This window comes from Gouania willdenowi, chromosome 7 (genome assembly GCF_900634775.1).
Source record: "Gouania willdenowi chromosome 7, fGouWil2.1, whole genome shotgun sequence".
Classification (NCBI taxonomy): Eukaryota; Metazoa; Chordata; class Actinopteri; order Blenniiformes; family Gobiesocidae; genus Gouania; species Gouania willdenowi.
This window is the reverse complement of record NC_041050.1, coordinates 32,731,735-32,853,630: the sequence shown is the minus strand read 5'-3', so window position 1 is coordinate 32,853,630 and position 121,896 is coordinate 32,731,735. Positions and strand designations below refer to the sequence as shown.

General features: G+C 36.7%; 5 protein-coding genes across 12 annotated transcripts; 1 reads left to right on the top strand and 4 right to left on the bottom strand.

The window, feature by feature from the left end:
• Positions 1–2,258: 2,258 nt before the first annotated feature.
• On the bottom strand, positions 2,259–26,264 carry ube4b (ubiquitination factor E4B, UFD2 homolog (S. cerevisiae)). 3 transcript variants are annotated; one of them, XM_028452856.1, is made up of 29 exons: positions 25,934–26,264; positions 23,170–23,389; positions 21,245–21,380; positions 20,997–21,084; positions 20,534–20,678; positions 20,205–20,430; positions 19,548–20,027; positions 18,892–18,996; positions 17,433–17,574; positions 17,258–17,358; positions 17,043–17,157; positions 16,777–16,860; positions 16,474–16,530; positions 15,726–15,842; positions 15,515–15,613; positions 14,796–14,909; positions 14,487–14,685; positions 13,218–13,356; positions 13,022–13,121; positions 9,979–10,106; positions 9,772–9,870; positions 8,546–8,781; positions 8,261–8,387; positions 7,987–8,131; positions 6,798–6,932; positions 6,509–6,700; positions 5,146–5,320; positions 2,619–2,765; positions 2,259–2,451 (listed from the first exon to the last, which is right to left on the bottom strand). In XM_028452856.1, exons 1-29 carry the CDS (start codon positions 25,955–25,957, stop codon positions 2,387–2,389), a joined length of 4,140 nt encoding a protein of 1,379 aa, XP_028308657.1. In that variant the 5' UTR covers positions 25,958–26,264; the 3' UTR covers positions 2,259–2,386. The 3 variants fall into 3 exon arrangements, with proteins under 3 accessions (XP_028308657.1, XP_028308658.1, XP_028308659.1); XM_028452857.1 differs by lacking the exon at positions 18,892–18,996 and having other exon boundaries at positions 2,260–2,451; XM_028452858.1 differs by lacking the exons at positions 18,892–18,996; positions 19,548–20,027 and having other exon boundaries at positions 2,261–2,451.
• Positions 26,265–30,807: 4,543 nt separating this feature from the next.
• On the bottom strand, positions 30,808–35,563 carry rbp7a (retinol binding protein 7a, cellular). Its single transcript, XM_028453659.1, has 4 exons — positions 35,385–35,563; positions 34,067–34,245; positions 31,146–31,247; positions 30,808–31,066 (listed from the first exon to the last, which is right to left on the bottom strand). The coding sequence occupies exons 1-4, from the start codon at positions 35,461–35,463 to the stop codon at positions 31,007–31,009; spliced, it is 420 nt and encodes a 139-aa protein (XP_028309460.1). The 5' UTR covers positions 35,464–35,563; the 3' UTR covers positions 30,808–31,006.
• Positions 35,564–36,783: 1,220 nt separating this feature from the next.
• nmnat1 (nicotinamide nucleotide adenylyltransferase 1) lies at positions 36,784–49,686 on the bottom strand. Of its 2 annotated transcripts, none has more exons than XM_028453656.1 (5): positions 49,538–49,686; positions 41,152–41,267; positions 39,508–39,694; positions 38,592–38,716; positions 36,784–37,437 (listed from the first exon to the last, which is right to left on the bottom strand). In XM_028453656.1, exons 1-5 carry the CDS (start codon positions 49,582–49,584, stop codon positions 37,037–37,039), a joined length of 876 nt encoding a protein of 291 aa, XP_028309457.1. In that variant the 5' UTR covers positions 49,585–49,686; the 3' UTR covers positions 36,784–37,036. The 2 variants fall into 2 exon arrangements, with proteins under 2 accessions (XP_028309457.1, XP_028309458.1); XM_028453657.1 differs by lacking the exon at positions 49,538–49,686 and adding an exon at positions 41,356–41,600 and having other exon boundaries at positions 36,789–37,437.
• Positions 41,654–45,557, top strand: lzic (leucine zipper and CTNNBIP1 domain containing). Its single transcript, XM_028453658.1, has 7 exons — positions 41,654–41,838; positions 41,981–42,093; positions 43,539–43,674; positions 43,755–43,853; positions 43,960–44,055; positions 44,852–44,933; positions 45,015–45,557. The coding sequence occupies exons 2-7, from the start codon at positions 41,993–41,995 to the stop codon at positions 45,068–45,070; spliced, it is 570 nt and encodes a 189-aa protein (XP_028309459.1). The 5' UTR covers positions 41,654–41,838; positions 41,981–41,992; the 3' UTR covers positions 45,071–45,557.
• A 2,354-nt stretch (positions 49,687–52,040) lies between the features above and the next one.
• clstn1 (calsyntenin 1) lies at positions 52,041–98,786 on the bottom strand. 5 transcript variants are annotated; one of them, XM_028452445.1, is made up of 20 exons: positions 98,518–98,786; positions 80,211–80,333; positions 75,483–75,512; positions 73,884–74,079; positions 72,662–72,870; positions 71,520–71,669; positions 71,142–71,327; positions 70,802–71,050; positions 68,059–68,180; positions 67,805–67,967; positions 66,996–67,046; positions 65,885–66,042; positions 64,019–64,167; positions 62,827–63,071; positions 61,279–61,449; positions 60,695–60,840; positions 60,419–60,551; positions 58,310–58,494; positions 55,666–55,904; positions 52,041–52,939 (listed from the first exon to the last, which is right to left on the bottom strand). In XM_028452445.1, exons 1-19 carry the CDS (start codon positions 98,597–98,599, stop codon positions 55,710–55,712), a joined length of 2,943 nt encoding a protein of 980 aa, XP_028308246.1. In that variant the 5' UTR covers positions 98,600–98,786; the 3' UTR covers positions 52,041–52,939; positions 55,666–55,709. The 5 variants fall into 5 exon arrangements, with proteins under 5 accessions (XP_028308246.1, XP_028308245.1, XP_028308248.1 ...); XM_028452444.1 differs by lacking the exon at positions 52,041–52,939 and having other exon boundaries at positions 54,774–55,904; XM_028452447.1 differs by lacking the exons at positions 52,041–52,939; positions 66,996–67,046 and having other exon boundaries at positions 54,774–55,904.
• Between the last annotated feature and the right edge of the window lie 23,110 nt (positions 98,787–121,896).

Sequence of the window (121,896 nt, the reverse complement as noted above, 5' to 3'; positions counted from 1 at the left end):
TAAGTAAAAGACTGTTAAACATAGGGATGAGATACACACACATTACAGTAGTAGAAAAAAAGTAGGATAGATAATACTAATATTAATAATAATAATACAAATGTACATATTATATACAAATATGATACAGATATTTACAACAATCAAGCGATGAGGTTACAATGATAAATTATACAATAATACCGTTGTTTAAGATTATGTTGTTTTAATTCGAAAAAGAATCTTTGAAACATTTCAAAATGTATTTTAAATCAGTAATTCTTCTTTTAAAATCAATTACTAGACACTCCGCCACTGCTACCCCATTTAAACTCCAGGTGACCCCACATGGGGTCCCGACCCCAAGGAAGAAAAAGTATGACTTGATTACAAGAAACAAAGTTACTAATGTCCATACATCATTTCTGCCAGGGCTTTTGAACGTGGATATATTTGTGTAGGGGGGAAAAAAACAACATAGGATTATCAGTGTGTTTCAAATTCGAAATTGTGCTGATACACCTCACATTTTATTCATAAAAGAAAAGAATAAAAGAAAAGAAAACATGCTAATGATTAAAGTTCACTAAAAGATGTCATCAATACAACCATAAATAGGGATTATCTGCTTTACGCCACTGCCAGTTGTCATGTCACAGAGAGAGTTGTGTTTGTATTTATATCTATGGTCGTGTTCCAAAGCATAAAGTGAATAATTTGATCTGAGATGGTAGAATGAGACAAACCGATCTACTTCAATGATAATGTATCAACTAATTTACTACTTCTCAGTTTTCCTTTAGTGTTCATGTATGGTTTCTGTGTGAGATAATTCTCTAGCCACTAATATTTAAAAAAAAAAAAAAAAAAAAAAAAAAAAAACTAAAAAAAAATGCTTTCAAGACTAAATTAAAAAAGCTAAATAAGTAGCACCAAAAAAATTTGATTCACCCAAAAAGTAGACGAAAGCAGCAATAAAGCAGATCTGCGTCCTGATCTCTGCTTTGTATTCATGTAGACATATCATTTAAATTATATGTCTTGTACTAAGATTACGTTTCCACCACCAAATTATTTAAGCATTCTATGAGATATGAGGAATGTGATAAATCTGACCCAATACATCTACATTTTATCAAAAGTGATATGAAATATAAAAACAAAGACGTCAATCTAAAGACAACAGTGGCAAGTTTTTGAAATACTGTTCACCATTTTTCACTTCAAATCCAACAATCTTCCAACTCTTTTTCTGTCTTATTAAGATCAGCGCGGTCACCAATTAAAATAGGACCCTCTTAATTTGAAATGAGTTTAAATAATGCACTCCCAATATAATTCCCGGCACACATCTACATATTCTTAAAATAGGGATTTTATTGTCCTTGAGGCGCTTAGAAAGTTTATTAAAACTTAAGTAAAAGTTCAGTTGGCATAAGTCAGAAGAGGAAAATGTTTGAAAAAAAAAAAACCAGCTTTAAACACACTGCACTGTACTGCATCTGACCACTCTTTATTCCTCTACTGTTGTCAGAAAGAAGCTGAGGGTTAGTTTATATTGTCAAACTCAAGGCCCGTGGGCCAAATCTGGCCCTTTAGAGCTTCTAATTAAACCTGCAAGAGAAAGTAAGAATGGCAGCAAAAATTATTGTGTAAATTATAAAATATTTCAGTTGTAGCTATCTCAGCCCTTCCAAATACGCATGGATACAAATTTCCCAACCTCAACATTCTCAAAATCCTTCAAATTATTCTACTAAATCACATAACTGTTCATAATATCAAGGAAATGTAAGTGAATTTGAGTTTAAGATCACTTAATTCTTGGATATTGTCTGCCTCTTATATACTTCATATGTAATTTATACTTGAAAGTGCAAACTGAGGCACATTAATGTCAAAATTGCTGTTTTTCCTGCCTCATAGACTTGTTATAGGACTCATGTTTACTACTGTTACCATCATGATAAAGAAACTCAAGACTAAGCTGTTCACCCTCACATAATGACATATATAATTTAAAAAAAATAACGTACAATGCTGAAAAACTAAGAGTGGATAAAAACTGTCAGTATGTACCTTGTCTGTAAATCTCTTGTTGGTGAAAACAACCCTGTCAAATATAAAACTAACGATGCGCTGGTTTTGACATTTATACACAAACACACACACAAAAAAAAACCCAACTACAAACGTGTTAACTTTATTAGCTTTTATTTTTAGAACCATGACAATGGTTGGAGACAAAAAAAAAAAAAAGGGTAAAACAAATAATAATGAAATCCATTTTTCATCTTTCCATTTCAATTATTTTTGTTCATGTCGGTAGCAGAGAGGCTTTGAACCTGGGCGGTTTGAACACATCCCTTAACAATGAAAAGTCAACAAAGTGTTGATAACATGGTTCTTAAATGAGCCGTCCTCCCTGTTTCCCTTTCATCCAGCTGTGAATTCTCTCCTTTAGTTCAGGCACTGCAAAGACAAAAACACAGATTGTGAGAAACAGGCCAGTGAATGACATCACAAGTGTCCCTAAAACACCCGACATGAACCCAACTATAAAGCTGCTTGGTTGTTGTTGGAGAAACTCAAAGCATGACTCGGCATCTTTGTGTAAACAGGTGAAGAGATGTGTGTACCTGACTCCAACATGCTCTCTGTGAGTGGCTGCCTGTTGAAGGGATCCGTGGGGGAGTTGAGCAGGTGGCGCAGGATGATGGATCGGTCCATGACATTCCCAGAAGGAAGCATCACAGGGTCAGTCATCAGTGTGTCCATCAAAGGGTCTGTGGAAATCACAGGAAATAGAAAACATACTCACTGACAAATCATCACTTTGGGACACTTTATCAACAAGCTTTAAAATTTCTTTTTTTTACCTGAGGAAAAGGACAATTTTGTTCATTTTAGAATTTTTACTGAACATTACAAAACATGATGTTTTGGTGTAATCAACGGAAGAAGATTAGAGCCACTAGAAAAAAAACAAACAAAAAAAAAAAACAAAGCCATTTTAAAAAAGTGCCCATTTCTGCCACTAAAAAAATAAATAAAAATCTCCATGGCAAGTCATAACTAGAATATTAGCATTTCCTGAAGAAAATGCAAGTGAGGATGCAGGTGTTGGCCCATGTTTCACTGAATTAGCTTAGCATAAACATGAGCATTAGCATAGCATATAATTAGCATAACATCAGCCTAACGTTAGAATTAGCATTAGCATCAGCATTTACCGAGTGATAGCATTATCCTATCATTGACATTAACCTAGCATTAGCACTAGCCTAGCATTAGCTGAACATTAGCAAAAAGGTTGAAATGGGTTGAAGGCAGTAGCTGAACATGTTAAAGGTTGAATGGTGTAAATTAGTTGAAAAATGGCTGGAGATGAAGGAGTTGAAAGTTGAATAAACTGAAATTTCCAATAGAAATGAATGGGAATGAAAAAAAGTCAAAAAGTTTAAAAGTTACAAATGAATAAAGTACACGCATAAATCTCTGGAACTTTCTGAATTTTTTGATAGCTTATTTGTCAAAATCGGACAAACTGTGTAGAAGGAGTTTGTAAAGTCATAATTATGACATAGAAAGCTACATTAATGAGATGCAAATGGAGCATTTGCAGCAGTCTACCGACACTGACTGTTACCATTCTTAATTACACTTAGAATAATATGTCATTCAAAACACATATTTTGGCTGTTTATTCAACACATGATAAACAGTGAAGAAAATAGTAGAAGTTTCTTTTCCACTTTACGTTAAAAAAATTCTCATAAATGAGACTCTTATAATTATGACTTTCTATCTCCTAAATATGACTCACCATAGTGATTTTTTAAATTTTTTTTAGTGGCTCTGTTTTTTGTTTTTTTTTCCCCAGTGGCCCTAATCCTCTTCCGTAGTTATCTTTTATATTGTTACTTGGTATTTTATAAGACAATATTAGTCTTATAATACAACAGTTATTATTAAATTACCTCCTCGTGATTCTGTTTGTCCTACATTGAAATGTCATAGGATTGTCACAGTGCAGGCTAGTGTATGTATGTGTGTGTGTGTTACAAAAATAAAAGCAGGCTTGGGAGATGAGAAAGCACAGGGACAGCTGATACTCCCAGCCTCCTGTGCGGCACACTCCCGCTGACGGTGGTGGGCGTGCTGGCATATCTGGGAATCAAAGGAGGCATGTGGCTCACATTCTCAGTCAGGATTAAATTGAGTCTGTGGTTTCAGGATAGCTTCGCCCTAAGCCATCTATATGACCTATACGAGCTGCAAAATCCACTGCAAACGTCTGGAATTTGACGGCAATACAGACTGCTGAATGTACTGGAGCTGTCTGATCAGGTCGAGGGTCAGATAGGAGGAGACGCTGTAACCCGACACCTATTCATCAAGCAATCACTAAAAGCTTTGGGCTTGCTCCATCAATTTCTACTTTTTTATTGGTAAACCAGTTATCTATTCTTGGGGCTTTTAGAGTGAGAAAATCACATTTTTTCTGAGCTAAACCCACTGACTGGACATAAGTGTGAACATTTGGGTCATCACTCTGTGGTTGCACGAGCAATTTCTGGCAATGTTTTTTGCCATTAAGGGTGTAAGAAAAAAAATCGACTCTGTGATATATCGAAATATTTCAGAGCTCAATTATCGTATCGATCCAAAAAAATGTCCAAATAAATTTTTTTTTAAATCATGTTTTGTATCAAAAAATTCTTTTACTGCGCTAATATATGCACAGCACGGTCACTTTTACCTCACTCCTCAATGCATTTTAGCTTTATTTTCATAAATCACACTGGACATATTTATAGATGTAGGTTGCTTTATCTTTTAAAGAATTTAAAAACTTGACAGAATCAGAATGTGTTGTAGAAGCAAAAATAATAATAATAAATAATTTTATTTGACAGTTTAATAAACTTACCACTTGTTTTAAATATTGGTACTTGAATTACAGTTAGTTACTATTTACCTTTTCTCTCAAGTTTAAACAAAAATCTAAACATTGTATTCCATACAAATTTGTACTGAAATTTGTAAGTATCGTATCGTAATAATTAGTGTCGGGATATACTGTATCATATTGTCATATCGTATCAGATTCATGGCAATGCACACCCCTAGTTGTAACAAGAGCTTCTGTGAAAACACACACACCTTTGAACTCGTCAGGTGCGTCGCTGTAGTCCATTTCAGACTGGGAGTTCTTGGCCACTATTTCCTCCACCTTCTCAGATAGCAGCTTGAATTTCTCAATGGCGATAGACGACTTAATACCAGCCTTTCTCATCTTTGAAATAACCTCTTCGAACAATTCTCGGCTATATGACCTCTGCAAAGACAACACAAAAGAACAACTCATTTAAACACACTACACCCAATAATTGTAAGGAAAAATGCAGTTTTTTTAAAATTACATTTTTTCATTTTATTTCGGCAGTCTTCAGAAAAACAAACACTCAACTGTCTAACTAATCAGCTAAAAGGGTGTCGGTTGAAGCAAAAGATTATACACATTTACCCCATTACAAAGAAAAAAACAAGGCTTTCTAGATAATATCACAAAAAATAATAAGGAAACTAATATTACTATTTTTACAATACACACTTAATATATATTCAACACAAAGTTTAATATATACACACACATGCATGTACATAATATTTATATTATACTCTTTAATATTTACTATACAAGTTTCATCAATTAAATTTTAAATACAAAATATAGTATGGTAATATAAAAGTAATAATATTCTCTATCACAATATATACCTTTTTATTATGTTTATTGAGTAAGTATTAATATATTCTATACCATTAAATAGATAATATTTATTATTGCTGTCCTAGGTAAAATTGTTGCTCTTCTTTCTTATACTTACTAACCATATGATATAAAAAGCTTTTTAAAATGGTTTACATTGGTGCAGTTCCATAATTTAAACCCTGCTATTGTTATACTCAACCTTTTCAGTGTTGTTCTAATATATTGCATATTAGAAATTAGTTTTCCTCTTAAATTATATAAATTTTCTCTTTCTCAAAATCTTTTCTGCAACCCTTTCGGAAGTGCACCTTTGCTTGCTTTATAAATCATTTGGTCAGTTTTGAGTTGGATGAGATCTGGGAGTTTTTAAATTAAATGTACTAATGCACTTTCTGGAATTTAGTTTTCTGTTCTGCAGTTTATATAAGTTTAAATGTGTTGAGCACAATGTTAGGTAACCACTGCACAACTATAGGTGGTCTATTGTCTGTTTTATCTGGTGTAAAGTGGGTATTCATGATTGGTGGTGTGACTTCTCAGCTGCTGTGATTGGTTGGGAGAAACACTGAACTCCATTCACCGAGCACTGGAGAGAATCTGCATCCTGAAAGCTTTAAGGACGTGACTCATTACTAGCTAAGGCATATTCCTGCAGCCATTCATCATGACACTACAGCCACTTTGAGCATTCGTGTATATAGATACATACATCTACTAAAGATTCATCGAAGTATTGAAATCAGTTCACACCTGGTCATCTGCAATAGCTTTAGCAAAGCGGGCGCAGTCCAGCTGCAGGTAGATGTCAGTGAGTTGGTCAAGGAGCTTTTTGGGCTCAAAACCATACTTCTCAGGGTTTTCCACCTTCAAGTCTCGACATTTAGGCCCGCAGAGCTGCTGCAGGTTAAAGTTCAGCATGGCAGCTAATCGAGGACCTAGCTCCTGTGGCAGGAATAAAACACAGAAAATGATGGCTACAATGTGTCGAGTGTCACAGTAGGAATGAGAGCAAGTGTGGATTTCAGATGGAGACACTCACAGGTCGAAGGAAAGGCTTCTGGACCTGCTTGGTGAGGATGTGGAACATTTCCACCGTCTCTGTAGCCAAGGCAAGATAGGAGCGAGACACTCGTTCGTCCTGAGTCAACTGTGACTGGCGGCTCTGCTGCTGATCCTGAGAGTGTCCCAAAAACACAAAAAGCAAAATGAAGCCATTGCTTTTCTGTACCAAATCTCAGCTGATCTTTTTGCAGCATTTTATGGTTAGATGTCGTTGCCTGCTTTTAGTGTGCATGTTTGTTTGTGTGCAGGCTGTGTGATCTACTTTATGTGGATAATTTTTGTGTACATGTTGGCTTTTATTCCGAATCTGTATATCGTTTTTTAATTTGCACTTGTTTTTGATTTCATTTGATTTGATGTGTATGAAAAAAAATATTTGGCAATATTTCAATGTGCGATAATCGTATCGAGCAGAAATATGTCCAAATCAACTTTTTTAATGATGTTTTTAAAAAAAAACAACATTTAATTGTGCTAACATGTGCATAGCACATACAGTAAACGCCCGGTCACTAGGTGTCCGTGAAACACATCAGACCTTGTTAAACTACCTCACTCTTCAATGCATTTTGGCTTGGAAGTTGATTACATTACATTTTCATAAAACATACTGGGCACTTTTATAAATGTATGTAATTACTTGAAAAAAAATTAAATTAAATTAAGAACTTAACAATCACAATCTGTTGTAGAAGCTAAAGTTTAACTTTTTTTGAAAAATGTAATTTGACAGTTTGATAAACATACCACTTGTTTTTGGTATTGGCACTTGAATTACAGTTAGTTACCATTTCCTTGTTCTAGCATATTGAAAAAAAAAAAAAAAAAAGAAAATAAATTGTATTTCATACCATTTTTTACTTGTAAAAGTGAAATTTGTAATTATTGATATCGTGATTATATTGTATTGTTTAATACCAGGATATATTGTATTGTGACATGCAAATCGTGAATCGATTTCAGAAGATTCATGGCAATGTACACCCCTAGTTTACACCTTAGCTCATAACACTGGTGACAATTTCTGTCCTCAGCCTCTGGAGTCTGTACAATGTAAGTGCGTTCTGCTGTTTCTAATCATGTCTTTCAGATGTTTTTTTTTTACAGCTGAAAGATTCATTTAAGTCTTGGTAAATAAACAGAAGATGAAGGTGAGCAACACCAACCCTAGGCAGCAGCTCCCACTGCTCCTTGTTTTTCATCTCCTCTTGAACTTCATGGATACGCTTCAGGGATTCCAAACTCTCATCCAACAAGAAAGTAGTGTCATTAATCAGCATGTTGATGTAGCGCACAAACTGCTTGCCAGAGCTGATGGGGAGTTAAAAAAAATTTAAAAAGAAAGAGCACAGAAAAGAAGAATAGGTCAAACTTGAGATTAGTCCCTTGACATCTGTCTGCTTCCAAATGACTGGGGTCGTTTGTGACGAACAAACTCACTTGAACTCCTCCATGAAGGTGCCGTGGTGGGCAATGTTCTGCCAGAGACTCTTGAAGATGGTGCTGATATGATACCGTATCGTAAACTTGTCATAGAACTCACTGGTGGCACCGGTATGCTCAACGTCTAACCAGGGAAAAAACATTTTTTTTTTTTTTTTTCTCTTTCTAAAAGCAGCTTAAAGTCTACTTCTATTAAAAGAGCGAAATGGCATTATAAATTATATTTTTATATTACATTTTCCCTAAGCCACACAACAGAAGTGTAGCACAGACAGGACTCACCAGTGTAGAACTTCATAAGAGCAGGAACCAGCTGTTTCACAGACAGCGGGTGGTTTTCCATCATTTCTGAGAAGCGTTGAGTGCGAGGCTGCACAGCAGGGTTGGTGACAAACAATACTTCCACCAGCTTAGCAATAAGGTAAGGGTTCCTGATGTAGTTCTGACTGCAGATGAACACCACTAGGAAGGTGACTATGTCCTGGACACACGGCTCAAATAAAACTTGGGGAGCGTACCTGGGAGGAGAAAAAGTGAAGGTAAGACGACTGCTTTTAGATCATCCTTTGTATAATATATCGAGTCGAAACATTTCTTATTTGGCGATATAGAAAATTACAACATCGCCTATATAAATATTTTTATTTTAGAGCTTAATTTCTTCATTAAAATACTTGTTTTAGGAGTCATTGTTTCTGCTTCTTCCCACACAACAGAACTCACTCACATGCTGTCCCCTATAGGAGAAAAAGTCAAAAATTGCACATATTGTGCAGCCGTTTGTTAAAAAATGTGCCTGTGTGACATTTTGCATCAGCAAATTTAACTAAGAATTGTCTTTCTGGTCAGACTTCGAGTTAAAAATAATGAGATTTATATTGTTTATCGCCATTTTGAGAAAAAATATCAGATATGAATTTTGGTCCATATCGCCCAGCTCTAACAAATACTCAATCCTTACAAAATACTCTCAATTATTGATATTTTTTGAATTTTAAGATTCCTTTTTATGGCAAACCTTATTTTGTTGTTGGAAACAGATACAGGAACAGAGAGGATCGGGGGAGGTGATTATGGGAAAAACTGTGCACTCTATTATATTCATGAAGTAAGAGAGCTAACACACACCTGCTCAGCAGTCCGCTACAGATGGATATGTTATAGATAACTCCAAGTTGAGAACTGTTTACTAGGTACGTTCCCCAACACAGTGAATTTAGTTTAATATTGGACATTTGACAGATATTCAGCTAAAAATTTTCAAATTTAACCAAAGTTGTAGTTAAGCATTTTTTAATCTCTTTGGTGGTTGGTTTAGCAGTGGGATAAGAAATTTCAAAAATATAAAAGCTACTTCAGCCGAATGTTCGGTTTGGTTTCAGTGTAATACTCATTGATGTACATACACTGAAGCCACAAGCATGCTCCGTCACTTTCTCCACCCACCCCTAAAGAAGATCAGGCAGTTTCAGGTTGTGATATTCCATATATATAAAAACATGACTTACTGCACAACAAAAAGCAGAAATTCAGCCACATCTTCAATGTAAAACTCTGGCAGAGCAGCAAAGCTTTTAGGAATCTCAGCATTCAGAGGCAACATGATGCTGGGGGGAAAAACAGATGAAAAACCATTGAGACGAAATCAAGAAGGCAATAATCACTGAAGAAAATAAACCACTATCATGTCAGATCGGTTTTAATTAAAATCCTACTTGGGGTAGGCTGGGTCCACCATGCGCAAAATGAGCTGAATAACAGTGCTATAAAACTGCAGACATCTGCGGAGTAGATTCTCATCCAGAAGGCCCACGTCAGCACAGGTCTTGGCTCGCACCAATTTCTGACAGGAGGAAGTCACACATAATCAGACTCGATAGGGTAGAAATATGCCATCCTGCACTTTATGTGAATCAAAGCATATCCAATACACCGGTGCCCATATTCACAAAGCATCCTAAGGCTAAACGTAGCAATTAGTGACATCATTCTTAGAAAAATCTTAGTATTCCTCGAATTTTAACATTTTTCCTTAGTTAGGATAAAAGTAATTCACAAAGCATCTTAGGCATTAAGAGAGCTCCTAAGGTAAAACACTGTTAGGAGTGAGGAGGACTTTTAAGAAGCCTAAAAGTGCTTTAAACAGACAGAAAAATAGGACAGCAAGATATTCTCTGTATGTTTAACGACAGTGATTTAATAGACGAAACCGGCTTATATTTGTTATTATTATTGTATTTCTGGTTTGTTTCTGTTTTTTCGCACCATCCACCAAGTCACATTATTTGTATTGTTTTAAACTCTACATGGCAATAAAACTATTCTGATTCTGATTGATCGTGCACTGATAATTTTTGTTGTTGACTTTATCAGGGATTGGTGTACTTTTCTCACACAGGGTAATGTAATAGCATAGAGTGATCAGTCAGACCATTACGACGCTTTCACAGCGTTGTATTGTTGCGCAATTTGTTTGCTACCTTGTTTGTGTGCTGATTGCAGCAGGTAGCAGCGCTTCTCAGACTCGCCGCTTGTGCGCACACACACAGAGTTCAATGCATTGATTAGCAAGGCTATGTGCTCCTAAGTCTGTTCCTTCCCTTGTGCCATAACCCCAGGACCCAGTTTCCCTCTTAATGCTCTTTTATTTCACTTCTTAAAAGAGTTCCAGCAATTACAATAATCACTGACAGCTGTGTCTGCGTCCACCATTAATATCAAATACATAAAGCGGTGAAATTACCAACGTGGACAGTTAACTCATTGAGTGCCATTGATGTCTATAGACGTCACTAGGGATGTAACGATTAATCGCAAGGCAGTTAAAAATCGATTCATAGGTATCACGGTTGATATCGATTTTCTGAAAATTGAATCGCAGTACTATCCACAAGTGTAGGCGGCGGGCGGAGTCTGCTAATACTTTCTTTCTGGCCGCCTTCTACTCTTAAATATGTTAATAAATGATTCATTACCCCTTTAGCACCGACAGAATATCTGTAATATTACTTGAATATCTGTAAAAGTCACGTTTTTCTATTAGCTCTGTCTGCTAGCATAGCTTCTCTTCTTCACTGCAATATATATGCATGCCAACCGACCACTGTGTTACCAGCGCCCTCTGCTGGTCCAAACAAATATGACGTAAATCAGTGTAATCACGGTTTTTTTTTTTTTTAAAGTCCAAATGTTAAGGCACAAAATACATTTTCAGTTGCACTTTTAAAAAGAAAAATAACTATTATGTAGTTTTGCACTGTTTATTATAGAACCAGAATTTAAATTAATAGGCTTCATTTTCATTTGTATTATTCCTTTATTTATTTCATTCAAGATTTATTTTTAGTTAAATTGCATTGTTTTGAATAGTTTATCAAGGAATTCTTTTGACAATGAAAATTAAAAGGAAAATAGTACAGTATTTTCTAGTTTTTTTTCCCAAAAAAAAAATTTGTCTACAGTCCCATTTTGTAAAATAAATCGTGAGAGAATCGTATCGTGAACCCAGTATCGTGAATCGAATCGTATCGGGAGTTGAGTGAATCGCTACATCCCTAGACGTCACCTTTGGATGAGAGAGATCACCCATTATGAGCAGAGCTCAGAGTGAGAGGATAAGAGTTTGCAAGACAGAAAATGGCACTACAGAGTTGATGCTGAATTTCCCAGTAGTGCACATGCGACCAGAGCATGTGGGGAACCTGAGTGGAATATTGAGAGTGTGGCAATGAGATAAAATGATAAAAAAAATGGGGCAAGCGGTGAGACTGGGCATGTCCGGGAGGAGGAAGTTGCGTGTGTGGAGAATGACGGAGAGAGAGGCTTGGAAAAAATATACAGTAAGAAATCCATTCAACTCTGACACAGATGGCATAACAATAATAATTTTGCCATCAAAAACCTGGTATCAGTGTTGTTTTTGTAGTTTTATAGAAGTAAACCAATGTTGAGGTGTATCTAAAGCAATAAAAAAATTGCTTCAAAGTCACTAATAGATTTTTTCAGAAAAAGACGTTTTTCTCAGCTTTTTGTCACAAACGGGCGATTTGTGTGAAATTTGCCTATATTCAACTGCGGAACAGAAGAACAAAACAAGCTAGAAACGTAATTCTTTTTTCTGATAAAATTAGACACTTTAATCTTTCAGAATATGGTGTCGAACTCAGATACAAAATATTCTGTGGATCTTTAGAAATTTGTCAAAATGCTCTAAAACGGCTGCCACTGAGGGGGTAGAAATTTTGAAAATGGCTGGCACTGAATGAGTTAACAGTAACTAAATCAATATAATAATCTGCATGTGAACAAGGTTTAAACGTTTTTGAACTATGTACATTTAATTTTGCTGAATTAAATTAATTTCGTGATTACACACTTTTTAATGCAGTCCAAGTGTTATCTGTTGATTTTACTCTACATTCATTAGCAGTGTTTTTTTTCTCTTCTTTCTCTAACAACCAACCATAGCTTTTAGATGACTGCATCATACCCAGCAACGGGGGCAACCATACCTCCTCAGTAAGATAAAATTTTCTTTCCCTCTTTGCTCAGAGTTGCTCTCAGAAACTCCCTGAATCACTTTTAAGATAAGATTCCTTGCTATGAATATTTAAGCTAAGGTATAGGAGCTCTCTGAGAGACTCTGAGAAGCTTCGTGAATACGGGCACAGAATATTTATATACTTGACTGTGGGTGTAATCTGAGACTTGACCCCATCATTATAAGAAAGATTGTGCACCCACAGACGTGAAACTGACCTTCAGCTGGGCTTTGCATCTTTTAAGCATCTCTCTGTGTCGAGTGGCAAGAGGAGAATCTTTCCACTGGCTCTCACTGTTTTTAAGCTCCTCCACAGTCCTAAAATTCAAAACAACAAAATTACTGCATGTTCTCTAAATGTGCAATAACTGTGTGCGTAGGTGTGTGTCTGTTTCTGTATGTGTGTGCGTGTACCTGTTGAGTTCACGAATTGCACGCAATCTGCGAATGTAGCGCCGGCACCCAGGCAGGATGGACAAATGGTGGGCGTGAAGTGTCAAAAAGAAACACTCTGTGGGGAACTTGGGCTCAGAGAACTTAGCAGGGTCTTCATCTGTCAGTGTACAACAAAATTATGAATCAGCCACGCATAGAGACAGATCACTGGAGGAAAAAAAACTTGAAAGTACTATGATCAAGAGCTTAAATAACACAAGGGCCTGATTTACGAAGATCCCCAATAAAAAGCGTCAAACTGGGTGCGTAAGCAAATAGATTGCATGCATTTTTGTTCTCCTGTTTCTGGCGATCTACTAAATCACCATCTCAAATGAGCCCCAGTTCAACAAGGGATTTGGCATGTGATGGTGTTAAACATGGAGAATGTGGGAGAGCAGAGATGCTGCAACTAAAAGGGTCATTCCATGTCATTTCTACACATTTACAGTACCTCTCAGAATTTTCAATAAAAAGTTTTTTTAAAAAAAGTATTTTTTAATTTATTTCAACAGATATATGCATTGGTTCTTGGGTGATAGTTTGACTAATCATTAGTGATTTGAACAGTATAAGTACATAGCTCCAAGCTCATCAAATTACAGGGAGCTGAGGCATATGCAAAGTTGTTTACTGAAGACCCAAACATTTGGGAGTCCGAAACCTTGACAAACCTTTTTTCCAAATTTGAGGGACTGGCATGTCCACCAGATGAAGCAGATCTTTTTGTATATTCTGAGAGAGTAGGTAGAGCTGTATTACGACACCAAATTTCAGTTTCCTATATGATGTAATTCCTGAAATATTGAAATCTGAAAATGGAAGGAAAATAAGGACGCACGAAAATCAACACATAGTCCCCTCACTGAATTGGACATATCAAACAAAGGATTAATCCGATCAAACTAAAAATTTACAGTGTGTCTACTGAATAGTCACAAAACAATTGATAAAAATTTCGGCATTTTTTTTTTAGACCAAAGTGCGTGGGAACATTTGTTGAAATGACATGGAATAACCCAAAAGTACATTTGAAGCCATTGGATTGGAGGAGTTGGCGGAAGAGGTGAATAAACATATTCTCGAATTACAGCAAAGAAAGTCTACTTTACCAAAAACCATTATTGCACCCATTAAACCTAAAGCTCTCTGAATATGTAATGAAATAAACCAGTTGATATTTTAATCATTAATTTGGCACATGTAACAAAATATTTCTTCAATTTTTCTACATTGATGAAGTCTTACGCAGTTCAGTCAGCCAGGTCTTAAGCTCCTCCATGGTGGCTTTCACACGAGTCTCTTCTACACTGACATTTAGGCGACACCGTGGATGGAAAATGTAGAAGGGGTCCACCGTTTCTAGCTTGATCTTCATGCTCAACTGTTGCAGCACCCATAAAAAGTTGAGCATGAAGCCATCTGTTGACACCAGCTTGTCGTCCGTCTGAGAGAAACAATAATTAAGTGTATTCATGAGATACATTGAAAGGATTCCAATTCTCACCAGTTGATTGAGGATTTTTATTTGCTTCCTATGAAATCAGTGTGACGTACCTGCATTTGAGCTTTTTTCACATTGTGGTTGACTAAAGCTGCCATGTAATTAAGGGCTAAATCACGGGTCTCTCCATTTAGCAGAATGTTATGTAGTATTTTAAACAGATCCCCCTGACAAAAGGAAAAAGTGATTATTGGCCTCAAATGGAAAGAGAAAAAAGCAGTACCAGGTTGTGGAACAGTTTGTGGTGTGGAAATAAAAAAATGCCTGAATTTAAAGAAATTTAAACTTAAATACATAAAATGTATCTTCTCAAAGCATAAATGTTAAAGGGAAAAAAAATATAAATAGGTCTGTATATATTCATGTATGTGTATGTTTGGACAGATAAATGTATAGTGGATTACATGAATTTTATAATTATATAGACAAATCAATGCCTAATGTCTTCTTTTACAGTGTACATAGGTGTATATTATAAGAAGATTATTGTATAGAAATAAAGTATAGTACTGGATATTACAAGGGGTAGGATCATATAAGTTTATACTTCCTACTCCTTTACGAACAAGTACATGCTTCACGTGCAGGATTTTGTAATAATTTATTCCCTCTTTGCTTTGTTTCATTTTCGATTTTTTAAATTATTACTATTTTCTCATTGTGGTAAATACACTGCTGTTGTGTTCATGTTTGAAATAAAAATGTAATAAAAAGTTTAAAAAAATAAAAACAGACAAAAAAAAAGGGAAAAAAGTATGGCGGGTCCTTTCACCCTTGCTGATTCCAGGTAGTGCTGCAGGGACTGGCTGACAACTCGTGTGTTCTCCATAGTGATAGCAGGGCCAGAGAAATACTTATCTCCTACTTTGGTCTGAAACACAAACACACACTATTATGTTGACCAATTCTACATTTTATGAAATATTAAAATCTTGTTTTTCGACCTAGTCTTGTGTTATGACCAGACTTCAGGCTCAACTCACATCATCTTCAGCAAACACAGAGAGGCTAAAGAAGGCTCCCAGGTAGGACAGTCTCTGGATCTCTCTTCCACAGCCAGGGCTCAGAGGTTTGGGGCACCAAAGAGGAAGTGATGTTATCTGCAAAAAAGATACAACACACAAGGATAGATGGAATATATTAAACTCAAACAAGCCATGATTTGTAGTTGAAAGATGAGGGTCATTGAAAACAGCCAAGTCAAGGTATTTCACTCCAGTGCAGGAATACATTTTTTTTCTTTTTTAAATTCAAACCCTGAATGCAAGTTAACCTTTTCCTTTTGACTAGGTACATAACAGACAAAACCACAGCACAATTATGGTACTATACTGTATACAGTACATACATAGTATATACATAATATATAGCATTAGAAATACCCCACAATATCTTGATTATTGATTCATCCAAATTAGCAACATATTAATGAAATTAGTTCTAAGATCAAGTCTTTACAAGGATAATCATTTAGTTTTCATCTTTAAATGAAAAAAATAAATACCGTACTTTCTTTTATTAAACGTTTGCTTGTCAAATTTCTATTAGGGGAAAAATGTGTTCATATAAAAACCTAAGACGACATACAGTTTAAGCACAGTCACAATTATGAATAAAAATAACAATACTTTCTACACAAAAGATAAGCTAAGCTAAAATGACTACAGTCGAGCAGAGAGAATGGCCATGATTTTGATTTGAAGAAATTAATTGTTTAGTTGATTTACTTACCAGATTGCACACTGGGTGAGTCTTTCCAAACTTTATTTCACAAAGTTCAGCTAATGCCTGCACAAACAATTATAACTCATTAATGCGTTCATCTGTCATTTTGTAATCTTCATAACTACAGAAACAAATTATGTTCTGTGGAATATGTGGGGAAAGATTTGTTTTTTGTTTTTTTTAGAAAAGCATAACATTAAAAATGCCACGGCACCAAAGACAACCATTCTTTTATACCTGTAATGAAAACGTAACAAGTTCACATTATGTTATGTCCAGTCTGTATTTGGAGCGTGAACATTTACTTACCATTAGTGGAAATTTGAAATTGTCACTGTCAAAGGAACATTCTTTGACGGCACAAGTCAGCCCCTGGAGAATTGGGATAAAGATCTGGAAATATAAAAGCAAATGCATCAAATCACTTTTACAGCTCAATGGAATGACTCAAATGATTATGCGATGCTTAGGTGGCAGTACAATCCTCATATATTGAGGATAATCTGACATGGAGACCATCTGAATCCAACCAAATATGACACAGCCTGGGTGGGTGCAACATGCCAGTCTCTCACCTGTCTAAATACTTCTTCCTCCTGGTGTGTTAAGCGTACCAGCTCCTGAATAAAACCGTATGGAAGGTTCCGACACAGCATGTAAGGTACCAGCAGAGATTGATGCAGAGGGCTCCTGCAAGTAAATAACAAATTAGAACCAAGGTAAAGTAAGGGACTGGCAACAAAGGAGACATGAGCAGAACAAGCCAGAGATAAGAAAATGTCCATCTTACCGAGGGTGTGTCAGGGTGCCTTGCAGGACCAGGGAAACATGGGAAATGCACTGAGAGCGAATGTTACTGAGAAGTTGACTGATATTTGGTTGGCTACACATCTGAGAAAAAAAGGTTGTGATAGAATATCATTCACAAACATTATTCAATTTCATTGGTATTGATTGCAACATACTTTGGGAGCTTTCTTCTCTTCCATGCCAACACTGTCAAAACGCTCGATGAGGTAGTTCAGCATCTCCGTCTCTTTGCACGTTTCAATGGTAAAGCGGTCACTAGTGGAATCACTGGACATCCCTCCTCCACATGCACCAAGACTGCAAGCAGAGAAGTGAACACAAAAACTAAAAAACAGGCAGCTTAAAAGAAGAAAAAAACCCCACAGCACAAAGACGAGAAGCAATTAGCACTGAATACTGTAATTTGGAAGTGACTCATACTGTAAGTACAAACCCAAATCTGACGATTCCTGAAAGGAAAACCTGCCAAAGTTAGTGAAAGCACCGCAGTCTCAGTGCTGGTAATGCAAAAATGCAAATATATTCCTGAAAATGCACAGAAAATGTGTTGAAACAGCAGTTAGTAATAATCAGCTGCACGAGTTAAACCCAGGCACGAGAGGTATCAAAGCACAGCAAGCCTGCGTCAATAACAAAAGCTGTTTTGTACCATTGTTTCATTTTTTTACAGACAAAGACATAATACTGACACCCTGAACAGGGGACGCTCGTGAATCTGAACCAAACCCATAAATTCTTCCAGACATGAATTTAGGTCAGAGCAGAGGTGGGAAGTAACAAGTGCCCAAAAACTAGTAGTTTGTTACTACATTGCTTCCAAATCTCAATATTCCTGGCATTTCAACCACTTCTGTTAATATTAGCCAGTTAAATTTCCTGTTTTAATCCTGGCAGTTTCCTTCTAAAAGAGTTAACCAGCCTACAGTCAAAACCTGTACAAAACCAAGGCACAAACCATTTTTGCATGGGTGTATTTGCTTTCACGAATGTACATTTATTTATTTATTAGACTACTTTGTTCAATTAAATTAAATTAAAAAAAAAAAAAAAAAAACCTTTGAGAATAAATAGAACTAAATGTCCTTAAAATATATATATATATATTAGGAATTGTAATACTATTCAGGGTCTTAATTTGAAAAATAAAACAAAACTAGTAAAAAAACAAAAAAAAAAACAAAGAATTACCTTTAATGCTGTTGAATTCCTGCTTTTACTTCGGAGATTTATTTTGTACTTTCTACTTGTTTCTTCCATCAACTCTATAGATGACATCATTGTAATTGATGTCACAGCACAGAGAAGTAAAGATGTTGAAAAAGGCTTGGAAACCACATGAGCAGTCGCATAACTCCAACCAAAAGCTGTTTGCATTGACATATACCACACAGTCTTCCCCAAAAGACTCTCTTCAGTGTTTACAGTAAGATTAGAAACACCGAAAACGTTAACAATGAGATCCGTCTCCATTCAGTTTATTGGTCATAGCACTGGCCTGCTGTTTCTCTACACCATTAGTCTTAAGCCTGCTGCTGGGTCAACTGTAACATGCAAGAGGCCCGTAGATGAGCTGGTGAGCGCACACATGTTAGCGCACACCGTGCAATGGTGTACCTGGACCCAAACTGAACCTGAGCAAAATCCTCCTCCTCCTCAGACTCGTCTTCACTGTTGTCCTGAGACATGTCAGACAGGGCAAAAAACAGCAGGGACAACGGGCTAACGGGACAAGAAAGGGAACAGAAGTGAGAAAAAGAGAGGAAAATGGTGTGGAAGTATGTGGACACAAACGAAAAAAAAAAAGAAAAGTTGTTTGGAACATAGATATAACCAGAAAGTAAGGTCAAAGGAAAACTAAGCACTAGATCTAAAGTTTCATGAACTTTTGTGTAGTGCTGCAATTAAATGCTACAAAAATGTGTTATGTTTCGACACAATGATGACACCAAATAAAATAAACCTGTTTAACATTTACTTCATTTGTCTGGACAAAGAGGTTATTGCCAAACGTTTTAAACAAACACTTGGCCAAGTGGTCTTGCCTTAATAATTTGCGACAGACAATTATTTGAACTTCAGCTTTTTAAACCAATTTGAAGAAAAAGAAGAAATAAGAAATTTGCTTTTAACCGAATTGATGAAAGCAGACTGTAATTAGTGAAAAACCTAAGTCTACTTTAACCTTTAATATGACTTTCTATAAAAAGTCAGTGATTTGGTTAGTTAGTTGATGTATGTACACGCCACACTGACACACAGTGGAGAGATACCTAGACGGTGGAATCCTGGCGGCAAAGGCAGCCTGTCGGTTATTCAGTCTGGGAGATGGTGGCACCACAGTAGGAACTGTGGAGGAGGGCTGGGTACGAGCCCAAGGCGAGCCCAGGGATATGGGCTGGGGGCTGGGTGAAGACACTGGAACTGGGGTGTTTGGGGGAACTGAAAGTCCAGCAGGACTAGGAGAGGGTCTAGAAGGACTAGAAGCTCTGTGACAAGAGCTAGATGGGGAAGCACTCCCCCACGAAGCGGTAACAGAGTAAGGCCGATAGCGTGGGGAGATGGGCATCGGGGAGGTCGGAGGGTTGAGGGGATGCCTCGTGGTAGCAGAGGCCGGTGGGCTCGGCGGTACCACAAACTGAGGGTTGGACGATGTGGAACAAACACTGGGTGTAGTAGGCGTTGGGGGAGACGGGGAAGTCATCCCAGCTGTATCCAAAGTCATTGGGTGAGGACTACCACAGCCATACAGACTGTGGACAACATCAATGAGATGATCACTGTTACAAAAACATGACTTCTTTTCATCAGCAATGATTCAATATTATGAATAATCCTAAAGCCTTATAGGGAGGCTAGCTGGTACCAGCGAGCCAATGGCCTCAGTCCATCAGTGGGAAACTTTCTCACTAACAACTTAGTGTACTTGCCTGGACAGAGAGCTTGCTCCAAAAGACGCGGCACTGGAACCCATTGGGCTGCCACTTTGATTGGAGGGCTGTACCAGCGTCAGACGGTGGTCGGGGGATTTGACTGCTGCGATTGGACGTGAGGTCGCCGTCAAGCTGGCAAAAGGGTTATGAACACATGACTGGGTGGACATCATGAGGACTTCCATCAAGATTTGGCTGATGAGGTCTTTAAAATGAGAGAACACTGCAAGGAACGGAGAGAAAAAAAATCAATTCAGGAGAAAAAATACAGAAAAATTATGTCCTATGTATTTTTTTTTTTTTTTACAAACTGTTTGATTAAATACCATCTTTAGGGTTCTGGTGGAAATCAGCAGCCATTGAAGGAAGAAAGATGACATCTCTATCCTGTTCCTTCCACGATACGCGAAGGATCTTACAAATTAGCTGCAGAGCCTGCTCTTCAGAGACATCAGAGTTTGTTGAGTTTTCCTGAGAGGAAGAGAGAGCAAACATTAAGAGCCAACAACAAAAAACACATTGTTACTGATCTAAAAACTACACTTTCTCTCATAACTGTGAGGTGAAAAAAAATTATAATAAAACAATAATTTGATTGCAAAAACATTATTATTATTCTGAGAAATGTTGCCAAAAAATTATTTCAATAAGTGAATAGCATCATTTATAAAATCAACATCTTTCAACTCTTCATCATAACCATCTTTGGCTCAAATATGTCCTGAAAGAAATCATTGAGAATTTAAAACGGTTCTCTCTTAAAAAGTTGTGTCTAAAGCTAGTGGATACCTTTTCAGTTAAATTCCTTTTATCTCGACGGTCACTGTCCTCCACCTCCATGTTCTCTATCCCTGAGTCCACATCCACCTGGGACATGCTGCAATTTAAAACATAATGCACCATAAATTACACCATCTTACTGTTATATCATAAAAATAACTTTAGTCAAGGACATGGCGATTTGCCATGCATTTTTTTCCCACAGTGGGACTTTATCAAATCACTACCTCCAAATCTGATTCAGCTGATACTCCTACCTCTTTTCACAGGAGGCAGGGTCAATGTCCATGCTCTGCGACCGGGACAAACTCTGGGATTGAGTCTCAAGGCTGTTGGAGGGGGAGCTGGAGAGGGAGCTCACACCTTCACTGCTCTGACTACCATACACCACCCCTACAAAGGCAAAGCACAACTCAACAACTCACAAACACACAAGTGAAATTGAATCCTCCTTAAACACAATTAAATTCTAACGAGATCAAACTAAACAAGAGCAGCTGAGTTAGCCGTTGTAAAGATAATTTTGTTAAGTTCTGCTTAAACCAATGAGGGTTTTGCCCCCCTTTACAAACATGTTTATGCCTAACAGTATTGTAGTGGCCTTCAACTGAATCAAAGCATATGGAAATGTCTGACATTTTTGCCTCGCCAAATATCTAACCTAAAAATTAAGTAGCCTTCAACTTTATACTTTAAAAAGAACACAGTATTGATTGGAGAAAGATAACAAACAGAGAAAAAGATGATGAATAATTGGAATCTGCCCATAACTTAGAAAAGAGATGGGGACATTCCTGGTTTAATAAAGGCTCAAATAAACATTTGAAAAATCTGATGTGCATGAACAAGTATTTATTCAATTGTAACGGTGACATTGAAAAAAGAAAAAAAACAACTATGTGAAATAAAAGGAACAATAATCAATGTAACATTAAGGTCACTGACCTGTGTATCAACAACAACATTTTGGCATAAAATAAACAATATCAGGGCTGTGACTGTAACTATATGCAGCACACTCTTGTATACAGAGCGGACAAGCTTGGACTGTTAAGTGAAAGGCTTTGTCTTTGTGTCCTGCATGGCCTACATTAGGGGCTATACAGGGACACTGGTGATCCCTACAAGCTGCCACTGTGAGTTCTGCTGATGTCATCAGGGTGCATGACTGTGATTAGTTACCAGGAATGCTAATGTGTCAGTTAGAATTTATTATATTTTAGTATATAATGTATCATCTAATAGGTTTCTTTAAATTCTTAGTAAAGCTGAAGAAGTCTGATGACTTGACTAAACTACTATAATCAGTATGACCTGAATAAGTGAGAAGATTCACAGACACATCTTTCACATTTCATGCTGCTAAACTCCCCCCAGCCCCACACACACACACACACACATCCCCTTAAGCTAACAAACACGATGTCATATGTTCTGTTGTGTGGGATATTTATTTTTTTATTTCGAACAAACAAATAAAAACTAATAAACAATTCTCAACAGGAATCACTATAAAAAAACAAGGTCAATTTCAATATAATACACATTTAATTTGTTGGTGGTGGTCGGAGGGGCCGATGGCGCACTATGGCAGCCTCGCTTCCGTCAGTCTGCCCCAGGGCAGCTGTGGCTACAACAGTAGTTTGCCACCAGTAAGTGTGGAGTGAAAGAATAATGCCTAAATTCTGTAAAGCGTCTTTGAGTGTCTATGATAAAGCGCTATATAAAATTGATGCATTATTATTATTATTATTATTCTTCACCATTAATGCAAAATCCAATGAAATAAACTAAATGGACAATACAAATAAATACTGCAATCGAGCTATTAAAAAAACAAACAAAATACATATGCACCATCAGCATCTGTGAGATTTACATTTCATTTACTCTAAGGGCCTTTTTTACCAGTGACACCATTATAGTGCAATATTCCAGTAAACAATATATTGGTTCCTCCAACAAACAGTGATAAAATTTCTGTGAAGACGTATCTGCACATTTAAGTGAAAAAGCAGAAAAGGTTTAAAAATAAAAATAAAAAATCGATACTTAGCGGGAGCCTATCGCTAATCGTGCGGAAAAATATTGTGATATATCGCCGTATCGAGATATTGTCACACTCCTAGCCCTAACTGCGACATATACTTGTTTTTCTCAATGCTTTATATGCACTTCTTACCAGAGGTTCCCATTGGAGATGTGGAAGGGGTACCACTGTGGACATTGAGCCCCAATGATTGAGAGGCAGCTGGTGGCATGGATTGGGGGGCGACACCTGAGGGTCCGGGGAGGGGTCCAGGAGGAGTCTCTCTCTGTGGGGACGTCAGGGGTGTGCTGAGTGGGGTGCTTGGCTGTGACGTCGGCCCGCCTGCCAGTCTGGCCAATCGCCTTCTGCGAATCTTTATTGAAAATATGCCATTTTTGACAAAGCAAGTGTATTAGGTACTAGAGAGGACATTAGTAGTTCAGATGAGATTTAGAGATGAAATATAATCTTGGGTGCTCTGCAAAGATTTATAATAAGGTAAAAAATAAAATACCACGTCCTCATCCTGTCAATAAAAATCAATGTAGCTAATATGTCAACACCCAAATTACATGAGATTAGAATAGATAATGTAGAATTATTAGACAAAAAGTGTGATTATACATTTCTGAGAAAATATTTAGTAAATTCCACCCTTTTTTAGTGAAAAGCACAGTTCAAAAACTACAATAAATCTGAAATGTCAACCAACACAACATATTTAAAATATTCCTATTTCCCCAAAATATAAAGAAGTCCACTTCAAAATTCTAAATAACATTTATATATCAAATGATTTTATTAATAAAAGATGTAAACTGGATGTTACTTATGCAATAGAACATTAGAAACAACATAACATTTATTTTGTGTGTGAAATAGTCGAATCTTTATGGAAATCTCTATATGATTTTCTGTTTTCTAAAGATATAAACATTGATTTCTGGTAATTTCAAAACATTCAATTTGGTACCTTCCTTAATAAAAAACAGATTCTTGATCAAGAACGTATTTATTATAACTAGGGGTGATGAAAAAAATCAATTCTGCAATATATTGCGATATTACGTTGCGCGATTCTCGGATCGATTCTAAATGCATCTATATAGATTTTTTTTTTTATTTAAAAAAATAAAATAACCTTTCTTTAACCAGGAAAGTCTTTTCCACTGCAGGAGACATTATAACTGCACAAATAAGAGCGCTGAAACCTGGGCATGTTGACCAGCTTGTGTTTTTTCAATAAAATCTAAAAAGAAAGTACTAACTTTCTGCATTTATTTGTTGTTCTAGGTATACACCTCAGTTAAGATGCACTAAAGCCATGCTGCACTAAAGTTCGTTTAAAAGCCACAGGCAGATTTCATGTTTTTTTTTTTAATATTTTAAGTTGATGGCACATGGCATGTTAAAGCCAATGTTTGAAATGTGTAAAATATGCCAATAAAATATATTTCATACATAATGTTCTCATGAAGATGTACACAATTACAGATTAGTTGTTCCTTAAGTTATATATATATATTTTTTTTTTAATCGCAATAATCGCCTTATACTTTAATATCGGGATATGTTGTATCGTATCGTGACCTATGTATCGGGATATGAATCGTATCGCCAGACGACAGGCAATACACACCCCTTATTACAACAAAATATTATATTCCCAAATGCAGATATCATAAATGCCCCCCTTCACAGCTTGCTTTCAAATCTGAGATTTTCTTGTTTCAACGATACCTAGGTGAAAAGAAAAATGTCCATGCAAGAAAATTATATAATATGATACTTAGGTTTTCTTTTGTTGTTGTTGTTATTTGTTTTTAAATACCCCTTGTACAATGTTTTTATTTTCCTTTTGTGTGCATTTTCTCTTGTTTTGGTTGTTGAACTGTATTTGGTGGTATATTTTCTTTTTTCCTGTTTATAGATGTTGTGCAATGATGTATAACTGAGGAAGTTGTTGCATGTTATCTTGTTTATTAATAAAAAAAAGAACAAAAAAATATAGTTCAGATGATTGAATTGGGAGTCTTTGGACCATCAATGCCTCATAAAACTATAAATTATTTTTAAAAGTTTTAATTAACTTTAAGACGTAATAGAAAAACTAAACAGTATACTCACGAATGGACTGAATCGTAAACAATGGCTGAATATTTATTCATTGTAACGTATCCGTAAGTGAGACACAGTAACCTACATTACATCCAGACAAGCATCAAACAAGTCAACACAATTCATTCGTAATAAAGGAGCCTGTTAGGATGTAGTATGTTTTGTTTGTCGGTGTATTTTGAGCCCCCCTGTGTCCCAGTGGTCGTACAGTGGGCCCACAGCTGATTGCACAATGGTGGCCCGGTGTGTGGTTTATGCTGAGTCGTCTCAAGGCTAGTTTTTGGCCCTTAGCATAGCAACATTAGACACAGCTGACGAGTAGTTACTACTTAATTCTCTCACACAAACGTTTAAATAAAAACTCATATGCATACAATAACAATGTGAAAACGCGTGTCTATTATAGAAGTTTCGCTGCAGTGACACTAAACGTATCGTCATACTTTAAAGTCATTTTCTGCTTTCGGTTTATGTTAGCTTTTAAGCACACTGCTCCAGCTGAATGCAACCGAAAGAGAAAAACACATGTAACCTATATTTATTCACTTCATTATTTTATGACACAGTTAACACTGTGCATAGTGACACAAAGTTAGGTAGCAGTCTCTAGGATTTTCATCTTTTCAGCTGGATGTTTGTATTTTGTCACGATGTCTTTGTTCATTTGCCGATGTAGCTGCATGCTAATAGCAGGACCCCCCGAGAAAAAAACAAAGAGGTGGCGTGAAACAGTCGTTGTTTAACTGTGATACATAAGCTATGACACCCAGTCAAAACAATTCTTTCATTGCCAACTTACCTCATCTGCGCTCAGCTCCTCCATCACCGCGGCTACGTTAGCTTTGCTATTTACTTTCAACGGTTTTACAGTGCCAGCCAGAGCCAGCTAGCTAGCTAGCTTCTACCAGGACTAACTGTGCATAGTCTAACCGGTTCAACAAATTCGTGTCAGTCCTGACTGTTTTCCAAATAAAAAACACGACTCCCAAATACGCGGGGAGGTGGAGTGAAGGTCCCACGAAAACACTGAGGACTGATAGTTTAATATCAAGAATAAAACAAAAAAAAAAGTAGCTAGCTGTTAGACGTCAAAATACATTGGCGGCCATTTTGGCTCTATAGTGCATCACGTGACTGAAATGATCGCTTAAGCTTTACTGTGTCGCAGAGGAAACTTGAGTTATTACTTCACTTGTTGTGTAAGCGGTTGCACAGACTCTTATTTAGTCCAAATTTATAAAACTCAATACACATACATTTTCACACTTTGTCCCTAAGTCAGTGTTTTTCAACCTTGAGGTCGTGATCCCATGTGGGGTCGCTTGGATATCAAATGAGGTCGCCTGAAATATCCAGTAATCAATTAAAAAATGACTAATGAAACTTATATTTTCTAAAATATTATTCATTTTCAACAAAAAACACCACTCATCATCTCAAACAACTGTATTCTATGCTTTCACTTTCTCAAATAATCAGTAAAAATCAGTACTTTGTGCACTAATACTGGCTACATTGTATTTGTAACACAGCAAAACAAACATGATCAAAAACTAATTCAAGAAGAGGAAAAAAAATGTCTCTGGGGTTGCCAGAAATTTGCGATATCAGACACGACTTTATTTCACTCGCATTTGTGCACAAACGTGAAAACCTATGAACGAAAGGCAAAACTGACGATCGATTGGAGCAAATTCAAGTGGCTGAGCGCCGACTTCTTCCCGAGTCTACCGGCTCGGACAGCGTCTGCTGTTACTGTCTGTGTGTGTGTTTTTTATGTGTGTGCGTGCATGTGTGCATGCACTCCCTACATATACTTTCGCTTTCACAGCAAACACTTCTGTCCCTTTCAGGACACAGAAGCGTGCATGTGTGTGTGTGCACCCCACCTCCACTGTCCACCTATGAATATGGACTGTAACGTTTATCTTGCCAATCATTCAAAACAAATTAATGGAATAATTGTATTTATTTCAACGATACTAGCTTTTTGCCGATATTGTCCAACGCTATTGCGAATTTGCAATATTCATTGATACACACCCCAACATAATCTCACATTTTAGGTCTATATATGTATATAAATATTTATATATGAAAGTAAAAGGTTATATAGTTATGGCTTGTTGGAGCCTGAACAATGACCCGTAAGACCAGAATTGTCATATATAAAAAGAAAATTAGATAAAACCCTAATATATATATATTACATATTACACACACACACACACGCACACGATAATCACCCCCGAACTAAAAAATGTTAAATGTACAAATTTATGTGATTTCAGATTCTACCACATTGGTACAAATTTTATTTATCAATTTATCATGCGCATGTCCCATAGAATAATTTAATTTGCACCCGCAAATATACTCCTTTGTAACACTACAGAGTATGTACTCCTCTTTGTACATCCAACCTTTAAACACATACTCATTTGGCCATAATTGCCAACTCAAGCTGCCACATGAATACATACTTCTGATGAACACTGTACCAGTATTAATGATTTAAAATCAATTTAAATGAAATGTTTAAACTTCAGAACAGTACCTTAAAATAGGTTTTTATAATAAAGCCCAGAATTGCCACAAACTATTTGTTCACTACATAGAGTAAATTCAGTTTTCAACCTGCCTACACTCATATTGAGACTAGTGCATATAATCATTTCTCTTGGAAGTTGAACATTTAAAGTTTTGTCAGTTTTTTAAGGCAAAAACTTACAAAAAATGTTTTACACTTACTCTGAAAACTTTCTCAGTACACTCTGCTTCCCATACCAGGGTTTAAAACCAGTTCACATGGGGTAAAAACCCCCAACCACTAGACTCTGGGAGGACAATAGCTACTGTTAGTAATTCCAAATCTAACTTGATTTTTTAAATACTAAATTAAAAAACATATTCATTTTTGTTATTTTATTAGTGGGCCTACACATATTTGTCCAATTTTCGATGGTATAAGATGACCCTAACACAGAGGTAGGCCACTTTTATCACAGTGGGGGCAACAAAATGTGTTTGTTTAATGGAAGGGTCACAAGATCAACATAAATGTCAGCATTTAGAATAATGACCAATCTGAGCATTAACACAGGAAACAACAAAGCATTTTTAAAGTTATTGTATGTGTATTTCTGTCATTCTGTGTATGTTTGTTGTTGTCTTGCTTGTTATGAGGCATTTTGTGCATTTCTGTTGTCCTTTTGTGTATTTTTCCTGTAAAATGTATAAATGTGTAGACTTTAAAGTTCTGATGCTGGTGTATAAATCTGTGAATGGGTTTGGTCCAGAAAACATCAGTGAGATGTTAGTCAGGTATGAACGCAGCAGGTCTCTCAGATCTATAGACACAGGTCAGATAGTGGAGCCCAGAGCTCACAGTAAACATGGTGATGCTGAGTTTAGTTGCTATGCTGCAAAGAAGTGGAACAAAGTGCCAGCAGAGCTGAAGTCAGCATCACATGTGAAATTTTTATTTAAAAAAAGTTAAAGGCACTTTTTTCTCTACTGTGTATGATTGAGACGGAGAATTTTGGTCATGTTGTTGATGATTTTACTGATGATTTTAAATGATATTCTTATAAATCTTTAAGCTGTTGAATGTTTTCTGTTGCACTTTTTGATCATGTAAAGCACATTGAATTGCCTTGTGTATGAAATGCACTATACAAATAAATTTGCCTTGCCTTGTCTTGCTTTTGTGGAGTCATATTGTGTATTACTGTATTTTGGTACTGTGGTTTTTTTTATGTTTTTCTTGTCCTTTTTCTTGTCATTTTCTATAAATTTGTGTATTACTGTTGTTGTTTTGCACATTTTTGTAGTAGTTGTGTATTCTTTATTGAGTAGTATTGAGTAGTTTCTGTGCTTTTCTTGTCTTTTCCTGCAATGTTGTAATTCTTTGTATTTTTGTAAAATGTATTCTTGCTTTTGTTTTGTGTATTTTTCCATCTTTTTGTACGTTTACTTTGGGGGTCACATAAAATTAGACCGAGGGCCTCATGTTGCCCCCGGCCCTCCAGTTGCCCAAACCTGCTCTATAGATATTTTCCCCACAATAGCAGTTTAAACACAACAGAGTATCACAACAGCTTTCATTTGTAATTTAACAGAAGATATTAAAGACATTTAATAATAAAGATATTTATTAAAAAAAAAAAAAACATCTTGGCTAATGGCATTGAATTGGCATAAATCATTGTTAGGGTGTTGTGTTCACCCGTAGAGCTGATGATATTAACAATGAAATTGGGACAGAGAAAAAAACTCGTTATTTATTTTTCCTGATTTTTCTTTATCAAAAAGATGCAAAATATATAACTCAGTACACATCATTTTGATGAATATTTTCCTCATAACAGGCAATACATATAGTATGTAGACACAAAAAAGTTTTTACAAATAGCTTGATATAGTGCCAAATGAAAAGTGCAACCCATTGTGTAGTACATCACATTGTCAAATAACATATTAGAGTGAATTAATGTATTAATGTAGCCCTAAACATTTTTTTCAGGCAGCTGAAATAAACAGACTAGAGCTGACAGTAGTGCAACACTGCCATCTACAGGTGTGCATTAGTACTGTGATAAAACACATTATTTTCTCCTACACTCTAATAATAACGTAGCAGTCACATCACATGACAGATTACATTACATATCACAGGATTGAGCTCTTGTGTGTTTTTGTTGCTCTGGATGAATGTGTACACATGAGAGAATTGAAATTACAATTGACAAATACGTTGTTGTTGTTGTTGTTATAGTAATTGAATGGAATTGCAATTGAGTTCACATAATTGACTTTGTAACTGTCATAAATATTTTATATATGTATATTAAAAAAAAATCTTGTCATTTACAATTTAATTAAATGCACAAAAAAAACAACAAAAAACAAACAGAAACTGGGGAACTGTGTTATAGTTCTAATGTTTACACATACAGTAGGCATACGTAGTAAATAATTATTAAGATATGTTATATATCATTCACTAGTGAGTTCTCTTGTATGGATGTATATTTGTGTCTTTATTATTCAATAAAAAAAAAACAAACAAACCAAAAACACTTAAATCAAAAGAAAAATCACTGCAATAAAAAAAAAAAAAAACACTTTTCAATGAAAAGAAAAATCACTTAAATAAAAAAAAAATAACAAACAAAAAATAAAAAAACACTCTTCAATCAAAAAAGTTTACTAATGCAAAAATGAATATTTTCAATCAAAAAAAGTGTTCAAATGGATCAAAAAATATTTGAAACCAAAATAATTGTATTTGAACACTTTTTTTCTTTAATTGAAAATGTTTTTTGATTAAAAAGTTGTTGTTTTTTTCTTTATTAAAGTGATTTTCTATTTGATTGATTAACAAAGACACAAATCTACCATAGTTTTGAGGACTATGGTAGATAAATAAATCGAGGTATACTGACAGAAGATGCCCACACCAAAAATATAAATACCAATATTTTCATGCATAAGGAAGTCTAACGAGGTAACCAAGAGATGAAAAATAAATTAAATGATAGATAATATTTTTTAGTGCATTTTACAGCTGATTTAAGACATGTGTCAAACTGACCCTTTATCATAAGAGATGCTAACAGAAAGCTAACACAAGAGGAAGGATACGTTTTATGGGCTTATTTATTAAAGGCTCAGTAATTGTGATTATTTGTAATTGAACTTTAGTAATTGAGAACGTAATTGCAATTGTTTTCTAGTAGACAATATTAATTGTAATTATATTTGTATTTAAAAAAAATGCTGGTCAACGTAATCGTAATTGAACATGGATAATTGAACTGTAATTTAAAAATGTAATTGACCCCAACCCTGCAAGAGAGTCATTTCCTTCTCACTGGTTTCCATTCTTCTTAAAAACCTGCTTACACAGCTCTCCTTCACAGTACAGCTCCTGGGGGTGAAAAGTCACAAACTAGTCAATAAAAACAAGTCACATTTTGTGTTTCAATGAGCAAACACTGAATTTCTACCAAATGAAGTTTGTCATCTTCAATCCAGTGACTCCATCCTCGGTTCTTCTTCTCTCCTCTCTGTTCACACACCAGTTTGTTTCCCTGCCATGACACCAGAGACTGCAGAGAGTAGGGGGAGCACACCTAGCACCACTCATCATGCACAAACCAGTATGAATTACTCTATGATTTATTTATTTTTATAAGCCTTATTTCCTCCATGGTTACTGCTGCACTATAGAGAGCCTGCCAGGGTTGGGGTCAATTACATTTTTCAATTATAAATAAAACTTAAATTATCCACGTTCAATTACAACTCAAAAATAATTACGGTGACTGGCATTTTTTTTTTTTTTCAATAACAATTAAAATTACAAATAATATTTTCCCCCTGAAAGTCAATTACAATTACATTCTCAATTACTAAAGTTCAAATTCTATGAATCACAATTACCGAGCCGGAAATAAATAACCCTAAAAAATGGAACCTTCCTCTTGTGTTAGCTTTCTCTTAGCATCTCTTATAATAACGGGTCGGTTTAGACCAGTGCATTTCAACCTTAGGGTCGGGACCCCATGTGGGGTCACCTGGATTTTAAATGGGGTCACCTGAAATGTCTAATAATTGATAAAATTACAATAATAATAATAATAATAATAATAATAATAATAATACTAATAATAATAATAACAACAATTACCGATTAAAAATATATATAATTTTTAAATGAAAACAACACACAATCTTAAACAACTGTATTCCAATGATATGTATAAAGACCCATGTCTTAAGTCAGCTGTGAAATACCCTGAAAAATATTACTTATCATCAATAGTTTTTTCTTTTGGTTACCTTCCTGATGAAAATGAAAATATTGGTATTAATATTTTTGGTGTGGGCGTCTGACTCTTTTTCTGTCACTATACCCCTCGATTTTCATTTCATTTTTTAATGGTAATATATTTTATTGATTGTTAACTACGTATGTGTAACCCATAATAACTGTAATGGTTCCCCAGTTTTGCGTTTAACTAAATTGCAAAATTGCAAGACAGTTTTTTTAATATAATTTCCATGTCAATTACAATTACATAGTCAATTATCTGAACTCAATTACAATTAAATTACAACAACGACAACAACAACGACAACAACGACAACAGATTTTTCAATTACAATTAATAGTAAAATTACAACATAATTATTAATAATTATCAATTACATGATTAAGTAAATTGACCCCCACCCTGGAGCCTGCTGATATATATAAACAACATATAAAAACTAAAGAGTAGGATACTCACAAGATGACAAAAAACCTTAGGGGGTCACACACACCAGGGTTGCGGTCAATTACAATTGTAATTGTGTAATTGATAGTTAATTACAATGATGACATAATTATAATTGTATTTGCAATTGAAAAAAATCTGTTGCTGTTGTAATCATAATTGAATTGTAATTGAGTTCAGATATTTGAATTTGTAATTCTCATGGAAATTTTTTGAAAACTCTCAATTACAATGTAATGAAACGCAAACCTGTGAAACCATGTTACAGTTCTATGGCTTACACATGCGTAGTTAACAATCAATAAAATATGTTTCATATCAACTTTTCCTACTACCTGTCACTTCTCTTCAGGATCATTTTACAATTATAAAATTTTTTTTTAATTGAATTTGAACTTTAGTAATTGAGAATGTAATTGTAATTGACTTTCAGGGGGAAAATTACAATTGTGATTTTATTGTTTTTGGAAAAAATGCTGTTCGCCGTAATCATAATTGAGTTGTAATTGAACATGGATAATAGAGGGTTTTCACGGCGCGTCATCAACCCGGAAGTCGCCATTTTGGAGATAAACAGCCGGTTTACAAACAGCACACAAACGAGCCAAGTCCCGAATTTTGAGATGAAATGGTGAACTATTGCCGTGTTTTTGGCTGTAATAATCAGTCAGATGGTGAAAAACCTGTGGAGTTTTATAGACTGCCAAAAGTTATAACAGATCAGGGAAGAACAATGTCTGCATTTTATAGTGAGTAGTTCTACATCAGGAGAGCAGTGACATGAGACTAGCTCAGTTGTTATTGGTATATATGCAAACACCGCCGGCCTCATCTCCAGTCTTGGATTTAAATCCAGCTTCAGGTAGTCCAGTTTGTTAGGACACAGGGTGGAAGGAAGCGGCGTTCTCTGAGGATTAGCTTTTAGCTTGGTTGCTAGCCCCGCTCCTGCTTCGGATCACACCGCTTACGTCTCCTCCACTGGCGGACACCGCTGGTACGAGGCTCTGCTGCTTCCGAGGCCGCTGGATGTAGCTGGCGTAGCAGTCCGAGGCTGTGTATTAGGTCCAGATCTTCGCATCTAACGGACTATAACTGTTTGATTTGCTTGAATCTAAGATTTCCTGGCTGTCGTATACTATTTCACAGTAAGTACGCTGCAGGTTCACTGAGAAATTATTACAACTGACTGAGTAATCTGTCAGTTCTAATCTGAGTTATAATATCCGTTGCTAACTAAGCCTCTGCAGCCGACCTCCAAACTTCAATAAGATTTAAGGTCTTCTGCTGTGTATGGGCATCAGGATACATAATAGATGGAAGACGCTCCGGGTCGTCATTGATCCAAAACGAAGAAGCCAACTTGTGTGGATTTGCGCCACCAATAAACTGTGTTTTTTCCCAAATATCGTGCCCTTTCCTGCTGAGCAACTCCTCCCTGTATGCCTTTGCATCTCTAATGCGTTTTGAGGAGCTTTTCTGTGATTTATCCATTGCAGACTACACCTCTGTGGGCCTCCCACATCCGCTTACCTCCAACATGGCCGCGCATCCAGGTTACTGCCCAGAAAGTGCCGCCGGTGAAAACCCTCTATTGAAGACATAATTGTAATTGACCCCAACCCTGACGCGCACACACACATTTTCACCTTTACGTGTCTGTTGTCCAGCCCCTGTGTGAACTCCTCAAACTCGTGGTCCACCCTGAAGGAGATGATGTAGTTTCTGAAGAAGCTGAGTGTTTTCACAATGAACTGGTCGTTCTGTTGCTCGATCACCTTCTTCAGCTTCAGCTTCGCTGCAACCTTCTGCACACAGGGGCTGATGCCTGACAGGATACATTAAAGGTGCCTTAGATAGGAGGCCATTCACAGGTTACACACATTCACCCTCAGCCTGCCTCAACCCAGAAATAACAGATATTACACTACACAGATTCATGTAATGTTCAAAACCACCATGTTCCTATAATCCATGATAAATCCAAACTAGAATATAACAACTTCAGTCATTTCAAGTGGAACTGCTGATGGACACCACTGTAAAACAAACAAAAAAAAAACAATAAATTTGATATTTAGAGATTTGGCGATATTATCAGTCGACATTGGTATTGGTATTTCCAACAATATGGAAAAACCAATATGTGCTGTTGTTTTTAAACGGAAAATAGAAACAAATGACACTTTTCTATATTACAAAAGTATTCTCATTTTGCACAGATGATGTTTATCATTAGAATACATCCAGTGAGCCATGTTTGAGCCTGACATGTAAGAATGACCCAGAATGTAACGAGACCCAAATTGTTATATAAAAATTAATAAAACCCAAAATGTAAAATTTGTCAATAATGTAGATGCTGAGCCAAAACGTAAAAACGTTTTGCATTACGTTTTATTTACATTAAGGACCAGGCAGAATATTTCCCCCTAATAGTGTAATAATTTTATTACATCATAGATTGGGTCAATGCTATATGGATTAAAGGGCTTATTGTTTCGTGTTGTTATGTGACCTAGAATAAGATTAGGGCGGGGTGTATATTGGTGAATATTGTAAATTGGCAATTTTGCTTTGGACAATATCGGCAAAAATCTAGTATCGTTGAAATAAATACAATTATTGCATTAATTTAAAGACAATGAAATTAAATAAATATTCAATTTAAAACCATACACACCTCACCCTTTTATTTATTGTCATCTGCTCTCTCCTCTTTTTTTAAAATCAAATATAAAATTATCTTATTAGTTATTAATCCAAAGATAACCAAACAATGGCGTATATTAAGCAACCGTAGGATCTTGACCAGAACAAATGCAAAATAAAAGTATTAAAATAAGGCTAAAGAAAATTTAAAATAAAAAGATATTTTTAAATAAATGTGTTGTCAATAAATCAATGTGACAAAATGAAAATATTTGTGTGTGTGTGTGTCTTAAACAACATGCAAGACTAACTTACCAAGCGCAATCATGTAACCCTCAAAGTTTTCATTGCTGATGATGTCCCATGTACCACAGAGGCTGGCACTGGCAGGCATATTGACCCCTTACACCACCTTTATCCTCCTGATGCATGTGTGTTCACAGAATGAGCCTTTTGCACTCACACACCTGAGACAATAGTGTTTTGTGTGAAGCCCAGTCACATAAGGAAGCGTGCCCTTCATTTCATTTGCCGTCTAGTGAGCAGGAGGGTGGTGCAGTGATCAGTGCCAGGGTGCAGAACGTATAGGTGACCAGACACGTCAGACTGGTCCAACTCCAGCAACAGCAACTGTCAGCTCATGCTATGCATACAAACTGTAACATAACATTTAAAAACATATCCAAAGGTGAAACCCTAGAATAACTGATATCGCATGTTTGATTGTAAAAGCTGTGTTTTACAACCTAGTTATTCATTAGGAATTACAACAATAAAATCTAAGTAAGAGCAAAACCTATTATTGTGTAACTTAAGTACCTTCTCTGGGATTATGAAAGTTAAGGAGTTAAATGTTTATCTTGGAATTTGGAAGCAGTGAAAGATTTAATTTATTTTAAAGGTTTCAATGGACACTACGTCATGCCTGTTTTTTTTTAAATAGTTCGAGCTAGTTGAACAGGTGCACCTGCCTGTGTTATTGACAGGGAGTAAATCCTATTAAAACTGAAAGTACAGGGAGTCTGTTCAAAGTTAACACAGGTTCTCAATATGCGAGATTTAGTAATTAAATTGGACAATGTCAATATCAGGACATTCGTATATATTACCTCTAATTGCTTTTTGAAACACTGCATACTATAAAATTCAAAACAGAAAAAAAAAAAAACATTAACTTTAGATAATGAATCTGACATAAGATTGAATTGTTCTTCATTGTAGTATTTGCAAGACAGACCATTTTCAGAAGTGTTCTTGTCTGTATGGGTTAAATACAGTTGTCTTCCTATGCAAGGCCATTCATTATTATTATTAGTAGTATGATTGAGACTGTGTGCTTAATTTTTAGTGATAGTTGTCAGTGCACTTCAAATGAAAAGCCCTTTTGCAAATACAAACAAAAAACTTTAAATCCACTCTGATCTCCTGACGTGCTTTGACTGTTTCAACTTCAAAGGAAAGATCAAAGCAATCAGCAGACGATTTTGACAAAGACTGGCAGTTGACAGTAGAAACTTGAGTACAGTTGTCTGAATCAATGAAACCTTAACATACTATTGAAAAAGAAAAAACAATCTTGCTGGAATTACAAGGAGGAAGTCAAGAAAACAAAGCGATCAGCAGGCGCCTCTGACGAAGACTGACAGTCAAAACATGTCAGGAGATCAAAGCAGATTTTTAAAGTAAGTTTTCTGAAATCTAAATGAAACAAACCTTAACACTATCCAAAAAGAAGACAAGAATCTTGCAGGAAAAAAAACTTGACACTTCACACATTTTTTACATTTACAACACCTGTTATTTCTGTTCATGCCATGTTTCATGATCAAGTAATTCTAAAATGTGTAACTGTAATTTTGCAGACAAATTACTGGTACGTTGTGTTGTGTTGTGTTTAGGAGGCACTGATGGTGTGGGAGAACATCTGTTCTATGGGGAGTGAATCAAAGCTCTGACTGTGTCTCTGCTCAGGTCGAGGACGTCCCTGAATATCTTTGAAAAGGTGCTAGAATCACGTCTGCGTTCTTCTGTTCGCTCTCAGTGGTGTACAGCTCGTGCTTCTGGATGTAGGACAGGACGTTGTCTGGCATGAGGTATTTGACACTTTGGCGTCGACGCAGGGCCCGCCGCACGTGAGTGGCTGAGATATCGTTAGTGACCCACTCGTGAACCAAGTGGATGTTCTTGCGATGCTTCCACAGCGTGTCGGACTCGTAGATGAACTTTTGCGGATCGGTGCTGCCGCGGGTGATGCAGACCACGCCGAAGTCGCCCACGATCTCTGCGATGTCCTCCTGCTTCCACAGGTTTGGGACTCCAAAGGACTGCAGGACATCGGCTCCACACAGCAACATCAACCGAAGGTCATCTGAGTGCAGAGAAAAGTCAGTTAGAAGGGCAGACATGTCTCCATCTCACACAAGTTGGGAAAAGTATTGATTGAAAAACAAACAAACATCAAAGTCTGTTTACAGGATCTTTGGAGCATTGCTGCAAAAATTAAGTCTTTGAAGCATGAAAGCATGAAATCTCATCTATTGATTACTGTTGCCTCTTGAAACATTGGTTTGGTAAGATAAAAATAGTGGAAAGTTAGGATCTGAGGAGAGCAGGGTAACAGGAAAATGCACCAGCAAAGCTTGACAAAAAAAGCAAGCATCATTATGTTCTCTGTTGAGATCCAGTAAAAAGTAAAATGATAGTGGGGAGTTTAAAAACTAAAAAAAAAAAAAAAAAAAAAGGTCATTAATATAAAACATGAAAAATAGGGCTGGGCAATATGGTACAAAACTCATCTCAATATTTATTCCTCAAAATTGTGATATATGATATAAATCTCAATAAAATCATACCAGAAAGACAATTCTGGGTTAAATTTGCTGATGAAAAATGCCACACATGCTCATTTACTAACAAATAGCTGCACAATATATGCCACCTTAGTCTTTTTCTCCTATAACGGACAGCATGTGTGAGTGAGTTTTGTAGTGTAACGAAAGCAGCGACTCCTAAAACAAATATTTTAATTCAAAATAAGCTATAAAATATATATCTCAGAAATATGGGAACATTGTAAAGGATGCTGTTTGACTGTATTCTATGAATAATATGAAATAATGTACTTGTAAGATGTAATTTTTACTTTGTTATTGTATAAATCAAAACAAGTAAAAAAAAAGATAAATATTGATAAAGGTGATATTGTAATTTTCGATATCGCCAAAATAGAAAAATATATCTTAAATCTCAATCTACAGTATTGACCAGCCCTATGCAAACATTTCAGATATTTCACAAAACTGTACCATCATATTAGAACTAAAGCAAATGCAAACAATGCTTTTCACTTTTAATCCCCAAGGGCTAATTACATGCTGTCCTACAATGAACTGACGTTTGTATTGGAGGTGTCATACCTTCGTTTTTAAAGTATCACAGCCTGTGCCTCCACACGCCCACACCATTGTTTGCTTTCCACTTTAACTGAATACAATAGTATGTATGAGAAAGCAGAGCACACACCTCTTTTACTACAATGACTTGAACTCTTCGATGAATTTTCCTCCAAACGTCTTTTCTTGGAAACCTTGACGGTGTCCACGTCATCATTATTTAGATCCACCGTGATCAGTTTCTCATGGTGATGCCTGCATAAGTCAAAGTATAATGTGTTAAGAACATTCACTGCTTTTTTAATACAGTAAATCAGTGGTTCTGAAACGTTTTTGGCTCAAGTACCCCCTTTTTATTTTTTATTCCAAGTACCTCCATTGTCTGACTTAAACATTTCGCTCAGAATTCTATGAAAAAAAAAAAAAGCATGATGATGGAATGAATGCCTGATAACATACATTTTTTAAAGATTCTAATTGTAAATAAGTAGAATGACATTTATATTTCAATAGTTTATCATTTCTGGTCATCTCCCACCTGGTGTGGGACAAAGACTGACTTTAGTATTTTCAGGTCATGTCAAGATCATTTTAATCATTATGATGATTATCATTTTTAACCAAAAAATAAACATTATAAAACCCCATATTTGTAATGTTTTTGTTTGTTAATTTTCCACTTTCTCTCAGGCACCCCCTGTGTTTCTGGTTTCACTGACTGTCAACATCTGATAAGATTAACCATCTTTTACAACTGCTATGCATGCTTTGCTCTTGCAACAAATAAAACAGATTGCTTTTATTATATTACTTTTTAACTAAAAATAAACATTACAAAACCTCATATTTTTAAAATTTTCATTTGTTAATTTTCCACTTTCTCTTTCAATTACCCCCTATAGTGCCATTGCGTACCCCCATTTGAGAAAAACTGCAGCAAATAATTACAAGCGAACAGGGAGGCGTTCATGTACCTTAAAATGTGTTTAATGAAGCCTAGTCAAACACCAACGCACACAAGTTAAATCAACTGACTGCTAACTTACCGAACCACTTTTGCCGTCTCCACCCACTCCGGCTGCAAGCTCTCCCAGTCATCTACTGTGATCCAGTTTCCAGAAGTTTCTGTGGCCAGTTTGGCCATCTGCACACGGTGGCAGGCTTCAATCAAACCTTTCTTTTTGTAGCCATCGCCCACTGGAGAGATGATTCCTCTGACCACCTTGTAGTGACCTTAAACACAGAGGTGGAGATGAGAGTGAGAAAGGGAAGAAAAAGCATGTACAGATAGATACAAAACTATGTACATGTAGATGAAGACTCTAAGGAAGAACAGGATTTTAAATGTCTGCCTTTCTTAGAATCGTGTGGACACCTTACAAGATTTTACTTTTTAACTACTCTGGCTTAATTGTATTTGGCTGCTGTAATTTCTCTTACAATTGTCAAAAAGAATAACAAGAATAATAATAATAATAAATATAAACCTGCACCTTGGTGAATTAAAACACAAATTCTGCATTATAAGATAATACTAATACTAGTGAGTGTCCAGAGTCCTTACAAAGAATGACTCCATCTCTAATTAAATCTGCTTAACCCCATAGCTGACATAATTAAAAGTGTACTTATATTTAATCAAAAAGTTGCTCTCATAAATCCTGAAAGACAGCATGAACCAAAAGTGGTTTGTGCTATGTCATTTTTTGTTGTTATTCCATACGGCAGCCTTGACTGCCATGGCACTTATTTTTAGTCCAGTAAAAACCAGCTGGTCGCTAAGATGGACACAGGTCAGATAGTGGAGTCCAGAGTTCATAGAAAACATGGGTAAAGCAGCCTTTAGTTGTTATGCTGCAACAAAGTGGTACAAACTGTGGCACACTTGAAATCAGCACCAAATGTGAACATTTTAAAATTCAGGTTAAATAAGCTCCTTTGACCCACTGCTAAAGATTGAGCTTTTTAAACTTTGAAAAAGGTTTAGTGTTTCACTGATAGTACATGTTACAAATTGTCTGTTTTAAAGTTCTGGTAAGAGTTCCTATTGTCACAGCTCCTAAAATTAGGTCACAAAAATTAAACAATATATTTAGAGAAAGGTTTCATATGATGAGATCTATGAGATGAACATAGTCTGAATTTATTTAGGTAGTTTTGGGCTAAAGAGGAATAATTCTTTATTACTATGATGTTACGGTTATGTTACATTTAAGGTGTGAAATAGTCAGGTTTGGGCTAAAGTTCAGGCTACAGTATGAAATGGTTATGAAATGGACCTAATTTGGAGCAAATGTAGTAACTGTGACTAAAGGACTTCTTTCTTTTCTCTTTGAATAATATGACGGTTTAATTTATTCAGACAACTGTTCCTTAGGAAATCCACTTTGATCTCCTGACAACTGCCAGTCTTCGTCAGAGGCATCTGCTGATTGCTTTGATGTTTACTTTGACGTTTCCTTGACTTTCGCGTCGTAATTCCAGCATAGTATGTAAGGTTACATTTAGTCAGGCAACTGTTAATTAGGAAATCTACTTTGATCTCCAGTTATCAGTCGAAACATGTCAGGAAATCAAAGTGGATTTCCTAAGGAACAGTTGTTAGGTTAAATGAAACCTCAACATATTATTTATTTCCATATATTGAATCACCACATGTATGTGAAGCCAGTATTGAGTTTAAACCAAACCTGTATCTTCTAGATGATCTCGTGCCAGCTCAAACATCCTCAGGTGCATGTTGGTGATGGGATTGAAAGAGCCACAGGCCAGTAGGACCACCTTAGTTTTGCGCCGACTCTCCATGCTGATCAGAATCAGAAATATAAATCATTATAAACGTAAACACAGAACGAACTTGAGGATTAAAGTCAGAGAAAACAAATGACATTTACTTCTCTGAGTGGAGTCAGAACTCTGAAATAAAGCAAACAATGCGCAAATAATGCTCTGAATGTTTACATGTTACCCACGAGCACCATACGAAACTACACACATTTATATACAACTTCCAGCTAGCCATGCAATAAATAAATAACTATAAACTGACAATAACAGTTTTTAAGCAGATAATCGTTCGGGAAACAGTGAACAGTTGACCCGTAAAGCGCCTAAAGATGACGTCAAGACGTTTTCAACAACGCCTAATCTGATTGGCTAGTACTGGTAATTCACTGCCAGCCGCACCCTCTTTTCTGTGTTGCATTCACAATCACAAAAACATTGACCGCTATCGATTGAGCTCGTGTCTTTTATCTAACTGTAGCCGTTTTTAGACTCTTTAAGATTATGACATTTATTCATTATATGTAACCAAACCGCATATTTTATGGTTATTTATTCAATAATCTGAGAACTGTTTACAAAAAAGAGAACAGGTGGGTTGGGTTTGTTAGCACTTTAGCTGCTAACTGAGCAGCTTAATCTGTTTGCAGGAGTTTTAATGTGTTTGTTGTCACAGTTGCTGATGTCGACCAAAGTTTAAGGTGTGATTATAGTGTTTCCTATGTATTTACACAGACTGGGAGCAGAATGGCCTCCCGTGGGAAGTCAGAGACCAGCAAACTGAGGCAAAACATGGAGGAGCAGCTCGACAGACTGATGCAGCAGCTGCAGGACCTGGAAGAATGCAGGTATATATACTCCTAATGCACCTGTTTATGATTTATATCTTAAATAAATATAACGTCAATAAATTTAAGATTAGCCATTTGATTTGCGTTTTAAACCTCCTTTCTCATGTTGTTAAGTCGACAATAATGAAATTATGTCACTGATCTCTATTCTAATCCTTATTCTCTATTATGATTTATTATTAGAGATCAGCAGTTTCACCAAATGTTAATGACTGGGGCACGTGTTGAAAAAATAATTAAAACATTTCAAGACAAACAGTATATTATGATCCACTGCATATTTACAGTACCGTGTATTTACAAATGCATTAGTGTATGTCCTTTCTCTATTGTGAGCATTTGAAAAATAGACGGCATTACTGGTTGTACAAAGCAAGTATGATCGCATGCAGTGCCAGCATCAGATTTAAAGCACCACTCATAAGCAGAGAGTGTGTTATGCTAACCACATGTTGTGCTTCTGGATGCTACATCATCTAAAACACTTGCTGCAATGATACAGATTTATAAAACAGATGCTGTACACACCAAATCTAAAAAGTAAAGTATTTTCTGCTGCACTGTGTGTGTGTGTGTATATATATATATATATATATATATATATATATATATATATATATATCCTATTTATCCTTTATTCTCTATCTATCCTTCATCCTTTATATTTATCCTTATTATTATTGTTGCTGGGTTGTTCTTTGTTTTTTTTTCTTTATTTAATTTTTTTGTTGTTTGTTTTGTGCACCAACTACCAAGACAAATTCCTTGTACTGTCCTTAAAACTGTACATGGCCATTAAAAACATTTCTGATTCTGATTCCGATTTGATATATAAATATTGTGCTTCTTGGAGCAATGTTACACAGCGTACCTGATGAAATTAGCTTCACTTTTGCAGTTATTTCTAACAATGGCAGCGGTAAGTATCATCACCCTGCAGTGTCAGAATATATTACATGTTTAATAAGTAAGTAGGCACTCAGGATTAACCAGAACACTAGCTACTGCTTACACAGGTATTTTTATTTTTTTTTTTTAAATATCCTTTTTTGCTGTAGGACAGATTGAGAGTCTAAGTGTGTGTTTGTGGTTGGCTCTTGGTGAATGACACTTAAGCAGCTTTCTTTTAGCTAAGGGGTCATTCCGTGTCATTTTAACAATTTTTTAGGACATCTCACAGTTTTAAAAAATTATGGCATTTTTGACAAATTATTCAAAAGGCACACTGTAATTTTTTTATTATATTGGATGAATACTTATTTAGATATGGTCAATTTAGTGAGCGGGGTACGTGTCCATTTTCGTGCGTCCTTATTTTTCTTCCATTTTCAGCGTCCATTACCTCAGCAACTACATCATCACACAGGAAACTGAAATTTGGTATAGTAATACAGCTCCAACCTAATATCTGGTTTGACGTTTCTGTGTTGTTTTTTTTCCAGGGAGGAACTGGATGAGGAAGAGTATGAGGAGACGAAGAAGGAAACCTTGGAACAACTGGAAGAATTTAACGACTCATTAAAGAAGATCATGACAGGAGATATGACTTTAGTGGATGAACTGAGTGGAATGCAGCTGGTAGGAATAATCCAGGTTTAGGTTGCGTTATTCATGTGATAGGAGTCGTCGTGTGGTACAGATGTTTGCGTGTTCTTTAGGCGATCCAGGCGGCCATCAGCCAAGCTTTCAAAACACCAGAGGTGATCCGACTATTTGCTAAGAAGCAGCCAGGACAGCTGAGGACCAGACTAGCAGAGGTTGGGACTATTTAACACACATGTACAACATTCATGCAGACGCTCAGCCGTCCCAGCGTTGGGAAATGATCCAAAGTGTGTGTGTGTGTGTGACATTCTACTGCAGATGGACCGAGACGTGATGGTTGGGAAACTGTCCCGGGACACATACACACAGCAGAAAGTGGAAATCCTCACAGCTTTGAGAAAGCTGGGAGAGACGGTGAGTGTGTGACCAGTTTTCTGTCCAGACCAACCCACTATACATTATTAAACACCACATAAAAGCTGTTATTAAGTCAGTGATGCTTAACTTGTGGCTCTTTATGGCTTAATTTTAATTATTATTCCCCCAGAAACTTTTTACCTATTTCCTTTGTCCCATTTTTGCCCCTTTTAAAAAAGTTTAAACACTTTTTTCAGATTTTTTTTTTTTTTTTTTTAAACAATATTCTTATTATAACTTTCCCAAACCTTGGGCATGAATATGTGTTTGTGTATCTGTGTGACCTACTACTCACACCTGCCAAAGTAGAAATGATATTTCCCGCCCTGTATTTCCGAAAGGACATTGGTAGTTCATGCAAACTAAGGGAGGAGCAAACATATAATAAGTCATAATTGTGCACCTCAAATTAGAAAATACTTGAATAAAAGATGTACAAGATTGACTAACTCTAAAACTGAAAGTTTGACCTGATGGTGGCGTTAAAGGAAAGTTCATGTCATCACAACCAATAGGGTTCATACTCTTGTGGTCATTAATGTTGTCAGTAAATTTAAGATTCTGATGATAGCGATTCAAGATAAATGAATTCTATTTTCTAATTTCATTATCAAAGGGTTATTTATGTATTCAACAGATAAACAAAGTACACGACAAAAACTTGGCAAACAATTTTCTGAAAATCTTTTTTTCTGGAGGCAAATATCCCTGGGGTCAGATTGACCCCAAGGGTAGAATGTGTTAGTAGTATTTAAGGATAATAGGAGGGTTAATGGTTGTTTGACTCTGACAGCTCACGTCAGAGGACGAGACGTTTCTCACTGAAAACGCGACGGCGACTTTGAGCCACTTTGAAAAAGTGACGGCAAACCTCGGTAAGAATAAAGACGCCTTTACTGAAATCCGGATTTTTTTTCCCCATGTTAATATTTCTCCTACGTTTCCTTTTCTTTTAGGGTCGGAGGATAAAATCATGGCGTTAGCGAGCTCTGGTGTGAAAACAAAGGAATAACTTAGTCTGAAGTGCCAAAGAATGGTGGACTTTCTAAAATAATCTGTGCAATTTTCTGTGTTATCTTAGATCTTTACATTTTTAAGTGTTATTTTATACTTGCTACATATTGTAAATGTATCCGATTGTCCTGATGTGTGTTGTTGGTATGAAACAGCTTTTAAGACGCTAATTTTACTTCTGAGAGCTGCAACTTTTTAAATTGTGTTTTAGGTATGATCTAAACCTGAACCTTATTGTGTATGGATCAGACTTTTCTTATGATCTAGTTACACTTTGATGACAACACAACACTGGCTCACAGTGTTAGCCTGTAATATAGAAAAACCAATGTTTTCTAGATGAAGGGCGTATTTCTAATTTGAAAGTAATGTATCATTTAGACTTGTACATGACGGTGTGAAATAGTCACATGTGACTTGTTTCAGTCATATTCCTTAATTGTATGTTAAAACGAGTCAAATGATGAATAAAAAAATAAAAATAATTTTGTCTCCTTATTTCTGAATCCAAGTACCCCCTTTGTCCGACTACAACATTTTACTCAAAATACTATGAAAAAACAACTATAGAGCATATTGATGGAAGAAATGAGTTATAACACATTTTAAAGAATCTTATTTTGTAAGAGGAATAAAACAGTGTTTTGCGACTGCGTATTAGGGCCCCATTAAAATAAAACAAAATCTGAGCACAACATGATTAAAGTAACATTTCGAGAATGGACTTGTAATTTTACGAGAATAAAGTCGTATTTTAATAAAATCATAATTTTATGAGATCAAAGTCTTAATATTTTGAGAATAAAGTCGTAATATCGAGTATTAATCTTTATTTTCATTAACTAAAAATAAACAAAACCTCATTATTGTAATACTTTCATTTGTTCATTTTCCATTTTCTATCTATCAAGTACCCCCTGTAATGCCATGACTTACCCTTAGGGGTACACATACCCCCATTTGAGAAACACTGTCCTAAATAAATAGTTATTTTAAGGTAACTTTGACAAGTAGTGTGAAAATACCACTTTGAAGAACATCTTCATCCCAGCATTTATCCCAACGGTGACACTAATACAAGTTAAAGTGTTTACTAAATTGGACTTGTGGTTTTTATGATCACACAAAGACTTAAAGAAGATATATTGGATTTTCTGTTCAGAAAACTATTAAATAATAAAAATTGGGTACTTGAAATTCCTATTTTTTAAAATTCCAAAACAAAAGATTGAAAATTAAGGCATTATTTCTTTCTTTGCTTCATTTTCTTTCAAAAAATAAAATAAAACATGTAATGTTAGAAAACCGAAAAAAATATATTTTTTTTAATATTGTGCAACCGTAAAGTGCCAATTTCTAGTGTTGTGGTGGTCAAGACCGGTCTTGGTCTCGAGACCGGTCTCGAGACCAAATTTTAAAGGTCTTGGTCTTGTCTCGGACTCTGAAGCATTTTGACTCGGTCTTGTCTTGGACTCGGGCTGCCCGGACTCGGGATTTTCCGTCAAGACCGTTCGAGACCAGCACTAATTCCTGCTATTTTTAAACTTTTTTATAATGTGATAATAACACGGAGAAGAACGGGATAAAACAATCCTTTATTCATTAATTAATCCACCCCGTATAATGACCGCAACCTTCCTTAATGTGACTGAGTGACGTGTGTGACACATTCATACTGTGTGGCTACGGTGTCAGTTTGGACCGCGGAGCGCAAGGGAGAAATGAACTAATCACCGGTAAAAATCCCAGTAAAACTCCTGAAAACAATCACCAGTAATAAATATTATCTCCCTGGTAAAGACAGTAGCTCTAACAACTGGTAAAATGATAAACTGATGATATTACAGCCTGTGAAGGATGGATAGGGGACGCACTTACTCTGCTTCTGGGTCCTAGTGCCAGCCGAGCGATGAAGCCTGTTCCGTTTACCGTGTTTACTGAGGTCCGTGTGTGTTTAATAAGTCCATGTGTGTTTAATAAGTTTGTGTGTGTTTAATAAGTCCGTGTGTGTCCGTGTGAAAGTCTGCATGTTTATGCATCTGTCCATCCACTCTTTTCATTATATCCATGTCTTTTAAGGCTTTATTACATAATGTCGGCTGTAGTCCGGGCCGCCGCCATCTTGGTTTATGTCGTCACCAGCGCGTCATCGCCGCAGAGTTGCACTCAAATAATATTAAATATTTTTAAAGTGGTTTTTTTGTGACTTTAGACTCCAATTACATGTATGTATATAATATGTTCCCCACAATATAAACAGGTTCAAAATATAATTATTTTTTATAGTTTCTGTTTCCACTGTATCCAGAATAATAATAATAATTATATATATATATATATAATAACTATTGATTAATTTGTTACATGACTTTTCCAGGGTTTGAGTTTGTTTTATTTAGTTTCACATCTACCTGTAGCTCTATGTTTTTTACACTGATGACAACTTGTTTTTAGTTTTATTTCAGAAAGTTTCACTTTTACAGTTACAGTTGGAAATCTTTGTGAATTGAATATCCAGTTATATTACAGCAACCAAATTAAACTATATCAACTAAGTGAATTAATAAAAATAACCTGTGTAAAGGCTTTTTCAAACTAAAATCTTATCTTGTGAAATCTGTGACCTGTTAAACCTGAACAACTGAAAGAATCAGAATAAAGAATCATTATTTCTTGGTAGAAATGCTTTTAAACACTTGCTGTACATTCAGCTGACATAAAAATCTTGTTTTCAAATATGTAGAATAATTGTGAATGTATCAGTAGCAGTAGTAGTTTTAATATTTTAGTTAATTTTTTGCAGGCACCTTTTTTTTTGTCCGTCAAATGTATTTAAAATAAACTAAAGTTAAAGAGAGATGTTATTTAACTGTTGAATCTTGCCATAATTTTATTTATTTATTCATTTTTTTAAATTGAAAAATAAAAATGTTTATGGTCTTGGTCTTGGTCTCGGTTTGTCTCGGTCTTGACTCGGTCTCGGCTCCCGAAAGTCTTGGTCTTGTCTTGGTCTCGGTGCATGCTGGTCTCGGGCAAGTCTTGGTCTCGGATAGTGCGGTCTTGAACACAACACTACCAATTTCAAAGTAAAAGTGTGCATGAGGTACATTAAAAGAGCACATCTTCTAAAAAATGTGTTAATTTATGTAAAATAAATTAAAAAGAGTAAAATGCAGACAAAAAAGGCACTTATTAATCTATTGGTTTAGATATTCTCATAATATTTGCACCAATATCTGCCTTTAAGCAATGTTTATGTTTTAGAAAGTTTTTTTTTTTTTTTTTACAATGACTGCAGGAGAGAATGGTTTGTTTTTAAAACCTGAAAATGAAGTTTTAGAAATAAAACAAAGCACTTATAATAAAAGCACTGGTAATATAGTTCAAAATCACAAAATGACTTCCTTAAAAACATGGAGTCACAGAAAGTAAAGGTAAAACAAAAATAAAAATGTGGTGAAATGACTCAACATTTATCTCCTTTGATGTGTTGTAGCTTTAGGAAAGTCTCATCCACTGTAAAACATCAAAGATCTGCACTCTTTGTGTAAAAATGCGAAATAACAGTATGTGATAAAATTTACATGTTTTCCTTTATGTAAAAAAAAAAAAAAAAAGATTTTAAACTGTCTGCCATTACATTTTCTCAATGCTGGTGTGGAGCTCTGTTAAAATAAGTGAAACTGTTGTAGCTTCAACGGTTTTTCTCTCACCACCAGGGGGCAGCAGCACCCAGCGCCAAAAAAAGGGTGTTTTTTTTGTTTATTTTAGTGAAAAATACATAACCTTTCTGCACATTGTAATTCAATATTCATATTGTAAATTTACACGTTAACTAGTGATGCTGATTTTTTTTCTTTTTCTTACTTGATTAAGGAATTTAGCTGAACAAGTAACTACATTTTATTTTGATATTTGTACAACGTTTGTTTCCCTTATGGATTCAATATTTTATTTTACTTTATTTACTGTGTGGCAATTCTGAGAGTTTTAATCAAGGCTTGGTGCTTTGTTTGTTTTATCAGTAACATTTTGTTATATGTCATAACTGTTCTCTTTTGTCATGTTGTTTTCTCTCTGTATTTTAATAACTTTTACATTTTATGTTGTTTTAAAAAAAAAAAAAAAAAAAAAATCTGGCCAGGGACACCATAACTCTGGCTCATTTACAGCATGTCTGTAAATAATCAATACATTCCAATAAAAAAAATGACAATATTATAAAACAAGCAGTATTTACTAACTTCATGTATGGGTGTCACTGAATTAGTCATTAAAGTTTACAACATTGCAAAAAAAAAAAAAAAAAAAAATCTAGAGTTACCATGACAACCTGTCTGCGTTGACGTGTTCTGCACTGCCCGTCGGAGGTATGTATTCATATAGTGGAACCTTAAGTAGAGTTTTCAATTATGGCCAAATGAGTATGTGTTTGAATGTTAAATGAACAAAGAGGTGTACATACTCTGTAGTGTTAAAGCGTTCCTCGTGCTGCTGCTGCTGCTGCTGCATGCCGTCTTACCTCGCGCACAACGTTTGCTGGCCATGCGGGCATTTCGGACTTCAGGGGCCTCATTTATAAAAGTGTGCGTAGGTAAGCACACTTCAGCTGGCGTACGATAAAAAAAAACCAGGAAGTGCGTACGAATTATTGTTTTATAAACGAGGGCGCACGTTCGTACCACGCCTTTTTCCGTTTATAAAATCACAATCAACTCGAAAGTTGTCGCACGTGAGGAAACACCTTGCTCCGCCCACACGGTGCCTATTAAAGGTCCGGTGAACGCCCCTCATGAATAATCACAATCTTCTTCCGGTGGTGTATCCCGTGCACCTCGTCCTCCACCAGTGACAAATACATTATTGTGTGTTTTCAAATTATAATGCATTCTAATGGTTTACAGAATACGGAAAAAAGATGTTTTATATGGTAAATAAACACTGCTTTCAGGTCAATAAAGATAAGAACATCGGATTCGGAGTGTTAAAAGACAAAATAACATGAATTAGTGCACAAAACAAGACATAAACACAGTAGCGCGGTAAAAAGTCACACTGGTGACATCTGCTGGTCAAAATGGGATTTGTGAGATTTACTGTAGAAATGGGGCATTTTTGCATTGTCTGTACAAGTAAATTAGTATTTTTATATACCTGTTTATTTTTAATTCATCATTAAGCATTACATTGTCTTTTTCTAGTTTTTTTTTTTTTTTTTAATCTTAAGTCTATGTTCAGTTTTTAAAATTCTCATTCTATGAAGGTGTACAAGCATGACAACAGTATACTTTACACATTACAGTCTATTCTTTTCCTTTCTAAAAAGCTGCATTTATTACACTTTTATTAACACAATTGTATAAATATTACTTTTTTATTTAAAAAAAAAAAAAAAAAACTCTTTACTTAAGTATGTTCTGCTAATTTTCCAGTTTGCAAACCAAGAGCAAATAAAACATACTTGATGGTAAACTGCAATGACTTTTAATCTTAAGGTGCATATTTAATACAAGACCACATCTCAAACAAACTTATAGACATAACAATTATAATGTAGTTGATACATTAAAATAATAATTATAATACAATGCATATGAAAATCAAAACTGAATATACTAAGAAGTTTTAAGAGATTTCTAAATATCACAAAACCTTGAGCTTTGGTAGAATTCGTTACCAAATTTCCACAACATATTGTTGAAAGTGGGAATAAATAGCAGCCCTTCAAAATAAGATTACGATATATATATATATATATATATATATATATATATATATATATATATATATATATATATATATATATATATATTTTTTTTTTTTTTGTACTTGGAGCTGAGTAACTCTGCTTTAACTGTGTTTTTTTATTTTATTTTTTTTACCATGTCTGCATTTGTCTTCTTAGGTTGACAACACGTGTAGTGAAATCTGTTTGGGACAAATATGCATGTTTTTTTCTTTTTACTTAAATAATATGTACTGTAATAAATATTGGTATTTTTTTTTCCTGAAAAACGAAACAAATTGGTTGGTATTATTTGGTGATTTGTGTTATTTTCTGTTGTATATTTAAAATTGAGCTTTAAATAAACAAAAGTACATGTGATCTGATTACTTGAATCAATGATTGACTCGATTACCTCAATAATTCTATTGCTGGAGGTAGATTTATGTAATTATTCAACAACAATATTAATAAAAACTTTTCAGTAAAAAAATCACTCAATGACACTAATTTTTTTCAATTAAGGAAAAAAAGTGTATTTGAGACCTAAATAATTGCATTTGAACACTTTTTTTTTTTACATCTTAATTTTAATTATTATTCCCCTAGAAAACTTTAAAAGGAGAAAACTTTTTAACCCTTTTTTTTTTTTTTACCTTTTTCCTTTGGCTATTTTCCAATTTCCTTTGTCCCATTTTTGCAACTTTTCAAAAAACTTTTTTCAAACTTTAGCTAGCATTTTTTGTTCATTTTTGCAAGTTCCTTTTGACACTTTTATCCAATTTTTGTCCTTTCTTTCATTTTTCAGCCACTTTTCATCCCAATAAGCTAACTTTTGCCCAATAAATAACGCTTGTTTTCTTTTTTTCTCTACATTTTGCCTCTTTTTGTTCCACATTTTTACCCTTTTTCACTATTGTTTGCCACATTTTGCTAATTTATTCTAACCTTTGCCATTACATACCACGTTGTTCTTCATTTTTTGCCCAATCTTGACTGCTTTGGCCCATTTTAGTCACTTTTCTTGCCACGTTTGGACCATTTTTGGCCACCTGTTAAATATGTCTGCTTCCACTCGCTCTTAAAAGAAAAGCCCAAAACCCCTTAGAGGACTGAGCCGGCCCACTGGGACAATGCCCAGTATGCCAGATGGCCAGTCCACCCCTGGTTGATAACTAATTAATTACAATGTCTACCTTTGACTTTTCTAAACTAATGGTTAAAAAAAAACAGAAGACAACAGTTGCACCATCTCACATCCTTTATTTTGTTTACGAGCAAGCATCGACTTCACTACAATTTGCCTTTCAATTGGTAGAAAAGTGAGAGCAGCTCCAACAAGCACAAAGGAAGCATCATCCACCCTGTTCAGAAAACACCGTCTCGTCTGTTTGGTACATTCCCCCCCCAAAAAATAAACAGGAAAAAAAATCAAATAAAAAATAAAATCAACAACAACAACAACAAAAATCCTACTGGAGTTTGATGGATGTGTTTAAAACAGATCATTGAGAATCAGTAGTGTATCACGTCTCCAGTCTCACAATTCAACGTAGAACGGACACAAACTTTGTGGTTCATGCAAAGTCGATTTTGCCCTTAAAGTGTGATTAAAATATGGCTGTTTTTAGGCGTCAGTGACATTCAAATCAAACGATTGAGCTCAGAGCTCCGAACAAAGACTGAAATGTTTCACTGGACAAAGAAGTGTTGGAGATACTCAAACTCAGGCTTTTTTTTTTAATCATCATGCCGCCCTCGTAAACTGTATAAACTTAATGCTCAAAGTCACCTGTCACTATTCACAAGGTTAACAGTATACCCAGGTATGCTGCTAAAGCGCGTTCATTAATGTACTGTACATCTTTTTTTTTTTTTCCTTTTAAAGTGGATTCATACAATATGATTTTAATACGATAGCAAGAGAAGATACAACATGGATCTACTTTTTTTCCACACATCAACAAAGACACATGACATCTATGGAAAGCTCTAGCATTGAACGAGTAAAAAAAAAGAACAATCAAGCGTGGAGAAGTGTTTACAGTTGTTTTTCTGTTTTTGTTTTTGTTAGACCTGCTAATTAATTACACTCTGATCGGCAAAAGGCACTCCCATCTCAGCCGGGATCACGTCATCAATCTTAAAAAAAGAAAAAGAAAAAAAGAAGAAGCTAAAAACCGTGCAAACATCTCGCCGTGTGTTCATAGTTTCTGATCCTGCCACATTGTGTGAATGAAGTCTCCTCTAAAGCAGGGTGGAGAAAAGGTTACCATTGAGGCAGACATGAGAAAAGTAATGTAAACGGATGCGTCAAACTCATTTTAGTTCAGGGGCCAAACATGGAGCAGCTGGATCTCAAGTGGGCCACAGATTTTAGGCGGGAAAATTAGTAATTTCAACATTATTGTGCCCTATAGTTTACACTTCTAAAACATACCAAAATTATCCAAATAATAAGTGACAGACATCAGTCCCAACAGGATCTCCACTTTACATTTGCTAGATTTTGTGACCAATTTCTATTTAAGAGGAATTATTGATTTTTTTTATATGTTTATGTCAGACACAGGGGCCATATGAACAAGTGGTTCTCAAACTTTTTGGGCTCAGTCACACCCTCACTCTCTTATTTCTGAATCCTCAAGTACTACAACATTTTGCTCAGAAAACTATAAAAACAACCATAGAACATAATGATGGAATGAATGAGTGTTAACAGACATTTTAAAGAACCTAATTTTGTTAATAAGTAGAAAGAAACACTATTTACTGCAGTGGTTCCCAACTTTTTTTGGATCGTGACCCCATTTTGTTATCAAGAATTTGCAGTGACCCCAAAGACGTTTCTTTCTAAAATTAGTTTTTGATCATGTTTGAGCTCAGGTACATATTTTTTTTTTTTTTACTGCGTTTTAGTTGAACTAGATTCACAAAGTGAAAGTAAAGAAATAGAGTTTTTTTTAGGATTGTGCGTTGTTTTAATAAAAAAAAGTTTAAAAATCTATTTGAATTTTTCAGAAACTTCAGGTGACCCCATTTAAACTCAAGGCGACCCCACATGGAGTCCCGACCCAAAGGTTGAAAAACACTGATTTAGAGGCTCCTGAATAAATTTATTTCAATAGTTTTCCAGTCATCTAGCGCCTGGGGTGGGACCAAGACTGACACTTAATTTGTTAATTTTTCCCTCCCTCTCTCTCTTAAGTACCCCCTGTAATTCCGTGACGTATCCCTATTTTAGAAACACTCATACAAACCATACAAACACAAATGAATTAATAATTTGAGGAAATTTGAAGGATTTTGTATGAATTTTGAGGGTTTTTTTTCAACAATTTAACATTAAAAATGAATGCAATCTTGCAATCTAAGCACCAGGAAAACTGTGAGCACCTGCAAATATTGTTGAGTTCCATTTACACAACGATTCACGTTTTCTCTGTAATTTTTACTTTCTCCTGTGGGCCGAACTAGATGCTCCAAAGGACTGGGGCAATGAGTTTGACACTGTGCGTTACATCTTTTGTGTGATTGAAAGACATATATATATATATACAACAGTGATGGACGACTAATGAGGAGATCAAGGTTTTTTTTGTTCACCCCGAAGCTTTAACAGAAGAAAGAAAACAAAGTTTACCAAATGTAAACAAATAGCTTTTGAACAACTCTACAGTACAGTTCAATGTACAATAAAATCTAGTGGTCTACAGCAAAAAAAATAAAAATAATAATAAGATCCCATTTACAATTCAAAGCGAGGCTGATTTTTAAACTGCTTTCATGGAGGAAAAAAACAGAAAACAATTTTAAAAACAGACTTATCATTTTAATACCATCAATATTGTTTTAAGATTAAATAGCTGTGCTATAAGAGACTTAAGTGCCTTATAGCGCTTCTGAAAGCTGGGAATAGGGTCAAAATGGGAAAAGCTTTAAAGCTACAGAGGAAAATCACTTGATATCATTTTAGTAATCATAATGTTACGTCAATTTTGTACAGGAAAAGGATGTCTCATCTGTACAGGGGGGTGGGGGGTGGGCGGGGTCTACTGGGAGCGAAGCACAACAACGTCAAACATTGCCACCAGTGCAAGCAAAGTAAAACGAGAAAACATCGATCAGCAAAGAATGAAAAAAAAGAAAAAAATAGAAGCAAAAGAAATAAAAGATGAAATAAACAGCGCGTTGTCGTGGAAACCTCTGATAACAGTCCTTGGGTTTCTGTCCGAGCGCGATGGAACAGCCTCTGCACGACGTTAGCGACATGCGACAGCGTCTGACACAAACATCCTACATCACACACACCATGTGTTGTTATATTGGACCCCGATAAGCAGGCCTGCACTAACACAATGACTAATTACATTTGTTTCTTTTTATATTTACAAAATTCTTTAAAAAGCATTTCTTTCTCTACACGTATGAAGATCAAAGTTTTCCCATGCACTAAAACAAAAAAAATAAAAATAAAACCTACATGTTAAAATCATTATTTTTATCTCACTTTGAGTGACAACAGAAACAAACTTTTGTGAGTCGCAAAATAAAATGTTGCGAGGTGAGCTGCGAATAAATCTAAGATAATTATTGAAGCGTCTACAACCAGGAGAGGGAACTAAAGTGCTTCCTCACACAGTTTAAAACAAACGCATGTCAGCTTTTTCTGGGAATTTAAAGACAATAAATAAAACAGAAAAAAATGTAAAAAAAAATTGAAAAAAAAAAATCATCAATCCTGTGATGACTACACTACACTGAGAACCACCACTAAGATAACAAAAAGGAATCAGTGTCTCCTTTTCTCTCTTTTCTTAAAATGTCATGACTCCTGGACATGAAACTGTGTGTGTGTGTGTGTGTACCTGTGTGTGTCTGTGTGTGTGTGTGTGTGGGCAGGGCTGGTGCTTCAGTAGGTGAGGGTGGAGTCGTCCCACTCCAGTTGCTGCTGTCTGTTGGCCACCTGCTGGTCCTCAGGCTCTCCGGCCTCTTCGTCCTCGCTGCTGTCTGACTCAGCGCTCGTGATGTCATCTTCCTCCTCTCCGTCCTCGCTCTCCTCCTCCTCCTCTTCCTCCTCCTCACTGCTGTGCTGGTCCTCGTACGTCTGTGGGAGAGAGAGAGTGAAAGGGAAGTTGCAGCCGTAATTATTTTTTTGCCTTTGAACGTCTCTGGAGGCTCTTTAGGTTTAGTCTTGTTTATTCGCACATCCTGTGAGTGGAATCTATTAATGTGACCTGGATTTAAAACTGGAGTGAGACCTATACGGCCTGTACTACCAAGCTGGATCAGTATATCCTGGATATCTCTCCGTTAGCGCACTTCACCTAACCAAACATTCTCTGTCACAAAGCCCCTGTCCTACAAAGCAGAATATAAATATGCTCACTTAAGTGAGGTGATTTCAGCCTGGCAACAGGGTGGAAATTGCAGCGTCAGACCAATCACAAGCTGTGTTTTCATTACTGTTGGGAATGTGCAAAATCTAAATAGCACAATAAAAACTGTTAATGGAAACACCTGAATGTTGGAAAAACACTCAAATATCCCTCAAATTTTTTACGCTTTCATGAGGAGGAATTTCAGGCGTTTCGATATTGAAATGTGTCGCAAAAGCGCTATGGAAACACTTTTATTGCAAATAAACATCACAGAACGTGACGTACATGGTCACATGACGTGAGGTATCATTTCTTAGCATTATACTTCATTCATCATTACTGCCACATTAGATGTGAAGCAACAAAGGAATACGAAGAGTTATAAGGAGGTTTGGAGCATCCGTCTTTCTGTAGCGAAGTCTCGCAGGATGAGATTTGATGGGAATTACGAGGTTCCTTCCAAAACAACGTTCATTGGAAACACGTTGTTGACACTGTTAGTGCGTAAAAGTGTGAGATTATACAATAGTATTAAACATGGGATGATAAATGGACAGTGCTCTGATCACTTTCACTGAATTTTACGTACATCACAGACATGTTTCTATTCAGATAGTCCTCAATTTATCACACACTAGTGCATTGTTTCACTGTAGTATGTTCCTGCTGATGCTGTCTGCGTCCCGATCGTGTATTTTTATGAACGAAAGAATGAATGAGTTCATCATCCGCATTATGGAGAGTGTCTGACACAGGCTTCGTCATCTGACTGTAGATCAGTCCATCAGATGTAAATATATACATTTCCGAAAGGACTTCATCGGTAAATGAAAGGATTGCATTTATCCATTAATAATCTATCTTTCCTAAACGCAGCTGTCAGATCTGCACCAACCAGGATCTTCTAACAATGGGCAGCTCATTTTCCAAGAGAACTGATTGGTCAGGAGGTGGGACTTTAGTACTACATCAGTTCTTATCCACTTCATAACCTGGACTTAACCAGGTTAGGTGTTCAGCCTAAGTTACCACAGTAATTTAGTCAGTAAGACGTTAGCCAGCTTCGTAGTACAAGACACACGAAATAAATCCTGGAAGTTAGCGTGATAAGAGGAAATCTAGCTTGGTAGTACAGGACCCTCATGTCTCACTCTCTTCAATCTTTAAACATTTAGTCAAGGACAGATGTGAAGTGAAATATGTGACTTTTATAAATCCAAGTCCTAACTACAGATAATCCCTGGATCAGATGGTGCATACACACAAGCACTTACTGTAATTCTCCTCTTTCTTTCTTTCTATTTTTCTTAATCTCGGGTGTTCGCAGACAGAGTCAAATGACAGGGATCGGTCCATAAATACATCCTTTGAAATATCAGAATGGCTGTCCTGTTTTTAGTTGTTTTTGGAGACTCTCAGTCTGATAGTTTGCAGTATTTTTGCTGTTTTGTGCTCACAGACTCTTGTTCTGGTGGATCCCTAGACCTTCTTTTATAAATTAAGTACTGTAGACACATTCCTTGATGCAGCAACTCTGACTTTATTTTGTCTAAAATAAACAAAAGTTTTACAATTTGGCACTAGTAATTTGTGTTTCCGTTGGCAACTGAGCCTTAGGAAATCCCATACGGTCACTTTTTTGGGGCAAATTTGCACTAAAATCTGCAACACAGATATTTCTCAATCTCACAAACAAATTTACAGCATCAATCAATATTAACAAGTTCAGATTTCAACTGGAGCCCATGTTATGTGAGACAAATATTAAAGTCATTATCTGCTGACTCATGCTATTGAGACTGCAGCAGCTCAAACATAAAGAAATATAAATACTGCTCCCACAACAACAAAACAACAATAACATGCTGCTTTTAGGTTCTGATGAGACAAACCCAAAACAATAAAACCTTTCATTTGAATTATTAAAAGGAATGCATTTTCATCAAAGCCCCTCCACCAATTCCCACAGGCCTGTTCGTTATTAGGGCTCCAGCAAAACTAGGACACAGCTGCAGTATCTCCCAGAATCCATTGCAAGTTTAAAAACCTTTTCTTTTCCTTTTTTTGTTGTAAATTACTCAAAAAAAAATCCTTGAAACCATCACATAATTTGTGTGTTGGCATTGTTTACCTCCATGGGGTTGACAGTGATGGTGAGGGCCGAGTCGTCCCAGTCCATCTCGTTCTCCTTGCCGCTCTCCTGGTCTCTCATGGTGCGCTGGTGCGCGGCGCGGATGCGGAACACGCCCAAGATAATCATGAAGACGAGGAAGCTGACGCACACCACGATGACGATGGTGGCGGCGCTGGGAATGACTGCAGGGAGAGAAAAGCCACATCAGAGCTGTGAGTGAGGTTCCCCTTCCCGTATGTCTGGGGGCCCCGGCATCATGGTGAGTCACCACAGATAATAATGAGCTCTTAGTGGGCATGTTTGGCACCTCTGGGTGTGTGTGCATTTCTTTAAATAGCCCTGCAGCACTATACCTCACACTAGTGGCTGTGGTGGCCTTAGTGCTGGGTTGTCAAACTCATTTTAGTTCAGGGGCCAAATACGGACCAGTTTGACCATAAGTGGGCCACAGATTTTAAATTTCAGTGGTAAAAAGCACAAATTCAACATTATTATGCCCTGGTTTGCACTTATGTATCTTCAGATAAATGATACATAAATGATAAAGTATGTGAGTATAGTATGTCAGATTTTTCCTAATTTTGGGAATTTGGTGCTCTAATTTGGCCCCCTGGGCCTTGAGTTTGACACATGTGCCTTAGTGCGTCTGTCAGAGCAGAAGATTACCAAAATAAAAGGTTGTGCTTTGAGCACCACCCATACAGATGTTACAGTGTTTGATCCATGTCCTACTTTCACATGCCTGGTTAGCAAACAGTAATCCATCAGTAGCAATGTCAACTATTACAGATTTTTACATTGATAGCAATAAATCTGTACTTTATTATTATTGAAAAAAAGGGTATTGTTGATTCAGAAAGCTTTATTTTTAATAAAATTGACTGCTGAAAGGTTAAAGCAGCAGATACTTTAGATTAAAGCACTGGTTCCCAACCTTTTTTGAGTCGTGACCCCAATTTGATATCAATAATTTCCTGGTGACCCTAAAGACAGAATTACTTTTTGATCATGTTGTTACTGCATTTTATTATTATTATTATTATTATTATTATTATTATTATTATTATTATTATTAATAACTAGATTTAGATCTGAAAATTGAAATAATTGAATACAGTTGTTTAAGTGTTGTAACAAAAATTTCTATTTAGTATTTTTTTATCTTTTACTAGACATTTCACGCAACCCCATTTAAATTACAGGTGACCCCACATGGGTTACCTACCCTAAACACTGGATTAAAGCATATCAAAGCTGCTGTTTGATTTGATCATTTGTTGGGATGATTATATGAGATTAAATGAGGCAACAGAGATGCTCAGTTGAAAAATAAATTGCAAGGTTTCCTTAGAAACAAAACATTTAAAACAACATTTTACAAAGTCGTTTAAAGGATTTACTATATTCCACAGTTAAATGGAATCTGGAATCAAAGTTGGAGAAATAATGTAAAGACAGTTACATATTTTGGCCCTTCTTCGTCAGTTAATAAGCTTAGTATGAAAATAAAAAGATGAAAACACACTTGCCCGGTGATGACCGAGGCATAGTGCTAGTTTGACATCAGCATAAGTGGCAGAAATATATATATATATACATTTTTTTTACAGCTTTCAAAATATCTTTTTATATTGATGTTTTTACAGCCCTTCATGTGCATTTTTATATATTTTCCATGTGATGTCACTATGTACAGCATTTTGTGCCCCTGGATTTATTTAAGGTGCTTTTTTAAATAAAGTTTGTTTGGTTTGGGGAAAAGCAAATCTAATCGAGCCGTACTCTGAGTTTCCATCCACATTAAATTAATATCTTGTAATCAAATATTGTCAAAGTTTGATATGTTATGATTTCATTTATTCAGACAACTGCAAATCTTCGGTGGATTTTCTGAGGAAAAGTTGTCTGAATAAATGAAACCTTATCATATTATAAAAAAAAAAAAAGGCAAAATGAATCTTGCTGGAACACGCGCACACAAATCTACATCTTCTGCCATTTCCTCCGGTGTCACTTTGTCTTTGTTTACCTATTTGCCCACATCTCCAGCTGTGAAAGTCAGCGTGTCAAGTGAAAGGCTTGAGGTTTGAGTCCTTTTTTTCCTACCTGACGCCTGGTGTGCGTTGACCAGGTTGTGCCCAGTCAGCTCCACAGAGGCATGGTGGACGGGGTTGTTAAAGTTGGGCTGCATCATGGCGTTGGCGTGCTCCACGGGGTTGGCTGTGTGGATCACATTTACCTACAAGGAAGACCACAACATGTGAAACCTCTCCAAATGTTACACACACCACTTAGATTTAGCAAAAGTGCAGCGAGAGCACAACACAAGCAATCCAGATGTGCCACTTGAGTCACAATGAATAGTTGGACATTAGGTCATACTTCCACTTTGAAGTCATTGCTGATGTAGCGACCGTTGAGTTCAGAGCAGACCAGCTTGAACTTTCGGTCAAACAGAGCCTCTGTGTGCCAGTTCTTATAGCGGATCAGGTGCAGGACCTGCTCGTAGTTGGCCATTGTGTTCACACCTGAAACACACACAAAGCACACAACGGTTCACAATGAGTATGTAGTGCGTTCACATTAAATAGTATGGAAAGTATGTAAGAAATACCCAGATGTATCTGAGTATTTGGTAATATCTTGTCACTTTGTGCAATAATTCTGGCTACTCTGTATTCATTACACAATTTAATAAACATGATCAAAAACTAATTCTAGAAAAGAAAATGGCCCTGGTGGCATGGAAATCAGTGATATCAAAATGGGGTAACGACTCCAAAAAGGTTGGGAACCACTGCTTTAAATGTTAGTGTCGATTTCAAAAGTGACTGCAGTTTTTGTGTTGATTCAGAATTTGTCTGAATCGACACACAGAATAAGCAATAAAGAACTATTACTTTTAATCATGTTCTAAAATGACTATAATAATTTTTGTTTCTCCGTGCAGAATCTAAAGTTTGTACCGGTGATGACGAGACCGAGGTTGGAGGAGCTCATCTCTAAGGAGCGCTGCAGCAGCTGAGACATGTCCACCTCCAGGCCCTCGTGTTCCCCGTCCAACTCGTCTCCCACAACAGTCACTTCGCAGGTGTCCAAGTTGTGCATGATCTCCTCCGAAACCACCGTCTCTTGGACTGAGAGAAAGAAAATACAAAAGATATATTAAGTTTACTTCTCCCAATCTGGTTTGCTTCCATGTCTAAATGCCAAGAATAGAATAATAGAAAGTGCCATTTACTATTATTAATTATTATGACATGACCTGTCATTAGCATGAATAAGGTGTCACGAAGGCTGTCATTAAATGTTGTTTGTTACCCTAACCCTAAACCTTCAAAACCCTATCTAACCCCACTAGAGCCCTCCACCTAACCCAAGAAAATGCCAACATAGCTCCAAAGGTGTCATAATTTAGTGAACGACACTTTAAGACAGCCTTCATGACACCTTATTCATGCTAATGACAGATAATGACAGCATAATGTCGCCTTATGTATGAAACTTCAAGTAAAGTGTTGCCAAACAAACAAACTTGGCTTTCTTAACACTGGCTCCCAGTCAGTCTCAGAATAGACTTTAAAGTTCTGCTGCTGGTGTATAAATGTGTGAATGGGTTTGGGTCCAAAATCCATCAGCTGTGAGATGTTAGTCCGGTATGAACCCAGCAGGTCTCTCAGATCTATGGACACAGGTCAGATAGTGGAGCCCAAAGTTCAGAGCAAACATGGTGACGCTGCTTTTAGTTGTTATGCTGCAAAGAAGTGGAACAAACTACCAGCAGTTTTAAAATCAGTCTTTTTCTCTTCTGCCTATGACTGAGGGAGCTTTTTAATCATTTTATTTTTGACCTAACATTTTTATTGTTGATTGATTCATAATACATTTCCCTTGCCTTCTCGTATGTGACTGAGAACAAATGCCAAAATGTTGTTCTTGCTACATCTTACAGGAAGACATTTAAAACCGGTTAAAATGTGGCTCCCAGGGTTGAGTTTTGCCCCCACCTGTAATACTGTGACATCTTTTGTTGTCTATTGGTTGTGTAAGGTGGGTCTGTACACAAATCTCTTTTATCCCTTCTATCCCATATGGCCTGTCGGTAACCACAGGACATGGTACTTCCCTGTATCTGTGTCAGCCTTGCGTGTCTATTGTCTCTCGTCTGCTTAGCTCATAGTCAGACCTGACAGATGGCGTAGCTGATCACTGACCCCTCCCATAAAGTCGTAAACAACTTATCTCTTTCCTCCATCCCTCTCCCTCGCACTGGCTGTCCACTCTCCTTATCCCTCAGTAATCCCAAACATATCCAGCTACTGTAGCCCTCGGCGACTGCACATCCGCTGTGCCTGCAGTCCCGCTCAGTGTTCAACGTAATTCAATCAAAGCATCTGATGGAGCATTACTGAATCACAAATCTTCAGCAACCAAATTACCATGCTTAGATACAGTAGAACTAATATTTCAATGTTAAAACAGGAACAGTTGGGCTGCATCATCTGTAGTCTCACCTGTGGGGTCGTCGTCTGCTCCTTCTGTCGCCTCTGATTCCGTGTCCGCCTCCACCTCGCGTGTGATGGTGCTCACGATGCGGAGCTCCGGGAAGAGCGTCACACCTTCCTGGCTCTCAAATTCGGCGGCGCTGCGGGCAAAGTGGTCGATGCCGCTCAGGCTGATCTTGGGCTCCTCTGGCTGCAGCACCATCACGTAACCTTCAGCGTCGGGCACCATCACGCAGGCGTCCTCGTTAAAGCATCTGCAAGAGATCAACATCAAGTACTGAAAAAGACGTAACGCAAATAAACACTTTGATTAAAAAAATCAATTAAGTACATAAATAATAGATAGAAAAGGTTCACGTCAAAAATTATATTCAATCTTTTATAGGATTTCCATTTTTTTTCCTCTAATTTTCAGAGTATTACAGTGCATACATACATACATACATACATTTCACATCTGTATTTGTTGCTGTACTTCTTGGTCGTAAAACAGTCATAACAAGATTGATCCATTTTATGACAAGATCGCAATATTCCTTTTTTTTTGTCTTTTTCCTTTTTTTTCTTCAAAAAACCAAAATAAGACAAATAAATACACGATAACAATGAAAATAGAATAAAAAAAGTGTTGCCCTTCCGACACTACGGCCAGGCTCACTGTTTTCTATATCTAATGACGGGGACAACCCGTGCTTCTTGTCACTCAGTCTTAATCACAATATTTTTTATCTTATCCATAAAGGAGACCCATTTTGTCCACATCTTTGGAAATGTATCCATTTGTAAATTAAGTGAATAAGTAATTTTTTCCATTTGATATATTTCATTCACTGTGTCTATCCATTCACTTAATGTGGGGGGGAGGGATCAGGACTGATTTCCTTTTCAAGTTAACAAAAAGCTCTGAACATAAATAATCAGTTTCAAATCTGTTCATAACTGTTTCTAATCTAACAATTGGTTCAAAAGGTTGTTTATTTATGTTTAGGCAACAAAACACATGCAGATGTAGAACATTTTCGTATCTCAACTCCTGTTTGTCCTCCTTCTTCCCTGTAACCCATCCCTACATCGCCATTAGTAAGAAGAACGTGTTCTGTTTCATCAACACTTCACTGCTGTCAGATGGAGGATGAGGCGACAACAAACAGACGTCTAGTAGAGAAGACAACATCGGGTATTTTTAGCAGCCGATGCTTACTTGATGTTGGTAGAAACTCGGAGATGCCTGATGCCAGGAGTCGGGAACTGGCGGGAGTTCAAGTAAGAGATGTGCTGCATGACTTTGTCAAAGGCGTCGATGTCGTCTCCCTCCACGGTCAGAGCGGACTGGTTGGGATTGAACTCCACCTGACACAAGGAAACACTACATTATATCCTCACAGTATTAAAAGTACAGTTAAGGTTGAACAGTTGAAGTATTTTTTTATTCTCAAATGGTCAACTGGTGTTCTGACTGTTGGAAGCATGATGAGTTACATCATAAAGTGTCAAATGGGCAAAAGAAAAGCAAAGGTTAGAAGTTATCAAATAAACAGTATATAAATCTTTAACTCGATGCCTGTTTGTCATCAAATGTCCCTGAATGTGTCAGAAAAGAGCTGCTGATCAGGGTTTGGACATCAATGAAAGAGAAGATCCAATGCAATGCCTCTATGGGGGGATTCTGCATCGATTTAAATGACAGCTCATAACCCATTAGAGCCACACAGTGACCTTTGGTAAACATCTTACCACCAACATGCACTGGGGGAAAGGGAGGAAATACAGCAAGTTGACAAATGTGAACTGCACAGGAAAACATGGGGCAAAATGGTGTTTAGATCAAGCAGATCAGTGTCCACCAGGGATTTGTAACCCAACACAAATAATAGTAAGTGGATTTTCACAGTAGATTTTTTTTTCTTTCATAAAAAAAAAAATCTTGTTAGCATCATATAGTATATCTTAAAGTAATCATTTCTGAAAAAAATGTACGTCATGGTAGCATTAAGTGCTACCATGTTTCCTTATAAGATTAAAATTTCAATTTGCAGACACATTTATTAAAAGCAAGTTTCATAGTAATAGCAAAGGTTGGATTTTAAACATTAAAATAAAAGAGGCTATATTTCCAAAACTTTTCCAAAGCAGTTAAATTATTCCATGACTTTTCAAGATTGAAAAATGGTTCTTTTCCAGGAATTCCATGACTGTGGGGACCCTGTATAACTTCATATTATTAAGAATTAATGAATGACTTAGAAAATGAATAGACAGGCAGGAATCAATATGTTTATTCATTAATTATTTTTCTTTTCTTTTTTTTGGGCAGTGTAACAATAACAAAAATGTATATTTCCCCCAAGGATAATTTTTTTATTAACTTTTTACCATGTCTGTATATGTCATCATAGCTTTCACGTGCTGTTGAAAAAAATGTCAGAACGACTGACAGGTCTGACATTTTTTAACAATGACTCATATATTGTTTCTACATTTGTATGATTCAGCTTTTGTTTTTGGATAAGGAAAACAAAAAAATTAAAATCGTAATACTTGTAAAATCTCAATGAATCAGAATCGCTATAATACCTGCACTGCTTGTATATATGTTAATATTTATATTCATCCTTCATATTTATTGTTATTAATATTGTTATGCTGTTTCTGATTTGTTTTTTCACCCCATCCACCAAATAAAATTCCTTGTATTGTCTAAAAACTCTACTTTGCAATAAAACTGATGCTGATTTTAATATCAAATCGACACCCAAGTATCAAGAAAAAAAGCATATTATTCCAGCTCTACAAAATGACAACATTTCTGCAAAACTAAACTCAAGACTAAAACCAGGACATACTGTGCTTCTTATATCTCAAGATACTTTAGTACAAAATAAATAAATTGTCTGACGGTACTGAAAGTTACACAATAACAAAGCTTTCGTTTCCCCCCTAACTGTTTTCTTCCATCCCCAATCCTTTCAACCCAGAAAACTGAAATCTTTTATTTGAGCTCAAAAGCATTGTGCACTGGCCCATTTAGGATGGAATCCTGGCCTCAGTGCATGTTTTATATCCTCACCTTGACGGCTGAGGCGACCTCCTCAGGCAGCTGCACATCCAGCCCCTCCTTGCAGGTGTACAGACAGTCGATCACCTTTTTGTTCTCCAGCTTGCCGGAGCGAATAATCAACCCAGCGAGGTTACCGCGGAAAAACTGGGACATTCGAGCGTTTCCCCCTGGCCGCGTCAAGGTATAAAACAGGAACACATGCACAAAAACACACAGTTACTTTAGTGTAGAGAACAACGAGTGCCTATTTCCCAGCCTGAAGACTAAAGCGTGCTGTCTCATGTGTGCAAAAGCTGGCGTGAATAAACCTCATGCAAGTTAGTATATGTACACTTGTGAGGTCTGAGGCTGAGAAAATAAGACACGTAAATGATAGATGAAGGAGTTAAGAACATGCAACATCCACGGTGATGGGATGGATTGCAGCCTTACTGACAAAATGAAACGTCAACAGAATGAAATACCAAGCTCAAACAAGAAACCCATTTTCACAAAACAATGAATAAAGGTGGCAGCAAAATACTAAAAACACATAAAACAAAGAGAAAAGACGATATTTTTGACACTGTTCCTTGTTCAGAAAAATGAGCTTTTTGTAAAACAAGATCATAATAAGTGCAGGTCTGCACCACTGCAGAGACACATCAACTCAACATTTCAAGGTCACATAGCAATCCAGTGAGTGTGTATGGGTTATGTGGGGGTGTGTGTGCACTTTTCTTTTTTTATCTATTCTCCCTCCAAGGCCACGTTCTGTAAAAATAAAAGCCAGCTAGCCAAAATCCTGCAGCCAGGTCAGAGTTTTGTGCTTAATATGGATCCACTTTGGCCGTGCTGCTGAATCAGGTTGTGGGCAGAATAGAATCAATGCCTTGCTGCACTGCTTGGAGCAAACAGAGTGGGTAAACAAACACAACAGCAAAGACAAACAGGTGTTCTTAAATCACACCAATGCTCGTCACTGATGCCTCATGCTGCAAAGAATGAACAAATAAAAATCTGTGTCTAGAATGCATAAAAAAGCATTCCAGTCTCAATGGAATGCGGATGCAGTTAGAGGTGGTGGGACAGTTAAGGACACATGGGTTTGTTTGAGGATAGAAGGAAAGACTTGAGCAACCTGAGCTGGACTCTGAGACTGTCTCAGTGTCATTGTCATGTCCTGAGTTTTCTGTAAAGGGCAGAACAAGAAGAGCATGGACAGGAAAAGGCAAAAGTTGAGAAACCGCAGGATAGACCAAGAAGCTGGATTTAAAGACAGTGAAAGGTCAAGTGGTCTAAGGGAAAAAAAACCTTGCAATCATGTACAATATTTTACACCACATTTCAACATTTAGCACATCCTAATATCTCAAACACATGTGATATCAATTAAACAAAGGTATCCCTCAGTGACTGATGTTTTTGGTGTTTCGGTTTTCCGCCTTGGTTTTCTCATTTTCGGTTTCGGCCAAAATTTAAATTTTGGTGCATCGCAACAACACACCCTAACCAGCATACAGCCTTTTGTCTCTGTGTCTTACTGTGTTTCTGCTTAAGACCAAACATACATACAGCAAAACGACATCCATCTTGTTTTTTGTCTTTTAAATGTAGGTAATGCTGCACGGGCTTCATTATAAAAAAGAAAAAAAGAAAAACATTCATCTGAATAATGAATTTCTTTCTTCTTCGGTCTGACCTTTTCTTGGCACTTTTTTCCCCAGTAGAATGGATGCTACTCTTTAATCACTTCATTCTCCATAATTCATAGTTTTGCATTTTTTATAGTCTTCATATGCTCCCATTAGTTACACCACCAGTATATCTGCCATATGATTTCACAATAGTACTGTACAGTGGTTATTAATGTAAAATATTTCAAATTATTTAGAAAAACATTCACAAAGTAAATAAATCAGTTACTGTAATGTCGTGAGGCTCTCTAACCTTGCCAGCAGGCCCCGATGGTGAGCTGAGTTTCTATCTTGGTGGGGTGCAGGGGGTAATCCTCTGTTACCAGGAATGGCTCAAAGGTCGTCCCATCCACAAACAGGGAAACGGTAGGGAACTCCACATTTAGCACATAGTGATGCCACTCCTTGTCACACACCTGCGAATATCCCACAACAGAGGAAAAATCATGATTCAGAGGCTGTAGGTTCCCATTTCAACACAATGCTTGTTTTTTCTAGTTGGCTGACCTGGTCGAGCTTCCAGTGAAACTCTGCTGGTTTGTAGGTTTCTGCCTCGGATGGATCCTGACGCAGGAGGAGAATCAGCCGGCAGTTGTGGACGTAGAGTGAGTAGTGGTGTCTGTTCATGTCTGTAGGATGGAGAAGAGGTCAAATACGTCTGACTACACAAGTAGGACACCTCGCGATCACGTTTGATTTCTACACCAAATAAAAGTGTTTTTTTCTTTAGATCTGGGTGTAGTTCTCTGACTCTTTGCTTTTAATCAGGTCTGTGAGTTTGCATAAAGCTGTGCATCCCACATTATTCTATATCTTACACACTCAAGATATGGTTCACTGTACAGTTACAATTTTCATGAATTATACCAAAATTATTGTTTTGGGGATAGAATGCGCAACAACAAAAACAAAAACACCAGAAACGAGTTTGCTTCACCCTCTGTTTAAACTGCTTTGACGATTTATATTCAGGCAGTTAGTTAAAAAAAAACAACCCAAATTGTTAGTTTTATGGAGTTATTACAAAATAAAGCTTAACTTTGTTGTGTTTTTTATAATGTTATAGCTTAACTTGTATTGTAGTTTTTATACTATGCATTGTAAAGTGACCTTAGGTGAACTGAAAGGCGCTGGTTTTCAAATAAAATGTATTATTATTATTAGTATTGTTATTATTAAAGTGGCGTGTAACTGTTACTGTACATGTGCAACTGTGGTGGGGTGTTTGTGGGTGTGGTGTTTTTCATTAAGGGATACAACAAGTAATACAATAGCAAACAATTCACAATTAACGCAGTAAATGCAATATTATATCATGTGCCTTTTTGGCTTTAATGAATCAGAATACATTGCAAATATCTTCTGATGACCTCAGACTAAACAATACAAATAGGTTTTCTTATTAAATTAAGGATTATGAGGCTTTAAGCTTCCAATTACTAAAATATTTATAGTATACACGTTGATGCCTTTACTTTCATAAAATACAGTGTTAGAAAACCACTGCCTGCAAATGAGGATGGCACAAATTCAATTATGTTAAAATGCACACCTTTGTCTTTAATCTTATTAGGTATTATTGATTAGAGGTGTAACGATCTATCAATCTCAATCAATAAATTGATTGGTAAAGCAACAATCCAATTAAATCAATTGAAACTCATACGATCAACATCGTCAGTAAAACACAGCACAAGTCTTTTTCTCTTTTTGTTAAAAACAACAAATTTCCTTTAAACGTCTGATACGTTTCAAAACATTGAAAATGCTTGGTATTTTTTCTCGCTTTAGGTAAAATGTACCTTATTGTGTTAAATGGTTTATATATTTTCATAAATCTATCAAAGGGCCCTGAATCGAATCGAAATTGTATCGTGGTAAACTTTGTGATATCGGCAAATATCGTACCGTTGTCCCAAGAATCGATATCCTATCGTATTGTCATGAAACTGGCAATTAAATTCCTACTGATGATGTTGAATTAAATATGTGTAATAATACATAAGGATAGATGATACTTTGCTTTTTTTAAAGGCATAAAAGATGCATTGAAAAAAACGGGATTAATGTTTGCACGATGCTGACGAGAGTGGGGAGGGGGGTCATGAATAATGTGGAGATCATGACTATAGGAGCTTCCTGTGCAGGGTGCAGCCGTTCTGATGTAATCCTACTTATATAAGCAGTCCAACAGAAGCTGATGAGCATCCTCCCCCTCAGTGGCCTCAGCAGAGACTTTACTGTCAATAAGATCAAGGACTTTCTGACCACATGTAAAATGTACAACTATGGACTAATATGGAGAGGATGTGAGTGTGCAGCAGAGGAGAGACATGTTTCCTTGCTCCAGACAGCAAAACTCAGGAATAAAAACCAAAGCTAAAACCCACTCTAATCAAAAGAAAAATGTTTTGACCCAATTGGGAGATATTTTAACTTGCTAAAAACATTAATTCCAGCAACATTATTTTTGTCTTTGATCACTTGACACTTGATCACTTGTTTCCTTTGGAGTTTCCTTGACTTCCATGTAGCGATTCCAGCAAGTTTATTTTTGTCTTCTGATTAATAGTATGTTATGGTACCATTTATTCAGACAACTGTTACTTAGGAAAGTTCCTTACTACACGGAAGTCAATAAAAATTCAAAGGAAACAACACAGCAATCTGTAGACGGCTCTAACGAAGACATGTCAGGAGATCAAAGAGGATTTCCCAAGTAATAGTTGTCTGAATAAATGAAACCCTAATATACTAAAAACATCAGTATTCAATCTTATTTTTCCAAATATATTGATTTTCTTCCCCAGTATTTCTTGTTTTGAGTTTAAAAAAAATTCCAACAAAAATCTAGTTTGCCTTAGGCCTCAGATGTAGACAGTGTAGTTATGATTTCAAAGTCTGATCCAAGTCATTTGACTAATTCACAGATGTATTTTGAGGCATAATTTGCCAGAAACAATTAGAAATCCAGTTCCCTCCTGTTGTCTGGAAACAGCTGGAAACAAGCCTGCAACTGTTTGGTCGTGATGGTGACAATCTGGGATGGCTTGCACCAAACTTAACAAAGTACTACACCCGGCCACATGTTGAGGCTGCGTTAGTAACTTTGACAACTGGGTGCACCTATTAAAGTCTTATTCTGGATGGATTCGTTACCATGAGCCCAGAATTAAACTAACCACTTATCATTAAAGCTTAAGCCTTTACAGGAATCTTTATTTCTAAGTAGTTTTTTTATTTCACTTACCTCTTTTGTCAGAGTTACAGAGTATAGTCTCCTTCTCGTGAGCCCCGGGTCCATGCCTCATCCACACAGAAACAGTGAAGGGCTCCTTCAAGCTGGTGCTCACCATCCCATCAGGAACCTTGATGGACTGAGTACCATTGAACTCGAACACCTGGTCGCTGTCGTGGCCGTTGTCAGTGGGAAGTCCCAGCGTCCAGTTGGCAGAGCTACTGGGAGCTGGAAGGAGCTCCACGGTGCCAGTGCTGGCACCTGAACAAAAAGACAGTGCAGACATTAACAGGGTCACAGTGTGATTGGTTGAAGATCCACTCTTGTTTGTAGATATCACACTGCAACCTACCACAAAGCTTGTGCAGTGACTTCTCAGAGTAGGTGTCACGGTCACAGCCTTTTCCAATGTGGTTGGTTTCTAGCTCAATGGTGGCTTGGATGGAGGTGATTGGTTCATCGCAGGTCTCCAAATGCATGCTGGGAAATAGAGCCAGGCTACCTGTACCAGGCTCATATTCAATCCTCTTATTGAAGCCTAAAATGTGACACAAATGAAAACAAGCTGTAAATACAGAAAACTCTCAGTATGTTTGGTGAGTTTCTTCAACTGTAACTTCGTATTATACAGTCACAACAACATGTTATGTGGAAAGCACCAGTGAACACACACACACACACACACACCTGACCTGCAATCGATAACCTACAATGAGTGTAACTTTGGTACCTTGCCAGCTGGGTTTACAGGTGGGCTTCACACTGATCTTGACGAGCACGTCTTCAGAAGCACGGTTCTTCCCACAGTCGTAGGCCGTCACAGTCAACTTGTACATGCGCTCTTTGCCATAGCTGAGCTTCTCTGTGTTTTTGATGAAGCCTGAGATGAGGGTAAAAAAAAAGTGAATATAAGTAACTAAGCTGTTTGTTACAAAATATCAGGGGTCACCAACACAGTGCCCGCTGGCACCAGGTAGCCCACATGGACCATGTGGGGTGCCCTCAGGAGCTAGTCACCAATGAGCTCCATTTATAATCGGATTTATTTTCCAGGATTCAAACTCACAAAGACATACATATGACAGATAGTTAGTACTTAGTAAAGTTTAATACTGCTGATAAAGTTTTCGCATTAAATTAAACATCATTTAATGTTTATTTTCACTGAAACACTGTGACAAATGTTTTTTAGGTGTTGCAGATCTGGTGTATGATATATGTAATGTAACATTTTCTATAAATTTTAATAAAAACGAAACAATTGCATTAATTAAGGGAAATAAAGTGTTTCACGTTGATGTGTCAACATCTCCTACCTTTTTAAGTACCTGCTAGCCTTCCTTATTATCTTATCCTCTATTTTACTGTAAAACAGTGCAAATGCAGTATTTACAAAGTGTTTTTTTTAACTGGTAGTCCTTCGGACTATATAGTACCTATGAAGTAGCTCACAGTTGCAGAAAGGTGGTGACCCCTGCAATATACATTGTTTATTGTCAACATTGCAGCTGAGTTAATAATGACCCACCACAGTGAGTCACACAAAGCTTTCAATCAGGAAGTATTTTAAAGAAAACGACCATGATAAATAAGCTCTTTGATCAAGATATAGTGTAAGATCAAGGCAGTGAGATCAAATCTAAGATTTCAGTTAGCATTCTGTATGAACAGTCACTTTTGACCAATTAGTCACCATTCATATTCACATGATCTTGACAGAATATAAGCAGAATCCTCACATCTGCCACCCTCAGAATTGGATGGTAACTCGGCTTTGTCTTAATCAGTAATACAGGTAAAGCACTGTAATGTGTATCCGTGTGAGCCACCGACAGCTTTTCACAGCACACACACTAGGCTGTAGGCTCTTACCATCTTTGTCGACGGTAAAGGGCACGTCAGGTGTCACAATCTCATAGTTGCAGATCTGGCTGAACTGGAAGGAGCAGTCAGCGTCCACCGCCTCCACTTTCAGGATACTGTCATACTTCTTTCCCTCAATGACAGTGGCTTTGTAGGACTTCTCCTTGAACACGGGGGAGTATTCATTGATGTCGTTGACTTGAATGTGAACAGTAGCCCTGAATGGAACAACAGAATACTCACTGAAAACAGGGGTTGGTATGCATTTTCAAAATTATGAATTTCAAGTGAGCTGTAGTAGTTGATAGCCTGTGAGTACCACTTGCACAACACCACCGCCAACTCTATGTGAAAGCATTCTGCAAGGTAGCCTCTATGATGCTGCCGTGACTAACTTTACAACAGACTAATTTAAGTTGTAAAAAATGATTCAAAAACCAATAAACATAAGCTTGTTTGATATCAAATCAATGTGCTTACATCGTTGTTACTTGCAGTAATAAAAGCTGAAACTTTTTTTAATGCTGCAGTGGAGCTGCACTCACAGCAGGGTTGAGGTCAATTATAATTGTAATCGCGTAACTGATAATTAATTACAATTATGGTGTAATTATAATTGTTTTTTAAAAATCTGTTGCTGTTGCAATCAAAATTTAATTGTAATTGAGTTCAGATAATTTACTGGGTAATTGTAATTGCCATGAAAATTTGATAAAAATTGTCAATTATAATGTAACGCAAAACTGGGGAAGACTTCCAAGTACAGTTCTACACATATGTAGTTAACAATTATTAAAACGTTTTATATCAAGCTTTCCCACATTTTACTATTTAAAAAAATGTTAAAACTTATATTTTCATTGATTAGGTAGCCTATTTCCAATAGATAGGAAAGAAAATAGATGATAGATATTGGCTTTAAGTGTATTTTATAGTTGATTTAGGACCCATTTTCATAAGAGATGCTAACAAAAAGCTAACACAAGAGGAAGGTTAGGAAGCTTTTATTAGGTTATTTATTTCAGGCTCAGTAATTGTGATTAATCGTAATTGAACTTTAGTAATTGAGAAAGTAATTGTAATTGACTATGAGGTTAAAAACATATTGTAATTGAATTGTAATTGGAAAAAATACTGGCAACTATAATTGTAATTGAACATGGGCAATCAAAAACGTAATTGTAACTGAAAAATGTAATTGACCCCAACCCTGACAGACAGTCACACTCACTTGTGGGACTTCTTCATGTTGGTTCCGTCAGGACCCTCCCCACAGTCGTAGGCTTGGATGGTGAAGGTGTGCTCCTTCTGCTGCTCACAGTCCAGTTTGTCCTTGACCCTGATTACGCCCTCGCCAGTGGACTTGTCCAGGACCACGGCCTCAAAGGGGACATTCTGCCCGTGGATCCTGAAGCCGCAAATCTCACCTGAACACGTTGACAGCCAAAAGAGAGTTTAAATGACAGTGAAAAGTCAATTCAAACTTCAAAACAAAAAGGCTTAGCACAAATCCAAGCAATTAGATTTAAAAAAATCACACTGAATCAGCCACAGGTTTTTGGAAGCCAGGGAGTGGTTGATTGGGGTGTGTGGTGTCCCAGATGCACTGTAACATGGGTGAGTAGTTTGGGAGGGAGTTGGGAGAGGTGGAGGGTTTTAACTATCCATACATTGTGTGTTTTTCAAGCCACTTGAAAATATTGCATTCAGCCATGCAGGCATAAACGTAAAATTTGTGGACAGGCATTTCACAGGAGCACTTAAGGTTTTTATAGATATAACCAAGATGAAACCAAGCTTTAACACGTTAGCAGATGAGGTGCATTTTATTTACTAAGCTAAACTAATTAACGTTAAAAAGCTTAATAAAACTCAGAATTGTGATCCCAGCAATTAAAAAATTGACTAACATTTCTGTGTGAAAAAAAAATCCCCAACACTCCAAAAATGTTCTTTCTTCAATTATTTAAGTCTTCCTGTGTAATTTGTGCCTTTCACCCAAAGCTACTGCAAAACCAATCAACAAAAATCATAAAGTAATTGCGAACCCAACCAGTAGAGGAGCAGTCTTCAAAAAAAAAAAAAAACAAAGTTCTGGATGAGAACTGGGGTTAGAAATATCGACTTGCTTGACATCCACACCGAATGATATCTGCAGCCATGCTAATGGTAGAGATTAGTGACAGTGAAATAACTCAGGCTTTCCACTGAGGCAGAGATGCAAGAACATTGCAGCGGAGAGAGTTTGCATTTTTTTAACAATCTCAGCAATCGGATCTGAAGATTTAAAACTCAGAGAAAACCTCAGGAGTTGCAGCAGGAATCTTCTAACATCCTGAAAAGCACTTGTATTCTTAAAAAAGTATTTTAATACAAGTTTGGTGTAAATTTACATGCCAATTGTCACTAGGATATTTTTTTTTATTGAATATATAAAAATAGTTTGAAATGCAAATAGTGTTAAACAACATTGCAGCAAAGTGACTGAGAACTCCTGCACTTAGGAAGCCTCCTATTCCCTGGTGAAAGCTGAAAAACTGTTAGGGTCTGCAAACTGCAATGGATGTCTCATGCACAGATATTTCTAGATACAACTCAGCCCCACATCACACTTTTCATCCAGCTGTTGGAAGTCCAAAAAACTCATGGGTGAAGAAAACGTAAGGTTGAGAAAAATCAAAAGGAAAAATTAGGGGAAATGGATAGGAGGTTTTGTGAAAAAGTGCGGAAATTATTATTTTTTTTCACTGATTTGTTTTTTGAGTTAGTGGGTTAATAATAATAAACAAAAATAAAAGCACACAAGGCAGAAGAAAGAGTCCAAGATCACCTTCTTCAGTGAGGGTCACCTCAAAACTCTCTACAAGGAAGGGAGAGAAGATGAACCCAGATCAGCCTGAAGAATAGTTAGAAGCTCAGAGACAGAAGACATTGGACAGGAAGAAAACACGCTGACTAATAACCTGCTTTTATAATCATCAGAGCAGCTGGAAGATATCAGAGAATAAGACTAAAACATTTCAGAAGCAGTTTTATTGACTCTACGAAATAAGCTAAACAACGTGTACCGAAAGATCGTGGTGAGCGTTAGAAATGTAGTGCCTCCGATTTTCCGTGATTATGGAAAACGGATGGAAAAAAACTGAATTTGCGTTCTGGAAAGGAAAAATGAACAGGATACGGAAAAAGCAATGGAAACAATTTTTCTCTTATTTTGTCTTTATTTAAAATCAGGCTCCAACATGTCACAGAAAAGCCTCACATGCATGTTTTGGAACAATATCATCCATTTACACGCTATTTTTTACCGGAAAATGGGTAATTGAAAGTCTGTAAGTGTGACAGACGAACAAATATGTCTAATTCTATACTCATAATCCTGTGTAACATTCGTCTAGTGATTGTGTTATCCTGTGTTCAAAAATAAATGCAGATCTTCATCCGAAGTGTGTTTTTTATATGTTGTGATAAACAAGCGGTTCAGATTATTGTGACTTAATTAAAATCAAAACGTGAGATTGATTCGCCAGTTGGCGGTAATTAAAAGTCTCACAAGTAATGTTTTGGGAACATATGATGTATTTCCATGTTATCTTTACTGTTAAATGAGTTGCTGAGGGTCAAAAGTGCAAACGGACATTGTAGATCTCTTGCGACGTAATCTTGGGTGATTCATAACTGTAGTTGAGTATATTAAATCTACTTAGCATTTTGGTACTGTTTCTGGAGGTTTTATAGCCGGTAAAATCATCTAAATAGTGATGGACAATGAAACGGAAAGAGTACTGGGTGAAATGACACGGACATGAAGTGGAAATGTGTATACTCGGAAATCAAATTGGGCAAAATTTGAAACGGAAAATCAGAGGCCCAGCAATAGTAACTCTAAGACGAGAGCATAAAGAAATCTTGCAAGTACTGAGCAATTTGATTTTTCCTGTTAAGCTGATGGTTTTCAAACTTCTACCCAGTCGTTTAGTGACTGTCTCTTTGTCTTACCTGCTAAATAGTTAAAAATGGATTTCCTATTATAGGAAGTTAGTGGGTGTGACCAGTGGCTGGATTTCACATTAAAGGTTAAGGCTTGCTCTCATTCAGCACGAGTTATAGCCTCTGAGTTCATCACAGCTCTAATGAATGACCAGGTCACACCAGGGTTGTTAAATTCCTGAAATTTTCATTTAGGTCACCGGCCTGGCAGCTCGCCTTAGGTCAACTAAGGCACTCTGAACACAAACTGAGCCAAACCAAGGTGATAAAATTATCAGCTGTCCTCTGCTCATTCGGACCAGTGTAAAAGCACCATTAGATAGACGCTGTGTTCTGGTCGGTTTCACACAAATCCGTTTCCCATTCTCATAGTTTAGCTACTAGCTCTGTAATCTTAGAAAGCTCCTTAGTTATCCATTCTTACAGGAGGTGTTATCTGTTTACACTTTCCATATCCATGTTACATGAACATTTTGTAACATCCAATGTGTATAATGTCCAGAGATTCCCGCCTTCGGCATTTCACCAGATTGTAACTAACAACTCTGTGAATTTATTGCCTTCTCTTGAAGGAAAACCTTAAAGACAAAACTGTTTTGACTGAAGACCTTTGTTTTCTGCAATCGGGGATGCTTAGTACATTTTTTTTGGCCGCATTGATAAAAAGAACTTTAGTACATTGTTGGTGTGTAGAAAAAGAAAGTTAAAGAATGAGAAGTCCTGCCTCACTCTTCCACCTACAGACAAGGAGTCTTGACTTACTCTGCCCATGGATGCTACATGCACTGACAGCCTTTTACAGCAAACTGCAATAATAATTTAAATATCCCATCTTTCGCTTGATTAAGTAATCAAGATTAAGTACAAATGTCTTATTTCTCACATAAGCTCTTCTCTTATTCTGTTAAGATTTAAAAAAACAGAACTAGAAGGTCTTTTATTTCGCACTTGTCTTGAAACACAGTCATCCATAAACCCCAATTACAATTTAAATCTTTGGTTTTGTCTATATATCACAGAAACATGTGTGAACCCAGTGTACCAGCAATTGAATATACAAAAGTACTGGTAGTAGGACTCCTCCTGGCTCGTGGTAGAGATCCATTTATTCGTACTAATCTGAGGGAAGCTGTGACTAGGCTCCTAAATGGCCTTAGGGCCAGCTTTACAGTGAGCCCTGATTGCTGGCACAGATGGAGCGACATGAAGGAGGCTGGCATGACACAGCGAGTCACCCATGCTGCCACGTGAAGCCTGCCCGCTTCCCCCGTGTCTCTGGGAGAGAGTTCACAGGATCAGTATGTTCGCAAAAACCCTGCTTATCAAAAGAGGGAGCCCCAGCAACAAGGTTGGGGAACCAAGCCCTTTATTCGTGACTAATTTACCGTGAAAAGACACAAACATCCAGCAGAGAATGGCTGACTACTGTGGCACATTTTGATTCCATCTAAAAACAGCTAAACCAATCAACTATAGAGAATGATCAAATCTCACGCAACTTTTGTGTGAATCCCTGACATCAGGGGTGAAGCAGCAATTTTAAAAGTGAGGGTGTTCTAAGAGTAGGGCAACCGTCTCGACTCCCAATTTAGTTTATGAAATTAATTTACTAAAACCACGATAAAGCTGTTTTTAAGTCAGTGATACTCAACATGTGGCTCTTTATGTCTTAAATTTAGTTTTCCCCAGAAAACCTTAAAAGGGGAAACTTTTTAACCCCTTTTACCCTTTTTGGTGGCCATTTTTCCCCCTTTCCAAAAAATGTGACACTTTTTTGTAGGCTTAACACAATCAGGATTTTCAGGCCGATCACAGATCAGTGACAAAAAAACAATCACAGATCCGATCATATGAATTCAGGTTGTTTTTTCTTTGGTACTACCTGATACAGATTTACGGAAAATCAAATGGTACCATGTTTCGGGACCTAAACGCAGCCTTGTGACTGTGAGGGAGTGGAAGAGTTGAAGAATTTCCATGCAGGACCTGAACATAACATCTGTTGTCTGTGTGTGTGTGTCCCTTTAACTACGTGAATGTGCTAGTCGCTTGACCAGTGTGCGGAGTGAGGGAGCGTGTGAGACCGGAGCAAAATGATTATCAGCTGTATGCCATTTTTAGTGATTGGCAAAACCAGAGTCCCATGCTCAGTGACTGCTGGGAGGGGGAGTTAACCCTAAAGCTGAGGATAGCTTCGCCCCCCGGAGCAAAGTTAGACTCCCATGTGTACAGCGGAGGTGAGAAGCGCAACGATCTGCTCGAGGACTCTCCCTTTTAACACACACACACACACACACACACACACACACACTGTCCCCGCTTTCAGAGCAAGTAGACTGGGGAAGAAGTCCGGTGCTCAGTCGCTTCGCACCAACTGAAAGACAATTTTTCGTTCGCTCATAGGTTTTCAGCTTTGTGTGTATATGTGAGAGAAATAAAGCCATGTCACGTAAACAAACAACTCTTCGGTGTAAATAAGAAGGACAAAAAAGTTTCATCACAACAATGACGACGTTACAGCCGATCACATTAATTGCATAAAATGAAAAACATTGGTCAATCCAATATAGTCAATCAGATATAAAGCCTACTTTTTTTGTTTTTTCAGATTTTAGCTTCCTTTTGCCAATAAAATCCCTCTTTCCCTATTTTGTCCATTTTTGCAAGTTCTTATTGACACTTTTATCCAATTTTTGTCAATTCTTTCACCATTTTTTTGCCACTTTTCATCCAAATAATCAACCTTTTGCCCATTAAATAATACTTGCTTTCTTTCCCCCCTACATTATGCTTGTTTTTGTTCCACATTTTTGCCTTTTTCACTACTGTTTGCCACAGTTTGCTCATTTAACTTTTGCCATTACATACCACCTGTTTCCTCATTTTTTTGTCAATTTTGTTGCTACTCTTGACAGCTTTTGACCCATTTTAGTCACTTTTTACTCTTTTCTGTTTTTGCCTTTTTTGGACCATTTTTTGTCACAACTCTTTTTGAACAGTTTCGTCAAATGGCTGGCTGTGATTGGCTTGATCAATGTTCAATCAATCTAACCTTACCAATACGTTTTCAACAATGAATCCCTCTATAAAAAGTGAGGAGGATGAATTTTTGTTTTTATGACAGTGCGGGTGTCATATCCCCATGGGTGAGATGCGCCTGTCTGGCATCTCCTCAGGCTGGCATGTGGACTTTAAAGCCTTGTCCTCTAAATCAAGAGTAATCTGATCTTAAAACGGTCATAAAGTAGCGTGAGTGGACTAAGTGGCAAGCAAGTAGCAGACAAAAGATCCCAGGGTTCATGTGATGCGAAGTCCAGTAAAATTGTTTCCAGTTCTTTGAATTCTGGTATATCGTCTCCGTTTTGCAAATGGAAAAAAACATGGAAATTGTTTTTGACCAAAACATCTGAAAATGTCAAAATGTTGTTAAAAGATCAGTGTGGAGAGTGAAGATGTCAAAGGGTGAAATAATGAGAAGATTAGAGGCTGCATTAAATGTAAAGTCTCCATTGAGCTCAAGCATTGGAGTTTACTGTATATGAAGTGTCCATCATGCTGTACTTCTCACCTGCGTAGCGCAGAGGAGCATCTTTATCCAGAGCAATCAAAGGAGGGTCCAGAAGAACTTTGTTGTCGTTCTCTGTCACGATCCCGTGGTATGTCGTCTCGATCCATGGTTTGTGCTTGTTGACTGCAAGAGAGATGATAAATTAGTGTATAAATAAATACCAGACCTTTCTAGACTTGATTAGAAATGCATTGCCAAGTATTTGTTTTGCCTATGGCTTTTTCAGCTTTAACAAGGTAACTTAGTTTTTCTATTGAGTGTCAAAATGGGATCTGAAGACAAAGGCTATACGTTCACACTGCAGGCAAATGCAACCCAAATCCGATCTTTTTGCCAACATGCGACCTCTATTCGAAATGTTGAAGACAGTCTGAACAGCATAATTCCGATTTTTTCAAATTTATACCCAGGTCACTTTAATATGTGGTCCTAAATCCAATACATATCTGATTTTTTGCAATGTGACTGCGCTTTCTATCCGACTCCTACGTTATCACCATGCGAAACCAAACAGTCTGTTGTAAAGATGTAGCAGCCATCCCTGCAAATGGCAAGAACAATAAACCTGGTTCTCTTCTTTTTCACTCTCCTTAAAGTTATGAAGTGTTGACTTCTGTTGGGAAAAAAAATTCTCAGCGTGACACACAGTCCTATAAAGGACACCTCCATATTTATTTTCGTAAACACCGTATGTGCCTACGGGGTCATGGGTCACCTTAGGACCTCTTTTGCGCATGTGCGTCACTTCAGGGTTGCATTCTGTTCATACTCCAAACTGATTGAAGAGACACGTTGAATATGTAATATGAATGATCACACAAAATAATAAAATTATCCTAATTGTGCATTATGACTTGCAGTGTGAACGTAGTATAAGATGAGGGTTGATTATAGCAATTTCTAACAGAATGGCGGTTTGCTAACTTGACTGCATGAGCTTAATATAAATCTTGACAAAGCAACTCTTAATCTTAATATTGCACGATTTAAGTTATACTGTATATAACTCACTCGGCACAATGCCAAAGTTTGGGACGTGAACATCACTAAATGCAGATGTTCACAGTAATAGCAACAATTATTACTTTACTTGGAATTAATATTAAATACTAATCAATTAATCTAAAGTATTTTCGTAATATTTGTAGGAAAACACTGAAGATGTGGACATAAGTCTGGACACCTGGACACACACACAATTTTCAAAGACCAAAAAAACATTTATTATGGTAACGTTTTTGGGGGGTGTTCTGTTGTCCATCTGGTGAACATGTAACCAGGACTACTGAATAATCAATAGAACTTAAAATGATTCAAAATATGGAAGCTTGAACATCAATGGTTTTTGTGGTGTAATCAATTCAAAATGCTAAAAGTTCTTGTCCTTCATCGACTTATAAATGCAACAAAATGGTGCAACTTTTTGAACTCGCAGTATCTTCTTCCCCCCATTAAATGAATTTTTAATGAGGCCGTGGATGCTTTTATTACTATTTTTAGAACAGCAAACAAAATGTCATCCAACAAAACCAGGCAGCCGTGAGCTATTAAAAAGAGAAATGTGCATTTCCGAGAAGTCGATGCAAAATTATACCATCTAGGATAACAATTCCATTGCATTTATTCAACATTACAATTGGGTGTTGTTTTTTTTATTGGAAAATAAAGTTCAAGGTGATTTTATGAAAGTGCTCCTTGGTGCGTAAGTGTTTAAATCCCACTTGATTTGAATATTTTGAGAGAAATGCAGACTCCGGCTGTTATCTTTAGAGTAGTTTTTGATTCAGTAGTTGAGGCTGTGTGCAGCTCAGTGTGCTGACTGTCCTGAGAAAAAACCCAGCTGTACATAGAGCTCAGCTAAAGAAAGCTGATGCAGAAAAAGCAGCAGTGAGTGATGTATTTACATCAGTCAGGTAAACAGCAGTGGTGTATATGAGAGCTTTTACAACATGTGCTTACTCTATGATGCAAGAAGAGAATCACATTCCTGTGCTACATAACTGCAAAAGCAATGTTAACTGTCTGACAAAAAAACGCTTTGAGGGATGGTTGGAAAGTGTGAGGTAATGGGAACAGACAGGGCACAAAAAAACAATTCTCATATCAAAAAATGGCTTATTTGTTGAGTTTGGGAAATAGTATTGCCTTAAGAGAGTTCAAAAATAGTTTGTGAGTTAATTTTAATGAGGAAAAAAATGTATCATCTGGGCATTTTAAAAGATAAGGAACATGCTGAAAGCGTAACCATGGCTTAGAGATGGTAGACTCTGGGTCGTCTTCAAATCAACGGATTGTTGATTTGGTTCCTGGTAATGAGATTATAGCTGCTTAACGACCGACAGTTTTTGGCACTTGGAGTGTAGGAAAATGATTAGCCTGGGGCAAAAATCTGAGTCAGGTCCTGCTTGTGTCTGCGCTCATGTGTACACGTTAGCTGTGCGCTAAGAAACAGCACTTTAAAAAAAATCACTATCAAAGCGTTTAAAATGCTTAAAGAAGCTTCAGCTCACATTCGTAAAAATGTGAATGAATGAATAAATGACATAATGCATTTCCCAAAGAGAATGAAGTTGAGGATGCAAAAGCTGAATCCCTCTCAGTCGGAATCACCCCTCAGAGTCAGTGTAAGCCCTCAGAGGCTGGAGGCTAGCTGCTTTTTATGTTCTGGTCTTTCATTTCTATGTTGTTCGGTTTCAAGTGTACGAAAATATCCTATGACAGGACACTAACCGTAAATTGTGTTATTGGAGGACAAGCATCTCATCCAGCCGTTACATGACTACCTGTAGACTCCTAAATAAAATCAGTGGATTATTTCACTCCCTCAGACAGTACTTTAAAACTTTGCTTACAGTCTGACCAATGTAGTTAGAGGGTTTATTTTTGTCCATGATGAAGTGCAATCAAGAAAACAATCAAAGTAAGAAAATCTTGACTAAAGCAAAATCACAAGCTGCATATACTATTCTGCTAAACAGCAATTATCATTCTGTATGCACTGCACTGCTTCCAAAGCTTTGTCTACCAGCCCATCCTTTGAAGATCAATGCACCTTTGTGTCACAAGTTACTCACTCCCATGCATTTACTACAACATTTTTAATAACAAAAGGCTAAAAGTCAAGTAAACTACAGGTTGCAAAAAAGTTGATTTCAAACACAAATTTCACACAATTAAAAAGGTATATGACAGATGTGAGTTGATTATGACAACAAGTATGCAGATAAATAAGGGCATGATTCATATTTCATTGAAATATGAATCATGCAATTTCAAGCAAACACGCTTTTATCCAACGTAATACAACATAAATACACAGATTATACCATAATCATAATCAGTAAAGCCAAATTTCTTTCAGTACACAACAAATTAATTACTGCATGACTGTTTCAAATAGCTGTTGAACAAACATGTTGGCCTTCGAAACTACATAACACACAATACATACAAGCTGAAGAAACTTTGTTCTAAGCTTTTGTTATCAGCTAAACATAGTGTGAGCCGTAATTTAAAGTGAGGTGCTGAATATAAAATTAAACATAGAAACCTCCACACCCCTACTAAATGCAACCCTAGGTTTTTTGTGTCATTATTTATTCACCACTGTAAATAAACATTCTGTAAAAGTAGATTACAACCTACTTGTACCAAGTTCTGGAGACATTATATAGCCTAAGCCTTCATAATTTCACAATATTATGCATTTGTACATTTAGCAGGGAATTGGGATTTTCCATTTCAAAATTCTCTCAATTCTGCTTCTGTAAACTGATAAGCATTTCTGTGCCAGACATATATGTACAAGTACATGCACAAAATGTAGGGATGTAACGATTCACTCAACTCCCGATACGATTCGATTCACGATACTGGGTTCACGATACGATTCTCTCACAATTTTTTTTTACAAAATGGGACTGTAGACAAATTTTTTTTTTGGGAAAAAAAAACTAGAAAATACGGTACTATTTTCCTTTTATTTTTCATTGTCAAAAGAATTCCTTGATAAACTATTCAAAACAATGCAATTTAACTAAAAATAAATCTTGAATGAAATAAATAATAATACAAATGAAAATGAAGCCTATTAATTTAAATTCTGGTTCTATAATAAACAATGCAAAACTGCATAATAGTTATTTTTCTTTTTAAAAGTGCAACTAAAAATGTATTTTGTGCCTTAACAATTGGACTTTAAAAAAAAAAAAAAAAAAAACCGTGATTGAAATGATTTACATCATATTTGTTTGGACCAGCAGAGGGCGCTGGTAACCCAGTGGTCAGTTGGCATGCAGATATCTTTCAGTGAAGAAGAGAAGCTATGCTAGCAGACAGAGCTAATAGAAAAACGTGACTTTTACAGATATTCAAGTAATATTACAGATATTCTTTCGGTGCTACAGGGGTAATGAATCCTTTATTAACATATTTAAGAGTAGAAGGCGGCCAGAAAGAAAGTATTAGCAGACTCCGCCCGCCGCCTACACTTGTAACCTCTGCTGGTTAAAAAAAGTACTGCGATTCAATTTTCAGAAAATCGATATCAACCGTGATACCTATGAATCGATTTTTAACTGCCTTAAGATTAATCGTTACATCCCTAACAAAATGTGTTCTCAGCTTTTAACCCAGCACAGAGAAGCAGTAGGCAGCCATGGTGTAGCACCCGGGGAGCAATTATGGTTAAGTAATATGCTCAACGTCCCACAGTGATGGCACACATTGGATTCAAACAAACAGTGACCATACGGTTACAAGCCCACTTCGTGGACATGCCGTGGACTTGTCCGCCTTGCACCTGTTTTATGTGAAAAAATACCATAGGAATGCCTGATATGGTCTTAAAACATGTAAGTCACATTAGTCCATGTCATATAGCCATATATATTTCATTTACCACCAACTGGTGAATCACCCTCAAGTTTTGCACAATATCCCTCGCAGCTGTGTTAGTACGTAGTACGAAATTCGCCAAACCTGCTGGACATTCAGTCACCCGTTTTCCGTGAAAAAAATTGTATGTAATTGTAAATGTTTAATATTCTCCGAAAACATGCATGTGAGTTAGTGGTGGTGAAAAAAACCCAAAATCGATTCACATAAGAATCACAATTTTAATCGTCCATGATTCTTAATCGATTCATAAACTTAAAAAATCGATTTAAATTTTTTTTTTTAAAAATTAAATAATTAAAACAATTCTTTTTTTAGGTCTTAAAAAGCAATAAACTGTCTTAAATTTAGATCAGATAGGTCTTAAATGTGCTTTACTGTCTGTGACTGTCCAATGTTATTTTGAAATATCAAATAAAACACCAGTTACACTGTTGTGTAATTTAAAATGGGCCCAAGCTTTTATTTAGGCAATTTTATTTGTGTAAGTTATTTCTTTTACAGTAAACAAGTTTTTATTTGTGTAGCATGAATAAAAGTTACCTTAAGTTTTCCTTTGTGTGATTTCATCATTGGAATCAGTTTATTTAAAAATGTCTTATACAAACGATATTGTTTTGATGCCATAATTTGCCTTAACACCCTATGCATTGTATCAATTTTGAATCGAGAATCGTTTGAATCGAGAATCAGTTAAAACGAGAATCGATTTTGAATCGAATCATGACCCTAAGAATCGGAATCAAATCGAATCGTGAGACACCAAAAGATTCACGTCCTTAATATGAGCTATTCTTGTGTCATATAGATCCAATACTACGCTGTTAATGTAGGGCCCCCTATTTTCTGTGTTCACAGAAAATGAACAGAAATCACGGAATTAACTATACAAAATGGAAACAGTTATAGTTAAGTTTTTAGATGATATGAACAAACTGACTTTTCATATATAGCACAAAATATTGCGCTATAAAATCCCACGAGACTGTGCGGTCCTGCTCAATTTCGCGAGATTGAAGCAGACCGTTTTGACTTCTAAAGCATCTAAAAATACAAATATTAACAAGATTAACCTTGTTTAATCTCTAATAAGCATTTTTGGCTTGAGTTTGGAACATTTATAATAGTGACAATTAATAATAAGTAAATAACTCCTATAAGGGAGAAATATATTACATAAATTAGTACTCTGAAACCGAAAATAAAAACAAGTACACCTAGGTATGCATTTTCATGAGAAAAAAAACTTTAAAAACTTGTCAAAAATGTATTCCTCACACACAAACAGCTTCATAATACTTGTGTTAACTTGCAACCACTTCATAATGAAAGCAGAGAAAATTGCAAACATTAAAGAAAAGTTATTAATGTAGAACGGCCAAGCCTTCGCTTTAAACAGCTCACTTTTCAAACATGTCAGTTCATGAATTAAATTTTGAACAAGAACAATTAACTACATGTCTAGATTCCTGAACAACTCATTGAGTTTATAATATGAGACTGATTTGTTTCAGGATTGTCAAGAATATTATGGTAGAATTAAATAGACGCAGAACAGTTTGTATCAGAGTTTAAACTAGGGGTGCACCGATTCTTGGCAAAACTCACTGATTTTTAAAAAGCCTGACCTGCCGTTCCTGATTTTGGTTGATCCTTTTTTTAATAACTGACAACATACACCTTGAATGTTCCAATCTTATTTTATTGTAAAACATTGAACAACCATCAAAAATACAAATTTGTTGCTTAAATGTACATGAGGTAGTTATATCAAATATGAAAGAAAAGTTTAGAGTATTGCTGTCCAAAATACTATATTATATCATTTCCTTTTGTCTTTCATTTTTCACGTTTTATGAACAAACAAAACTTGTGAAACAGGCTACACTGTAGAAATAATACAGTTTCCCCCTATAAAATTAGATTTGTCTCATCTATTTTATTCATACAAATGATTCCGCAGACAAAAATATCACTGAACCACCACAGGTCCTGGATCAGTACCAGGCTATGCACCCACCGAATCCCTGGTCCCCGCAAAAACCTTTTTCTCTTGGACGCTTGTTGTGTTTGGTCTAGTTTGTGTTTTCTCCTATGAAGTGCAGTAAGTCTATTTGTGTGTAATTCAGTGCTACAGTGACCAATGGGGATATTTGAGAGTTAAAAGTCCACATTTCATCCACTTTAAAGTGGCACAAGAGCAAAATGCCTGTCCACTCAGATAAGGATATATGTGGAATTTGATCGGATGACCCAGTCTTGGCCAATCAACTCTGTGAGGCAAAGCCAAGCCCCGAAAATGAGACTGAATCCCACCCTGAAAGCCAAAGTCAAATGAGGCGTAATATTCAGATTAAGGAATTTGAAGTTATGTGACAAAACTGAGTTTATGTATAAGAACTGAGGGACAGAAACGACATGCACAATGACAGTAAATTACTGTAACAATTGTTAACAAGCAAAAATATTTAATAAATATAACTATCCAAATCATAGATCCATAACATACTGACACAAACAGTGAAAAGACAGATTTAAACAGTTTTTCTTTTCCATGCTTCCATGCAAGTTCTAGGTTTACAATTTGACAAAAAAGCAAAGAGAAAAACATTCTTGGAAACAGAGTCAGTAATGTTGATACAATACTTTTAATTAGATGTATATGAAATGATTTGTATTGTTAATAAGGGACCAGATTTTTGAAGATGTAAGGCTCAGGATTGAGGATAAACTGGGATTAGAGCATGTGCTTTGATACCAGGATGTCTCTGAATGGATCCTACTGGCACAGAGGACGTTCAACTTGCAACCATGCCAGTGTCTTAACTTCATTAGGACTTTTTGGCTGCAGTTAAAGAATTCTGACCCATGAAGCACTTCAAAGGCTAAAGTTGAAACTAAAACATTGCAAAGCAAATTTAAGAACATGGCATTTTAAATTTGGAGAAAAACATATTGACCATCCTTTTTTATCACCATGAAAACACAAGCCCTGCTGTTAGACCGTAACAAACCATGGTTGCTTTTCTGTTACACAACCAAAATGACCTAGAAACCAACACCTAGTGCTATATGTGCAAAAACCAGTGTTTTTTTGTCAAAACTCAATCCATATCAATAAACTACACAACACAAAAACATAGTGTGGCAATAACAACAACAGAAAGTCCATTAATAAGCATGGAAGACTCGAAACTGTGCTCATACATTTATGTCAAGCAGCTACTGCACAGGCACAGATGGTGGCCTGGTGTAGGCACCAACCGCCTGGCAACACAGGAACTGGTATGCAATCCTGTTACAAAGTAAATAAAGTCAATGGCATTTAATCCCATAATAGGATGCATCTATTTCATTCACTGACAAGGTCAGGCAACAATGAGCAAGTCTCGAACAGAGCAAAAACCAGCTAATGTTGAGGTTTTTTTAACAGAGAAAGTTACAAGTTACAACAAATGCCAGCCAACAAATGTACTCTAATCAAGAAAAATTAAGGGAGAGCTGAAGGGAAACAAGTACAGTTTGGAGATAGCAGGGTAGAAAGTAAACTCAGGTGTGTTGGGTAAAGCCATGTGAATAGCTCTGTGTCTAAATACCACCTACATTCAATCAAACCAGTTGATACAAAAAACAAACCATGTTATCAGTGAATTAATAGTGAAGGTAATCAATATGCAATGCATGTAATTAAACCAGGCACACTTCTGCTGCGGTTAACATGATATTCCTACATACGGCAAACAAGGAGTGTATACAGTGTCAGTATTCATAGTCTTATGTAAGATATGCTTTATTAATACAAATACTCTGACCTTTGCTATGCTATGCTGATTAGTTTATTATACATTAAACAGTGAGTATGCATTTAAATGAATGCATCATGCAGTAACTGTAAGTGAATTGTAAATAAATACTGATGTAAGAATAACAAACACTATATTTATCACCCATTCATTTCTTACACAGTATATTTCCTATACACCGCACCCAGGTTTTTCTTTTTCTAGCAATAAGCACCAGTGAGTGGTGAGCACTGCTCCTCCCAGGTTGCCATTCAAAGCAGAACAAAGTAATACAAAACCTAATTGATCGTGAAGACAATAATATTCTCAATCGATGAATCAGCTCAATGCCTTTATGCTCGCTGATCTTATAGGACAGATGAGAAAATCACCTCCAAAGCTGCCGACTCATGTATAGTAGTGTATCACTTTTTACCCTTAATTTAACCAGGATTGTCCTCAAGCAGCTCAGCTTCTTTTCTGTGGTAGTTTTTTTTTTAAGAATAAAAATAATACACTTTCCATTTGACAAAATCATGAGCTGATATTTAAAAAAAAAAAAAAAAAAATGACATATGATAAACTAAATGCTATTTTATACAAACTACACAATCTTTCTAAAGAATGAAATTAAGAAGTTAGGCCTTTTCTTTCATTTACGTCATGGCCAATAATAATAGAAGGCTACCTTGACCATTAAAGAACTACTGGATTAAACACTATACCTACACGTGTTTAAACTAATGCATTTTTGTTCTCACAAACTTTACATCCAAATCTGTAGACAGGTTTGATTCACATTTTCATGTTTATCCAGTGAAATTTAATAATTGCTGGCTTGCAAAATTGGTGAATGTAAATGTCGCCATTGCAGTAGGATTGTGGACTTTAGATGTAGATTTTTGACTGCCCTAGTACTAGTCTCACTAAGGCTTTTTGTTGCATCTTCTGTACCCGTTGTTTGCTGTACAGGGGTCACGTCGTGCAAAGGCAGGGGTCCACTCTCTTGATGTGCCTCTATGTGCTGATGGACAACCAGGCACACAATAAAGAACTACGTGCATGTGATTACATGTTTGCAAAACCAAGAAGGCTGAACTTTAATCTTATGTATTTAACAACTCCCTCACAAAAAGAAAAGCTTTCAAAGAAGGTTTTTGTTTACTTTGGGATGAATAAACATGTATTGCCATGGGAGCAACAAGAATTGGACATTTAGCTGAAAGAGGTTTTGGCATTTGGAATTGGGATCGGGCAAGAAAATGCTTTTTCACCTGTACAACAGCCCTGGTTGGATGTTAAATCTGTTGCTCAAAAATAGATCTGTGTGAGCAGTAACTTTCTGTTTAAAAAATTCTGCACTGTAATGACGCCTTGTATTCATAATTGACATAATCCACACTGAATGCCTTTGTATTTATGTCCCACTAATTACAAGGAGCTATCACTGACTTAAATACAGTATTCTGTGTGGAGATGAGTCTAGTAACCTAGAAGTTGAGGCAGATTAGGGTTCAAAAACTTCAAATGAGGTGATTGGGCATACAGTGTATTTCCAAAAAGACACACTCCCTTTCATTCAAGAGAATCATTATTAATGTTCATCTTGATGTTAAAAGGTTTACTAAATAAAAACTGGATAATGCATTCATTTTTTTTTATCATATAGGACCTTAGATTTTCCTTTGTCGCAGAAAATACAGATACAGAAATAAAATATTGTTATTTTTTTAAGAGACTGAAATGTCAAATATTGTGCAGAATATGAAATGACATGGTGCAATATGATAGAGTTCACCTTCTGAAATGGAAACAGCTATGTGCCATTTACACACAATTTTCTGGGTGCATTCAGCACACTTTTATGCAGGAAAAAAAAAATACATATATATATACTGTACAAAGCATGTTCGATACAATATCACTAAGTTTAAAAGCCAGTGACAATATCGAATTAGAGAAAAATGATAAAACGGAAACAAAAGAGACAAAGGTAAACTGATGCTGAAATGGATAAACTCTCACACGGAATTGGCGAAATTTTCAAACAAAAAAATCGGAGCCTCCACCTCTACGTATACAGTTTGTGGAGGGAAACTTTAAACATATTGACTACAACATTGAGGCTTTCCATGACGTCCAGAGCATGAGCTAATCTACTGAGCATTGACATGGACACAAAGACTAACTTCCATTATTGCACAGCTGTTTTATTAAAGCCTAGCCTTTACAGTTTGACCTATAAACCGTGATGAAACGCTTCCTGCCAAAATGTTAGCACCACAATGGGTACTGGTAATCCTGAGATTCAATGGGCTGCCAGTGCACCCACTGTCCATACAATTGTTGTGAGGCCTTTTTCTCAGAGCTGGGACAAAAAACTGTCATAACTCTGTATCTTGGCACATTTAGAAAGCACCACCGTAGCTACGCAGACCAATACCAGTTTTAAAGCAGCAGATGATGACCCATAATTAACAGATAAAGCGTCATGGGGCCAGAGAACCTCTGAGGACTTGTTGTGAGATGATTACTTGCTCTCACATATTGGGTGGCGCTCTGCTTCATTGATTTATCTGTGTGACGGTCTGTGGCCAGTCAGCTTTTATCTCCTTTGATTGCATGCTACTGTGGAACAAAACTATTCTTCATATATCTCCATATCTTATTAACAAGACAGAAACCCTGAGTGCCGCAGCAATTACTGTGTTTCCATTACCCTTGGAAATGTGCAAAGTCTAAATAGCACATTAAAAACTGGCAATGGAAACACCTACATTAAAAAAAAACACTCAAAAATCACTTTTAAGTTTTTACGCTTTCATAAGGAGGTTTTTCAGACGTTTTGATATTGAAATATATCGCAAAAGTGCCGTGGAAACACTTTTTACGCAATTATGTCACAGGACGTGACGTACCCGGTCACATGACCACTTCTCTCCGAGAAAACATGGCGCTGTAATTGTAGACAGAAGAGGAGATAGAGACTTTTCTTAGCATTATACTTGTTATAATTATTACTGCCACATTTGACAGCAAACAACAAAGGCATGCAGAGTGCTAGTTAGTCTCGCGGGATGAGATTTTACAGGAGTTACGAGGCTCCTGCCCAAAACAACCTTCAATGGAAACACTTTCAAAGTGCAATTATACTTTGTCAAAACTTCAGAAATATCCCTTTTTTTGGCAAATAAACTGTAATGGAAACACAGCTAATGACTGGAGTCAAGTAGGTGAAAGTACTGCATGTAATTAATGCAAATCTGAGTCTCAAAATGACTTCAATGAGGTTGTGGAGTGGTTCTTGTAATGCCATAGAACAGGAGTAATCAATGATCTTTCAGCCCACGGTCTGAAAAAGTGGGCACACTTCTCTGTTTGTTTTGCCTTGCAGGCATCCTGAGCTTGTAGAGGCAGGCTATGTCCATCACAGACTGGGAACTGTTCTCAGAGGCCCTGGAGATCCTTAAAAGAAGCCCAGACCTTAGGGGCCCTCACCCTGCACACAGAGCTGAGCTCTCAGTCTCCCTGCCAGGCAACAACATTTGTTTGTCCTCTGTGCAGTCTCAACCGCCCAATGGAGCGAACACACCCTACATGACTGGAGCGATCTAAAGTGGGGGTTGGGAGTCGCGGAGCCTTGAACGCAACTCAATCACCTCTCTGTTTTGGGCCGCACAAAAGGGCCAGTCAGGGCGAACGAGTGGGAACGAGTGGGAACGAGTGGGACGCGGTCCTGCACAGGCGCTCGGGCTGACCTGCGGCGGGTAATGCGCTCTCTGGTTACCTGTTTCCCAGGGTGCCTGAATCCTAATCTGCACACACTCCAACCTGAATAGCTCTGCACTACACTACACTTTTCCATTTTTCTCCTTGAAGTAATGGGAGACTGGGGAGGAGATGACAGCAGGAGGAGCAGCAAATATGAGTGGAACTAACACAGTATACTTTTAGTACACCATCCCAGTCACTTAGTATTCACAACTATATGATCCATTCAATACAGTTCACTGACCTCATTGAGTTTGTAAAAAGCATCATTGAAAAGACAAACTCCAGAACCACACGGTGTCCAGTATTCTGATAACTTATGTGGCAAGCTTCCAATGCCAGCAACACTTTTAATGAATTAACTCACATGCACATTCTTGAGAAGCTTGTGACTGCACTGTGACTGGCTTGGTTGAAATCCCTGGCCCGACGTCTGGGCCTTTTGTTCTCTGAGAAAAATCCCTGAATTAATACTGAAAAAAAATGAGAGCGTGGACTTATAGGAACAGAGCTTCTGTGTTGGGAGAGTCAACTGTTTTTCAAAGCAATACGGGGCAGCGTGTTAGACTCTTCTAAGAGACTATTACAATTCTCACTAGGATCGCAACAAACAGTAGATGTTTGTTGACCTTTTAACAAATAAATCTGCCATGGACTATTATCCAGAAAGGAATAATTAGGTATGAGAGTGGATAATGGCAGTATGCAGGCCTTCATAAGCTGAATTTTATCTGTTGTGACACTTCTTACGAAGCCCACATTTATTAAACTGAGTGTTTTTATGACCAACATTTTGTCAAACATTTAATTGAGCTGACATATGCATAGCACGTAAACGCCCAGTCACTAGGTGTCAGTGAAACACATCAGAACTTGTTCAACTACCTCACTCCTCAATACATTTTAGTTTGGAAGTTGATTACACTTTATTTTCATGAAACATACTGGACACTTTTGTAGCTGTATGTGGTTACTTGTTTTAAAATAATTTAGGAACTTAACAGAATCAAAATCTGTTGTAGAAACAAAAGCTAAACTTTTTTTGAAAAATGTAATTTGACAGTTTGATAAACATATCATTTGTTTTTTTCTTGAATTACAGTTTGTTACCATTTACTCACAAGTAAAAAAAAAAAAAATGTATTTCATACCATTTTGTACTTGTAAAGGTGATTTGTAATTATTGTTATTGCGATATATCACGATGTATACCGTATTGTATCGTCGGGATATATTGTATTGTAAATCGTATCGTCAGATTCATGGTAGTGCACACCCCTACTGCATACATTTGTTCTTGTGTTCAACTCAAACAAAGCAATGGATCTTGTAGTAAAGGGACAAACCATTACATAGGAATATACCAAGTGAATGTGATAGGAAGCCTATCAATCACAACCACCAGAGTAGCACACAGACAGCAACACTGGATGTTTGACCACTAGGTCAAGCTGAGACATGTTGAGTAACATTAAAGAGCGTCTCAACTCACTATATTTTTAGGCGTTTTCTATGAGGGCAAACAAGGCTGTAATCTGAAGCCGAATAACAGCAAACAAAAACTTGAGCAGCCTGGCTAAAAAGAACAAAGCGTCTTTTGTCGGCTGCAATCATTCACATAGTTTCTGTTTGCTACTCCAACAAAGATTGAGAATTATCTCACACAAAAAACAACTAGCTTGCAAAAGTACAACCCAGACTTTTTTCACAGTTTGAAGGTAATGGATTTGAGCCCAAGTGGCTTCAGTTTTCCTCCCACAAAGACAAAAATAGATTCATAAATAATATATGTCATTAAATTTAAATGTGCTTTTAGTTGTCCGTCTGTTTGCCAGCCTTAACCTGAACTAGCAACATATTTTAGGCCCCAGCACCCAGAATAGGCTAAGTACATGATAGATGGATAGATTTTAAAATTCAGATCTACAATGTTTTTTTTTTTTTTTTTTTTTTAAATAAAGATATCGATAATTACTAGATAATATTTCATAGCCAAGTTGCCCTCTTTAAAATTAACTCTAAAACTATTGACTGGGTCAAGCTGCAACTTAAAAACACTGTTCTGTAAATCAATGCATTGCTTCCTATGAGGCGTTAAGAAGGCTTTGTCGCTAACTCCTACTGCACCTCAGTCATGTAAAGGGATGCATATGTTAACTTGATGTCAAACAATGGCGGGCAGCTGATTTGCACCACTACATTCAGTTCATTCAATGACGAAGGGACTGAGAAACTTCCCAGTGGCCGACTCCTCCTTTGTGTGACTGTATGCTCAGGAGGTTCATGTGCCTGTGGAGGCCTCGGTGTTTGACTGTGGCCCACAGACACCCAGCAGCTGCTCGGGCAACACAGGAAATGAAATCAGCGTCAAAACAGGAGACTTGGAACGCAAATAACCAATATCAACAAAGAACTACTAACTCCACAAGTGTTAGCGAGGTGGATAAATGTGCAAAAGATAGTGATTTTTAGACAAACGCAGTTTTGCAGAAGAAGATTTGTATTTTCATTGCGTTAGTTACACAACCTTTTATTTCTGACCGGATGGAGAATTGTAAAAGTGTATCAACAAATGTTATTAAAAGGATCAACAAATCCACATGAACATGCATCAGCTACAATGGGGAGAAAAAAACCCTTTTAACTGAGTTTTTCACTGAACCATTTGTTTTATTGTATTTCTTTAAATATTGCATTTAATAAACAGGCTGGCCAAGAAGGGAAATTATTATGGTCAGAATTAGACACTGAAAGTAAGGAAGGGGCGGAGCTAGACATATTTCAAACTGTGTAATATGAGTGTTACATTCATACATTTGTAATGAAAAAATTACCTTTGATACTGTGTCAGCGTGCATATGTAATTAACTTCTTGCTTTTATTGATTTGTTGTATTTTTGCTGTTGAAGTTTGAGGAAAAATAAATAATTTGAATGAACAAACTGCCACAGAATATTTTTGTCACCATTAAATAAAACTTGTATAAATCTGTGCATGAATAACAGAAAACAATCAAATGAAAAACAAAACACTGTGCAGTGGTTAAAAAAAAAAAAAAAAAAAAAAGGAAACTGGATGGTAGGCTATAAAAAAACATGCTGCTGAAATTCAGGGCAACGAGAGGTGGTGCAAACTGGATGATTAACACATGGATAATAATAAAAGATAAGCTCACACGAAGCTGGTGATTTCACAGGACCTGTATGTTGATAAGAGCAGGGACAGCAGCAGGTGTGTGATACACTCACGCACACACACCACAACGCATGGCTAATTACTACAAGTCTTTACCTTTAATTGATGGAAATAAATGTGTTTCTGCGCACATATGGCAGCTTTAAAGAGCTGTAAGGTGTGTGTGATGTAGAGCTGGGCGACATAGCGAGATTTAAGATATATCAAGCTTTCTATTTTGGCAATATAGAAAATTATCTCGCCTATAACGATGTATATTATTTATAGCTTATTTTGGATTAAAATACCGGTTTTAGAAGTTGTTTCTCTGTTATCAGAAGAAGATAACCTCAGTTAGATGATCACTGAATGTGTCCTAACCCAGACCTTCCTCTAAACAAGATATATATACTGTATATATAACCCAAACCTTCCCCTAAACAGGCCACACTTAAAAACTCACTCACACATGCTGCCCCTTATGTGGAACATTTTGTGCAACTGTTTGTTAATACATTTGCCCGTGTGCCATTTTGAATTGTCTTTCTGGTCAGACTTCATTTGAATTAAAATTATCAATATTTATTCATACATATATTATTTGAGAAAAAAATATTGAAATATATCATACCATATCGTCCAGCCCTAGCGTGATGGGAATGTGACGATATCTCGATACGGTGATATATCGCAATATTTTTTTGCATGATCGATTATCGATATGCTCGCAATTTTAAATTTAAATTTTTTTTTGGATTTAAGATTTATTTTATTATTTTCAAAACCTTTTTCACTAAAATGTGCAGGTACGTCCTCACAGAAATGTTGTCACTGTTTGTTGAAGGAACCAATATTATATTTTGTTTACTGGAATATTGCACTATAATGGTGTCACTGGTAAGAAAGACCCTATTTACAGAAAGCACTATTAGAGATAGTTATTTATTTACATTGGCACGTTGACACTTATTTACAGAAATGTTGCACTAACTTTATCACGTTATTGTCTTACAGAGATATAAAATAAAAATTGTATTGTTCACTTAATGTTTTTTTCTTCTTGTTATGTTAGATTATAGTAGATTGATTTCTGACCAATATATCGATAATCGCAGTATCGCCATACCATGAGATAATCGTTACCGTGAGCTTTGTATCGCGTATCGTATCTATCGTGAGGTACCCAGAGGTTCCCACCCCTAGATGGGAATGGTGCAGAAATTGTTTATGGGCATGTTAAGATTGATCAAAGGCATTACATTAAATAAGGTTTAACATAGCTATAATACACTTAAGACTGACATCCTTTAGTGGCTGTCAGGACATGCTCGTAGTAGCACCTGTTCAGAAAAAAACCTTGATGTGAATGCAGTTATAAAAATCTGGGTATGCAGTATGTACCTATCTAGTGTGTGTGTGTGTGTGTGTGTGTGTGTGTGTGTGTGTGTGTGTGTGTGTGTGTGTTAAGGGTGGGCAATATATCGAGAGTTGAGATATATCGCAATTTCCGTTTTGACGATTTAGAAAATTACAATATCGCCTATGTGGATATATTTTTATTTTATAGCTTATTTTGTATTAAAATACTAATTTTACTGCGTTCACTACAATATAAAAAGCACAGTTAGATGGATTGCGGAGTGTGTCCTATCCCAGACCTTCCCCTAAACAAGCCACACTACAGAACTCACTCACATGTGCTGTCCCTTAGAGGAGAAAAAGTCAAAAGTGGCACATATTGTGTATGCCTGTGTGGCATTTTGCAATAGCAAACTGAACCCAGAATTGTCTTTCTAGTAAGACTTTATAGAGTTAAAAATATTGCGATTTATATCGTATATCGACATGTTGAGAAAAAATATCGAGATATGAATTTTGGTCCATATCGCCCAGTTCTAGTGTGTGTGTGTGTGTGTGTGTGTTGATGGACCGCCCTGCAGCAAGCAGATGCATTCATTCTTCTCTGTCCGCCAATGTGTCTACTATAGATGAAGAATCAACTTCTCTTCATTCTTCAAACCCTTATTTTCCTTTTAAATGTATTTATTATCTATTTAAAGCCTTTACAGGACACGCACCTTCATAACTAAAGAGGGAACAAGGACGTGTTAGGGACAGAATCTGCAATGCGTAGCAAGCTGAGCTCCATCCAGGAGGACAGCATTAGTCTTTGTAATGGAGGAATAATATTAATAATAACAATAATGTGGTGCGATTAAAAGCATTGGTTTACAGCCTAGTCATTACATGAAGTGCTGGTACACAGAGTACCAGTACTGCAGAGATGCTGCTGGGTGTATGTGTAACATCCAGCTGCTGTGAATAGAAATCAATGCACATGAGAGAAGGAGTGGTGTCTGATGAGGAAAAACGTGGAAGAAAAAAACAGTAATAGAAGACGATAAGATGGAATTTTCTATGTTTGTGGTTGAAACGATCAAATGAAGGGATGCACTTGGCCTCATCCCTCCGGGGCGGACCACCACCACCACCACCACCATCCCATCCCTGGGAGCAGGTTCCTGAACCCGCATCCCGGAGGAGGAGAAGGAGGAAAAGGAGGAGAAGGACCACCGCACTGTCTTTAGGCTAAACGTTCATCCCAGACCATGAACCCCGCAGATACAACACCGATAAAAGAAGCACAGGACACAGCGGGAACAGATAAATCCCAGATTAGTTACCTTTAGCTGCCTCCGCCGCGCATAATAGTCCGAGGACCAGCCCGACAACGGATGCAAAAGGTGTATTTCCTCGGAACCGCATCCCCAAATTGTCAGTGTCAGACAGTCGTGTTGTTCCCCGGTCGGTCAGCCGCAGTGCTTTCACTAAGAGGACAAATAAAATCCAGAAAATGAGCGTCGGTTGCGGCGTAGCTCTAAGATGGCCGTCAGCGCAGCTCTCTCTAGTCTGCTCTCTCTTCAATCAGAGCCGCTTCAGCACTGTGCAGCGCGCTGCGTTCACGGACTGTCGGAAATCAGCACACCACACCACGGCCCGTCATTACACATTCATTATGGGGTTCCTACAAGCTTTGCCTATTGTTCACCTTCCTTACTAGTAGACACACACACACACACACACACACACACACACACACACACACACACACACACACACACACACACACACACACACACGCGCGCACACACACACACACACACACACACACACAGATTTACAGTATGTAAGATATTTATATATTTGTTTTTTTAATTAACTCATACAAAACGCTAATTCAAAGTTAATCAGAAAAAACTTTGTCAAGAAAATGTAATTATTATAATAATAATAATAACAATAATAATAATAATAATAATAATAATAATAATAATAATAATAATAATAATAATATAATAAATGAAAACAACACTAATAATAAAACAAGGAGGTTATAAGGTAAACTGAATAACAAGGTGCAAATGAAAAATAAGTTGCCACATGCTTATGTAAAAGTAAAAAATTAAAATAATAATAATGAATAAAATATAAAATAAAGTATATGTGATTTTTATTTTTAGGACAGTGGCAGACCACCTGTCAGATATTAACTCGCATATATTAGGGCTGGGCAATATATCTGGTTTTGTATTTTGATATAGAAAATTACAATTATTGCCTGGATTTATATCTATTATTTATAGCTTATTTTGTATTAAAATACTTGTTTTAAGAGTAGCTGATTTCACTACTTCTCAGAACAGCATGAAAAGCACAGTTAGATGGATTTCTATGTGTGTCCTAACCCAGACCTTCATCTAAACAAGACACACTACAGAACTCACTCACACGTGCTGTCCCTTAGGGGAGAAACAGACTAGTTCAACTAAAATACAGTATAAAAACAACTTGTCACTTTGTTCACTAATCCTGGCTACTCTGTATTTGTAACACACTTTATGAACATGATCGAAAAACTAATTCTAGAGAAGAAAAAAATGGCGTTGGGGTCGCGAGAAATTTTTGATATAAAAAATGGGGTCATGACCCGTTAAAGGTTGGGAACCGCTGGTTTAGTCTTACCTCTTTGTACGAATATTTAATCATATCAAAAATATCTGAGGAATTGGTTGCTGGAAGGGCAAAATTGTAACCATTGTCCATAAATATATTTTAAGGCTGTGTGCAATTCATAATAGTAATTTGGACATGTGCAAAGTCAAGCAATCCATGCTTTAATGAATTAGACACAAAAAAAGACATTTTTACAAGATACATAATCAAGATATATCATTCTAATTTTAAAATGTGTATGACTGCATTAGTGTTTTGAATATTTAAATGTCTTTACAGTTTTACATCAACCTGCCAAGGGGCTAGAGATGAAAATCAAATCAATCTCACATAAACAAATGTTTATGAATATGTATTGTCCCTTTTATTAATACATACATAAATATCAAAATATGAAAGTTCACCAACCTGAATGACCTCAACATTAAGAACTAACTCATAACCTAATGTCAGACAGGGCTAGGTCATGCCTTTCATAAACCTACAGCAGTTATTGTCAGTGCAATAATGTTACCACACCTCCATAAACCAACAATGTATTGCAGCAGAAATGCCGTATAATGGGTTGCTTACTGAAGAGTAACTTATTAATGTAACCTACTCATTTTTAAAGAAACAATATGACACAATTTATCCTTTAAAAATCATTGGTATTATCCAAAGAACATCATTTTAATGTGAGTGATATGTTTTATTGTCTAGGCCAGCAAATAAGGCCCTGCTGACCCTGATGGCACATTATTAGCAAGTGGACTATTAGAAATATTAGATGGTCAAAACTCAAAACACAAAAAACATGTGTTCTGTGTGATTTTTAGCTTTTTTTTTTTAACCCAATATTACTTCAACTGATTTATAAATTGCTTTAGATTGTTTTAGTAATAAACTTAAGAAATGATTACAGTTGTTAAGGCTCGACCATAGTTATTGCACGCACACATAATCAGTACAATACAGTAACATCTCCATTGATGATTCGCAGTAATTATCAATGGATCAAGTGCCAGGAGAAACCATCTGGTGCTAATAGAGGGCCACAAGTCAAAGCCAGAAAATTGTTTGAAATATCAATAAAAGGGTGTTGCAGTTACAACTTGAAAAGATGAAATGATACAATCTGGCAAAGTTAGAATAAGAATATTTATTTAATGATAAAAACCAAAATATTGAGCAGAAGGGGATGCTGGAATATTTTTTTTCCCAATCTTAGTTTCCCGAGTTTTAGACAAAAACAAAAATGTGCATATGAAAAAAGACAATGTTGGCTGCTGTATTCACCGATGAAGCCAAAAAAAGAAAAGAAAAGAAAAAGGAGAATTTAAATTAAATAACAAAAGAAAAAAATATATCTTCATTTTGTCTGGTAATCTAATAGGTAGTTAAATACTAAGAAATTGACTTCATTCAGCAAACAAAAAAACAAAAAAAAAACTACCAAATTATTGTTAACTGTAAACAGTACTGGTAATAATCTGCATCAACAAATCTCCTTCAAAATAAATGTGCAAGAGCATTTAATTTGAGAACCTCTGGTATAGTGTATACCTCAATGGTAAATTCTCTCAAATCCGAGCCTTAGAGAAGCACCTAAATGCAGCACGTGTCCACTGATGTCCAGTGACGTCAAGACTGTTATTGTGGAGCGTGCAGTGTAACACCGACAGGCATCTAGTGGTCATCATAATGCAAAGTGCATTGAAGAGAATATCTCTCAAAGACAAATGTTTAATTTGTTTGTAGATTTGTTTGATCTGTGAGTTTAAAAAAAAAAAAAATGAACAAAACAACAAGAATGGGTGTGAAAAGGGTTGTGAAAAAGCTGGAGAATCAGCTCCACAAAAATAAAGACAATTGTAAACCACTTTTCAGTTTATCAAACAAGAGGGAACAAATATCTTCCATTCAAGCTGCAAGCACTAGCCTAACAATTATTGTTAACGATAAAATTCATCATAATACCCAACAACAACCACAACGATGCAAGAATAGCAGTTCCTCCCATTCCTGCTATCTAATCAACACCCTGAGATATAGATAGCACCCCCAAGGAGAAGATGATGAGGTGCAATCAGAGAATTGCAAACGAGTGTAGCCCATGTCTAAATTTGCATCAGGCCCAGCATGGGTTCTTGAAATGGCTTTTACTCATTCAAACTTAGACACGTTGCTTTATTTGCATTCTTAAGGGTAAGAAATACCTTCAGTAAAGGTTACCATGCCAGGGAGAACAGTTTTAGATCCTCATGGAGACCAGATTGCAGCAATGAAGCTTCCTATGGCATGTCCATTCAACAACATGTGAAAAAACTGCTAATATAGAGCATAATGATGGAATTAATGAGTGATAACACACATTTTAAATAATCTTCTTTTGTAAATAAGTGGAATGAAAAAATATTTAGTGGCTCCTGATTAGATTTATTTCTATAGTTTTTTTAATCATTTACAGTCATCTCCATCCAGATGTGGGACCAACACTGACTTTTATATTTTCAGTTCATCTAATCAAGGTCATTTCTGTCATCATTTTGTGTTATTTTTGTTTCATTCTTTTTATTTTGTTGTTTTTTTTTTTTTTTTCTTTTTTTTTTTTTTTTAATATTCAGTTTTTTTCTCTCCTATTTTCGGTGTTTTTGTTGTTTTTGTGTGTTGGTATTATTTCAATTGTTCTATCAAAGTGTGTGTGTTTTTGGTGTTGTTTGGTTGTTTCTAATGTCGTTTTTTTTCTAGGTTTCTCTGTTATTTTTGTGTATTTTGTCGTGATCTTGTGTGTTTTCCTCTCATTTAGAGTGTCTTTGTTGTCGTTTTGTGTGTTGCTGGTAATATTTTGTATGATTATCATTTCAGACTAAACTAACATTATAAAACCTAATTTTTAATGCTTTCATTTGTTAATCCCCCCCCTCCCCCGTCTCTCTCTAGTACCCCCTGTAGTGCCACCGCGTACCTCTAGGAGTACACGCACCCCCATTTGAGAAACACTGTGTTCGATGATGACATTTCACAATAACTCATTTATAAGATGAATAAGGGTTAGATCGATGAATCGATTTATATTCCTACGATCCAACTCCATTGATCTGTGCTCTGCAAGTTGGCCTTCCAGATTACATTAATCGATCATTCAACCACTGCTCATTTAACCTGAACAGATGTTGGTCGCGCTTCATTTTTGATTTTAATATTGTAAAAATCAAAGCAGAATAGTCAGAAAAACCTAATGTGTATTTTTATTTGAAACATATTGAGTATTGAAAATGAGAGCAGAAAAGCTAACATCTTGTTCATTTAAACTGAAGTGTTTGTTGGACTTGATTCAAATATAATGTGAACACATTTGACATTACGTGTTTTTTACTTGTTTGTTTATGTCCATAAATTATTTATAGAAGATTCCCTCACAAGAAACAACAGGAATCGATGAAACCTCACCTGTACTTCCAGTATCTAGGTACAGTATCTATTATTCTGGCTAAAAAGTTACTGAATCAATTCCAAGTCACTGAATCAATTCGTATCGAATCGTTCTAAATTAACCAAATATCGTCCTTGAATCAAATAGGCAACAACGAATCGTGATTCGAAACGACTCATTGCTAAAATGAATTATTTCACACCTAAAAAAGAACAATGCACATTACTGAACATCAGTGTGACCATAGTTACTTTAAATAGATATTCTGACCACTGTTTACTACTTTAAAAGTAACTTAGTTTTAGAATCTAGTAATCAGTAAAGTAACTAAGTTAGTATATAACCCACCCCCTCAACATAAAAATGGCGACTGATTTTGCCAATACTTTTATTGGAGGTGCATTTTTAACAGTAACATCAACAAAAACATGTTTTTGTAAAGAATAAAATAAAGAGTTGTTCCTGATTTCACTTAGTATAATTACTCATGCTGAAAACGTGACTTGTCGCATACGTGAGGAAAATGACAAGAAATAGTAATTACGTTATTTGGATAAGTAACTTTAATATAATTACTGGCTTCGAAAAAGTAACGCATTACATTACTTGTAGCTGAAATATGTGAGTAACATAATATTAAGTAACTAACTCATCTATAATGAACAAGATAAATTTAAATATGCAATATCACATCAACAGCGTTGACTCCTCTGGTTTATATGTTGGTAGGCCAGTAACTGCCACATTAAAAAAAAAAAACACGGTCAAAACAACAATATAAACACCAGCAAAAAAAGTAAAGCATGTTCAGATTAAACAAAATACCACGTCAATAATATTGTTAATTTGTTAATTAAGTGCATCATCAAAACCCAATGTTCACTTACTTGTTTTATTTCACAGGGTATGGAAGAGTTTAGCTTGATGAGGTGTAGGATGCTCTATTGAACTGTCCATACAAACAGAAATGTATAAAGAATATTTTATTTGGACGAAGAAAAAATGGATCAGAATAAACCCAAACTGTTTGATCTCAATGTGGCAAAGAAAGCAATAAATGGCTAATTGTATGAAGGCCACGATTCAGAGATGGCTTTATAAACAGGGCCAGTCTATGGACATCAGTGCAACAGCAGAGCAACACAATGCCTGTTTGTTTCCCATAAAGTGGCTGAGTAGAGAAACTAGAGCCCCCCCTCCCCCATCCCCCTTTTCTTTTTTCCACATTTGTTGTGCACTCTGGAGAACAGACAGAACGGCCATTATCATTACTCTGAGGGACAATCACAGGCTCTAGGAGGCCTGACAGATAGGTGTGATTGTGACAGACAATTCTCAGAAAAGTGTTATTTCCTCCACTAAACGTTCTCTATCACTGCTGTCAATGAGAGAAAAGACTGCACTTCAGGGATCCTTATCCACGGGCGGACGTCAACGCACGCCTTTTCCCAATAACCGTTTAGCTACTTTGAACATTGAGTGCTGAAACTTTAGAATTACGTGTAGTCGATGAAGAGAAAATCTCTGCAAGAACCACGACCGAAAACTTAAACATTTCCCAAAAGGTTTCCTAGATGTTCCTCATAGTTTTAGCCATACTTTGCTACAATAGCATTTCACATTTCTTCCTTTAAAAATCCCTGTATTACCTCTTGTTTAATGTGCATGTCTCACAATATATGCTGGCCTATTCATTTAATTTAAAAAACAACAAAGCAAGCCAATATTTGAACCCAAAAATCATTACAACTGTTATTATACTAAACTATTTCATTATTTCCTCTACTACTCTTCTTTTCTACTCCTACTGTTATTTTTCCAGGACTTCCAGGCTCTTGTTTTGAAGTTAACTGGGGGTTTTGCCAGTAGTACAATGGCGGGTCTCCGAAAACCTTTGAAATGTCGGCACGAAATGTTGATATTTTACTTGGTCACTTTCTCGCTTATTATGTTTTCAGAACTTTTACAGGTGGCGAATCAACGGAGATATTCAGCCTCAGTGTGCTTCAGGTTTTTGTCATTGTAGGTTCGAAAAGCATCTTGGGAAACTTGGAAGAATACTTCAGTGGAAACGCTTATTATCCTAATCATCCTCACCATACTAATAGCATATAGTAGACAGTATGTACTCATTAGGTGTGTAGTGTATAGTATGTGATTTGTAAGATTACAAAATGAACTATTGAATATGTTATTCAGAGCCCTTTTCTTTAATAAAGTTTAGAAAGTGTCTATTTGTACAGTTGCCATATGGACAACCCCCGGTGCTATTGGTACGGTTACCGAAGTACATGTACGTAGCATCTTAGGGTTAGGGTTAGGTTTAGGTTATAACCCAATATCGCAATCGTTTTTAGGGTTAGGGCTCGAGTTAGGTTAAGTCTTAGTCATGCGACCTAAACTGGTCAATGACTGACCTATCACGTGACCTAAACTGGCCAAATGGGGTGCTGCGTACAGATAGAATGTCGATATATTGATACAGCAACCGTACGGAATGCTACTGCCTAAAGTTTATTGTGTTTTAAATCATTAAAATACATCCAACTGGTTATTTATTTGAGTCTACAGTTCTATTGAGACCTCCTTTGCTTTTTAAGCAAATCGACCATTAGCAATCCTTAATACTCTTGCTTTGTGTGACAGCATTGAAGAAAATACTAACCCTTCCTTTATTCGATAGCTAAACTTCTCAAGCCACCAGAAAGAGATACAGGGATTAGACACGTTGCATTATGGGGAAAGGCCAAAGGTCATGAAATGCCTCACGGGCATCTCGTATTATTATTACAATTCTTCTGCCACCCGCTTTCTTGCTTCAGTCTGAGTTTTTACTTCTGCTGGTCTGAGCATGAGGTGGAAACTGTGGGGGTTGAACATGTTTAGACTGCACGAATCAGGTTATTGGAGAAGAGACTGAAAGGCTGCAGTCACTGTGGGTGGCAGGAATGCTAACTGAGCCTGGAAAAGACATGACTGCTAACACTGCAATAAAGACAATTAAATGTTACAGCTTCTCGTGCACTATTAAAAGGATTATCATTCAGTTTTTGGCAACAATTCCCTTGCCAATAAAAAACATTTAAATCTATAGTTACGGATTAGCCATTGTCCTGATATTTCAAAGTTTACTGAAGCTAAATGAAGATATTATAGCTCTGCATTAAAATATGAGTTCATTTTACATTCGCCATCCATTTCAGCTTCTGAGGAATATATTGCTATGCTACCTGAATAAGTATCACCTCATAAATTCCTAATGCCTCATTTTTAGTGAACATTTCAGGTGAAAAGTCCATTCTATCTGCAGCAATGTGCACATAACTTTGCTCATGAATGCTTTTCTCAAATCATTGGCTGGAGGAAATTAAAGTCCACTTTTAAACTTCTGGATAATCATCAATTTTCTTTTAGAGGAAAAAGATCCTCAGTGGGCAGGAGTTTCTGGGAACAAATCACAGGAAGGAATAAAGCAATGAATCTTCAAGCTGCCGGGGCAATCTAATTCATTCCTTTTCCACAGGGGAAGATTTAAAAAAACGTCAGTGATTAGTTTATCTCCACTTTAGAAGCTCCAGTTGATGTTTCCTCAGAGCCCTTTGCTAGTGGAAATCTCTTTCTCTAGTAAGATACACCTATGCTTTCTCCTTATGAACTGGAATAAGATTGTTAGTTGGTATCTGCATATCTGTCAAGTTTGTGGACCACATGGAATTTAAAGCATAATTAACCACAAAATTCACATTTTCAAAAAATGTACCTGGGATTTACTCACAAACAAATGTCAAATGTAGAAAATGCCAGTTGGAATTACGTTTTTGCCTTAAACCGGTTATTGACAAATGGTCATGTGACTTGAACTTTAGAAAATCTTCGTGCAAAAAACCCAAAACAAAATAGTTTGTCTGATTGTTCCCTTTAATGTCCCTCTTAAAGGGCTGGTTATACTTTCACCTGGCTCCGTTCGCGGTTTGCGCGCGCACTGCACAGGAGTGCATTGGTGTATATAATCAGCATATTCGCCATCGCAATATCCGCAGCCAAGACAGGCGGTAGAGAAAATTCTAGAGGAAGTAGTAGCAGTACGGTTCTGTATGAAAGAAGAAAAGCCCACGGAAGGAAGTAAACAAACAACAAAGATTAAGTTGGTTTCAGTCTGGCCATGCTTGATAAAGTGGGAGGATCTGGGACACCATTTTCATTCCACCTGGGTCACCACTTTTTCCATGTGCTCTTTTTTGGCTTTTACAAAATGGTTCCTAAGGTTCTTTCAGGTTTTCCGACAGAAAATGGGATCCTTGCCCAGTATCTCCGATGTCGCCCTCCACGATTTCTGGTCCATCTGGTGCTCTTTATAACTCCGTAACAATGGGTTATAGAATAATAATAATGAGCGCTTTATCTTAGACACTCAAAGCGCTTTACATTGATGTGTATTATTCTTTCACTCCACACACAGTGGTGGTAAGCTACTATTGTAGCCACAGCTGGACTGGGGCAAGACTGACGGAGGCAAGGCTGCCATAGTGCGCCATCGGTTCCTCCGACCACCACCAACACTCACTCACACACCACATTCATACTAGGCAATGTGGGTAAAGTGCCTTGCCCAAGGACACAACGGCAATGACTCGACTAGAGCAGGATTCAAACCCCCAACCCTTTGGTTACTGGACGACCCACACTACCACTGAGCAAACAATTAAGCAATATAATAAAAATTTAAAAAAAAGTAAAACATGCATCACTGTTGCAAAAAGATTACACTTCAGGTAGAGATGACCTTTGTCATCAATTTAAAAATAGGACAAGTTTAGTGTATTGCATTGTGGGATTTATAGTCCCATAAAGAAATGCTGATGGTGTCCATGTGGAAAAGTTTCTTTAAGAAGTGTTTTTACTTAATTTCTTTACCAGACAAGATAGTGTTTTGCAGGACGTCTTTTTTATCCTGCTGATATGCTGTCACTCAATTTTTGGCTTTATTCATGAGTGGAAGCCATAATATCAACATCTGCCAATGTGTAAACACCAGAAATGCCATTTTGTTCTTGTTTATGAGGTAAAACTGCCATCAGTAGTGGATTAGAACAACTTTTGGTTCACAGGTACAGTTTTAACAATGACTACGTTGACACTGCAAGCTAACGCGACCCAAATCTGATCTTTTTTCTGTTAAAGACAGTCTGAACAGCACAATTCCGATTTTTTCAAATCCGACCCAGGTCACTTTCATATGTGCTCTTAAATCCGATTCTCATGCAATGTTTTGCAATGACTGCAGTCTGGACAGTGGAGGCGCTTACTATCTGACTCCTAAATCATCACCATGAGAAAACGTCATAATTCTGAGTCCCAGGAGAAGCCGTGTCCTACACTGGATGCCTCCATATTTACTTCTGTAAACACCGTGCGTGCCTGCGGGGTCATGTGTCAACTTCCGGGTTCCATTCCTACTGCAAACTGATTGAAGATGCATTTAATATGTAATATGATTTTTTTTTAAATAATCTGAATTGTCTATTAAGACCTTCGGTGTGAACGTAGCAGCTTTAAGTCCCATTTTTGGGGGGTTTCCCTCATGACACCCTTGCAAAAATGTCATAATTTCTTGTACTTTGTGTTCTCTTCTTAAAAGGGACTTTCCTCATTAGCTCCTGTCCCATTGGGGTCTACATGTGGCAAGACTGAAAAAGATATGGTAGGATTAGGTGGGAACCTGGCAGATGGAGACTTTATAATATCATTGCTGGTCCTTCACCAAGGCTCAATGATCCTGCATATGAATGTCAGTCAGCGCCTTCAGAGGCATTCATATTAATGAGAGTTTTAATGAACTGTTATCTCTGAATGGGATCTAAATACGCTAAATTTTACTTATTCATATTTGAAACAGTATATCATCGAAACAGTATATCATCATCTTCTATTTTGACAAATGTGTCATATGGTGCATTAAGACCAGATGGGTTGCTCAGAGTAGCGTGGTTGCATGATTGTAATGTTCTTGTTTTAAGACCTTGACCTCTGAACCTCACAGAAGGTCACCTCTGACACGCCACGGAGGAGGTTGAAACTGTGGGTCAAGCCGGTGTCAAACTCTCACCTCCTTGGCTTTATTACCTCGGTGAGCGTGGGGAGGAGGGCGGAGGGGGGGCTGACATGGCTGTCACAGCGAGTGCAATCAGTCATCTGTGATAGGCAAAGGCTCCAGGCTCCCCAGAGACGCCCGTTATAAGCAGAGGAATCAGAGCCGTAGTGAAAGCAGCTGATGAATATAGACATGACGTTGGACTTTGTGAAATTTGAGTATTTAAATGCAAATGACGCAGCGGTGATAAATGTGAGTCTAAAGAAAGCATTGCTGTTGATGAGTGAGTTGTCGTTAGAAGTACATGGTCTCGTACATACAAATCAATCTATTGTTAAGTTAGACACGTCAGTCTTAAATGTCAATGCAAACATACATAAACACAAAATGTGAAAGTAAGTTAAAGCTTTAACACTATCCAAATAACTCCTGATGTATCATTACATTATGTTCTTTTAATATCTAATTTTCATTATTCTTTTAAACATTTAAATTACTAATAAGTAAATACAGAGACCTTATTAAATTGAACAGATGGCTCAACTCTTCACCTAAGGATTTCACAATAAGAGTCTCAGGCAGATATTAACAGATAACTTTAACTTTTTAAACCTGTTTCCTGTTCTAATCCTAATAATATTGCTCAACTTTATTATTTTATTTTGACAAATTATTAATATTATTATTATTAGTAGTAGTAGTCGTAATTTACTGTCATGACACTCAGATAATGCAACACACAGAATACCCAAAATATAGTGCATGAAGGAGATAAAATCTGATAATACAATAGTAGAGGCTATATATAAATATAAATAGAAAATATAGAAAAAAAAGTATAAAGAATATAGATATCCCTCAATCCATTTTCAGATCCACTTGTCGTGGGGGTCTAACGTGCCTATCTCACACTGGGCGCAAGGCGGGATACACCCTGGACAGGGAGCCAGTCCATCACAGAATATAGATATATTTATTCTTATCCTATAAGAATATATATCTATATTCTATAATATATATTTATTTTCTATAATGTATAGTACAAACCCCCTGCACTCTCTGGGAGACCACTAAGATGTGGAAAAGCAAAGAAAACGCTGCTGACCAAATAACCATTACAAAGGACAATTAATCACTTTAGGAATTTATTTGGTTAGGACTTCGGTTTAGTATAAGGTTTGCATATTCTCCATACACTTAAAATGGCTTACTTCCTGTTTTCTGGCTTCTATCACCTAAAAAACCTGAATGTGGACGCCAGCCCACCCGAAAACCCTAATAACACCCATCACCCACCCAGCGCAACGACCCCCAAGTCCAGACACATCTGCAATTAATATCTGTGGTTGCTTGTGTTGAAAAACCTGCTGTCCAGACGAAACAGTTCCCAAGCTACGCTTCTTCAAAGAGGCTCATATGGCGAGTGGGTTATAATAAAGTGGAGGAGGTTAAAAATGGCTTGGAGCCAGTGTTGGGTGAACTTCCTCCTTTCTGAGGGAGTGAACAGGAGAGTAGCACATGGATACATACGAAAGAGACGGAAGTTAAAGCACAGGATTAGTTATGTTAAACTTATTTAAAAAAAAAAATAGGTATTTATCAAGGACACAATCGACCCCTGTAGTAGCGTCTCTCGACTGCTTCCAAACTGCTGATGATTATGTTGTTAGCCAGCTATTATCACAGATTGGGATTATTAAGTGACACAGACTGAAAACAATTATGTTACCCCTGGTCACCCTCATGAGGGAAGTTAAAGCAAGCGGAAATGACTGAGCTTTTATAAACACCATACATGAGTCTAGGGCTTGCCGTGGGTGATTATTTTGGGAGGTCTTTTGGAGAAAGTCCCTTGCTGAGCTTATCAGAATCAAAGCATCAGCTCTGTGTGATGCTCAGGAAGGTGGAAAGCTGCTGCTAATGCATCCATTTAGGTAATTATGTCCATTTACCAAAGATTATCCAGAGATTGGATTTTTCTTCACAAGCTTGACCTTGGATTTTGGAAGTTCAGATGCTTGTGAAGTGTTCACTGATTTCATTTTACTGCACTGGTTCACAAAAACTAAGCACTACTCAAGTGCAGGTACATAATAGGAAATGTATGTGTATGAAGTGCATCGTAAAACACAAGCCTTGTGTAAATCATGCATCCATAGAGTTTCTCTAATGTGCTTATAGATGCACATAGAGCAACCGTTTTCATTCAATTTTAGCTCTTTTCTTCAAAGGATGGAAATTGCATTACACAGCTGTTTCTCTCGTCTCATAAGCTTTCATCTGAAGGACATCTGTGTGATGCCCCAATGTTATGACAACCAAACACTATCTTTCTAACTGTCTATCCATCTATCTATCTGTGAAACAGTTGGAGCATGGACTATTCCAGCTGATAAAACTGCTACACCCTCCACCTGAACCGGAATTGATCACAACCACTCGTACAAGCCATTGATTTCACACACTTTAGAAGCATTGTTTCAAACACTGCTAGAATAGACAAGGAGATACGAAACAGATTAGGAAAGGCAACTACCGCTTTTGGAAAACTTCAACAGCGACTGTGGTCAAATAAGCATGTCTCCATCAGAGCGAAGTGCAAAATCTACAGAGCAGTGGTACTGTCAAGCCTCCTTAATGGAGTACAAGTATGGACAATATACAGGACACGGGCAAAGAGACTACTGTACATGCCTACATGATGAGACAGCTGAGAGACATCATGAGCATCAAGTGGTTTGATAAAGTCATCCTGTGCCGTGCAAACCTGCCATGCATGGTTGATTTCTCAATAGAGAAGAACCTTAGATGGTTAGGACACGTGCACAGGATGGAGAATGACCGGTTCCCAAGACAACTACTGTACTCCCAGCTCTGCGAAGGAGGAAGAAACCAAGGAAGACCTCGACTCAGATTCCAAGATGTGGCAAAACGAAATATGAAATGGAGAGAGACACAAAATCCTGGCAGTCAACAGCTACTAACAGAACTGTATGGAGATCAAACCGAAGCTGAAACCATAGGACAGTCCTAGTAGCGTTGACTGACAGCAAGAGAGATAGTCATAGGTGTGCACATATACAATGTGTAAAGGGAGTGATAGCGCATCCAGGTTTTCTTGGTCTTTGGTTTTTGCTGCGATGGATGTTGCACTTTTTCTTTTTTGTTGCATTGTTGCCATAAAAATGGAAATTGAGTTGTGAACTGTGGTTTGCCTCAGCACTACTGTATATACTGTATATATTTCTTTTTTGGACACTATGGGCAAAGTGTCAAACTACTATGTGCATTTGGTTGATTATTAATGAACCACTGATCTTATATATACTGTATATATATATATATATAGGTATAGAAACTGTCTTGACCCTGATGGGTTCTATTTTTGTTGTTGATCTATTTTACTTTATTTTAGAGTTTGAGATAAATAAAGATCAAATCAAATTCAAATCAGACTATTCCTAAATCTAGATAATTATTGAGATTTTCGATCTAGATAATGTGTGTGTACAGTGACCTTTCAAATATGATGAGGTAGCAGCATATTTTAGACTACTGCAGGATAAAGGTATTAAATTGCAACCCCACCTCCCTATTTATCAGCTTCTCTCTCTTTCTGTGTGTGTGTGTGTGTGTGTGTCTCCACATGACCTTTAATTATTGATTTCTTACACACCAGGCATCCTCTCTCCCCTTCATCCTCTCTACCTCACCACCATTCTTTTGAATTTTGTAATTGTCCACCCCTTTCTCCTCAAACAAGAAAAGAAAAAAAACAACAACAAAACAAACACTGTAATATTTGTTAATATCTCTCCTTCTGTTTTCCCTCGACTTGTTTCCGCATTAGAATGTGGGGGAGTGCTGTTGGATAACTGCAGTGTCAGCAGGGAGGGATGAGCGAGGTAATTCATGCTGGGCTGTCACCTACAGTAAAGGTGAGTGAGTATATCTCCACCTCAGCTTAGAGCAGACACTCAGAAATCAACCCAACGGACAAGCTTGATGGATTTTCTAATCCAGCATCTCTGTTTGCTCTAATGACTGTGTCTAACTGGTTCACCTTATGAAACACTGCATGCTGCTGGTGGTTTCACACACAGTGGGAGCTCTGACAAATATAAATGTGAGGCGAGGAGTTCTCTTTACCCGTCTTTGTGTGTAACCAGGGGTGTGCATTGAGATGAATCTGACGATACCATTTATGATTTGCATGTCACGATTTGATATATCCCAATATATCCTGATACTAAACGACACGATATAAATAACGATATATTGTGACATCAATAATTACAAATCTCACCTTTCCAAGTACAAAATGGTATGACATGTCTTTTTTATGTGCTTTTTTTTTTTACTTGTGAGAACAAGACTGGCGCCCTGTCCAGGGTGTACCCCCGCCCAGCGCCCTATGAGAGCCGGAGATTGGCACCGGCAGACCCCCGCGACCCTGTTAAAAACGGGAATAAGCGGGTATGAAAATGGATGGATGGATGTGAGAACAAGTAAATAACTGTAAATCAAATTACATTTTTCAAAAAAGTGAAATGTTTGCTTCTACAACAGATTCTGATTCTGTTAAGTTCTTTAATTCTTAAAAAATAAAATTGACCACAAATCTATAAAAGTTCCCAGTATGTTTTATGAAAATAAAGTACTATCAACTTCCAAGCTAAAATGCATTGAGGAGTGAGTGTAGTTTAACAAGGTCTGATGTGGTTCACAAGCTGCGTTTCCATTATCCTTGGAAATGAGCAAAAGCTAAATAGTGCAATAAAAACTGGTGGCGGAAACGCCTGAATTTTGAAAAAACACACAAATGTCGCAAAAAGGTTTTTACGCTTTCTTGAGAAGGAATTTCAGACGTTTCGATATTGGACTGTCTTGCAAAAAACGCAATGGAAACTCTTTTTCCGCAAATACACGTCACAGAAAGTGACGTGTTACAGAAATGACAAATCATCATAGTTAGTGGTACATTTGTTTTCACTCCTTATTTGTGACACAAAACTCGAGACGTTCTATATATTGATTTTTATTTTTATTTATTTTTTGCTGCCCCCCCCAACAATCTCTAACTCTAACTCTGGTCTATGCGTACATGGTCACTTGACGTGAGGTACCTGGTCACATGACCACTTCATGACGTAGTACGTGTAAACAGAAGAAGAGATCGGGACATTTCTTAACGTTATACTTTAGAATTATTACTGCCACATTAGACGTGAAACAACAAAGGAATACAGAGTGTTATAAGGAGGTTTGGAGCGTTCGTCTTCCTGCAGCGAAGTTTTGCAGGATGAGATTCCACAGGAGTTGCGAGGCTCTTGCCCAAAACAAACCTCAATGGAAACACGTTCAAAGCGCAATTACGCTTTGTCGACATTTCAAAATATCGCTTTTATTTTGCGAAAATCTGTAATAGAAACACAGCTATTGACACCTAGTGACCGGGTGTTTATACGCTATGCTTGTTAGCACAATTAAAAGCAGTTTTTTTTAGTTTAAAAACATGAATAAAAAAAAATCGATTTGGACATTTTTTTTTGGATCAATACGACAATCGCGTGATGAAATATCACAATATATCGCCAAATCGATTCTTTTCTTACTCCCTATACATCAACTGCACTTTGCAGTTACAAGTACATGTTTCTCTTTAGAGAGCTTGCAACATGTTTATTCATGATAGATCTGGGAACAAATGCAGAGCCTCATCAAATACATTCAATATTTCACAGATGCAAGTTTTTGTTCGACTCAAACTAATCTCAAACAACTCCAGATTGATGCATCTCCTCCATGACAGTTTTTCTCAGTCATTTTGGTACATTTCTTAGATCAGAATTGGTTGTTCAGAATCAGTTTCTCATTTCTTTGAACAAGTTGCAAATGCTTTGCTACATCCATGCAAATGATAATGTACAATTGTCTGCTTTTTCCTACATTACCAAATGCTTACGTCATGTTGATCAAAATGTATTATTACTATTTACTCTGTTGAATAGTCTCACCCCCTGCAACATTTAGGCATTAGTTCATTGTATAAGTCTTTACATGTAAAAATGGTTGAACATGTCATATGTCAAGCATATTTTTTTTTTTTTTTTTTTTTTAATAAATTTCTCATGACCTGGTAAATTGCTCCAAGGTGAATCTTGACTTTCTTTAACTTAGTAAAATGTGTGAATCATTAGATCAACCAACACACAGGAGATTGTCCTTATACTGTATGTTCGCATTTCTACTTTAGTTTAGTCTACCAACAAATTACTCTACAAACAGTAAAAGAGTAAATTTGAATCTTTTCCAGCCTGTTGCAATCAATCTCTCACAAACTAAAATGTAACTTATAATTTACATCCAGACTTCAGCCATAGTTTAGAGCACACTGTTATACTGACAACATGACTAAGCATTTTTACGGTCTTATCCGTGCACAGTGACACAAGGGCTTCTGTTCATTGCCAAATATATTTACCTTTAAAAGTTGAAATAAGGATATTGAGTGAGAGAGAGGCTGGTTTTTGCAGGTGATCCATGGTGTTTTGCTACATATTTGTATGAATTATTGTGCAAATGGTGACTGAGAAAAACTACAATAACAATTCATCCAAAATCGTTTTTTTTGCACACAGTTGCATTAGTTAAAGAGAAGATGGCTGACATGTTACCTGTAAGCTCTTGGATTGTGCATTTCCGCATTCCCAGTAAACCAGTGGTACATGTAACATTTGGTGGTGGGACGCAAAGACAGAAAAGAAGCTTTTAAAATAAATAAATACGCTGAATCTGATGCTCAACAGAATAATTTAAAGGGTAAATATTTTTTCAGTTCATAAAATATTGTAAAGAGATCATTTAGACCAGTGGTTCTCAACTGGTCTCACCCTGCGACCCACCGGTTGAGAATCGATGATATAGACAACATACACTTGAACCATAACTGATAATTATCATTTTTGAGTGTGTCAAACAATTGTACATTTCTGCCAGGGGTTATTTTTATTTTACATTGTAATAAGAAAATAAGAGTTCATGATTTAATAACAAAACCAAAATTTAAAATAAAGTTGCAGGCATGGTGAAAACTAGAGACAGGGAGACGCCATGAGACTGGAGCAGGAGTGACACCATACAACAATGAAACATCACCTGCTCTGTGTCCAAACACTGCTATATAGTGATGGAGGCTTGATTAGAAACAAGTTACGCCTGAGGGAGCGAATCTCTCACAGAGTTAACAAAAGATAACACAAGAAACTAGAAACTCAAAGTACGCAGAAGTAAATAAACTAAAACTTACAGAAAAAAATAAAGGAGGGCAGAAAATAATCAAAACCTTATAGATAATGACATCAACTTTTGAGTTATTGAGTTGAGTTATTGAGTCAGTATGTAGCGTATATGTGATGATTGTGCTGCACTTATTATTTTATTTTGTACAAGCATTCTGTGTATTTTATTTGAAACGATAAAATATAAATCAACATTTCATTTTGTGAGAGCATCCCTAGTGGTCCATGGCACACCAATTATTAGGAACCACTGCAGTAAACTGTAGCTCAGTGGTTCTCAACCTTTTTTGGATCGTGACCCCATTTTAATATCAAGTATTTCTGGGGACCCTAAAGACTTATTTTTTTCTAGAATTAGTTTTTGATCATGTTTGTTATACTGTAATATAAATACAGAGTTGCCAATATTAGTTATATTATTTTGTTATCATTCTTATAAACTAGAGTTATATTTGACAAATGAAATGTATAGAATACAGATATTTGAGATTATGTCTGGTTTTAATTTGTGTAATAATAATTAAAAAAAATCAAAAATACATTTTTAAACAGTATTTTTGATTTTTTTGAATAATTACTACACCTTTCAGGCAACTCCCGGCCCCAAGGTTGAAAAACACTGCTGAAGATTACAAGTCATTGATTGTAGAGATATCTATTTATTATCTGGTAGTAAGTAGTGGCCATAAAATATGTTTATTCTTTGAGGTTGTTGGCTCCAAAATGTATTTACTGTATGCTAACTTGTGTCGATTTCACACCAACACTTCAACAGCACATGTATAAACATTAATCATCAACCAAACTGGCACAGTGTGAGATATATAGTTAGACATTCCTGTTGTGGAGTTGTAAAAACAGGGATCTTAGCTTTTATTGAATACAACAAAACATTAATTATATGTATATAAAAGCAAATTGACAACATACTTTAACAATAAAATAACCCTTGATTTTCATACGGGGCGGACTGGCCATCTGGCATACCGGACATCACCCAGGTTGGCCGTCGACCCGAAGTGGGCCGTCGACCCGAAGTGGGCCAGTCTGGTACGTTTTTTTTTTTTTTTTAATGAGCAAGTGGAGGCAGATATGGTAACAGGTGTCCAAAAATGGTCCAAAAGTGGTAAAAACGTGGCAAGAAAAGAGTGAAAAGTGACTAAAATGGGCCAAAAGCAGCCATAAAAAGAGCGGCTAAAAAAATGACAAGTGAAGAGGAAGCAGGTGGTATTTAATGGTAGCTTTAATGGGCAAAATGTGGCAAACAATAGTGAAAAATGGCAAAAATATAGAACAAAAAGAGACAAAATGTAGGGAAAAAAGGAAACAAGTGGTATTAATTGGGCAAAAGTTAGCTTATGAAAAGTGGCCAAAAAAAATTAAAGAATGGACAAAAATTTGATAAGAATGTCAAAAAGAAAAATATGAAAAAAGGGATATTTGTTGGCAAAAGGTAGCTAGAGTCTGGAAAAAGTGTCAAAAGGGGCAAAAATAGGACAAAGGACAAAATGGTTACAGGAAATAGGAAGGTTTTTAAGGTTTTCTGGGGGAATAATGATTAAAATTAAGACATAAAGAGCCACATGTTGAGCATCGCTGACTTAATAACAGCTTCTACATGGTGTCACTGATCATGTAGTGGGCTGGTCTGGAAAGAAAATGCCAGGGCGGAATTTTTGTCCCAGTCCACCCCTGTATTCATATCAGCGTAATCTGTACTGGAACAGAAAATAAAACAGTTTAGTCAGCCCCACATGACTCACTGTAAGTCTGCAACAACAACACATTATTTATAATCAGTTCATATGTACTAAACATATATTTATAATTGTCACATATAACAGTAGCCCCCACCCCTGTACTACCTTCTGGCATCTACCCGCTAGACAATTTTGTCCCAAGTATTTTAGGAATCTGTTTCAGGATGAAATAATCCTAGGACAGCTGCTCTCTAATTTTAAGTTGACTGCACAAACATACGGTGTCACAGTGAGAGCTAATAAAGCCAAGTGGAAACAAACACCAGGGATTATTTTAATGTTGCCAGAACCATAACATCCAGGGTTTTCTGTCTCTGCGTAAACTTTTTACTTAGAGGTCAGGACTTGATCTGGAGGCAGTGAGTGAGCTTGCAGTTCTGCTCATGATTCACACTGACAATTTCATCCATCGTTGCCACGGCAACAGCACCTGCAGTGAGAAGAAAGCGTTCACAACGACACATCCTCCGTGTCAGAGGGCGTGAATAAGGGATGTGCTGCTGCTGTGAGCGAGGCCACCTCTGTCAACAACAACACATTGGATATACACTAGTTGTTGTTTTATTTTTATTATTGTGGTTGTTGTTGCGTATGTCAGTCCAGCAGATGTTCATATTGTAAAATAAAATAAAACATTTACTATCATCTGTGCTGACAGTTTCTTTGTCTTTGATCTCTTGCTCTATTGCGTAATTCCCAGCTGGCTGATTATTGAGCATCAGCATCATGCCATCGATGTACTGAAATGCTTTGGCAGAATCAGTTCTGTCCTATTCATGCCAGTAAGGCTTTTGGAAAAGAATATTGACAAATGCATTTGCAAATTCTTCCATGGAGGTCACACAGGGTGTTGTAATTGGCAGCTTTCTGAGTTCGTCCTTAGTCTGCAGGGGTCAGTCTGAAGTGTTTCCTGCTCTGCACGTCATCCTGAGCTCTGCTATGCTGCTGGTGGCTGAGAAACAAGTTCAGATGAACTACGGCCGAGCCCGCGGAACGTCTTCGCGCCGAATAGCACGCACCACATTACCGAGAATTCAGTCAAATGGCTCGGTTCCACCAAGTAAAACAAATCAAACGGTGCAACGTAAAATCGTAATCTACATTGAATTGCCTTTGAAACGATATATCACACAACTACGTATGTTCCAATAAATTTTGAAATTACCGGAAAAGGGGGTGGGTCCCTTTCAAAAAGGTCTCCGAGAGGCTCTTGACATCCGCTCATAGACTATCCATGTCAAATTACAGCCCGATTCAACGAACATTAAGGAGGAGTAATTCCGGTAATTTCCAAATTAATGTGAATATAGTCGTGTGATATATCATTTCAAAGGCAATTCAACGTAGATTAAGATTTTACGTCGCACAATTAGGTTTGTTTTACTTTGTGGAACCGAGTCATTAGACTGAATTCTCGGGAACGTGGTACGTGCTACTCGATGCGGAGATGTTCTGCGGGCCTTGCCGTAGTTCATCTGAACTTGTTTTAAGAACTTGTAGAAAACTGGTACATGGAAACATGAAGGTCTTAAAAGTAACGAGCTCATTTTAAAATGTAAGGAGTAGAAAGTACAGATGTTTGTTTTAAAAAGTAAGAAGTAAATGTAAAAAGTTGCCAAAAAAAAAATACTCACATAAAGTACAGATACCAGACAAAACCTAAGAGTGGAAGTGACATGTAACAAAGTACAAATACTTTGTTACTTCTCATTTCTGCTTTTAAGTATGACTCGTGTGCCCACCGTGTATACTTAAAAAATGTCCTGATATAGTATACATCTGGTTATTTCTCAAGTCCCATACTATCTAATTGGAACACACTACATACTCGATTTGATGTCAGACTTAGTATTAGTACGTTAGGATGCAATTTCGAGCAAAGCCATTGACACAATCCAGGTCTATGGTGCAGACTGCTGAAGCATTAATCACTTCCTGTCTGATTGATTACAGGAGGTTAGGGGCGTATCTGCTGAGTCATGTTCAGGGTAACACCGTCAGATGTCGGCTGTCTCCAGGCTCCCAGCCACCGTCGTTAAAGCAGCTTTATGGATGTCTGCCCTGCTGCTAACTACTGTCAACAATGCTGAGTCACTCTAGCGTTCCCTGCATTCAGCGTCACTACGGATTTTATCTGGTCTCAAAGTCCACAAATAGGCCAGCAACCGGTGTGACATGGTACGCTGTAGTCAGAATATGATTCATTGCTTTATCACACACAGTCCAACCCTCAGCTTACTGTATATTCTCTATTTCAGCCTGAATGGCTGAGTTGTAGAGCTATACCAGAGGTTTCCAACCTTTTTTTTTTCATGACCCCATTTTTATATCAAACATTTCTGACAACCTAAGGGACTTTCTTTCTCAAAAATTAGTTTTTTGATCATGTTTGTTATGGTGTAACAAATGCATAGTAGCCAGAATGTGCACAAGATGTGCCAGCTCAGATATATTTTTACACTATATTTTATTTATTTATCTTTCTATTTATTTATCTATTTGTTTGTTTATTTTTCTTCCTTTTTCTCTTTCTTTTCTTTAAACTGCATTTTATTTGAATTATGTTTATTTTTGAGAAAGTGAGAATACGGTTGTTTAAGATTGTGTGTTGTCTTTTAATTTGAAAAAGAATAATAATCGATTACTTTAAAAAGTATTTTTCAATTGGTAATGACATTTCAGGTGACCCCATTTCAATTTCAGGCGACCCCATATGGGGTCACGACCCCAAGGTTGAAAAACACTGGATTGAACACAAGGATGGTCAAAAGGCTCCTGGCAGAGCAAAACGGCAAGACCCACTAACTAACAGTTTCACAGCTTTAGCTTTTATACAGATAACAGAAAAAGTTCCACCCTGAGGTGAGGAGAAGGAGGGGGTCAGATGCCCAACAGTGGAAACGTTTGAGGATGATGAAGACGTGTATATTATGAGGAAGGTTGGGCGCCAATGTTATCTGTCCTTGATAGCGTGTGTGCGTGTATATCTGCATGTGAGTTTGAGCTTGGCCTTCAGCAGACACAGTGTGTTGCACTGAGTACAATACAATCTGTACTGTTTAATCGAACATGACTCAGCTGTTCAAAAGTGCAAAGAGTAATGCAGTCATCATGTATTAAAACATGACAAATTGTACACATGAACACACATTTGATATGATGATGAATATAATAATTGCCATAACAAACTGTAACGGTTAATGCAATTGTATAAATACAAAATCACAATATGCGCCAGCTCAGATATTTTCATATTGCTGTTTATTTGAGCTAGATTTACATTTCAGAAAGTGAAAGTATAGAAAACTGTTGTTAAATAATGTATATGTGGTGTTTTAATTTGAAAAATAATAATAATTATTTAAACTCTTTCAGCTTTCTGCCCCTTCTTGCACTGTATATCTATCTCTGTGATATTATTGTCACTATTGTTTGTATATTTGTATTATTTTTTATATATTCTATTCTATTTATATTGATGT

Excerpts from the sequence above, each read along its gene's own strand:
- clstn1 (XM_028452445.1), bottom strand. The coding sequence starts at position 98,599 with ATGCGGTTCCGAGGAAATACACCTTTTGCATCCGTTGTCGGGCTGGTC. Across the intron at positions 66,043-66,995 it reads AGTCTCAGAGTCCAGCTCAG|GGGGAAACGCTCGAATGTCC; the intron begins GTTGCTCAAGTC and ends TGACGCGGCCAG. Across the intron at positions 63,072-64,018 it reads CGAGTTTCTACCAACATCAA|ATGCTTTAACGAGGACGCCT; the intron begins GTAAGCATCGGC and ends GATCTCTTGCAG.
- nmnat1 (XM_028453656.1), bottom strand. The coding sequence starts at position 49,584 with ATGCAGCAGCAGCAGCAGCAGCACGAGGAACGCTTTAACACTACAGA. Across the intron at positions 39,695-41,151 it reads AGATCATCTAGAAGATACAG|GTCACTACAAGGTGGTCAGA; the intron begins GTTTGGTTTAAA and ends TCTGTGTTTAAG. Across the intron at positions 38,717-39,507 it reads GAGACGGCAAAAGTGGTTCG|GCATCACCATGAGAAACTGA; the intron begins GTAAGTTAGCAG and ends TGACTTATGCAG.
- lzic (XM_028453658.1), top strand. The coding sequence starts at position 41,993 with ATGGCCTCCCGTGGGAAGTCAGAGACCAGCAAACTGAGGCAAAACATG. Across the intron at positions 43,675-43,754 it reads AACTGAGTGGAATGCAGCTG|GCGATCCAGGCGGCCATCAG; the intron begins GTAGGAATAATC and ends CGTGTTCTTTAG. Across the intron at positions 44,056-44,851 it reads TGAGAAAGCTGGGAGAGACG|CTCACGTCAGAGGACGAGAC; the intron begins GTGAGTGTGTGA and ends TGACTCTGACAG.
- ube4b (XM_028452856.1), bottom strand. The coding sequence starts at position 25,957 with ATGGAGGAGCTGAGCGCAGATGAG. Across the intron at positions 14,686-14,795 it reads TGAAAAAAGCTCAAATGCAG|ACGGACGACAAGCTGGTGTC; the intron begins GTACGTCACACT and ends TGTTTCTCTCAG. Across the intron at positions 9,871-9,978 it reads GTGGACCCAGCCTACCCCAA|CATCATGTTGCCTCTGAATG; the intron begins GTAGGATTTTAA and ends TTTTCCCCCCAG.
- rbp7a (XM_028453659.1), bottom strand. The coding sequence starts at position 35,463 with ATGCCTGCCAGTGCCAGCCTCTGTGGTACATGGGACATCATCAGCAAT. Across the intron at positions 34,246-35,384 it reads GGGTTACATGATTGCGCTTG|GCATCAGCCCCTGTGTGCAG; the intron begins GTAAGTTAGTCT and ends GTATCCTGTCAG. Across the intron at positions 31,067-31,145 it reads AAGATGACAAACTTCATTTG|GAGCTGTACTGTGAAGGAGA; the intron begins GTAGAAATTCAG and ends TTTCACCCCCAG.